The following is a 144,179-nucleotide window of genomic DNA, read 5'->3' as shown; positions in this document are numbered from 1 at the left end:
TATTCTAAAATATGCATGTGTTTCAATTTACTTATTCCTCTAGGCATTTCTTTCAAACAAGTTCCCCTAAGGACAAGATGCCGTAATTTCATAAGTTTATGCATGCCATCGGGCAACATGGTCAGTTTAGAACATTCATACAATATTAATGTTTGTAGATTATACAAGTCGCATAGCGACTCTGGCAATGTCTTAACATTGGTCCAAGAGAGATTCAAATAGCGTAGATGAATCGATTTAACTATTGAATCTGGTAATACATCAAGTTTACGAAAGGATAAAACTCTCAAGTATTTCAACTTTGATGCTCTGCTTTCCATGCTTAACAAATCATTGATATTCAACGATGTCCTCAAAGATTCTGGCTTCACAATGGACTTAAAGACTTTTGAGATTGGATGATCTAACCTTCGAGGTGGGAAATATGAGAAATGGCGAGTGAGAACCTTCTTTTCTTCTTGTTCACGAAGCTCTTGTATTCTACAATAGAAGTCTCCAGCAAGGAATATTGCCAAGTCATGCAAGAGATCATGCATCACAAAATAGTTATTAGCTGGTTTAAAAAATAACCTTGAATACGTTGAATCTAAATCTTCATAGTACTTGTACTTGTTTTGAAGCTTTTTAAAGAATAACCTTGAAGCTAATTCTTCAAAACACTCAGAACCAACCTCTTCTAAACTCTCTCCTCTCTTTGGTACCCGTAAAAGATCTTCAGCCATCCACAGCAAAACTAGTTCATTTTTCTCAAAGTAATGATCTTTGGGAAACAATGAACAATAAACGAAACAACGCTTCAAGTAAGGAGGTAGCTGGAAGTAGCTTATTAACAATGCTGGAATAATTTTACTATTTTTCGTAGAAAATTCCCAGATGTCACTCCTTAAAACAGCATTCCATTCTTTAGCATCACGCTTTCCTTGCAACAAGCGCCCAAGTGTTTCAACAGCTAATGGCAACCCTTTACACTTCTTGACAATGTTTCTACCGATTTCCTCTAATGTTGGAATACCGTTTGACTCCGGAAAACATGCATTGGCTGCAAACAATAACCAACAAGACTCTTCTAACAACTCATTAAGAAAGTGAGAGGGACATGTTTGAACTACTGAAGCAACCTCTTTCATACGAGTTGTAAGAAGAATTGAACTACCCTTAGCCCCACAGTGAAAAGGAGCTATAAATTGCTTCCACTTATGGGCATCTTCGCTCCAGACATCGTCTAGAACAAAAAAGAACTTCTTTCCCGACAAGATTTGCTGCAGTTTATTTTGAAGCAAATTTAAACTCCCAAGGCTACAAGAATTTTTAGTAATCTCCTCAATGGTTTTCTTTGTAATATCAGCAACATCAAATGTTTCAGAGATGCAAACCCATGCTTTGAGATCAAATCCTTCCACGACACTGTACGCCCATTTGGCTAAGGTTGTTTTACCAACCCCACCCATGCCAACAATTGGAATCACAGATAACTGAGATTCACTGTTGTCATTTATTGTCTTGATTAAAGCTTGTTGATCATGCTCCCTGCCATATATGTTCCCTTCCATCAGACATGTGGTTTCTCGCCATGATGACGATGATGATGATGACAAGTTATTATCCTTGGTAGTCTTTTGAAGACCAAGGATATCTTTTTGACTTACAAGAAATTCTATTCTTGAAACCACCCCTTCCATGTTATCTACCATCTTCCTATGTCGGTTGAGGAAGAAACTAGGCAAGACAGAACGTACCTCCTTTTGAGTGGCGGCTTTGGTGAGTACAGCGTACAGAAAGTCATCAGCATCATAAACAGCATCTCTCAGACTGTTGAGCCAATCCCTCACACGTTCGTCGCCCAGTTGCTTGTACTCAGCATCATCAAGCACAGCTTCAGCAGCATGCAGAGAAATTTTCAGCCTCTCAACCAAGGCAGGGCCAAGTTTCTTGCCCAAGACCCGGTTGACCGTATCCGTTGTGAGCAACCTGTCAAAGACAACGTTAATGAAGCCAGAAAGGAAAGCTCCACCAACAAGTGCACCAGCCATGATGATATGATCTCAACAACAGCAAAGTGAATGGATTTTCAGAGAAAGGTAAGAGAACAATTGTTGCAGTGTAGTGAACTGCTAAATTTTTCAAACAATCAAGTAGTGTATGCTTAGGAGGAGTCAACGATTCCTTAGCAACAAGACATGGTATGGGTCTCCGACGTAACTTAAAATAATTCTAAGCAGTGGAGTTCCTAGCTGGCTTTGTACTAACTCTTCATTTTTTATTTCTTTTTTGAAAGATGCAACAGATTACTTGGCAATAGAATTATTCGGACCTTGTTGAATGTCTTATGCTTACTTTGTTTGCAACTTTAAATTTTTGTTTTCTTAAATTATTTGAGAGATGAAAGAGAATTACAAGTTGTTTAGTTTCATAATAAGTGGTTTTTGCTTTAAATCTTAATAATCGAAATGAACAATTTCTTTATTTGTATTTTTCTCATAAAGAAACCAAAACGGTAATTGGAGAGAGGCTAACAAATCGTTGTGATCTCCATTTCTAACTCAATTCTATATAGTTCCTTTTATTTTGTTCAACTTAGTAATTATACATTTATTATATTTAATATTAATCATGTCATGACCCGAACCAAGTCATGACTGGCGCTCAAGGGACAAGTCCCTCAGCAAGCCAAACGACTAAATTTTCAGAAAAACGGACAGAATCTCTTCTGTTTCTAGGACCTTACCAACATAAATATTAACTCCCTGTATTAATAATAAACCTCCATTTCCAAGACAACAACAACAATATACTCCAAATTATATCCACAACCAAATATATCCAAAATACGCATCATATATATATCAAGTTGATAACTAGAGTATATAGTTAAAACCATAAGTCTTACATAACCAAATCATAATCACTACCTAAACAGTTCAAGATTCAAAATAACATAACCCACACGAGGATCCTGCCTGTGACATATGGAGCATTGACATAATCTAGATTTTGAGCAAATGTTCCATTACATAATTACTTAGCCCTTGGAAAGAAGAAGGGCTCACCAAAATGACTAAGATCTACTGAGGGACTGGTGGAATGGAACCTGGAATGACTCCTATATATGAAAAATATGAGAATATAATAGGGTGAGTTTTGCAACTCAGTGAGCAAACATTACATCTATAACCCACACGAGACAATACAAAGTTTACCTTGAAAATTATATTTCTTTTCGGAGATGAGGAATTCATATTAATTAATTATACAAACATTAGATAAATATTTAAGCGGATGAACTGAAATGGGAGTTCTCATTCCAGAAGTCAAATCAAATCAAATATTACACATTTAGGGCGGCTCCACCTCTAAGGGTAGCCCTTTCCTCTAGTGTGCCCGTACGGTATAACAGATCCAACGTGTGGCCTACACGTTAGGCTAGCAACGCCCCTGCTAGCTAAGGTCTGAGCCAGATGCATCTAGGTTAACGTCATAACCGCCGTTAACTACGGTTTTCTAGTCAGAGTCTCCCAAACCAATCCAAACCAAATCACTTATAAAAATCTCTAGTGCTTATAACATACTACTAAATTCCATAGCAAATCAATATATATAGGATTGCATACTAAAATTTAATTAAAATTTACATAAGGTCAAATAAGAAAATATTTATACTTTACAAAATATATAAATATCATCTCGTGTGTATTTTTATAAAATTGTAAGTTTCACAAATCAATATTTATTTTCAAAAATTCAGAAATCACAATAATAAAATATTTTCAAACTCCAAAATTAATGATTCAACATAGATATTGATAATAATATATTTAAAAACAATTATAGATATAATATCCACTCACAACTTATTCCAAAGAACCAGAAGCAACTCTGAGCGCGTCAATGAGCTACCAAATGATGTCCAATAACTCTACAACTCTAGAAATATGACAATAATGATATTTGTGAGCTACTAATATCGTCAATTAACATAATCTTACTCACATTGACAAAAGCCCCAAATTTTCTAACCATAATAACCCTAATTCGGATTTTGCTATACCCACAAGTATAGGGATGCTAAAAATTTGAGATATAGCTAATTATTGAGTCAAAGAGTTACCTTGAAGCCTCAATAATAACCAGAACTCAAAAGTTGAATACTTTCTTCACTAAATAGGTTGAAGCTCCATGATTTAGGGTTGTGATAAAAGAAATTTGAATGAATAAAATAAAGAAGAGAAGAGAAGGAGAAGGAAGTAAAATGAAAGAAGTGGATTTAAAGATAGTGTATGATTTCAAGAAGAAGAGATGAGAAGATGGAAAGGGAGAAGAAGAAGAAGAAGAAAAAGAAGAAGAAGAAGAAATGAAATTGAAAAAGAAGGAGAAGGGTTTCGGGTAAAAGAAAATAAATGGGGCTAGGGAGGGGGTGAGTCACGTGACTCATTAAACCCCTCTTCCTTTTTTTTTTTCTTCGGTTATAACATTCTCTCCCCCTTAAGAAATTCGGTCCCCGAATTTCAAACCCATAAACTATGATAAGTGTGATAGTTACCTTCAGACTCAAACAAATATGGATATTTGTCGCGCATAGCGTCCTCCACTTCCCAAGTTGCTTCTTCTACCGAATGATTCTTCCAAACAACTTTCACAGATGCTATCTCTTTAAAACGTAGTTTCTTTACTTGACGATCTATTATAGTCACCGGTTTCTCTTCAAATGATAAATCTTCGTTTAGCTCTATGGCTTGTGGTGCAAGCACATGAGATGGGTCGGGAAGGTATTTGCGCAGCATTGATACATGAAATACTGGATGAATCATAGACAACTCAGACGGCAATGCCAAGCGGTAAGCAACTGCACCTATTCTGTCCAGTATCTCAAATGGACCAATGTATCGAAGACTAAGCTTGCCTCTTTTCCCAAACCTCATCACTCCCTTCATAGGCGACACTCTCAGAAATACCTGATCACCCACTGAAAACTTTAAGTTACGCCTTCTGTTATCAACATAAGCCTTCTGCCTACTCTGAGCTGCTAATAAACGTTCTCTTATTATGCGAACCTTCTCAACCGCATCTTGTACCAAATTTGGCCCTAAAAGCTTAACCTCACCAACCTCAAACCACCCAATAGGTGACCTGCATCTTCTCCCATAAAGAGCCTCAAATGGTGCCATTTGAATGCTGGCTTGATAACTATTATTATAAGAGAACTCGATCAAAGGTAGATAGCTGTCCCAATTTCCACCAAAATCTAGAACACAACACCTTAACATGTCTTCCAATATCTGGATCGTCCTCTCTGATTGCCCATCGGTTTGAGGGTGAAAAGCTGTGCTAAGATCTAGACGAGTTCCTAACGCTTTTTGAAAAGATTTCCAAAAATGAGAGGTGAACTGGGGCCCGCGATCTGAAATAATGGACACTGGAATTCCATGTAGCTTAACTATCTCATCAACATAAAGTTGAGCATACCGAGCTGCACTGAAAGTTGTTTTCACCGGAAGAAAGTGAGCTGACTTCGTCATTCTATCCACAATTACCCAAATTGAATCAAAACCTTTAAAACTACAAGGTAAACCTGTTACAAAATCCATTGTAATCCTTTCCCACTTCCATTCAGGTATCTCAATCTGTTGTAATAACCCAGCAGGTCTTTGATGTTCAGCTTTAACTTGTTGGCAAATTAAGCAATGAGAAACAAAAACTCCTATGTCTTTCTTCATGCCTTCCCACCAAAACAATTGTTTCAAATCTTGATACATCTTATTGGAGCCTGGATGAACGGTATACTTAGAATTGTGAGCCTCCTCCAAAATAGCTTTCTTCAAGTCGGGGTTATCTGGCACACATAAGCGTTGACCACAACGTAATACATCTTGATCAAGAGAAAAGTCTGAGTTCCTCCCATTACGAACATCTTCCATAAGCTTTCTTAGTTTCGGATCATCACTTTGTGCAACCTTGATCTGTTCTATTAGGGAAGATTGGGCTCGAACATGTGCTAAGAAAACTCCTGATTCTCCAAGGTCAAATTGAATTCCACTGGCCTCCAATTGATGGACTTCTTCAACAATTGGTCTCCTTCCAAGAGTGATATGGGCCAAGCTACCCATAGATTTTCTACTGAGGGCATCTGCTACAACATTTGCCTTTCCAGGATGATACAAAATGGTACAATCGTAATCTTTTAGCAACTCCATCCATCTCCGTTGCCTCAAATTTAAATCCTTCTGTTGAAATATATACTTCAAACTCTTGTGATCCGTATAGATCTCACAGGTCTCACCATAAAGGTAATGTCTCCAAATCTTTAAAGCAAAGACAACCGCTGCCATTTCCAGGTCATGAGTTGGATAATTCTGCTCATGCTTCTTGAGTTGTCGCGAGGCATAGGCAATAACGCAGCCATGCTGCATTAATACACAACCAAGTCCTATCCGAGATGCATCGCAAAAGACTGAGAATCCCCCGGACCCAGAAGGTAAAACAAGAACTGGTGCTGAGGTTAGACAAGCCTTAAGTGTCTGAAAACTTTCCTCACAAGCTTCTGACCATTGAAACTTTACATTCTTCTGAGTTAACTTGGTTAATGGTGCAGAAATTCTCGAGAAGTCCTTGATGAATCGCCGATAGTAGCCGGCCAACCCTAGAAAGCTACGAATTTCTGTCACTGTAGTAGGCCTTGGCCACTTCTGAACGGCTTTAACCTTCTTTGGATCCACCATGATTCCATCTTTTGATACCACATGCCCCAAGAATGTCACTTGATCAAGCCAAAACTCACATTTAGAAAACTTAGCATAGAGCTTGTGATCCCTTAAGGTTTGTAACACAATCCTCAAATGATACTCATGCTCCGTAGCACTTTTCGAATACACCAAGATATCATCGATGAAGACGATAACAAAGCGATCTAAGAAAGGTTTGAAGACTCGATTCATTAAGTCCATGAAAGCTGCAGGCGCATTCGTCAGACCAAAGGACATTACTAAGAACTCATAGTGCCCATAGCAAGTACGAAAAGCAGTTTTTGGAATGTCTTCCTCTTTTATCTTCAATTGATGGTACCCTGAACGTAGGTCGATTTTTGAGAAACATGTAGCTCCTTGAAGTTGATCGAACAAATCATCAATCCTTGGCAATGGATACTTGTTGCGAACAGTTATCTTATTGAGCTGACGATAATCCACACATAGTCGCATCGTTCCATCCTTCTTCTTTACGAATAGAACAGGAGCTCCCCACGGAGAAGTGCTAGGACGAATGAATCCTTTCTCTAGCATGTCTTCCAATTGAACTTTTAATTCTCGTAACTCAGTTGGAGCCATACGATAGGGAGGAATGGACACAGGTTGGACTCCCGGAGCCAATTCTATGGAAAACTCAACCTCACGATCAGGCGGCATCCCCGGTAGCTCATCAGGGAACACGTCAGGGAATTCTCTAACAATCGAAACATGATCAAGACTAGGCACTTCGGCATCAACATCTCTAACAACTGCCAGAAATCCTTGGTTTCCCTTATCCATCAATTGCATAGCACTCATAGATGAGATGATGCTAGCTAAAGTGGGACAGTCATCACCCTTAAAAACAAAAGGTGAGATACCCAGTATGTCAAACTTCACAGTTTTGGAGTAACAGCCCACATCAGCATGACAAGCTGCTAACCAATTCATGCCTAAGATGACATCAATATCTTCCATTGGTTCTAAAAGGATCAAATCAGCTAAGGTTTCAACGGTATTAATTCTAACAACACAAGACCGAAATACGACTCGAACCATCGTAGAGACTCCAAGCGGAGTGCCAACATGAAATGGGTAGGATAACAGTTCAGGTTGTTTATCGAAACGAGATGCAAGATGTGGAGATACATATGAATAATGAGAACCCGTATCAAATAACACTCGAGCATCTAAAGAACAAACTTGTAAAGTACCTGCCACCACAGCATGAGAAGCTTGAGCATCTTGACGTGTTAAGGCATGCACTCGTGCCTGACCTCTTCCTCTTTGGCTCCCTCCTCTGTTATAAGTCTGACCCCTGCCACCTGCTCCTCTGCCACTAGGACCAGAAGAATTTCCAAGAGACATAGCTGAAGATGATGGCATTGGTGTTGTAGGACGTGCAATACCTGGAGCAAAGCCTCCTCTAGGATTTGGACAATCCCTCCTAAGATGACCAGATTGACCACAACCAAAACATGCACCAGTAGCCTTGAAACATATACCGGAATGGTAACTCCCACACTGAAGACAATAGGGCTGAGCTGGCCTTGTCTGATTTGAACCCTGTGCACTAGATTGAGAGGTGCTCTTAACAAAAGGTCTGGGATTCGAAACACTCATGGGAGCAGATCCAGAAGAAGCAACCCCACCAAAAGATGCTTGAGGACGAGCTCGATACCCCGAATAACCTTGCTGATTAGTTTGACCATGATGAGACTGAAATCCTCCTAAACTAGATCCACCAGAAAATTGTCCCTTCATCTTGGGCTTCTTACCAACATCCTTAAAAGCATTTCTCTCCGCTATCCCAGCTTCAATTCCATAGGCAGAGTTTAGGACATCCTTAAAAGACATGCGTCCGACTTCAGGCATAAGAGTAGTGAACATAGGTTCTGCCAATCCACGAACGAAACGACGAACTTTCATCTCTTCTGAATTCACCAAGTACGGAGCACTCTTAGAAAGTCTAGTAAACTCCTTAGCATACTCAGTCACTGTCATATTCTCTTGCCTTAATCTTTCAAAGGCAATTGCATCTTCTGCTTGCTTGTTAGCTGGATAAAATCGAGCAAGAAACTCTTCAGTAAACTCTTTCCAAGAAGGAGGAGGAAGCCCACCTGCTTCTTTGCTCTCAAGAAGAGACTCATACCAATATCTTGCTGAACCACGCAAGTTGTAGGATACTAACTCAACAGCCCATTCTTTGGTGCACTTGAGAGCTCGAATAGCTTTCTTTGCATCCTCTAGATATTGTTGTGGATCTTCATCCAATGAATCTCCATTGAAAGTGGACGAATTCAACTTCAAATACTTTTCAATTGGCGGCTCTTGATCCCCAAACAATTGATGAACCCTATGAGGCTGAGGATTTGGCGCATTAGGAAGTCTCGCTTCACCCCTATTTTGATTTGTTAGAACCTGTAACACCGCATTAAGAGTTTGATTCATTCCCCTCAATTCAGCTGCTAAGTCCGGTTGAGCCTCTCTTACTGCTGGGTTCTCTTGAACTCTCTCGCGGGGTATCTCTCCTTCGCGCCTATCAGCTATCCTTTGGCTCCTTGGCCTTTGTCGAAGCGCTCCAAGTGGCGGAGAAACTGCCCTATTGGATTCAGCAGTATCAGGAGCACCAACAGTTCCACCACGTCTTTTCTTAGGTGGCATCTTCCACCTATCGAGTAAGTAGAGCGATTGAGTCACCAACGACATATGTATATGGAGTTCAAAGACAATAGGATTGACAGAAAGAATTATAAGAACAAAGGATTGATGACAACTTTCTATAGGCCTCTAGTAACATCACACTTTGTGAAAATGGGCCGGCTTCCATTTGCACAATTGTGATCTTGCTAAAGAACACTTGCTCCATATTACATAGGAAAACCTAAAGCTCTGATACCACTTTGTCATGACCCGAACCAAGCCATGACTGGCGCTCAAGGGACAAGTCCCTCAGCAAGCCAAACGACTAAATTTTCAGAAAAACGGACAGAATCTCTTCTGTTTCTAGGACCTTACCAACATAAATATTAACTCCCTGTATTAATAATAAACCTCCATTTCCAAGACAACAACAACAATATACTCCAAATTATATCCACAACCAAATATATCCAAAATACGCATCATATATATATCAAGTTGATAACTAGAGTATATAGTTAAAACCATAAGTCTTACATAACCAAATCATAATCACTACCTAAACAGTTCAAGATTCAAAATAACATAACCCACACGAGGATCCTGCCTGTGACATATGGAGCATTGACATAATCTAGATTTTGAGCAAATGTTCCATTACATAATTACTTAGCCCTTGGAAAGAAGAAGGGCTCACCAAAATGACTAAGATCTACTGAGGGACTGGTGGAATGGAACCTGGAATGACTCCTGTATCTGAAAAATATGAGAATATAATAGGGTGAGTTTTGCAACTCAGTGAGCAAACATTACATCTATAACCCACACGAGACAATACAGAGTTTACCTTGAAAATTATATTTCTTTTCAGAGATGAGGAATTCATATTAATTAATTATACAAACATTAGATAAATATTTAAGCGGATGAACTGAAATGGGAGTTCTCATTCCAGAAGTCAAATCAAATCAAATATTACACATCTAGGGCGGCTCCACCTCTAAGGGTAGCCCTTTCCTCTAGTGTGCCCGTACGGTATAACAGATCCAACGTGTGGCCTACACGTTAGGCTAGCAACGCCCCTGCTAGCTGAGGTCTGAGCCAGATGCATCTAGGTTAACGTCATAACCGCCGTTAACTACGGTTTTCTAGTCAGAGTCTCCCAAACCAATCCAAACCAAATCACTTATAAAAATCTCTAGTGCTTATAACATACTACTAAATTCCATAGCAAATCAATATATATAGGATTGCATACTAAAATTTAATTAAAATTTACATAAGGTCAAATAAGAAAACATTTATACTTTACAAAATATATAAATATCATCTCGTGTATATTTTTATAAAATTGTAAGTTTCACAAATCAATATTTATTTTCAAAAATTCAGAAATCACAATAATAAAATATTTTCAAACTCCAAAATTAATGATTCAACATAGATATTGATAATGATATATTTAAAAACAATTATAGATATAATATCCACTCACAACTTATTCCAAAAAACCGGAAGCAACTCTGAGCGCATCAACGAGCTACCAAATGATGTCCAATAACTCTACAACTCTAGAAATATGACAATAATGATATTTGTGAGCTACTAATATCGTCAATTAACATAATCTTACTCACATTGACAAAAGTCCCAAATTTTCTAACCATAATAACCCTAATTCGGATTTTGCTATACCCACAAGTATAGGGATGCTAAAAATTTGAGATATAGCTAATTATTGAGTCAAAGAGTTACCTTGAAGCCTCAATAATAACCAGAACTCAAAAGTTGAATATTTTCTTTACTAAATAAGTTGAAGCTCCATGATTTAGGGTTGTGATAAAAGAAATTTGAATGAATAAAATAAAGAAGAGAAGAGAAGGAGAAGGAAGTAAAATGAAAGAAGTGGATTTAAAGATAGTGTATGATTTCAAGAAGAAGAGATGAAAAGATGGAAAGGGAGAAGAAGAAGAAGAAATGAAATTGAAAAAGAAGGAGAAGGGTTTCGGGTAAAAGAAAATAAATGGGGCTAGGGAGGGGGGTGAGTCACGTGACTCATTAAACCCCTCTTCCTTTTTTTTTTTTTCTTCGGTTATAACAAATCAATTATTCGAAAAAAAGAAGGAACATTCCCCTGCACACCTTGATAATAAAATAATTTAAGGTTCATTATTCAAAGACATTGGTTCCACGCCATAAAAAAATTGTGTTAGTGGAGTGTCTTGCTGGCTCTTAATTATAACACTATACTTTTAGTTTTTAATTGTTGTTTTGGAAGGTGCAAAGTAATTGCATAAAACCTTTAATCGTGTCCTAGCAAACTTTTTAACAACCAATGGAAATGTAGTCTTTGTGGAAATTTTGTACTACAGAAAAAATCACCATGATTCATGAGCTGTTTGTCGCTCATGCTAAAATAATGATGCTGATGCTGAAATATTAAGTTAACTTTCTTAATACTGTAGAACAGCTACATATTCAATGAAGAAACAAAAAAGGATTTGTTTGGTTAGGGGGTAAAAATAAGAGAGAAACTTTACCTAAATGATTGGTTAGTTGGTTTATCTACTTAATATACTAAAATTGGTTTTCCCCCAGCTAATAAGGGTGATGTGTCGATCTCTCGTGAGTCCGTTTTCCCTCCAAAACGAATGAAATTTTTCATCTATTCTAAATTATTTTATAAAAAATACCTTTATTATAATTATATTATTATATTATAATTAATATTTAATGAAGAATATATAATTATACTAATTTAGGAACATATTTTCATTATAATTATATCAAATCAATATTTAATGCACTATTAAACTACTTATCAATTATAATGCGTAATTACTGTACATAATAAAAAATTGCCTTAATAATAAGTAATTTACATATTTATTTTTGTTTTACTAAAGTCTATAAATAATGTTTTTCTGTGGGACATGAATCTAAATTTGAGAATCAGCTCATAATTTTATATTTAGTATTTTTTTACTACTTCATAGAATAAGAATGTATTATTCATTTTTTTATTGAAGTTGATCCTTTTAAAGTACAATTTATAATTTTTTATAATATTTTTCATATACTCATTCTATTATATTATTCTTTTAATAATTTATTAATTGTTGTTACTCTAAGTTATTCTTAGCGTCTAATGTTCCAGTTCGATTGTCTTTTACCACAATCGTTTAAAATGCATCACATCCATGAAATATCTCATCGAGTTGTCTTCACTGATTCAGGTTCCAACTACATGGATGTAAGCGTTCAAAGAAGGGACAATAATCTCTATTTTATCGAAGGATGGTTGGATCTACTCACCTATTATGACCAACCTAATGGAATGTGGTTAAAGTTAGCTTTCTTGGGAGGAGCTCGATTTTTTATTGAGGAATTGCATCTACGGAATTTTATAGGGCAAGTTCAAGTTCCATCCCTTCCATGCTTTTTACGTCTACCCGAAAATCTTCAATAGTGGAGCACATAATGAGATTGAATTCTCTCAGTTTAAGTTCAGTTTTGCTAAATTCGTGACAAACTCGGATATACAATTTCAACGATTGGTAATATATTTAAATTTTTTTATTTTAAGCTGTTCATTATTAGAATAATTTTATAATATATTGTGATTTTTTTCAGAAATTACCAGCTTTCTTTTGCATGCATGCAATGCCATTGAGAGGAATAAGGGTTAGTTTGGTTTCTCGGTGTGACAATTCTATATCTTGCCGCATTGTATGGATAGCGGATGATGAAACTTATTTAACAAGAGGATTGTTTGAATTTGCATGAATTCTAAATGTTGATATTTACGATGTTATTTCAGTTGGTTATCGTTACGAGAATGACTCTATATTATACGTGACTAAGAACTAGAATAGATTCAATATTGTTTAAGTAATTTGATTTTAATATTAGTATTTGATTAAATTATAATTAAAAAATTTTAAATTATTGTCTCAATTTATATATTATGAATATTTTTCGTGGATGTACTATTTTTAAATAATTTAATAATTAATAAAATAAAGTGGTGCCAGATATATTATTTAAGTTTATTTTTATCCTTTATTTCTTTATTTGTATTTCATTATATTTGACAAAAAATCTCTACCTAAACATATAGTTTTTGTTGATCTAAACACAATTTAGTTGCCAATAAAAACCGATTTTATCTATAAAAAATAATGAAACATGTATCTTTTGATATTATATTAATATAGTAAATAGACATTATGATATAATAATATCTTTAATTGTATTATAATTAGCTCATAAATAATATATGATTATATTATTTTAGGAAACGTTTTTCATTATAATTATATCAAATCAATATTTAATTATGATAAAATATGTTAATTATAATTATATCATAAAGTTATAATAATTACGATAGTTATGTTATATATTTTAATCATTTATGTAAGTAAATAAATTAGAAAACAATCAAATCAAATCATGACGGTAAATAAATAATATAGAATAATATTATACATTTAATTGCATTATAATTAGCTCATGAATAATGTATGATTATATTATTTTAAAAAAATATTTTTATTATAATTATATCAAATTAATATTTAATATATTATTTAAATTTATTTTTTATATAACAATAATATTATATATATTTATATATCACTTTTTTTAACTCATTCTTACAAATATTGGTATATAATTAATACATATAATATATATACTTAATAAATATCTTTATTAAATTAATTATAACGATTAATACAAGATAATCTCATCATAAGTATAACCTAATTATAGCAAGAATTTTCATAAAAATAATTGACTACTAATTTGAATATAATTGATATAGTTAAATTTATACAACCGATAAGATTAAGAATATGTAGCAATTATAACAATTATTATATCAATTATAATAATAATTCACGTGACTTCATATATAGTAATTTTTGAATTATAATTATCACATAATTATACTTGAATATTATTTAATTTTAGATGTTTTATAGGTAATATTCATTATCACATGAATTATCATCATTACTCAATAATAATAATAATAATAATAATAATAATAATAATAATAATTTCGAATTTATATAATTAATATAATTGATATAGTTCTCATTTTTATTTGTATGTAATAATTTTATTAGTATGTATTCACAGTTTTAATCTATATAATAATAATAATATTATATAGACATAAAATTAATTAGTTAACAAATTGAATTTAGCTTATGAATTTTTATTTTCTACTCAAATTTATAATCATTAGTGATTTTATTTTTTATATTTACAGTAATAATTAAATTTGATATAATTATAGTAATATAAAACTGCTTCATATATAGCAATAATATTATAAAAAATATTATTGTACGATTGTAGAATAAAAAAAATCATATATATAAAACGAAATAATTATAACAAAAAAAATTAATACATATGATTTAAATGTTTTTAATAGCTGGTAACATGGAGTTTAACAAAATATAATTCATATATTTTTTATTTATGTATATGTATATAATTATATATATATATATATATATATATATATATATATAGAATTATTTAACAAAATTAATATATACGTATATATAAATAAAAAAATTATTATAATTTCTGAAAATTATACATGAATTTTTTTCTCAAATAAATTTATTTTAATTATATTACAATTAGCTCATGAATAATTCATGATTATATTAATTTAAGAAAATATATTCATTATAATTATACCAAATTAATATTTAATGCGTTATTAAACTATTTATAAATCATCGATATTTTTAATCATTCTAATTATATCAATTGATATAGTTCTAATTCTCATTCAAGTGCAATAATTTTATTAGGAGATAATTGATGCACACATTAATAGTGACCCATTTAATTTGATATCAATTAGTGGATAATAATAATAATAATAATAATAATAATAATAATAATAATAATAATATTAATATTAATATTAATAATAAAGTCTACACGGTACATGCATTATATTTTAAAAAGGTAAAATATATTTTAAAAAGTTAGAGTATTAATAATCAATTATGATTAGTATCAATATCAATAATTAATTTTTATAATTATTTTTTGTACTACTAAAGGCTACATATAGTGTTTTTTTTTGTAGAATAAAAAAGGTTGTGATTCATAACATTTTTGTAAAGTTATATCATATGGACACAAGATTAATTAGATAACAAATTGAATTTTAATTAATATGTTTTATTTTCTTCTCATATTTTTTCATTAATTATTTTACTTTTTATATTTATAGTAATATTGAATGTAAAAAAGAGAAAAATAATATTGAATGTTATCTATTTTATTTATTTAGATTCATAATTAAAGTTGATATAATTATAACAAGTATCTAGGATTAATAATAACATGATAGTATAATTTTAAGTTGTATAACATAATAAAAAAATGTAGCAATTTATGTATGCTTCCTATATAACAATAATATTATATATATTTATATATCTCCTCTTTTAGCCCTTTCTTAAAAATATTGGCATATAATTAATGTCGATAACATATATATTGAGTAAGTATCTCCATTGAAAATATTTGTTAACTATTACCGTGTATAATTAGTGTGTGTATATATATAAGGATTAATATTGAATGGTTACAATTATTTATCATCTAGAAAATTTGTACCTCAGACATAGAACTTCTTCTGTTTATTATTTTTCATACCTAAAGGATACTAACTACGATTCTATCAACAGCAGTATTACCTATGATAGATTATGTAATAAAAAAGTTTGAAAAATAAAGGCAAGAATTATAAGGTTATGAAAAGTCTCATCCAAATTAGACAAGAACAACACGACTTACATAGAAATGGTTCTTATGGATGATAAGGTAAGTTGATTATTTTCCATGATTCTTTCAAGCGATGTTAGGTCTATTTTATAAATATTTTTTGTTTATATTTTAAGTTTATTTGATAAATAAACCCTTGCACGAATTAAAGACAATGCGATTTTATAGATTTATAAGTGCGTGCTAATAGCCTTTATATTTAATTTGTTTTAGAGTGTGATAATAGCCAATATGTTTGTGGGTAGATTTAACTATTACTATATTATTTATTATCACATTCAGTATATATGTCTGATTTATTGAAGAAAGTAGATTATTAAAATCGATTAATAACTATTTTAGAGTTAATCTAATTAATACTAAATTTAAAAAAAACAAACAATGCATAACATATTAATTTTTTATTAATCAAATTATTATAATTTAAATTAATTTTAAAAAATAATTTAAAATTATAATTTCAATCTTATCACGTGTACGGCGCACGGGTAACTACACTTGTTAGGGATTATAAAAGGAGTTAAGGAGGTTACTTTTGGCTTTACACATTGATTGATAAATTTTTAGTAGAATTGTGTTTGGATAAACTCATTTTGTGTACAAGCACAACAAAAAGTTTTTAATAAAATCCTTGTTGATACAACTTTAGAAAAATCAAAAGTATTTCCCAAAATTGAGGAGTTGTAAAACATGCCCAATATGTTGTAGATCATGATCTATATACCATTTACAAATTCAAACCGTTTTCTTCTTTCAATGGACTAAGCAACATTTTTACAGTAGCATAAATCTGCAAAACTTTGGGGTGTGCCTTATCACTAGACACAAATGAATGAACTTGATTACCAACCTGTATCCAGCTACAACCTGGGAATTTAGCAACATTCTTGTCCCTCGTCATTTTTCGAACTCTTTCCGCATCAAGCCAGTGATTATGAGAAGCATAGATGTTAGCCATGACAGCATAGTTCACGATCTTCTCTGGCTCTATGGCAAAAAGCTTTCCTGCTGCCGATTTAGCCAGTTCTATATTTTCATGCAGTTTACAAGACCCAATGAATGCTCCTAACATGTTCGATTCAGCTTGAATTGGAATCGATTTCAAGAATTCAAAGGCTTCGTTTATGAAACCATGTCTTCCAAGGAGATCAATAAGGCAAGTATAGTGATCTGAATCAGGAATAATATGATACACATCTGTCATTAATTTGAAGTAGTGCAGTCCTGCGTTCACGAATCCACAATGCACACAATGCACATCTGTCAGGTTTTATGCCGCAAGATAGCATCTTCTCAAACATCTCAGTTGCTTTTTTGCCAAGACCATGGAATGCATATGCATTTATCAGTGAAGTGTATGTAACAAGATCAGGTTCTAACATCAATCTGAAGCATTTGAATGCATTGGTTATATTACCACACTTAGAGTATGCAGTAATCAAAGAATTGGAAACAGATACAAATTCTTGAAATGATAGCTTAACTGCTAAGGCATGAGCTTGCTGAGTTTCAGTTATGGCAGAAGCATAGCCACAGGAGCTAAGGATGCTGGAAATAGTGAGTTCATCTGGGAAAAATCCTTCAAGTAACATATCTCTGAGAATCTTCATAACATCAATCACTTCGCCACAATTTCCACACCCAACAATCACAGTATCCCATGCCGCAACATTTCGAATCGCCATCTTGTCAAATACTCTCTTTGCATCAATGACATCTTCATTTTTTGCGTACATATTGATTAATGCACTCGCCACTAGAATATCGGATTCAAATGACAGTTTCAGAATAAGACTATGAGCTTGCTTTCCAAAATCATAATATTCGAAAATATCACATATACTTAGCAGGCTGCTAAAAGTGAATTCGTCGCCATTAGCACCATCCGATCTCATTGAGTTGAAAATGCTAAAGGCCTCTTCTGGTAAACAATTCAGGGCATAACAAGAAATCATGACAATCAACATAACCAAATCTCTACGTGTAACAGCACAAAAAACCATCCTTGAATTCTCAACCAAACCAAATTTTGCATTAAAATCAACCAAAGCACTACCTACAAAACAATCCAAATCAAGTCCTCTTTTCATTGCAAAACAGTGCAGTTGTACTCCAATTTCTATATCATGAAGCTTTGCACATACACCAAGCAAAGCATTCAATGTTATATCATCCGGAGCCACCTTTTCGAACAACATCCGCTTGAAATAAGAAAACCCCAGATAAGGATTCAAGACATTTTCATTTCCCATCCAACAACGCCACGGATCACGATATTCCACGAGATCACATTTCTCCCAGGCAATTCATCAAACAGTTTCAGTGCATCTTTGGTTTCGTTGCATTTAAGGTAAATACTCAAGATCTGATTTTGCACTGACAGAACATGACAAAAACCAAACTTTATCAAATGGGCCTGCAACTGTTTCCCTTCACGGAGAAAAGCCCTTATAGCAGCAACTTTGAGGGCTTTAGCACAAAACAAATGAACAATTTCAGGGTCCCTGAAGTTGGGTTCATTAGGAATTGGAACAAAAGCTTTGAGTCTGCTAAGGGAATGATTACATGGATGTGGTTCATGAGAATAGTTACTGAAGTATTGAGTTACAAATGAGAAAAGTGTTGGAGGGAAAAGGAACTGTTTTTTGAAATGGGATTTGAAGATCATAGGATAAAAAGATAAAAACATTATATATATATATATATTTGTATTTTTTAAAACTACCAAAAGTACTAAAATGGGAGCCATTTGTGTACCTCAAATTTTTTTAATCTTTCAATCTGAGAATTCGATTTCTGCATCTCCCAAAAATTGAAAGATCTGATTTCTACATCCCAAATTAAACGAGTAAATAGTCAAATTAGTTCTGAAAAATCACTCGTTCTCTAAATTGGTTCTCCAAAAAATTTTTTAATCAAATTTGTCATTTAAATTAGTCTTGTTAATCATGTCACTTTCATTACTAATAACATTAGAGTTTGTTGATGTGATACGTTAAGTAACATCACAACACACATCTAGTAGTCCTAATTGACTATTAACATGATTAGCTTATCAAAGTAGATCAAATCAACTCTAAATTGAGGAATTCCAATGCCTCAAGTTATCACCTCAATTAGGTTTTGATTTGATATAATTTCATAAACTTATTATGTTAATAGTTAATTAAGACTCTATTGAGGTGTCACTTAACTTGTTACATTAGCAAATTTTGACATCATCAACAAAAAAAAAAGCGACAGAAAGACTAAGATGATTAATTTAAAATCTTTAAAGGATGAATTTGATTAAAAAAAAACTTTTTGAGACGAATTTGGAGAATAAATGATCTTTCAGGGACTAATTTGATCATTTACTCTAAATTAAACCGTTTCACATTTGAGATTAACACCCCAACAGTCTACAATCCAAAAAAATACAATAGCAACAATAAAAAGTAAACATTTGATATTTTATTTGTAATTATTTTATTTTGTACTCTAATTATACCTGTTTGACATACGAGACAAAAATAAATATCTAAAGCATTTTTCTATATTCATTTCGCCTGGGATGATATAATCATTTTGGTTTGGCATTTTTTTTTTTGGTTCAATATATGTTTCCAAGGGATTATGAAAGCTGTTGCACCTACCTTTGATTAGAAGTTAATTAATTTAGAATATATGTCTTATTCTTATGAAAACAAACATGTAGGTTAGTACTGAATATATATATATAATTAAGTAAAGGTGTGGTGCTGAATATACATGGTGTGGTGCTGCACACAATATAAACAAGAGTTTCCCATGTTGCAACTATAAAATGCCAAACTGGATTATAGTACAGTGACTCTGCTGACCAAAACATCCTTGTGTAGGTCTCAAGAAATATAAAAAGTAACCATGCTCCCATTTCAATCAAAATGAACTTTATAATAAAGCGGTCAATCACGACCATGACGAGGAGAAGGCCACCAACCAATTAAAAAGCCTTTGGTGTTAATCCTTTATAAATTGAGATTTAGATTTCCCCAACATCTGCAAAAATTGAAAAAGAAATTATAAAGATTATGCCCCATTGTATGGTAGAATACAAGTTGACAGAAAAATGCAATTATGATAGCAGACCTTCATCAGCGCTGCTGCTGCTGCAATTATGACAGAAAAATGCACAGAAAAATGCATTAAAATTTGCCATGGAAGGTAGTCTGAGAACCTGAAGCCGATCCATCATGTCCTTGCAATTGGTGTACAGTGCCTCACATAGCTTTGAAGATTGGTATTCATTTTTTAAAATGACATTCCTATTCCTATATACCTGCAGAATTGTCCTTCATAAGTATTAATTGTTCAGAGTAAACATGTGCTTGAAATTATCAGATTAAAATCCAAGATGAAACTAGATAAAGAGAGCAAATAACCATTTATCAACAAATCAAGGGCATCTTCGTTTTTTCAAAACAGTCACTGCAGTAAAAAGAAACCTACCAGCTTGGCAAAACTTTTTCATAAGATAACAAAAGAAGTTGCAAAAGCATTGATGCTTTAAGTTTGAAGCTCTGTAGACATAAATCCAGCATAATAGATGCTTTTCATTCTTGCTGAGTCAACAATCACAAAATTCTTGCTACTTACTGACTTTTGAACCAAAATGCCACAAAACAAAAACCTTAAAAGAGGAATAGTTCTACCAGCTTTGGCTACGATTTTTACCTACTAGTTAAGTCACACTATTTTTATTCAAAGCACATGACATTTTAGAGAGAATTTCACCCTCAAACAGGACGAGAAATTGGAAAGTTTTGCTCTCTAATGTCTTCTTTCATTGGTTTCCTTTTACATGAGGATCTCTTGTCCTCCATTCTCTTTTCTTGTTCAGAAAATTATTCTTTTATCTAAAAATAATTCCAATAAGCCAATTTCATTTTTCAAATATACTATAAGTATTCAAGAAATACCTTATGTATTTCTTCATCCAGTTGTATCACTGATTTCCCAGCATGGTGACGACCAAAATGTTGCTGATCAAAGGATCGCATGGCTTCACCTCTGGAGTTATCATGGGACTGTTGCAGAGATCCCTCTGGAAGAGGTAGTTGCAATACTCAATACTCAATACTCAATACTCTTAATTGTTATTATCCTATTCCGCAACATATGCTATAATGTACAAATACTTTGTTTCTGCTCAAATATCTGTATCGTAGGCGTATCTGCATCATATACTATTAAATTAAACTTCCTAATTGTGACTATAGTTTTGATAAAATGGCCGTATTTACTTATTGCTATTTGTGCAAAACGGAAGGCCAGACTAGCTAGCATTAATTCTCTTACAAGAAACTAGTATAACTTAGAAAACAACAATGATAAAGCCATGAAGAGATTCTATTAGTTCCTACTAAACAAAACAATTAGATCAAAACTAAAGGTGAATTTTCAGTATTAAGAAATCAACTATCTCTCTTAAATCTCCAATTCAATTATGCCAGTAATCCAAAGGGTTGACTTACTATACAATGAACGAGTGCAGAAATAGAAGGAAAGATGAAGAGGTACTAGAGGGCCGAAAAAGAGTTAGTTTTCTTGTTCCTGCGATTGTGAGCACACGCTGATGCTGCGGAAATCCTTTTGCTGGTTCAGATTGCCATTTTCCTTCTCAATTCTGATAAAGAAAATTGACAATTGAGAAAGATGATCAACACAGCAGAGCAACAAAACACACAACAGCACACCAGAACCAGAACCCAGAACCCACAGCAGCAGCAGCACAACCAGAAAATTAATAACAGCGCAAAATTAATACTACCAACAGCATTCAGCATTCAGCAACAATTGTTAAAAAACAGTAACAAGTAATCCCTAATCACACTAAACCTGAAATCAATAAAGCTAAACAAAAATTTCAATAATGATTTGATTTCTATTTTTAGCAGCAGCAAGAAAATTTCAACAAAAATTTCAGGAATTAAAAAAAGAGCAACAGCACAAAATCAATGCAAAAGAAAGATTGATGATTTCAGTTTCACAGCTTGACATTCCACATTCCTTTGTCATTCACTGCTGAGAGTCAGACCCCTGAAGATAAATGCTACAAAGCTCAAAGAGAAAGGGATTTCGACCTCATCAGACGACCAATCGAACCCTATGATTTCATAATCTAGGATATCAAAGAGGAGGTGAAGAATTTACTACTATGAAGAAGATTCGCCAGAACATGAGAGATTGGAATAGAGGGATTTTTCCAAGCCTTTTTAGAATCAATCTATCACACGCTTAGAGACAGAAAGATCCAAGACTAGCCCAAGGAAAGTAAAAAGACTGAGAAGAATACCCAGTCGACCATTAATCCATTCACAGTTTCACATTCAAAAATCAGCAACAGGGCATAAAAGGAAGAGAAGAACCGAAGAAGTGAAGGCAGTGCCACTAACCTTCGACGGAGACATGGACGGCGACCGGCGAGACGACAGCGAGTGGCGACACAGCGGCGAGCTGCTCCAAGTTCGAGAGAAGCCAGGGAGGACGGGGACAGGGGGAAGGAGAACGCCGAGCTACAAGAGAGGAAGCAGAGGCGCCGACAGCACGGACGGCGGCGGCACTGCAGCGGAACCGTTGCAGGGAGAACTTAGGGTTTTGGTTGGGTGAGTTTGACCTTGGGTTCAGATTTCAGGGGAATACTGATTCTCGAATTGGGGGGTGAGGTGGGTGTTAGGGGGAAGGGGTGGGTTTTGAAAATTGGACCGGACTATTTTTCAGGCTGGTTCTGATTGAACCGGTTAGACCGGCCGATTCGGTCAGTTTTTAGAATATTGATTATTACATAAAAAATCGGTTTTATTTTAATTAGTTAAAAAATTTAAAAGAACCAATTTATTAAAACGTCTAATAATATAACGATACGTAAGCGTCGTTACAAAAAGACATTTTATGCAACTTTATGGGAGCATCCCCGTAGCGACGTGGCGTAATAGGAATAGCCGAATTGATGATAAGAAAACTGATACGTGTTTTTTTTTATTAGAAACTCAATTATGGACAAAAAACAACACAGAATCGAGATTCTCGCAAAATAATTGACGAAACCCAAACTAAATCGCATGGCACTTATAATCATTTTACAGGTTGCTCACCTGAAACTGCAAAATTACAACCAGCAAAAGCATATAATTCCATACCTAACACTAATTATATTACCTATAAAGAAAATATTATCTATTATAAAAATGAAAAAAAACACCAATCCAAGTTAATGATCAGACTATTATAGTAAAAATATTCCATGAGGATATGCAATTTAGTTTATACAAAGGTTTTCCCCGTACATTAACATAGATCTAATGAATTTTAGTTTTCAAGTTAAATAAGAAAAATAATCCATTAAACACATAAAGTAAACATAGATCTTATGAATTTTAGTTTTCAAGTTAAATAAGAAAAATAATCTATTAAACACAGAAAGTAACGCACCTTCTTTCCACCAGTCAACTTTCCATCATACATGACACTATTAACTCTACATTAAAAAGACAAATTTTCTTATTGTAACGTCTATTTAATAAACAAAAACCAAATTAGGAATGAATCATAATGTTGAGAGTTAAAACTCAAATTGTAGATCCAATTGAATAGAGCAGAACTTGAGATGGAATTGGCGGTGAAGGGAGATGCAGTCACAGTAACAGAGGTTCGGAAAAAAAAAAATAAGGACTTAATCACAAAATTGAGATTGCATTACCTCACCTAATCCAATAAATCTGCTCGATCATTTCTTATGTTCGTTTATATACTAAAACCAAAGTTAATAAATTATGTTTAGCAAAGATTGAGACTTACAATTGGTTCTTGCAAAATTTGCTTTATAACTTTGACGATGATCTGATGCGCCACAGGCGATCACCACGCACATCCCAGGCCACGAAGGAACAATATTTTGACAACCTATTGCTCACTAAGTTTTTAATACGGAGGCATATGATGGAGCGAAGATCATCTCAGGGTCGGCGCCCTCCCTCGGTGTCTTCTGTCATTCGAAGCCTTCTTCTGCTCGGCTAAATGTGTGTGACTGTGTGTGTCTTTGAATCGACATAAATCTTTCTTCTCCTTTGGAGTTTCATGTTCTGATTCCATCATCACCGGCTTGTTTTGGAATTGATGTGAAGGCGCCAGCTGACCAGCTGCTGCACGGCAGGCATACAAAAGAAAAAGTCAAAAAGCAAAGGATACCTAATTTCGGAAATGAAAAAAGAAAAACAAGATGACACCCCACTTTTAGAGTAAAAGGAAAAAAGATTTTTACCAGGGTTATTGATCACTGGTAGTAGGTGGGCACTGAATTTTAATTCCATTAATGACAAATAAGGTGTAGTAGTTGGAATATGTATTAATGGGTGTATCATGTATGCGGATATCTATGTGCATATATATTTTTTTTTTATTTGGATCCTCTAAAGTTTGAATTTTACTTTAGAGAGTAAAGTGTGATCTCTCACCATTAATTTTACTTTAGAGAGTAAAGTTTGAACTACTCCAATCTAACTAACATGGTAAAACCCAGTTGATCGTAAATGCTCCTCCACTCTCTCATTGTACCGATCAGGAGGGACAGGGTAATCACATGTCATCATCCGTAAAGCCTACAAAAGCATAGCAAAAGCACGATTCAAATTACACAACTATCATACATAATTTTAAAAATCTAATTAAAACATATAATTATATTGAATCCGATTTACCAAGTAATAACATTTTCATCTCTAATTTTAATTAATGTACATAGAGCCTATATCTAACTTACTGCAGATAATAGTCACTAATACATACTTTCACTTTTTATCTAACTAATAATGTCCCAATGTAATAATAATAAAACCTCAACTAAAATAACATACTTCTGTACATTAAAAGGCTAACAGGAAACAAGTTATTACTACCAAAATCGCAAATAAATTATACTTTACAGATCCTAATTTACTATTTGAAATTATTAACATTGTTCCAAAAAAATATATATCGAAAGTATCCTAAAATTATAACTTTTAGAATTAGTTACAACACTTAACTAATTAATTATTATTTCTAAAATTATTATAAAAAATTATAAACAAGCCATTTTTAATACTAATCTACTATATTCGAAAAAAAGTTTAAACAACAATTACTTATTTTTAAACACACATGTTGGTAACCATTATTTAAACATATAACCATAAATTCTTAAAATTAAACATAACAATTAACTACTTAACTCTTATTTCAAATATTATTATAAAAATTTATAAACAAGTCATATTTAATACTGAACTATTCATATTCGAAAAAAAATTCTAAACAAGAATTAATTATATTTAAACCCACTTATCTAACTATTATTTAAATACATATTTCTAAATTTTTAAATGTAATTAGAACATTTAACCATTTAACTATAATTTCTAATATTATTACAAAAAATTCTAATATTAATTTTTTTACTTCTAATCTGTTATTGAAAAAGAATCTAAACAACAATTAACTACATTTAAATATATATATATATTTCTAACTATTATTTAAATATATGTTCCTAAATTTCTATAATTAACCATAACTTCTAATATTATTCCAAAAATTTCTAAAAACTAATTTTTTTTAATAATCTATTATATTACAAACAACTCTAAACAAGAACCAACTACATTTACACCTTATTTAAACATTTATTTTTAAATTTCTATCAATAAAATTATACACTAATTCATATATATGTTCTTCAGATCAACTCCTAACAACCATAAATATAATTAAATTTTTAAAAATAAAAAATATAATTCTGAAAACATAAAAAGGATTTAACAAAAAAACTTACATAATCAGAATAGCTCAGATATTTTACAATGTGAAGTTCCGGACGATCAACATTTCTAGGTTTTGATTTTCTTAACATTTTAGCTTTTTTTTCCTCAAATAGCAGAAGCTCAAAACGTTGAGAGAGGAAGAAGATGAAGTTCTGTATGCTGGGTGGGGAAGGAAGGAAAAGTGAATTCCCTGGATACGCATGCAATGACTCGGTTTGGTAGTGTTAAAGGGACACCGTCTGTGGGGAGCATCCATTCAACGACACGTGGTTTGGGGAAGCGCAAATCGGATGGTCCGCTTTTGGACCAGGAAATCGGAAAGTCCAAGTTCCCTTCAGCAACTCGCACGGTCCGATTAGTGTCTTCCTGACACCACAATCCGGTAAAACTCCCCTGCTCTCCATATCCGCGTCCTACACTAACGTTGCCTCCATAATAAAATTAATTTGCGGTTATTGGTCACCGGCAGTAGATGGACATTGAGTTTTAATTCCATTAATGACAAATAAGGTGTAATAGTTGGAATATGTATTAATGGGTGTATGTGGATATTTATGTGCATTTTTTTATCAGTAATTTAAAAAAATATATGGTATTTGATTTCAAATTAAATAATATTAAAAAAATTTGTGTTTCCAATCAGTTATAAATAAATATAAATAAATTTTATTTTAATTCAGCATATAATTAACTAGATATTATCTATAGAATATAATATTATTTGGTGATAATGCTATTTAATCATGCAACACAATTAAAATAAATTTAAAAAATTATCCACTAAAAAGAACAAAGACGCCAAAGGTAAATTTATTATAAATGTTTTAAAACTATAAATTCAATTCTCATATGTTATCATAAAAAGGAAAATTTCTTTTATAAATATACTTTTACCAAGTAAAACTGTATGAAGTTTGATAATTTATTCCATTAGTTAATTAGTATCACGTTTCTATTTTTATATTTATAAGTAGCATCATATACATTTTTAATTTGGTAACGTAAAATAATTGCGTACAATGAAAATCTACTAAATATATCTTTATATTTCGAGCGGGTATTTATTCTAGTATTGTTTAATAATTTAATAGTCTTACTTAACTTGAATGAAATTGTTTTTAATAAAATAATACATATACTAACAAACTTAAGTTGATTAAATACATGAATGATCAATTTATTCATCTATTTAAACAAGTATAATAAATTAGCTAATTCTTAGATTATAGCACCAATTTAAATCTCTAAGAGATACCTGAAGAAAAAAAAAGGACATGTGTGCTTTAAAATATCAATTCCGTTAAATAGACAATAAAAATTATGAATAATATAAATAATAGACTATATTTTATTAGAGATATAATCATTAATGTTATTTTTTTCTATCAACTTAAGTTTTTAGGATGAGTGGTTTCATGACATAGTCTATGTTCGAAAGGTTAAGAGTTCGATCTTTGTTGAACCCCAAAAGTAAAAAAATAGCATAAGGCAAATAAAAGAGAAAAGAAGGCCTATGCAAAATCAAACAAACCCAAAAAGAGGCTCTTATTTGAGGGAGAGTGTTAGAGATATAACCATTAATGTTATTTTCTCCCATCAGCTTAAACTTTTGAGATAAGTGGTTTCATGACATATCTCAGACCTATTAAACATAGATAAATCTAATTAATTTAAAATTTGAATTTTAAAATTAAAATTAATTTTTCTTTTTTAATTTATTATTTACATTGTTCAAAAAAAGCATTATTTCTCTATGCTTTCCCTTAAAATATATTCATGTATGATGATGTGGTCTTTAAGTTTCTCTATATATAAGAACACACCAACCAGATTACAATACACAACTAGAATATAATTTTTCTTCTCAATCTCTTCATAAGCTTAAGCTATACATAGCTATTTTTAGCTAAACAATGAAAGATGTTAAAGTTGAAATCATTTGTAGAGAAAACATTAGGCCTTCTTCTCCCACACCCTCTCATCTAAGAACCTTCAAACACTCCCTTTTAGATCAAATTGTTCCCGTTCCTTATGCTATAGTCATCCTATTCTACTCTTCACACAATCTCTCTGAATTTCCCAAGAGACTAGAATTGCTTAAACAATCATTATCTGAAACACTAACACAATTCTACCCTCTTAGTGGCAAGATCAAAGATGATTTGTCCATTGATTGCAATGATGAAGGTGCTAATTTTGTAGTAGCAAAAGTGAATTGTCCTATTTTAGAGTTTCTAGAAAAGCCTGATTTGGATTCATTACACAAGTTTCTTCCAATTAATAATCCATTCTCCCTTGAAACATTTATAGGAACTCATGTGGCTAACATTCAAGTCAATGTCTTTGATTGTGGTGGAATTGCTATCGGATTTTGCATTTCTCATAAGATCATTGATGGTGATTCAATGAACACTTTCTTGAAGATGTGGACAGAAAAAACCAACATCAACAGCAATTTAAAACTCTTGACAGAGCCAAATTTTTCTACAAGTTCTCTCTTCCCTACAAGTACTTTACATTTCAGAGACTTATCAAAGAAAATTTGGAGTTCCTTGTTTAGAGAAGAAAAATGGGTCACAAGAAGATTCTTGTTCACAAATTCAGCTATTAACACACTCAAGGCTCAAATTCTGCCTAAATCTTCATCAGATCCATTGAAGAATCATCCTACACGTGTCGAGATAGTTTCTGCATTTTTGTGGAAGTGTTTCATGGCTGCATCAAAGTTACAATTTGAAACTCAAAGGCCTTGTGGGATTATTCATATTGTGAATCTTCGTCGAAAAATGGACAAATCTCTATGTCCTGAGAATTCTATAGGGAATTTTCTGTGGTACACACTAGCAGATCACATGGATGAACATGAGTTGAGTTTGGATGAGTTGGTGAGTAAATTGAAGAACTCAATTGAATTTGTTGATAAAGATTTTGTTGCAATATTGCAAAGTGATGAGGGAAGTTCAATTATGGAAAATAGTCTTAGGATTTTTGACAGTAAAATAAAGGATGAGGAATTGGAAGCATTAAGTTTTACTAGTTGGTGTAACTTTGGATTATATGATGCTGATTTTGGATGGGGAAAACCTATTTGGGTGAGTAATATTGGTTTAAAGAGTACTTATGTGTTTATGAATATGATAACTTTGGTTGATACCAAATTCAAAGATGGTATAGAGGCTTGGGTTACCTTGGATGAGATGAAAATGAAGCATTTGGAGTTATTCACTGAATTGCTCAATTATGCTACTCTTGATCCAAGTCCTTTGGCAATGTCTAATAACTCAAGGTTATAGACTTGAATCGATTCATTCTCTTTTTTATTATCATTAGCCATTAAATAAAATGTGGAACCTATATTGTAAGAATTTAAAAAAAAAAACACCTATGTACTTTATCTCAGCTCGTGCACTTAAGAGAAATAATTATTATAATGTGTTTCATGTATTAGTCAAAACATCTTGTAATTTTCATAATAAGATGGGGCATATTATTATGCTCCATCTATTGTATGGTAAGGAAAAATGAATCCATTTGATGCTTTAAGTGTTTTGGGTGTTATGTCAAGTACTTCTTACTAGAGTGAGATCCGTGCGATGCTTTTTTTTTTTATATTTGTTAAATTGAATAATTAAATAAATTTTTGAAAGACTTATTAGTTATGAAATATCCAAAAATCAATTGTGCGAATTCTTCCATTTGTGGATTGATGTCGATTTTTGTATTCGAAGTTGTGCTAATCGAATAATTACCTAAAATATTATAATATAATAGGTTATATAAAATAAGATTGTGTTGTATTTGTCTCATTTAATGTATTATATGAAATATAATTCTTTGAACTAAGAAAAATAATAGATTTAATTTTTTTTTAAAAAAATATTGTATCTTTGTATTCACTAACCAATGTTAATGTGAGTGCAACAATTTTTTGACATTTTATTTGTGTTGTAATTTTTTTATTTACTTGACTTAAGAGATTTCTCTATAACGTGACTTTTAACACGATGTTCCTAAAATGATTAGTATTTTGTTAATATAACTATATATGTAAATGAAAAATGAATTGTTTGTATATTTTTTTTACTCTTTAAGTATCAATTTCATCCGTTGTGAGGAACCTGTCAAAGACAACGTTAATGAAGCCAGAAAGGAAAGCTCCACCAACAAGTGAACCAGCCATGATTTGATCTCAACAAGTGATCAGAAATTCAGGTATGAAGGAGAGTGAAAATGCAGATTATGCAGGGTTTGTAAGTGAACTGTGTGTAGGTGTATCAAAGCTTATTGTGAAGAAGTAGTTGTCAATAATTTGATGGCAAAAACACAAAGACGGTTGCGGGTCATGGCAAAATAATGATGATGCAGATGCAGATGCAGTGCAATTGCTTTGCTCCTTCCAAGTTCCAATAATTGAGCTTCAAGCACTGTATTCCCTTCTTGATTGTGTGGTGCTCCTTACTTGTTAACTGAAGAACATTAAATTCAGGTCATCCCAACATCTCTGTCCATGGAAAAATTGTATGAATTGCATTATCTGAATTAAGTAGCCTCTAGCTGGTTCACAGTTACTTTGTCCTTTATTCAAACATGACTGCCATTGATAACCAAACAAGCACCCATGGGTCCCAACATTGAAGCAAAGCATTGAATAATCCAAGCAACTGAAGCAAGTCCACAGTAGTGTAGGTATGATACATATCCACCATTAATTTAAAGTAGTACAGATACCAATTAGCAAGAAGCTGAAATCACAAAACAGAAAACACTACTTTCTCAAATAGTGACAAAGGCAGAAAGACTATTATGTCATTAAGTGCATATAACTAATTCCTTCTCAAATCAAGCTTTCTTAACTTTCTCCTTTTTCCCAACAGAACATTAAAAGCAAATTCTAGAATGGAATGAAGTGGAGTAAATTTACCAACCTGAAGCTAAAATATTGTATAAGATTCTATATGATGAAATCTCTTCCATTTGGGCACTTTTACCTCATTAAAAGGCTACCTCCAGATGATAAAATTAAAACAGTAAATTTGATTCATCGATATATGTATAGGCATTCAGCAAATGTTAGATACAGAAGAGAAGATATTCCCTGTCTTTCAATTTATAGCAATGACATTTTCTAAGAATAATAGAGGATGTTTCTTTTAAGTACAACTACAAGATGAGAGGTTCCAGATAGAATGAAAGAAAAGAATGCAGATTTTCTTGTTGGCGAATTAGATTATCAAAACAACTAGTAAATATTGTCTAAAGAAAGAGACAACTACTTTTTTTTAAAGGTAAAGGAAATTTATGCATGTGTGAATTTATACGCGTAAAATTATATATATTATTGATTTCACTGTTTTGCTGAGAAACTTATCTTTTCCACAAATTATTAGTATATATGCAAACTAACATAGAGAAAAGGAATGAATCACAATGAAACTAATGTTTAATTGCAGAGGAAGGTACCTCATACAGCTTTATTGAGAGGAGCTAAAGGAAAATAAAGTGAACTCAAAGAAAAAAGTGGAGGGTATAATATAGGGATAAGAAATGCTTGCTCTGGAAGTAATATATAAATTATTATTTATTTATTTACAAATGGATAATGAAGCTCCAACATACAAATTTCAGCCTTAGGTTAAATAATAGAATTTCAGTCAAACAACACCACCAAGAAGCTAAGCTAGTACAACTACAACAGTGTTTCACTTTAACCCGAAGACTCTTCTTCCAAGAAAGTAAAACAAACAACTTCTGATGAAGTGTTTTCAAGCTTACACTCCATCGAGCTTAATACTTACCAAACAAAGATCAAATAATGTTTACAATATGAACAGCATAAATATTAAATACCAAATGGGAAAAAGAGGTAGTTGGAAAATTAGAGAGAACTTTTTAATGTGTATATGCCACTAGGATTCACTCTATCGACACCGGTAGCCACTTTGCTACGGTCTATCAGTATTCGGTATTCACCTTAATCCAACCTATAGGTAACCCTTTCCATGGCGCCGAGAACCACGCTCTGATACCATTGTTAAGTATCTAAGGAAAGTGGAAAACCACACCTTAAAAGCTAGCTGTTAAGGGGGAAGAACCACTCTCCTTATATACAATATCAAACATCCCATACTACTCGATGTGCGACTTTGAGCACCCCATAATACCCAAGTCCCTAACAGTTTCATAATCTTTGACTTTCTCTGCTTAATCCTCCTTGTATCTCCTGCCGAATTCAGAGGTTACACAAATTAAAAACATTTCATGACTAAGTGTTTGTCATCACAAAAACCAAAATGCATTATTATCAATTTATCATTCTATGGTCTTTCTTTTTTCTTTTTTTCATTTTGTATATCTCTTTGGTGGGTACACATATAGTACTGCAATTATTTGAAACCTCATGAACACAATGTTGGATCAAAGTCGCAAACCGCATCGTGTTGTGTTATATTGTAAAAATAACTTTAAAAGAAGATTAAAGAATAGAAGAAAAGGAAACAAGGAAAACCATACCAAACGTCCCTAGTGTTTGGCGAAAGTTTTAATTTTACTCCGAATATTTTTAAAGGATTTCAATTTATTTCTCTGCTAAAATTATGAATGATCGACAGTAAATAGCATGGTAACAGAAAGTACAATTTAGAGATTCCAAAAACAGTTAAAGAATCAAATTTAAGTTACTACATGGCAGTACCAATTAGTTCAGCATAAAGCCACAAACATCAAATAGTGGCAAATGCAGAAACACAATTTTACCATTAAGGGCATATATCTAATATCTAATTCTTGTAAAATCAAGTTTTGATAACATTTTTCTTTTTCCCAACAGAAGAGGAAAAGTAAATTCTAGAATGGAATGAAGTAGAGTAAATTTACCAACCTGTAGCTAAAATATTTGTATAAGATTATATACGATGAAATCTCTGCCGTTTTGGCACTTTTACTTGATAACCACTGTACCTGCAGAAGATGGATGAAAACAGTAAATTTCATTTATCGATGTATGTAAAAAAAATTCTCAAATGTTGGATGCACAATATATATATTCCGTGTCTTTGAATTTATAAGAATGACCTTTTCTGAGAATAACAGAGGATATTTCTTTCGAGTACAACTAAAAAGTGAGAGGTTTCCCAATGAATGAAAAAAAAAAAAAAGAATGCAAATTTATATCAGTCCAACTAGTTAATAATGTCTAAAGAAAGAGAGAGGTATTTTCTTTTGAGGAGAAGGAAATTTATGCATGTATAATTTAATTGTGGTGGTATGAGAACCGTGAAGTTAGATAATAACCTGCTCAGAAATCTGTATTCAGAAAATTTGATGGTTATAATACTACAAGTTATAAAAGAAAAATTATAAAGAAACTAAAGTGATTGTTGGTTACTTGGTTATAATACTACAAGTTATAAAAGAAAAATTTTTCCATACACATAATACCCTGAATTTACATAACAATAACCCTGTATATTTGTAGCTATCCTCTTCAATTCAGTCCAAAAAGATCAAATATTCTATGACAATGCTTTTTCTTGAATAATTTGAATCCCACTGCAGGTTAATATATGTACAAACTGCACATACCAAGATAAAGATCAATGAGTGAAGTTGATAGGAATGAAATTGCTCCTGATGGCATCACCAGAACTTCACCTTCTAATGACTATTTCAGGTACAGGATTGCCATCTTTAAATGTGGAAAGCATATTCTTGAATCATGTCTGCATTAGCTACATACCTTCATCACCTTGTGAATTTGTCTGATGATGTATCCAAACCCAGAAAGGAAGAAATAGTTATTATTATAGAATGTTTTCTCTTAGTATTAGAAATAGTTTAGTTTAGGTATCTAATACTATTCATTTTATGTAATGATTCAAACTGTGGTAAGAAAAAAAAAAAAAAACCGACTACATAACAATAACTTGATCCTTCTATTTTGAAAGCTTATATACCTCATGCATGCTGATTCCTTTTATTATTCCTACATGAATCTTGCAGCACAATAACTGGCTCTAATCATGAAGAATTGGCAAAGACAGAAACACCATTTTGTAACTCTTTTCTCTCGACAAATCAAGCTATTATTTTATTTTTTTTCTGTGCAAAACAGCAAAAATAAAATTATAGAGAGGAAGAGAGAAACATACCAACAAAAAAAGAATCTTTTCAACAAAAAAGATGTTCACTGTCCTTTAATTTTACATCTAGAGATATTTAGAGAAATTTACAATAATTTTTTATAACTTTATTAAATGAATAAGTACTTATTTATAAGTCTGACTAATTTTATTGTGAATGTATCTAAATTTAAAGTATGAATTGAAATTTGTTAGTGTTTGAGAAAATTCCAATTTTAAAATGTCGACAATGATTGAAAAGTCAAGAATATCACAATAATTGAAAAGTAAAGTAAGCAACTTTTCATGCATCAAATATATAAAGTGATGAACTGTATATGCTATAAACTATAGAGACAAACCTTTGATGAGTGTCTATTTTGGTCTTTCAAGAATACAAAGAACAAAATATATTTTTATACATAAACCAAGTTAATAAGATGCCGTGATGATAGAATTTTTTATGCATTTATTAAAACAATATGAACGATTAACGGTTTTTGCTAGTGTTCAACCCTCTCATTTTCTAGGTTGTTAATAAACAGTGCCGGCATTAAGTATTAAAGAGTTTGAAGAATTTTAAATTAGACTTTGCGGATTTAAAAATGAACATAGCCATAAAATATATTCTTTATTTCATTGTGCTAGTCTTCAAAGTCAAAAACCTTAACTTGTTTTTAAAATGCAAAAATCTTGTAATTCTAGATAAGCATAAACTGCTTTCCTTTCAGTGTGGTAATTTGTACACAAGTTGAATAATTTGATTGATTTGTCACCTTATTTTTACATTAGTATAAACTTGAAAAAAATCAATGTAAATTGGAAGACGATAAAACAATATTAAATTAAAAATGACATGATCACATGATATACCTTTCGCAGACTAAGAGAATCCATCATATAGTTGACTAGAAAACTTTCAATTTTTTTTAAAAAAATTTTTGGGTTGATTATATATAAAAATGTAGCCAATGACATAAATAAGATATATACTTATCCAATGTCTAAACAATTTAAATAATATAATAAGAAAAGAAAACTTTTTAAACAAATATAATAGTTACATTATACTTAAGAGTCAGAGAAATAATCAATATATACGAGTCTCATTTTTATTAATTATTTTATGTTATATGCATTTTACAATTTTGCACGGATTCGCACAAACTCTAAGCAAAAGAATAATGGATTTTTTTATTAGACATAAAAAAACAAAAATCATAGATTTATATTTACACAAATGAAAAAATTTGTATTATTAACAATGGAAGTTACCTTATTTTTGTGTCATATATGTTTCCAAGGGATTATGAAAGCTGTTGCACCTACCTTTGATTAGAAGTTAATTAAATTAAGGGTTTCATGCTTTGTAAGATGTAGATTATCATAGCTTTAACATATAAGTAACACTACTTCAGCAGCCAGGTTCAATAATGATGTTAATCATCATCATGCCTTTGAATTATAAATTTAACAAAACAAAAAAAAAGAAAAGGAAAGAAAAAACCTACAATTCAAGTTTGATACAAACCTTGCATTAGATATTGAAACTCATTTGTTTAGCATATTTGTTCGAAGTTCAAACGACTGCTATTGATAACCAAACAACCATCTATGGTTCTGTCTTTGAAGCAAAGCATTGAATTGAATAATCCAAGCAAGTCCACATCACAAGTAGTGTGGATATGAATCATATGATACACATCAATCATTAATTTAAACTAGTATACATACCAATTACAATGAAAGCTGAAATCAGAAAACACTACTGCTTCCCAACACATTAATCCAGTTTACATCTCCATATATATATATATATATATATACATGTGCAATGAAATCTCTAACATCTGTGAACTTTTTACCTGCAAAAGATGGCAAAAACATGTCACAGCCTAAAATGAGCCATGATTGGTACTTAGGAAAATAGTCCCCTAGCAAGTCTAACAGATTCGAATATAAGATAAATAAGGTTACAAATATTTTTGATAAATTTACAGTTTCAAGAATGAATAATTACATTTTTAACAAAAATAAAATATAGATGGATGTTGTGACATATAGAGCGAATGACGTCTAAGAATTCAACAAAGAATAGATACCCCTTGCAAATCATTAATCTTGAATAGAAAGGCTCACATAATCAAATATTTACTCTTGAAAATTTATTTTTAAAAAACAGTAAATTTCATTTATCGATTATGTAAAGAAATTCTCAAATGTTGGATACACAATATATGATTTTTTTTTAGAATAACAGGATATTTCTACAACTACAAAGTGAGAGGTTTCCGAATGAATGAAAAAAAAGAATGCAAATTTATCAGTCCAACTCGTTAATAATGTGTATAGAAAGAGAGAAGTCTTTTGTTTTTGAGGAAAAGGAAATTGATGCATGTATAATTGAATTGTGGTGGCATCAGAACCGTGAAGTTAGATGATTACCTGCTCAGAAATCTCTATTCACGAAATTTGTTTGCTATCGACTTGAATGGTGGGGATGTGGGAAATTTTGGGCCAGATTAGTTGATGCTTGTTCTTGCAGTGTTCTCCCAGCAAATCACAAGAATAAACGTCAAGTAGCAAGAGAGAGGGAGGCAGCTTTTCTCCTTCCATATTCTCCAGCTTGTCGCAGAATATAATGTGCAATTGTTGAAGGGAGGTGAGGCGGAGAAGCTCGTTGCACTCCAATGTCTCCAGATTATAAAAGGAATCAATACAAAGAGTGGTAAGGGAGGGAAGGTGAGGCAGCGAACCCACCTCTGGGTATGACTTTATGTTGTTGCAGTAAGAACCATGAATGGTAAGATGAGTGAGGGCGTGCAAGTTGGCCATCCATGATAGATCCCTCAGTTGTTCCTCGCAACCTCCCACATGAAGCTCTTTCACGTTAGGCGGCAAACCACCCTCTGCCAACCTCCAAATGTTTGGGCAACCATGTATCTCGAAACAAGTGAAGTTGGGTGCAGCCAGTCCTTCTCCTGCAAATGACACTAATTTGTCGCAGTAAGTAATGGAGACACGTTGAAGAGCAGCGTGTGGTGCCTCTGACATTGACACTGATTCCAGATTCTCACACCCGAAAATCTCCAGATTCTTGAGATTGGGAAAGGCATCCAACGACAAGGAGGTCAGTGAATCACAGCTGCATTCTATTTCTAGCTCTACCAAATCATACTTGTGCTGCTGTTGCTCGAGGAATTCAAATCTTGGGCACATCGAGATTTTCAGGTTTTGCAGAGAATTGGGTAAACAATTGATCCTTGCATTAAATGACTGAGATGCCCTTATTGATAAAGCATCCCCACCAGCTACCATCTCGTCAGACCTTCCTTCATCATCTTCCCGCAAACAACAATCCCTTCTCCACAATATGCCATTAAGCATATCTCGGTTTAACATCGGACAATATTCTATTTCAAGTGTCCTAAGCCGAGGAAAAGCTTCTGGGTGAGGTACGTGCCACTCCTCCCAGCATGGCATGTTATGAAACACCAATTCCTCGAGTGAAGGAAACGGTGCAATAGGCGAGGAATGATGATCGCTGTCATTCTTGTAAAACTCATCACCAATACGCTTGAGCTCAAGAAAACCTTCAATGCGCAGGTACTTGAGAGATGGCAGTTGTCCAAGTGAAGGCAGCATGCAGCAATTCTTGCAAGATGCTAGTGTTACTCTTGTCATATTGTTGTAGGAACAGTGCCCCACCCAATCTGGAAATCTTTGGCCCTTGTATCCCTTGATTTTCAACTCTTTCAAGCCATTGTGCGGTTGCAAGTTATCGAGTATATCTCTCAAAGTCTCTATGTTTGAAACCATCTCATTACCTGAAGACCATTCCAACGATAAGTTGTCAATGTGGTTCTTCTCCAACATCCGTGCACTCCTTGCTTGTCTCACATCAACAACATTCTCCAACTTCTTAATCTCAAATGATCCTTCAAGATTTGGGAGCCCTCCGAATTCCTGTATTCCATTGTCTTCGTGCTTGCCCACCGCAAAGTATTCTAAAATAGGCATGTGTTTCAATTTACTTATTCCTCTAGGCATTTCTTTCAAAGATGTTTCTCTAAGATCAAGATGCTGTAAATTCACAAGTTTATGCATGCCCTTGGGCAACATGGTCAGCTTAGAACATGCATACAATATTAATGTTTGTAGATTGTACAAGCTGCATAATGACTCTGGTAATGTCTCCACATCGGTCCTAGAGAGATTCAAATAGCGTAGATGAATCAATTTACCTATTGAATCTGGTAATACATCAAGTTTACGAAAGGATAAAACTCTCAAGTATTTCAACTTTGATGCTCTGCTTTTCATGCTTAACAAATCATTGATATACAAAGATGTCCTCAAAGATTCTGATTTCACAATGGACAAGACTTTTGAGATTGGATGATCTAAGCTTCCATGTGGCAAAGATGACAAATGACGAGTGAGAACCTTCTTCTCTTCTTGTTCACCAAGCTCTTGTATTCTACAATAGAAGTCTCCAGCAAGGAATATTGCCAAGTCATGCAAGTGATCATGCATCACGTACCTGTGACGACGATACTCAGCTGGTTTAAAAAATAACCTTGAAGCTAATTCTTCAAAACACTCAGAACCAACCTCTTCTAAACTCTCTCCTCCCTTTGGTAGCTTTAAAAGATCTTCAGCCATCCACAGCAAAACTAGTTCATTTTTCTCAAACTCATGATCTTTGGGAAACAATGAACAATAAACGAAACAACGCTTCAAGTAAGAAGGTAGCTGGAAGTAGCTTATTAACAATGCTGGAATAATTTTACTATTTTTCAAGGAAAATTCCCAGATGTCACTCCTTAAAACAGCATTCCATTCTGTAGCATCATCCTTTCCTCGCAACAAGCGCCCAAGTGTTTCAACAGCTAATGGCAACCCTTTACACTTCTTGACAATCTTTCTACCGATTTCCTCTAATGTCGGATTACCGTTTGACTCTGGAAAACATGCATTGGCTGCAAACAATAACCAACAATACTCTTCCGACAACTCATTAAGAATGAAAGAGGGACATGTTTGAACTACTGAAGCAACCTTTTGATTGCGAGTTGTTAGAAGAATTGTACTACCCTTAGCCCCACAGTGAAAAGGAGTTATAAATTGCTTCCACTTATCGGCATCTTCGCTCCAGACATCGTCTAGAACAATAAAGAACTCCTTTCCCGACAAGATTTTCTGCAATTCATTTTGAAGCAAATTTAAACTCCCAAGGCCACAAGTAGTTTTTGTAATTTCCTCAATGGTTTTCTTTGTAATATCAGCAACATCAAATGTTTCAGAGATGCAGACCCATGCTTTGAGATCAAACCCTTCCGCGACACTGTACGCCCATTTGGCTAAGGTTGTTTTACCAACCCCACCCATGCCAACAATAGGAATCACAGATAACTGAGATTCACTCTTGTCATTTATTATTTCGATTAGATCCTGTTGATCATCCTCCCTGCCATATATGTTCCCTTCCATCAGACATGTGGTTTCTCGCCATGATGACGATGATGATGACAAGTTATTATCCTTGATAGTCTTTTGAAGACCAAGGATATCTTTTTGCCTTACAAGAAATTCTATTCTTGAAACCACCCCTTCCATGTTATCTACCATCTTCCTATGTCGGTTGAGGAAGAAACTAGGCAACAAAGAATGTACCTTCTTTTGAGTGGCGGCTTTGGTGAGTACAGCGTCCAGAAAGTCATCAGCATCATAAACAGCATCTCTCAGTTTGTTGAGCCACATCCTCACACCTTCGTCGCTCAGTTGCTTGTACTCAGCATCATCAAGCACAGCTTCAGCAGCATGCAGAGAAATTTCCAGCCTCTCAACCAAGTCAGGGCCAAGCTTCTTGCCCAAGACCTGGTTGACCGTATCCATTGTGAGCAACCTTTTAAAGACAACTTTAATGAAGCCATCAAGGAAAGCTCCACCAACAAGTGCACCAGCCATGATATGATCTCAAACAAGTGATTAGAATTCGGGTATGAAGGAGAGTGAAAATGCAGATTTTGCAGGGTTTGTAGGTGAATGTGTGTAGGTGTATGAAAGCTTATTGTGAAGAAGTAGTTGTCAATAATTTGATGGCAAAAAGACAAAGACTGTTGACTCAATAAAACGTTGGTCTCCTTAATTAGTGATTGTGTCTTGCTGGTTCAGTACTAATTTTATGTATTTGGAAGGAAGGTAATTTTCATTTTTGCCTTTAATTCTTACTGTTTGTTACTTTTTAAGTTTTTATTTATTTATTTTTTCAAAACTGGCATCATTATTTTTGCCTTTGATGTCAGATACATTATCATAATGAGCTGGTTGTGGGTCATGGTAAAATAATGATGCAGATGCAGTGCAATTGCTTTCCTCCTTCCAAGTTCCAATAATTCAGCTTCATTCACTGCATTCCCTTTTTGATTGTGTCGTGCTCCTTACTTGTTAGCTGAAGCACATTGACTTCAAGTCGTCTAAACATCTCTGTCCTTTGTCCATGGAAAATTTGTATGAAATGAGTTATTTGAATTGCCTAGCTTCTAGCTGGCTCACACTAACTTTGTCCTTCATTCTAAATTATTTGATGAATGCAACATGATTATGTCTTGTTGGCAGTTTCAATTAATGTGTTATCTCGTGACTTATGGGACCAGGCTTAATAGTGCTACTATACCAAATTACTAATCTCTCTCAAATGCATCAAATCACATTAGTTATGGTATAGAGCATGTTAGTTACTACTTAGTATTAAATTAAGAGTTATGCCACTATTTCAACTATTACAAGTGATTATCAAGCAAAATTATTGATTCAGAGTTGGATTCCAGAGCATCAGCCACCCCACAATCTTCTTAAAAAATTCATAATTTTGTATTTTTTTTTTTTTACTTTCAATTTGTTTATGCTCAAAATAAAATAAAGTCCTGTTTCAGAGATACTCCTAAATAAATTACACTATCAATTTTGAAGAGAATAATGTCTATAGGATCATGAGCTTATTTTGTTTTCTGAAGTACTGTTTTAATTGCTGAGTCATTCCCTTATTGGTTTTAATTTGCTGAACTTCATTGATAAGAACATTGGTTCATGGTATTATTGTTCTAACTAATATATTCTAAGACAAGATTTCTTCTTGAATAATTTTACATGTAAGAATAATATATTTATTCTGATCCTATGCAGCTTAATATATGTAGTTATTACAAACTGCACATATCAGGATTTATTTGTCACAGCCCAAAATGAACCATGACTGGCGCTCAGGGAAACAGTTCCCTAGCAAGCCTATCAAACTCAAATATAAATTAAATAAGAAAGTTACAAATATTTTAAAGAAATTTACACTTTCTAAAATGAATAATTTCATATTTTTAATAAAAGGTAAAATAATTAGATATGGATGGATCCTGCCTGTGATATATGGAGCATATGACGTCTAAGAACTCAATAAAAATGAAGTACCAATTGCAGATCATTACTCTTGAATAGAAGGCTCACCCATTCAAGTATTTGTTCCTGAAAATTATTTTTTAGAAAAACGGAATGAGTTTTGCAACCCAGTGACCAAACAATACATCTATAATCGACATGAGACCATATATAAACATTATATCAAAAATAATTTTAATTAGAAAATAATAATTCATAATAATAAGTGAATCAATAAGGGAGTTCTCATACAGAAATCAAATCAAAAGTCCACACTTAGGCGGCTCCACCTCTATGGGTAGCCCTTTCCTCTAGTGTGTCCGTACGGAATAACAGATCCAACGTGTGGCCTACACGTTAGGCTAGCAACGCCCCTGCTAGCTGAGGTCTGAGCCAGATGCATCTAGGTTAACGTCATAACCGCCGTTAACTACGGTTTTCTAATACGAGCCTCCCAAACCAATTCAAAACATATAATTTCAAACACAACAAATCTTTGATCTTACAAATATATAAGGTATCGAATCAAATCAAATCAGATAATACTTTGTCATCCAAATCATATTCAATCATATTTTATCAATCTTAAGGCATTTCAAAATATTTCACAATTTCCAAAACAAGTGAGTACCAACAAAATTTCAATACTTCAAAAATACATATTCGAATAAAATCAAATACTTTAAAATAATATAAAACTTCTTCAACATACATATAGTCTCATAAAAATATATAGTCTCATGTGCATATTAAAATGAGTTTAACAAGGATAAGCATTTAGTTCTAATAAATCGATTAGTAAAACCAATTTTAAAATCATTTGATAATAATCTTTATAAGTATAACTAAGTTCAAGCACCATATATCCAAATAATTATTATAGACGTAAAACCAAACAATTATAAATGTAAATTCTACTCACAACTTGGTCCCAGGGGACCGAAGAAACTGAAACCGGAGTGGCAAATTAAAAGGGTGAAAATGGTTGGAATAGAATGGATCGAAAGGACGTAGAATCTAGACCGAGGCAGTAGCAACAACTCCAACTAATCCCGCAGCAACAACTTTGTAATAGTCACAGCTATAGCCGCTGAAATAGAATGGAAACAAGGTAGCATAAATGGAATAGTAGCAGAGCAAAAGTGGAAACGATGCAAGTTTAAGGAAAAGACCTAAACCAAAACAAAGGCACTATTCGGCGGCGTTTTTCCAAAAACCACAACGGTGATGGCAACATTGGCTCCGATAAGATGCTTAAACCGGAAGCATAGGACCAGCAACGGCGGCAGCAGCGACAACACACCACCGTTACCCCTCTTCCCGGCGACGAGTTCTGTCGTATTCTCCTTCCCTTTCGCGAAGTCTCTCCCTTCTCTCTCCTCGTGCTCTCCTCAGTGACGGCGACTTGGCATGGCGGCTGTTGAGGCTCAGCGGCGATGGAGACAAGGCGCGGCAGCTGTAGCAGTTTGACGGTAGCGAGGCAGAACGGTGGCAGTCCTTCTTCCTCGTCTCCTCTCTCGCGCTCGTCCCCTCTCTCAGAGGCATCTCACTCAGTTCTGGCCTCTGATGGCGATGCGACGGCGGCGAGCTGGACGTGGCTGGCGACGACGCGACGGGACACGAAGGGCAAGCTCCAGGCCAGCGATGACGAGGCACGGCTCTCTCTCTCCTCGCGTGGTGGCTCGGCATGGACAGCTCTCTCCTTCCTCCTCCCTTCTCTTCTCACGGTCTCCCCTCTTCTCTCTTTCCCTTTTCTTTCTTTCTTTCTTTTTCCTTCAAGTCTGTGTGTGTGCTGTGAGGAAGAGGGTGTGAGGGGAGTGAGAGTGTGTGCGGTAGTGAGAGGTGAGTGAGTGTGTTAGAAGAGGGTTAGGGTTTGGTTTGAAAAAAAAAGAGGAACAAGGGGTATTGTAGGGATTTTACATTCTACCCTCCTTATAAAAATTTTCGTCCTCGAAAATTGATATAATCTTCAAAACTTTACATGGTTTTAGCACTTTACCGAACATGAGAAATGAGCATAACGAGGTGCAAAAGTTACAAGATAGGATCCTGATAAAACGATGTCATTGGCATTTCCCTACTCTCGTTCCCTTGACAACTCATATATACATAGCCCTCTTCACGTCGTTCGTCAATCTTTTCTAAATACAATCTTGGTTCTGTAGTACATATCCATGGTAGCAACCAGACTTATGTCATGTGTTCGAATTTCAACTTTCTGAACTTCCGCATCGGTTGCTGTGTCCTAAAGAACTAACGTATCGCTTGTTATATCTGAGAATCGCACGTGACATTGAAACAAACACGAGTTTGTTTAAAAGGATTCTAAACTTAGGCAGAAAAGAGCAAACATCACAGATGGTGTTCGCAAGAATTCGGAGAGATGCGTATGATCGCAACTAAATAAGGATATACAAAAACAGTGAAGCATGCCAAAAAGAGAATCAATCGCATCTTAGTAAGGAAATTTGAATCAAGAACTTTGATAGAACAATAAAAGAAAAGATGGTGTATGAAGTCAAAACAAGTTTATGTTGGATCAAAGAAGTACGAAGTTCACAAGAGATGGCCACTAAAATCAACAGTAATATTCACAAAGATTTAAGAGAATGACTAGGAATACAATTAAATAACACACAATCTTTTAGAATCAAAGAAGAGGAAGAACATACAAGGCCTAAAAATTTTACAATATTTATCAAACAAAATAAGAACATTAGGACAAATGAAGTTAAAGAAAACAATAAGAAGCAACAGCACTATAGGTAAGGAAAGCTAAACAGCAACAAACATACAACGTAAATAAAATACCCGCAACAATTATAAATCCAAATCCCAAGCAACAAGACAAAGACAATAACAGAGGGAGAAAGCAAAACAACAAATAGAAGATTTGACCGCACCTTTTAGAAAGACAATTGTACAATTGTGAAAATTAAAAACAGTAATTGTCACAAAAATTAACATCCTCATTTTCTCTTATCTAGAATTCTTTGACAAAGGCCATTTGAAATAATTATTGCCATAACCTTGAATATTAAGTATACTAGAATAAAATTTAATAGCTTTTGACTATAAATAAAAGATAAATAACGTAAAACATAACGAGAAAATGCAAGCAATCATCTCATTATTCTCAAGGCCAAAATTCACCTATACATTTAACTTATTTTTGTCATTATTATAAAATAAAGTTAAATGATTCCCTATAATCATATAGCAAAACTTAGTATGAAGTTACAAATAAATTCACATATAAAATAATAATAATAATAAAACTAAAATTTAAAGTATTGGCAATTAACACACTAGGATCAATTATAATAACTACTTTCTTCCTTTTTTTTTTGGTCTAAATCTCCAATTATGAATTTGCTCTTGACATAATCAAAGTACGTAGCAAAAGAATTTCAGAAAATTAGTATGAAATCAGATTTCTTGTAAAGATAAAACACAAAAAAAAAATTCATATTCATAAATATATATACTTTATCTCTTTTTTTTATTTTAGATAAATGGAAAACATACATGCAAGTATAACTATGGTTATAGAAAAAAGTTGACTATTTTTTTTTGTGAAAAGGAGAACAAAAATTATAAACTATAAATTGCCAATTGTAAATTAGTCATTATGCATACACTGATGCACATATTTTATATAGACAAACATCTATATCTGCTTTGGAACAATTTTCAACCGATATTAATGGCTCTTAAAATTTTAATATGCATAAAAATAAATAAAATAAAAATAGGAGCATATAATCATCAATGGTTAAAGGAAGATGTGAAATCCTTGTAAAAGAAATTTCTCACAAGAAAAAGGAAAGGAAAAACTTAAAGTAACGGTGAGGTTTAATGTATAAAATACATTCTGATAGAAGTCAAAACGCCAAATGCTGAAATACTTTAACAACTTCACAAAGAGTCAAGAATTATAATAATTAAATACTTAAATGAGTGCAAAGCAAGAGAACAGAGCTTCCATAATCATGACAAAGAAGCTAATGATTAAGATGTAAAGCAAGAGAATATTCAAGTAAATACTCCATAATACTAATAATAAAATTAGCAATAACTTCGTTACAAGAGAAAAGACTTTCAAATTACTAATTATTCAATAAAAAAAATCCTAACTTGTTGAAACATTTACTAAAATAGTCTCTATATATATTACGATTGTCCTAATAAAATCTCAAGTTGTTTTGAATATTGATTCCCACTTATAAATTTAAAAGCAACAAAGTTCACAAAAATCCTATATTATCACATTAAAATAAATAATATATTTTGAATCCTAGTGAAAATTTAATTTAAAGTATCATTGTATAGCTCAAATAAGTACATAATTTAACTTACATTATTTTATTCCACAAACCCAACCAAATGTAATTCATGAAATATCAGGTTTCGTTGAGAAATCAGATAATTTTAAAACTAGAGTTATTAAGGGGTACATAATAAGAAAGCATGGTTTATAATAATTAGTTGAATATAATAAAGAAAAAAAAAATTCGTATAAGTAATTTATTTTGCCTTAAGAAATTAGATATCTAGTCTTTTTATCAAAAATTGTCAACAATTCTTTTCAATCTCTAAAATCTACTTCCAAATATCACAAAAGCACTACAAATCAAGAAAATCAATCTCCTTAAACCTCTGAGAATAAGAACAATAGTTGAAAATAAGGAAATTTTCAGAAAAGCAAGGGTTAAGAAAATTCTCAGGCTTCAGATCATACTCAAAAGCAAAATTTATCTTATAATCACCAACAAAAAGGCAAGCGTTCACAATCTTTCTCTCAACTTATCAAGCAGGAAAAGTTCCGTGACAAAAAGTCATATTCAGCAACAAAGAACCATAATGGAAACAGATCATCAATTAGAAAAACAAAACTAAACTTTTAGATCGAAAAATTTTTTTTTCGATCCAGTTAACTTATCACCCAAATAATTCACTACACTTAAGCAAAGAAAATCAACAATCGAACAAACAACAATAACACTCTATTCATATGTTGCATCACATAGTCCTTCTTAAGCAACTAAATAGCTGTTTTCAAAATTATTGATTTGAAAAAAGAATCAAAAGCTAATCAAAATTATGTTAGCTTCAAAAATCATCAACATAAGAAGCAAAATCTCAATATCGCTTATCAAATCCAGAACAAAGCATCTCGATCAGAAACTCAGCAAATTCATGCAATCCACAAATCCAAATACAATTCTATAAAGAAATCAGATGGTAATTCACAACAAACATAAATCGAATCTTTTAAATAACTCCTGAACTATTGACATTAGGAATCATAAAGAACAACCCAAAGACGAAGAAGATTAAAGCACACATTCACAAAATCGGAGAAAATTAGAACTAGCTAGGAGAGAAATCGCGAATCAGAACCAAAACTGAAACCCTTGCAAAAACACATTTGAGAAAACCTACCAAAGGATATGCCAAGATTGGGTACAAAAGGACAAGAGTAGTAAGAAGCGACAGAGGACGCATGGTCTCAATAATCAGAAGACAACAATGACATAGAGGACAAAGAGGACATTCCAATAGGCCTTTGATAGTGCCACAATTTGTACAAATAGGCGCGCTTCTATTTATACAATTGTGATCCTATCATAGGACACTTGCTCCATAATACACAGATTAAACCTGGCTCTGATACCACTTTGTCACAGCCCAAAATGAACCATGACTGGCGCTCAGGGAAACAGTTCCCTAGCAAGCCTATCAAACTCAAATATAAATTAAATAAGAAAGTTACAAATATTTTAAAGAAATTTACACTTTCTAAAATGAATAATTTCATATTTTTAATAAAAGGTAAAATAATTAGATATGGATGGATCCTGCCTGTGATATATGGAGCATATGACGTCTAAGAACTCAATAAAAATGAAGTACCAATTGCAGATCATTACTCTTGAATAGAAGGCTCACCCATTCAAGTATTTGTTCCTGAAAATTATTTTTTAGAAAAACGGAATGAGTTTTGCAACCCAGTGACCAGACAATACATCTATAATCGACATGAGACCATATATAAACATTATATCAAAAATAATTTTAATTAGAAAATAATAATTCATAATAATAAGTGAATCAATAAGGGAGTTCTCATACAGAAATCAAATCAAAAGTCCACACTTAGGCGGCTCCACCTCTATGGGTAGCCCTTTCCTCTAGTGTATCCGTACGGAATAACAGATCCAACGTGTGGCCTACACATTAGGCTAGCAACGCCCCTGCTAGCTGAGGTCTGAGCCAGATGCATCTAGGTTAACGTCATAACCGCCGTTAACTACGGTTTTCTAATACGAGCCTCCCAAACCAATTCAAAACATATAATTTCAAACACAACAAATCTTTGATCTTACAAATATATAAGGTATCGAATCAAATCAAATCAGATAATACTTTGTCATCCAAATCATATTCAATCATATTTTATCAATCTTAAGGCATTTCAAAATATTTCACAATTTCCAAAACAAGTGAGTACCAACAAAATTTCAATACTTCAAAAATACATATTCGAATAAAATCAAATACTTTAAAATAATATAAAACTTCTTCAACATACATATAGTCTCATAAAAATATATAGTCTCATGTGCATATTAAAATGAGTTTAACAAGGATAAGCATTTAGTTCTAATAAATCGATTAGTAAAACCAATTTTAAAATCATTTGATAATAATCTTTATAAGTATAACTAAGTTCAAGCACCATACATCCAAATAATTATTATAGACGTAAAACCAAACAATTATAAATGTAAAGTCTACTCACAACTTGGTCCCAGGGGACCGAAGAAACTAAAACCGGAGTGGCAAATTAAAAGGGTGAAAATGGTTGGAATAGAATGGATCGAAAGGACGTAGAATCTAGACCGAGGCAGTAGCAACAACTCCAACTAATCCCGCAGCAACAACTTTGTAATAGTCACAGCTATAGCCGCTGAAATAGAATGGAAACAAGGTAGCATAAATGGAATAGTAGCAGAGCAAAAGTGGAAACGATGCAAGTTTAAGGAAAAGACCTAAACCAAAACAAAGGCACTATTCGGCGGCGTTTTTCCAAAAACCACAACGGTGATGGCAACATTGGCTCCGATAAGATGCTTAAACCGGAAGCATAGGACCAGCAACGGCGGCAGCAGCGACAACACACCACCGTTACCCCTCTTCCCGGCGACGAGTTCTGTCGTATTCTCCTTCCCTTTCGCGAAGTCTCTCCCTTCTCTCTCCTCGTGCTCTCCTCAGTGACGGCGACTTGGCATGGCGGCTGTTGAGGCTCAGCGGCGATGGAGACAAGGCGCGGCAGCTGTAGCAGTTTGACGGTAGCGAGGCAGAACGGTGGCAGTCCTTCTTCCTCGTCTCCTCTCTCGCGCTCGTCCCCTCTCTCAGAGGCATCTCACTCAGTTCTGGCCTCTGATGGCGATGCGACGGCGGCGAGCTGGACGTGGCTGGCGACGACGCGACGGGACACGAAGGGCAAGCTCCAGGCCAGCGATGACGAGGCACGGCTCTCTCTCTCCTCGCGTGGTGGCTCGGCATGGACAGCTCTCTCCTTCCTCCTCCCTTCTCTTCTCACGGTCTCCCCTCTTCTCTCTTTCCCTTTTCTTTCTTTCTTTCTTTTTCCTTCAAGTCTGTGTGTGTGCTGTGAGGAAGAGGGTGTGAGGGGAGTGAGAGTGTGTGCGGTAGTGAGAGGTGAGTGAGTGTGTTAGAAGAGGGTTAGGGTTTGGTTTGAAAAAAAAAGAGGAACAAGGGGTATTGTAGGGATTTTACATTATTCTTGGTATGCCAGTTTTTCATTTTATTTAAAAAAAAAAAGAAAAGAAAAAGAAGAAGAATAAAGAAATTCACCAATAAATAAAGTTGATAGAAACTAAATTGTCTTCTGATGGCATGAACACAAGTTGACCTTCTAATAACATTAGCTATATCTTCATCAGGTTTGGAAAGCAATTTGATAAAACAAAGTTATACATGGCACTAGATGAGTGTAGAATTCAACTCAACAGTTATAAATCTAGCAAGCAGTTGAAGGCAAAAATCCCAACCTATTCGTTTAGTTCTAGCTGATGATAAGGATAGATACTGTAAAAATATGTTACCAAAATTTAGATAGCATGTTGACACATATATATCTTTATACAAACAAGACAAGGAAGAAATAGTTATTATTAAGCCCCTATTTTTAGTATTAGAAATAGCTTATATAGGCATCTACTTTTAATATTATCTCATGATTCAATCTATGGTTAAAAAAGACTACACAACAATAACTTGATCCTTTTATTTTGAAAGCATTATACACCTCATGCAGATTCCTTTTGTTGTCCTACTGACTCTGATGAAAAAGCTATCAGACATTCTGCATTCATCTGCAGCTTTGATCTTGTTAAAATCAAGTACATTTCAATTCTGGAAACCAGTTTAATAGCTCTGTTTTATTTGCTATGTACCGTGAATTTGGTTAAGCATAAATATAAAGATTTGGCAAAGACTGGATCACCATTTTGTAAACGATTTCTTTCCACAAATCAAGCTGTAATTTTTTTTTCCATTGCAAAATAGAAAAAGATAAAATTATGGAAAGGGACAGAGTAATGATACCAACAACAAAACCTTTTAACTGCTACTCCAACTTTCTCCATCATGTCTTCATTTCTTTTACATTGCTTCTGGTTCTGACATATCAATCCAATTCCTTCTCAACTTTTTTTTCTCTTTTCCAACAGAACAGGAAAGTAAATTGTAGAATGAAATGGAGTGGAGTAAATTTACCAACCTAGAGCTAAAATATGGTGTAAGATTATATATGACGAAATCTCTGCCATTTGGACACTTTTACCTCATTACAAGCTACTGTCAGAAGATGGTAAGAAAAGAAAAGAAAAAGTGAATTTGATTCATTGATATAAACTTTAAAAAAATCAATGGAAATTGGAAGACGATAAAATAATATTAAATTAAAAATTTCAAAGGGACATAATCACATGATATACTTTTCGTAGACTAAGAGAATCCATCATATAGTTGACAAGAAAACTTTAATTTTTTTTCTTAAATTTTTTGGGTTGTTTATATATGAATAGAAGAGTACACTAAGGCAAAAAATGTAGCCAATAACATAAATAAGATATCGGAAAAGCTCTGCATACAAGCCATTAGGGCTTGTATGCTTTACAAGTTTATTAAATAATAAATTTAAAATACTCGCTCCTCCAGCTACGTTGATTACACGCGCTATATAATATGCCGCGTATATCTAACTTCCAAATTTAAAATATTTGTTTCCTTCTTCTTTTTCGTTATTTTGAGATTTGGTTGTTCTTCTTCTCGCGCGTTTTCCTCATTCTTCTCCATCGATCTTTTCCTCTTCTTTTCTCACTGGTATGTTCTTCGTTTACGTTCTCTTTTTCTCTCTCTGCAACTCGAGCTTCGTTTTCTCTCTTGATTTGTTGTTTTCTGAAATCAAAGTTCGAACTCGTTTTGAAGATAATGGATCCTTCAAGCTCAGATTCTACGCTGAATCCAGGCGATGTGGATTATGAATTTGAATCTAACGAAGTTCCTGAGGTTTGATTTACAGTAATTTGTATAGCATTGTGTAGTTTAAAAATTGCTGAACATTGTTTAATTACCTGGAATTTATAGCAGACGCTCGGGTGTAGATCAATTTCTTCTTTGGGTGTATTTTAGCTATAAGTATGGGTGTATATACACTTTACTGGTTTTTTGTTATTTTTAATTGAGTTGTTGTTGTTCAGGTGTATTATATCAGACATGATTGGGTGTGTTTTTAGTTTTTGACATGGTGTATTCTGCAGCTTGTGTATTGACAGTTTATGGCTTTAAAGGTCATTCTGTAGTTGAGTTGTTTCGGTTCGGGTGTATCATATTAGACATGATTGGGTGTATTTGTATCATACCTATGGGTGTATTCACAGTTCTGACACGGTTTATTGTGCAGCCTCTCTCTGTTGTTGATGACGAGCTTGTTCCGAAGGTCGGAATGACCTTTAAGACCCTTGAAGATGCCGGAAAATTTTACAGGAACTACGCCAAGGCTGCAGGTTTCTCTACAAGAGTTCGGTGCACAAATAGGAAGGGAAACGAGATTAAGAATCAACTGATTACATGTAGCAGAGAGGGAAAATGGAAATCTAAAATATCTCCAACCGAGAAGACCAATCCGACAGCCGGTTTCAACTGCCCTGCAAGAATTTATATACACACATTGAAGGATGTCGGTGCTTGGATCATTTCAAAGGTTGTGCTGGATCATTCACACCCCTGCTGTCCAAGCAAAGCAGAGATGCTCAAACAGCACAGGGAACTAAGCATGTCCATTCGTCGTACGATAGAGAATAACGACGAGGCCGGTATCAGACCACACAAAACCTACCAATCATTTGTTGCGGCTGCCGGGGGTCACCGAGTTAAATTTCATCGAAAAGGACGTGAGGAATTACATTACCAGGGAAGTGCGGAATGTTTCCGAACAAGAAGATGCAAAGGAATTCGGGAAATATTTGTTAAGGATGAAAGAGAAGAATCCGAATTTCTTTTTTGAGCTCGAACTCGAAGAGGATCAATCGATTAAGCTGGCCTTTTGGGCCGACGCAAGAAGCAGAGCCGCCTGTGAGTATTTCGGAGACGTCATTTCATTCGACACCACCTACAATACAAACAGGTAACAAACTGTCCCTTTTTATGATGCTAAATTAATTTATTTTTACGAATCCGCAGCAGAGGTGTATATTGGCCGTGTCATTGGGTGTATTCTAAGCATTTGTTGGGGTGTACCTAATGATTTTGCATTCTGGACCATGGTAATTCGTTTCAGGTATAATTTGGTCTGTGGTTCTTTTGTCGGGGTGAATCACCACGGTCAGTCAACACTTCTCGGATGCTCTTTGATGAAGAACGAAGAAATTGAATCATTCAAATGGTTATTTCAATGCTGGCTTCGTTGCATGGGAGGAAACGCTCCGAAAGGGTTTCTCACCGATCAGTGCGCATCAATGAAAAGGGCTTTAGAGGCCTGTATGCCAACAACAGTTCACCGCTGGTGTATTTGGCACATCATGAAGAAGATTCCAAGCAAATTAAACGGGTACAAGGGACACGCCGATATCGAACAACAAATGAGCCATGTTGTTTGGAACTCTCACAGCAAAGACTCATTCGATAGGAATTGGAACGATTTTCTAGTGAATTTTGGTCTTGCGGACAACAAGTGGCTCTCAGGTAATGTGTTTTTAAATTCTGCAGCAGAGGTGTAAATTGTACTATATCTCGGGTGTATTTTACTGTGTGTGTTTGGGTGTATTATGCAGATCTGTACGAAGACCGTCACATATGGGTTCCTATCTATCTGGACCACCACTTCTGGGCAGGGATGAGAAGCACACAAAGGAGCGAGAGCATGCATTCATTTTTTAACAAGTACATCACCCAGAACAGCTCGCTCATTCAGTTCGTCAAACAGTACGATAATTGCCTCGGAAGCAGGGAGCAAGCAGAGAGAGAATCAGATGCTGCAGATTTTCATACGGTCATACCGTGTAACCAAATCCTCCATCGAAGCTCAGTTTCAAGATGCGTACACCCACGCAAAGTTTAGGGAAGTCCAAGCCCAATTCAGAGGAAAGGCGAATTGCATCACCAGATTAAAGAATTCCGCTCTAGGCTATTCAGTATACGAAGTCGGAGAACAAGTTTCCAGCTCAATATTGGACAAGTTCGCGGTTACCTACGACTCAGTTGCAGCCGAGGTAAAATGCCAATGCTTATTATTCGAGTCGAGAGGGATACTGTGCCGTCACGCACTAAGCGTGTTAAGCTTCGAACAAGTAAGCCAAGTTTCCCCTAGATACATACTGGAACGATGGAGCAAGAAGGTAAAGAGGTGACACACACACATCAAGAGCAGCCACGACGAGCCACTAATGGAGCCAAGAAGCAAGAGGTTCGACCAACTGGTTTTTCGTTCGCAAAATATTTGCGAATTTGCCTCCGAATCGGAGGAGCTGACTGCAATTCTGCACCGTGCGTACGATAACGTCATGGCCGAGATGGAAGCACTAAAAGCCAAAAGGAATGGGACATCTTCTTTATCCCACGAAGACGCCAACTTGGAATCCGTTAACGAGCTTCAAAGCCCGCCAAGGATTCGAACAAGAGGACGTCCAAAAAACAGGCTAGGTTCAAAGCTGGAGAAACAGATTGCAAATGCCACAAAGAAGAAGAAGACGAAAGTTTTAAGCGAGGTAAATGTAATGTTCTTTAAATTTGTGGCGATTGAGTTTATTTTTCTAGTTAATAGTTTAGCTAATGCGTGAGTGTTATATTCAGATAAACATGTTTGATGCTGCATCAGCGGCGCATTCAAGTTGCAGCCAATATCAGGGACAAGTTATAAATTATCAGTTCAGGGTACCAGCAGCAGGGGATAACTCTTTGGGTGTATAGTTATAGAGAGTATGGGTGTAAAATCACTGTTACTTTCGGGTGTATTTTTGTTAATAGACAATTTACATATAGACACATATGTAGATACATATAGAACAAAAGCTGTAAAAATTCACAGGTTATGGGCGATATATTTCAGTTGATGTTTTTTTTCATATTTTAGTACTTGTAATTCATTCATTTTGAATACTGCACAGACAATTGGGTGTATATTTTATTCAACCTCGGGTGTATTATTAGACTTGCGTTGGGTGTAAAAGTTTATAATATGCGTATGCCTTGATTTTTTGCTTTATGTTTTACCACCTGTAATACAGTTTTTCAATACATCACAGACAGTTTACCAGCACAGATAGTTTAACTATGGGAAAAAATATACATGGAATAGAAGTTTTTGATAAATGGCAAACATTTACATCATTTGTTCAATTTACAAACTACCCAGTTTCTATATCCTCAGAATTAATCTGACAAAACGGACTCAATAATACAGAGGATGGCTTCGATAGCCTTATAGCACTACTCTCTCTAATTGCCCGATCTCTCTGTTTATTCATCTCACTGAATAGTATCCGGGAAGCATACTCCACTCTATAGTGGTCCACCTCCTCCTACAATTAAAAAGTATATTATGTTTAAACAGAAATATTAATTCAGTAAAGTAATACAGAGTTATATAGTTCTAAAGACAATTACCTGTGTCCCATTATCCCATTCATACTTCCCCTTTTTAATGTTTTCCGGCTCTATTAACTCAAGCCACTTCATTACGTAAATAGCGCAGTCATAGCTGAAAATGAAGAAAATAAATTACAAATCTCATTTAGGAAAGTTTAAGGTTCAGAGTCACAAATCTATACCTTGTTTTTTGGCCTGAAATTTTAACATATGGGGCTTTAATTTCTTTCTCCTTCTCGCCTTTCTCGAGAGGTTTCCCGCCGGCATATGCTATCAATCTCGAAAATACATATCCCTTAAATACCAAAACAAGTCAGTAATACACCCGAATCAATGGACAAGATACACCCAATCCAATATGGAATATACACCCAACTCAAATTTCAAAATAGACCTATCTATTAAAGTAAAGAAGACAGAGGCAACTTACAGTGAATTTATTAATGTCCTTTCTCTCAGGGCTTGGAGCTTTTTTGTGTAGCGGGTCAAGTATTTCTTGTATTTATTAGCCATAACCACCAATGTCCCGAGTGGCAAACAGGAGCAAAAATCTGAAGGATTGCCACATTTCAACAGTGTGTTATTTTATTTGGCATATAAGTAAATAAGCGTACTAACAAATTTACGAAACAAAAACTTACATATGGATGCGAAATTAATTTTTTTCTATCTATGAAGGGAATGAAATTGGGGTAGGCTTCCACCCTGAATTCTCTGTTCGTTTTCGGAGATATGAATTCCCCCATTGGGTGATCCGAAAGTGCCATGCTCTGCAAGAATTGCAATACAAGAAATGAAAACATGAAAATACACAACTTACACCCAATGTAAGCTAAAAAATACACCCAAATCAATGCATAAAATACACCCAAAGTTCGTAGAAGTAACACTTACCACAATATCAGGGGGAGACAGTATATTTGTGCCTGAAACCTCTTTTCCTTTTTCTGGTTTAGGATGAGGCAGATGGCAGATACAATCTAGAAATCAATTTTAAATTAATAAACATTGCAGTTGACTTTGGTGTAAAAACATTAATGTTAGTCTAAAATTACCTGAGATTCTATATCACTGTTTGCCTGGAGGGATGCAAGGTGCGTTCTCATCAAAATGTATTCTCCTTGGCCAGTGAGAGTGCATATCTCCTCAAACTCGTTAGTATCGCCCTTTGCATCCTCCTTCAGTCTCGTCCCCCAGATGTAGCACTTTTCTTTCATATCATCCGGAATTTGATTTATTCCCCCCGGGGTTTCAAACTTAGCAGAACTTTCTCCCCCAGTCTCCCTCTGAATTTTTGGACTTTCGTCCTTTCCCTTTGACGCACTGCTTGCTAACTTTTGGACCAAACTGTCCAATTGTTCTAGCATAGTTGCAGTTTCTGGAGATTTTTCCCTTTCAGTCTCCTGCGTCGACGCCCCCTCTTGGCTTGAATCTGTCAATCCGAGGCTGAATGATGGCATCCCCGGATCTATTTTAGGAACATAGGCTGCTGTCCGTGCCATCATCAACAGGGCAGCAGCGTCCTCGGCGTCTGGATGACTGCATCATTATGTATAACAATAAGAGGAAGAATAAGAATATACGGATGACAAGCAAAGATTGATTCTAGTCTAATTAACTTACATTTTTGTTGGAGCTGGGGGAAGCTTGGGTGTTGTTTCTTGATGTTATTTGGGGGTTTCAGGAGTGCTGCACAGTTACACAAAATCGATCAGGAAGAGTATACACCCAAACTCTTAGCAAATATACACCCAAACACTTAACTAATATACACCCAATACTATTTTCTTACGTTTCTCTAGCCCCTTCAATCTGTAGCATAGGGGTTGGTTCGGAATCTGCGTCAGTGGTTGTTTGCTGGGATGGCGGCACAAAAAATTGGATCGGGACTCTAAACAAGAATAAAAATGAAAGGTTAACAACGTATTTGAAAATAATAAGGTTATAAGGTTGAAATATTCTTGGATAACTCACATTGCAAGCGCTTCCGACGGCGTTTGTTCCCTAACAACCATGATATTCGAATCATCCGGAGTCAACCTAAAATACACCCAAAGAAGGTCAAAAAATACACCCGAACAATTCAAAAAGAAGACGGACTTTGTTTTTTGAGAACTTACATAGTTGCAGTTTTTGCTTTTTTGCTGCCTTTTTTTTCTTGAATAAAATAATAAAGGGCTTTTTTTTCTAAAAAAAATATATACAGAATTAGAAGTAGAAGTTATTAGAAGAAGAAAAGTAACGGTTATTTGAAAGAGAAATTACATGCTCTGAGATGGCTGGTTTACACTACTCTGTTCTGTGCGTCTTTGAGAGGAAGTATCATCACTTCCCAAGTTGACAGCCGGTAGTCTAAACAGATTTCATGTTATTCAAAAGAAATATACATCCAACTTAGTGAACAAGATACACCCAACTTGATCCACAAAATACACCCATATTGTTTCACAGAATACATCCATATCACGATAACAAGATTTTATTAAATAATAAAGCTTCTTACGTTTCAGAGGACACATAGCGACCTTCTGTCGATCGCAGGTCAGCCTGGTTGTCCCTGCGAAACAAGATACAATTATTAGCAAACAAAAGACACCAAAATATCAAATACACAGCACAGCAAGACATACCCCTCTGCAGCAGATTTATGAACGTTTTCCCCTAGCAATTCATCGAGTTCGTCACTCGATATTTCATATGTCTCACTACATTCATAAAATAAGACGTTAACAAAAATAATTACGATGTTAGACCGTAGGATAGCTTACGAGGTACTGTACCCGTAAAAGTATTGATCTTCTTCAGGAGGTGAATCCTCCACAACTACTTTTTTCTTTTTTTGTGGTGTTCTGGGTGGAAAAAAAAACAATACCAATCAGAAATAAAAAATTAATTTTATCACAGAATATTAATGAAAGAAGTGCTTACTCTTTTGGAGTTGTTTTTGTTTCTTTCTTTTTCTTCTCCTTCTCCGCAGGAGATGATTCTTCGCTCCTATAAGTCAATAATAGACACTTCAGTTAATACACGAAATCTTTATAACGAAGCCAAAAGAAAGGAGTAATAATTTCAGGACATTACTCGTCACTTGGTTCAGATTCAGATTCTGAATCAGAATCTGACTCCTCTTCCCTCTGCTTTCTTTTTCTTGAGTCCATTCTGCAGGCAAACAATCATCATTTAGAACATACTAAAAATACACCCAAATGAATTCACGAGACACACCCAACTGAGTATACAATATACACCCAACGCAGCAAACGAAACACACCCTGCTTAATAAACTACATACACCCAACGTGATCAAACAAAATACACCCAACTCGAAAAAGAAATTACACCCAAGTATGGTACTTACTTTTTCCCCTTTTTGCTGGAGTGTTTAATTCCCGAATCCTCCGAGTCTTCTTGAGCCTCAGACTCAGAGGTAGAAGTGTCACTGTCGGTAGTTTCTGTCTCCGAAGACGATGTTGAGCTCGCCTTCCTTTTTTTTGTTTTTTTTATTTCTTGTTCTTTTTGTTTTTTTTTCTTTTTTTTCTCATTTTTTCTTTTGTCTCTGCCAAATTCAGAATCCCCTGAAACATGAGATATTTTAGTTAGCACCATTCGGGTAAATAAAGTACACCAACTTATTATGATTACTCACCAAAATTTCCTCTCTCTCTTCATTCATTCTTTTCACCAACTGCTCCTTAGTCCAGTTGGCAATCCATGGCTTTGGTGGTCTTTCAACCCTGTTCTTGCGTTTGTTTTTTGAAAGGTGAAAGTAGATTATCATCAGGGCGAAGAGGCAGCCATTGATTGCCTTCTTCTTCTTCTCTTGATAGTCTGTTATGCCTCTGATCATGAAGGTCAAAACATGCCCCCCCAGTTTCTCTCCTCTATGCCGTCCATCTTAAAAATCGGGACCAGGTGCACGGGTGATATTTTGTTTATCGTCGTTGGCAAAAGGAACGCCATCTGTATGAAGAGGATGAATATCCTCTTGAACATCAGGCGTTCCTCTTCGTTGCCAACGCCGATTTCCATCATTTCATCGGTAAGACTTTTGAGGGTCTTACCCTGGAATCTTCTATAAATTATTTTGTCATCATCAGAAAGTTTCTTGTAGTCAACTTTCTCAGGAAATAGATCTCCTACAAAAAAGAAGACAACAAAGCATCCAAGTCGGTTCAAATACACCCAAGCATCAGGTTAATATACACCCAAGCAATAACTTAATATACATCTATAATTTTGAGCCAATTACCTGTTGCATTGATGCCAAGCGCATCACCTATTTTTTTTGGGGTTATATAGAAAGAACCATATCCTGTCTTCAGTTTGTTCTCCCCAAGTTTGAAGTTTTTTGCCAGCTCCCTTAAGAGTTGGTGATCCACCCTCAGTGGTGGGATGTGCATCAACCCACCGAATCCAAGATCCCTCACAATCGCCTTCTTCTCCTCAGTCATGTTTCTGAACTTATCATTCAGGAGATGTGTGGCACATTTCAGGTCTTTGGTTTGGTTTCTTGCTGCCATTTTCTCTGAAACTAAAAATACACCCAAAGATATCAGTAATATACACCCATATATATATGACTCAGATACACCCATTGATAACAATTAAGATACACCCATTGATAACAGTAAGATACACCCATATATATGAGTCAGATACAGCCAAAGATATTCGCAAGATACACCCATTCATAACAGTGAGATACACCCATAGATATTATTCAGATACACCCAAAGATGTCAAACAAGATACACCCATTGATTACAGTGAGATACACCCATAGATATTATTCATATACATCCATATAGATATCAGACAGATATCACTCAACCATGCTTCAATATAAAGCCACATTACAAGGTTAAGCAGTTTACACCCCCGAATCTACGGAATAAACCCCCAAAAATCAACAAAAATAGCAGGAGAACTTAGAATAACAATGTAGAACGACGTAGAACTTAGAAGAACGACGTATAACTTAGAAGAACGACGTATAACAAAGAAGCAAGAGTAACAGTAAACCCTAGCAGAACGACGTAGAAGAAAAGTAAAATATACAGTATTTTAATGGACTTACGTTGAGTATTCTTGGTTTGTTTTTTCTTCAGATTCTTCACAGAGAGATTGATGGTGTTTTGATGCAGTTTTCGAACTACGATTTCTATATTTTGAACCTTGATTTTCGCTCGAAAATGAGAGGGTTTCGTTGTTTTGAAAGTGCCTTGAGAAATGGAAGAAGTGGAAGAGTCTCCCATACGTAACCGTTCGAATGCTGAGCGCGTGATTTGGACGCGGCATCTTATCTCTCTTTCATGCGCGTGATTCGTGTTTGGGCTGGGCCAACTTGGTTGCTTGTAGGCTTGTATGTGTAGCAGGCCCGATAAGATATATACTTATCCAATAATGTCTAAACAATTTAAATAATATAATAAGAAAAGAAAACTTTTTAAACAAATATAGTAGTTACATTATACTTAAGAGTTAGAGAAATAACCAACATATGTGAGTCTCATTTTTATTAATTATTTTATGTCATATGCATTTTATGATTTTGCACGGATGCGCACAAACTCTAAGCAAAAGAATAATGGATTTTTTTATTTGACATAAGAAAAAACATAGATTTATATTTACACAAATAAAAAAACTTGTATTACTAACAGTGGAAGTTACTTTATTTTTTTTGTCATATATATCCAAGGGATTATGAAAGCTGTTGTACCTACCTTTGATTAGAAGTTAATTAATTTAACTCTTTCCATGCTTGGTAAGACGTAGATTATCATAACTTTAACATATATGTAACGTTACTGCAGCTAGGTTCAATAATGATGTTAATCATTGAATTGTAAATTTAACAGGAAAAAAAAAAGAAAAGAAAAAGCCTACAATTCAAGTTTGATACAACTCTTGCATTAGATATTGAAACTCATTTGTTTAGCACATTGGTTCAAAGTTCAAACATGACTGCTATTGATAGCCAAACAACCATCTATGGTTCCTATCTTTGAAGCAAAGCACTGAATTGAATAATCCAAGCAACTCCACATATAGTGTGGATATGAATCCTATGATACACATCAGTCATTAATTTAAACTAGTGTACATACCAATTAAAATGAAAGCTGAAATAAAAAAACACTACTGCTTCCCAACACATTAATCCACTTTACATCTCCATATATATAGATATACATGTGCAATGAAATCTCTAACATCTATGAACTTTTACCTGCAAAAGATGGCAAAAACAGAAGGAAAAATTGTTAAATTATTTTGAAGCTTCACTTTGCATTTCAGGCAAGACAATAAGCTTTATTTTCTTTTAGCATATCACTCAAAGTCGCAAACTGCATCATGTTCTGAAACAAGGAAAAGCATATTAAAGAATGTCCCTGCTGTTTGGCGAAAGTTTTAATTTTACCTAGAATATTTATAGAATTTATAGAATCGAACAACAGATAAAGAATCAAAAAGTTAAGTTACTATATATATATGGTAAAACCAATAAGTTCAGAATAAACATCAAATAGTGGCAAAGGCAGAAACACAATTTTACCATTAGAGGCATATATCTACTTCTAAAATCAAGTTTTCATAACAGGAAAAGTAAATTCTAGAATGGAATGAAGTAGAGTAAATTTACCAACCTGAAGATAAAATATTTGTGTAAGATTATATATGATGAAATCTCTGTCATTTGAGTACTTTTACTTCATTACAATGCACCTGCAGAAGATGGATGAAAACAGTAAATTTCATTTATCGATGTATGTAAAGAAATTCTCAAATGTTGGATGCACAATATATATATTCCGTGTCTTTGAATTTATACAAATGACATTTTCTCAGAATAACAAGATATTTCTTTCGAGTACAACTACAAAGTGAGAGGTTTCCCAATGAATGGGGGAAAAAAAGGAATGCAAATTTATATCAGTCCAACTAGATAATTGAATTGTGTAAAGAAAGAGAGGTATTTTCTTTTGAGGAAAAGGAAATTGATGCATGTATAATTGAATTGGGTGGTATTTACCTGCTCAGAAATCTCTATTCAGGAAATTTTTTTGCCATCGACTTGAATGGTTGGGATGTGGGAAATTTTGGGCCAAATTAGTTGATGCTTGTTCTTGTAGTGTTCTCCCAGCAAACTACACTTTTCAATTTGAAGTACGAAGAGAGAGGGAGGCAGCTTTTCTCCTTTCATATTCTCCAGCTTTGGACACCAATAAATGTGTAGTTGTTGAAGGGAGGTGAGGCGGAGAAGCTCGTTGCACTCCAATGTCTCCAGATTATGGAACCCCCCTATCTTAAGAGTCCTAAGGGAGAGAAGGTGAGGCAGCAAACCTACCTCTGGGTATGACTTTATGTTGTGGCAGTAATCACAATAAATTTCAAGATGAGTGAGGGCGTGCAAGTTGGCCATCCATGATAGATCCCTCGTTTGTTGCTCGCCAATTCCCACATAAAGCTCTTTCAAGTTAGGCGGCAAACCACCCTCTGTCAACCTGCAAATGTTTGGGCAACCATATACCTGGAGAGACTGTAAACTTGGGAGTAGACTCTTCATGTCACGTGGTAATGCCTCCAACTTTGAGCAGAAGATGACTTGAAGATGAGTCAAGTTGGGTGCAGCCAGTCCTTCTCCTGCAAATGACACTAATTTGTTGCAGAAAGCAATGGAGAGACGTTGAAGAGCAGCGTGTGGTGCCTCTGACATTGACACTGATTCCAGATTCATACACACTGATATCTCCAAATTCTTGAGATTGGGAAAGACATCCAACGACAAGGACCTCAGTGAATCACAGACGCCATGTATATGTAGCTCTACCAAATCACACTGTTGCTCGAGGAATTCAAATTTTGGGCAACTCAAGATTTTCAGTTTTGCAGAGATTTGGGTAAACAATTACCCGGAAAGGATACAATAGACGGACACCCTGAAATAAGTAGTTCTTGGAGGCAACATAGATGGTTGACGGTGCTTGCATTAAATGATTGAGATCCCCTGTTTATTGATAAAGCATCCCCACCACCTACCATCCCATCAGACCTTCCTTCATCGTCTTCCCGCAAACAAGAATCCCTTCTCCACAATATGTCGTTAAGCATATCTCCGGTTAACATTCCACAATCTTCTATTTCAAGTGTCCTAAGCCGAGGAAAAGCTTCTGGGTGAGGTACGTGCCACTTCTCCCAGCATGGCATGTTATCAAACACCAATTCCTCGAGTGAAGGAAACGGTGCAATAGGCGAGGAATGATGATCGCTGTCATTGTTGTAAAACTCATCACCAATACGCTTGAGCTGAAGAAAACCTTTAATGCACAGGGACTTTAGAGATGGCAGTTGTCCAAGTGAAGGCAGCATGCAGCAATTCTTGCAAGATGCTAGTGTTACACTTGTCATATTGTCGTAAGAACAGTGTCCCACCCAATCTGGAAATCTTTCGCCCTTGTATCCCTGGATCCTCAACTCTTTCAAGCCATTGTGCGGTTGCAAGTTATCAAGTATATCTCTCAAAGTCTCCATGTTTGAAACCATCTTATTACCTGAAGACCATTCCAACGATAACGCGTCAATGCGGTTCTTCTCCAACATCCTTGCACTCCTGGCTTGTCTGACATCAGCAACATTCTCCAACTTCTTAATCTTAAATGATCCTCCAAGATTTGAGAGCCCTCCTAATTCCTGGATTCCATTTTCTTTGTGCTTGCCCACCACAAAGTAATCTAAAATAGGCATTTTCAATTTACTTATTCCTCTAGGCATTTCTTTCAAAGAAGTTCCCCTAAGATCAAAATGCCATAAATTCACAAGTTTACGCATGTCATTGGGCAACATGGTCAGGCCATAACATCTATACAATATTAATGTTTGTAGATTATACAAGTTGCATAATGACTCTGGTAATTTCTTAACCTTGGTCCAAGAGAGATTCAAATAGCGTAGATGAATCAATTTACCTATTGAATCTGGTAATACATCAAGTTTACGAAAGGATAAAACTCTCAAGTATTTCAACTTTGATGCTCTGCTTTCCATGCTTAACAAATCATCGATATACAACGATGTCCTCAAAGATTCGGATTTCACAATGGACTTAAAGAATTTTGAGATCGAATTATCCAAGGTTCCATATGACAAATGTGACAAATGACGAGTGAGAACATTTATCTCTTCTTGTTCACCAAGTTCTTCTATTTTACAATAGAAGTCTCCAGCAAGGAATATTGCCAAGTCATGCAAGAGATCATGCATCACGTACCTTTCACGAGGATGCTCCGCTGGTTTAAAAAATAATCTGGAAGTTAATTCTTCAAAACACTCACACCCGACCTCTTCTAAGCTCTCTCCTCTTTTTGGTAGCCTTAAAAGATTTTCAGCCATCCACAGCAAAATTAGTTCTTCTTTATCAAAATGATAATCTTTGGGATACAATGAACAATAAACGAAACAACGCTTCAAGTAAGAAGGTAGCTGGAAGTAGCTTATTAACAATGCTGGAATAATTTTACAATTTGTCACGGAAAATTCCCAGATGGCACTCCTTAAAACAGCTTTCCATTCTTCAGCATCATCCTTTCCTTGCAACATGCGCCCAAGTGTTTCTACAGCTAATGGCAAGCCCTTACACTTGTTGACAATTTGTCTACCGATATCCTCAAGTGTTGGGTTCCCGTCCGGAAAACATGCATTGGCTGCAAACAATAACCAACAAGACTCTTCCGACAACTCATTAAGAATGCAAGAGGGACATGTTTTAACTACTGAAGCAACCTCTTGATTGCGAGTTGTTAGAAGAATTGTACTACCCTTAGCCCCACATTGAAAAGGAGTTATAAATTGCTTCCACTTATCGGCATCTTCGCTCCAGACATCGTCTAGAACAACAAAGAACTTCTTTCCCGACAACATTTCCTGCAGTTTATTTTGAAGCAAATTTAAACTCCCAAGGGTACAAGAATCTGTGTTAATCTCCTCAATGGTTTTCTTTGTAATCTCAGCAATATCAAATGTTTCAGAGATGCAGACCCATGCTTTCAGATCAAATCCTTCCGCGACACTGTACGCCCATTTGGCTAAGGTTGTTTTACCAACCCCACCCATGCCAACAATAGGAATCACAGACAACTGAGATTCACTGTTGTCATTTATTGTTTTGATTAAAGCTTGTTGATCATCCTCCCTGCCATATATGTTCCCTTCCATCAGACATGTGGTTTCTCGCCATGATGACGATGATGATGATGATGACAAGTTATTATCCTTGGTAGTTTTTTGAAGACCAAGGATATCTTTTTGACTTACAAGAAATTCTATTCTTGCAACCACCCCTTCCATTTTATTTACCATCTTCCTATGTCGGTTGAGGAAGAAACTAGGCAACAAAGAACGTACCTCCTTTTGAGTGGCGGCTTTGGTGAGTACAGCGTCCAGAAAGTCATCAGCATCATAAACAGCATCTCTCAGACAGTTGAGCCAATCCCTCACACGTTCGTCGCCCAGTTGCTTGTACTCAGCATCATCAAGCACAGCTTCAGCAGCATGCAGAGAAATTTTCAGCCTCTCAACCAAGTCAGGGCCAAGTTTCTTGCCCAAGACCCGGTTGACCGTATCCAATGTGAGCAACCTGCCAAAGACAAAGTTAATGAAGCCAGAAAGGAAAGCTCCACCAACAAGTGCACCAGCCATGATGATATGATCTCAACAACAGCAAAGTGAATTTTCAGAGAAAGGTAACTGAACTGTGTGTAGGTGTATGAAAGCTTATTGTGAAGTAGTTGTCAATAATTTGATGGCAAAAAGACAAAGACTGTTGACTCCATAAAAATTTGGTCTCCTTACTTAGTGGGGAGTGTCTTGCTGGCTCTCTACTAATTTCACGTGCTCTCTACTAATTCTTATCACCACATAGGTGTGTTTGGATAAACTTACTTTGGGTACAAGTACAACAGAAACTTTTAATCAAATCCTTGTTGATACAACTTTAGAAAAACCAAAAATTATTTCCCAAATTATTGATCATGATCTATATACCATTTACGATTTCACACCATTTTCTTCTTTCATTGACCTAAGTAACATTTTTAGTGTAGCATAAATTTGCAAAAGTTTAGGGTGTACCTTATCACTAGACACAAATGAATGAACTTGATTACCAACCTGTATCAAGCTACAGCCTGGGAATTTAGCAACATTCTTGTCCCTCATGGTTTTTCGAACTCTTTCAGCATCAAGCCAGTGATTATGAGAAGCATAAATGTTAGCCATGACAGCATAGTTCACAATCTTCTCTGGCTCTATGGCAAAAAGCTTTCCTGCTGCCGATTTAGCCAGTTCTATATTTTCATGCAGTTTACAAGACCCAATGAATGCTCCTAACATGTTCGATTCAGCTTGAATTGGAATTGATTTCAAGAATTCAAAGGCTTCGCTTATGAAACCATGTCTTCCAAGGAGATCAATAAGGCAAGTATAGTGATCTGAATCAGGAATAATATGATACACATCTGTCATTAATTTGAAGTAGTGCAGTCCTGCATTCACGAATCCACAATGCACACAAGCAGAGAGAATGCCAAGAAAAGAAATCCGGTCAGGTTTTATCCCGCAAGATAACATCTTCTCAAACATCTCAGTTGCTTCTTTGACAAGACCATGGAATGCATATGCATTTATCAGTGAAGTGTATGTAACAAGATCAGGTTCTAACATCAATCTGAAGCATTTGAATGCATTAGTTATGTTACCACACTTGGAGTATGCAGTAATCAAAGAATTGGAAACAGATACAAATTCTTGAAATGACAGATTAACTGCTAAGGCATGAGCTTGCTGAGTTTCAGTTATGGCAGAAGCATAGCCACACGAGCTAAGAACGCTGGAAATAGTGAGTTCATCGGGGAAAATTCCTTCGAGTAACATATCTCTGAGAATCTTCATAACATCAATCACTTCGCCACTATTTCCACACCCAACAATCATGGTATTCCATGCCACAACATTTCGAATCGCCATCTTGTCAAATACTCTCTTTGCATCAATGACATCTTCATTTTTTGCGTACATATTGATTAATGCACTCGCCACTAGAATATCAGATTCAAATGACAGTTTCAGAATAAGACTATGAGCTTGCTTTCCAAAATCATAATATTCTAAAATATCACATATACTTAGCAGGCTGCTAAAAGTGAATTCGTCACCATTAGCACCATCCGATCTCATTGAGTTGAAAATGCTAAAGGCCTCTTCTGGTAAACAATTCAGGGCATAACGAGAAATCATGACATTCAACATAACCAAATCTCTACGTGTAACAGCACAAAAAACCATCCTTGAATTCTCAACCAAACCAAATTTTGCATAAAAATCAGCCAAAGAACTACCTACAAAACAATCCAAATCAAAGTCCTCTTTTCATTGCAAAACAGTGCAGTTGTACTCCAATTGCGATATCATGAAGCTTTGCACATACACCAATCAAAGCATTCAATGTTATATCATCCGGAGCCACCTTTTCGAACAACATCCGCTTGAAATAAGAAAACCCCAGATAAGTATTCAAGACATTTTCATTTCCACATCCAACAACGCCACGGATCACGATATTCCACGAGACCACATTTCTCCCAGGCAATTCATCAAACAGTTTCAGTGCATCTTTGGTTTCCTTGCGTTTAAAGTAAATACTCAAGAGCTGATTTTGCTTATTAACAACGCTTTAAATGAAAAGGGAGTTGGAAGTAGCTTATTAACAATGCTGGAATAATTTTACTCTTTTTAATAGAAAATTCCCAAATGTCACTTGATAAAACAGCAATCCATTCTTTAATATCATCCTTCCCCCGCAACAAGCGCCCAAGTGTTTCTAACTTTCTATAGCTAATGGCAACCCCTTACACTTCTTGACAATCTTTCTACCGATTTGATACCGGAAAGCATGCATTGTCTGCAAACAGTAACCAACAATAATCTTCTGACAACTCATTAAGAAAGTAAGACGGACATGTTTGAACCTTCTGACAACTTTGTTAATGCGAGTTGTTAGAAGAATTGTACTACCTTTAGCTCCACAGTGAAAAGAAGTTCTAAACTTCTTCCAATTATCGGCATCATCGCTCCAGACATCATCTAGAACAGTAAAGAACTTCTTTTCGAACAAGATCTCCTTCAATTTAAGTTGAAGCAAATTTAGACTCTCTAGGGTACAAGTACTTTTAGTAATTTCCTCAATGGTTGTCCTTGTAATCTCAACAATATCAAATGTGTCAGAGATGCAGACCCATGCTTTCAAATCAAATCCCTCCATGGCATCATGGATCCATTGAGCTAAGGTTGTTTTACCAACCCCACCCATGCCAACAATAGAGATAGAGATCACAGATAATTGAGTTTCACTGTTGTCATTTATTATTTTGATCAAAGCTTGTTGATCATCCTCCCTGCCATTTATATTCCCTTCCACCAGAGATGTGGATGCTCTCCATGATGATGACAAGTTATTATCCTTGTTACTCCTTTCAAGACCAAGGAACTCTTTTTGTTTTTGAAGAAATTCTATCCTTCTAACCACCCCTTCCATCTTATCTACCATCTCCCTATCTCGGTTGAGAAAGCTAATGGGCCAGAAAGAATCTACCTCCTTTCGGGTAGCAGCTTTGGTGAGGACATCGTCCAGCAAGTCATCAGCGTCATAAACAGCATCCTTGAGACAGTTGAGCCCCTCCCTGACAGATTCGTTGGCCAGTTGCTTGTACTCAGCATCATCAACCAGAGCTTCAGCAGCATGCAGAGAAATCTTGAGCCTCTCAACTAAGTCGCCAAGCTTCTTGCCCAAGACCAAGTTGACAGCATCCGTTGTAAGGAACCTGTCAAAGAGAACGTTAATGAAGCCAGAAAGAAAAGCTCCACCAACAAGTGCAGCAGCCATGATATGATCTCAACAACAACAGCAAAGTGGATGGATTTTCAGAGAAAGGTAAGAGAACAATGGTTGCAGTGTAGTGAAGTAAGTTTTTCTCAATCAAGTAGTGTATGATAAAGGAGGTGTCAAAGATTCCTTAGCAACAAGACATGGTATTGGTCTCCGAGGTAACTTAAAACAATGTTAAGCAGTTTTTATTTCTTGTTTAAAAGATGCAACAGTTTATTAAATAGAAATACTGATATTGTTTCAATGTGAGCAGCGGACACTAAGCTTTGTGGAAATTAATTAATTACATAAATGCAGGAGCATGTAGCTGCACATGAATCATGGTAATTAATAGAAAATAATATAAGGTTAAGATTTCTTGGCAATAGAGTTTGGACATTAGCTTCACGAGGTAGTTGTCTTCGAGGTTACTTTTTAAACTAGAATTATTTGTAGGTTGTTGAATATCTTGTTTGCAACCTTAGACATGCTGTAGAACAGTTTACATATTCAATGGATAAACAACAAAGGTCAAAACACTAAGGATGTGTTTGGTTAGGGATTAAAATAGGAGATAAATTTTACCTAAATCAGTCTTACGTGTAAATTTATAGTCCCATTAGCGGTTAAATAGTTTATTAGAGACTATAAAAGGAGGTATTACTCTAAGTTCTACACATTGATTGAAAAACTTTCAGTAGAATTGGCTTGGATATCTATTGCAAGAGAGATTCTATCACCACATAGATGTTTTTGGATAAACTTACTTTACAAGTACAACACAAACTTTTAATCAAATCCTTGTTGATACAACTTTAGAAAAACCACAAGTATTTCCCAAATTATTGTTGATCATGATCTATATACCATTTACAAATTCACACCATTTTCTTCTTTCATTGATCTAAGCAACATTTTTAATGTAGCATAAATTTGCAAAATTTTAGGATGCGCCTTATCACTAGACACAAATGAATGAACTTGATGGGACATGCTGCCCGGACCACCTTTGCCGGATGAAAAGACACCACAACTAACTCAAAACCTTAAGATATTAAATTAATGGGTCTCTCATCTTATAAACTCCTCACTCTTCTTTGCTTTCTTCAATGTGAGACTAATCTCATACACCTCACACTTGCAACATTAACACTATCTTTCACTTGATGAAAACACGTTACCGCCCCTGCAAAATTAGCATCTCCTCCCAACTTTTTTTCTCTTTGCTCAATCGGTTGCGTCCTTTGAAGTTAATCCAAATCTGATTAAGTTCATACACTAATGGGAATGTAGAGACACTCCAGAAAGTTTTGGCTTGGGCCTCACACACAAGAAGATTACCAGAACCTGAATGATAAATACACAATCATATGAGCAATTCAGTAAATGGAGAAAGAGCACTTATTCAACATTATAAGTAACAATACTTCAGCTAGCTTCAATAATGATGTTAATCATCATGATGCCTTCGAATTGTAAATTTAACACAAAAAAAAAAAAAGAAAAGAAAGAAAAAACCTACAATTCAAGTTTGATACAACCCTCGCATTAGATACTGAAAACTCATTTGTTTAGCATATTGGTTCAAAGTTTAAAAATGACTGCTACTAATAACCAAACAACCATCTATATATGGTTCCTATCTATGAAGCAAAGCATTGAATGAATAATCCAAGCAACTCCACATGTAGTGAGGATATGAATCATATGATACACATCAGTCATTAATTTATATATTATAAAATCATTACAAAAAATCTATAAGACTATTACTTTTATTATGCACGGTTGAGTCTATGCTTAGAAAAGAAAGGGATATATCTCAAGGAAAAGTATAGGGTACCAACATATTATCTGCCAACTTCTGCCAACTCTTATTTATAATTATGATTCATGAAAGTGTGTTCGTGGATGTATCTAATAATTAATATATTTTAAATACATATATAAAGAGACACATCCAGAAAATATATCTATAAAGACACTTCTATTAAACACAGCTATAAAAAAGACATTTTTATTAGACACATCCACGAACACACTTCCATGAAACACAATTATAAATAAGAGTTAGCAGAAGTTGGCAGATATGCTGTTGGTAACGTAGCGGAACCGTATCTCAAAACTTGAAGCTATCTTTTTCTTGATTGGGTGTGGTTGGAAGCATTAGAGAAGGAATGTGTTCCAAAAAATAATTTTACATAGATAGAGATATTTTTGCTGTCAACTATTTGAGACATTAGATTTAGAGAAATTTACAATAATTTTTTATAACTTTATTAAATGAATAAGTACTTATTTATAAGTCTGACTAATTTTATTGTGAATGTATTTAAATTTAAAGTATGAATTGAAATCTTTTAGTGTTTGAGAAAATTCCAATTTTAAAATGTCGACAATGATTGAAAAGTCAAGAATATATCACAATAATTGAAAAGTAAAGTAAAGCAACTTTTCATGCATCAAATATATAAAGTGATGAACTGTATATGCTATAAACTATAGAGACAAACCTTTGATGAGTGTCTGTTTTGGCCTTTCAAGAATACAAAGAAAAAAATATACTTTTATAAATAAAGTAATAAACCAAGTTAATAAGAAATTTCCATGCCGTGACGATAGAATTTTTTATGCATTTATTAAAACTATATGAGCGAATGGTTTTTGCTAGTGTTCAACCCTCTCATTTTCTAGGTTGTTAACAAACAGTGCCGGCATTAAATATTAAAGAGTTTGAAGAATTTTAAATTAGACTTTGTGGATCTAAAAATGAACATATATTCTTCATTTCATTGTGCTAGTATTCAAAGTCAAAAACCTTAACTTGTTTTTAAAATGCAAAAATCTTGTAATTCTAGATAAGCATAAACTGCGTTCCTTTCAGTGTGGTAATTCGTACACAAGTTGAATAATTTGATTGATTTCTCACCTTATTTTTACATTAGTATAAACTTGAAAAAATCAATGGAAATTGGAAGACGATAAAACAATATTAAATTAAAAATGGCATGATCACATGATATACTTTTCGCAGACTAAGAGAAATCATCATATAGTTGAGTAGAAAACTTTCAATTTTTTTTTTAAATTTTTTTGGGTTGATTATATATAAAAATGTAGCCAATGACATAAATAAGATATATACTTATCCAATGTCTAAACAATTTAAATAATATAATAAGAAAAGAAAACTTTTTAAACAAATATAGTAGTTAGATTATACTAAAGAGTTAGAGAAATAACCAACATATGTGAGTCTCATTTTTATTAATTATTTTATGTTATATGCATTTTACGATTTTGCACGGATGCGCAAAAACTCTAAGCAAAAGAATAATGGATTTTTTTATTAGACATAAAAAAACAAAAAACATAGATTTATATTTACACAGATGAAATTGTATTATTAACAATGGAAGTTACTTTATTTTTGTGTCATATATATGCTTCCAAGGGATTATGAAAGCTGTATGTTGCACCTACCTTTGATTAGAAGTTAATTAAATTAACTGTTTCATGCTTGGTAAGATGTAGATTATCATAGCTTTAACATATAAGTAACACTACTTCAGCTAGCTTCAATAATGAGATGAAGTTAATCATCATCGTACCTTTGAATTGTAGATTTAACAACAACAAAAAAAAGAGAAAGAAAAGCCTTCAATTCAAGTTTGATACAACCTTTGCATTAGATATTGAAACTCATTTGTTTAGCATATTGATAACCAAACATGACTGCTATTGATAACCAAACAACCATCTATGGTTCCTGTCTTCGAAGCAAAGCATTGAATTGAATAATCCAAGCAACTCCACATGTGGTGTGGATATGATACACATCAGTCATTAATTTACTAGTGTAGATATCAATTAAAATGAAGGCTGAAATAAAAAAGCACTACTGCTTCCCAACACATTAATCCACTTTACATCTCCATTATATATATATGTGCAATGAAATCTCTAACATCCGTGAACTTTTCACCTGCAAAAGATGGCAAAAACAAAAGGAAAAAAATTATTAAATTATTTTAAAGCTTCACCTTCTATTTCAGGCAAGACAATAAGCTTTATTTTTAAAAGAAGTTGCAAACTGCATCATGTTGTGTAATATTGTAGAAAATTTTAAAAAGAGATTAAAGGATAGAAGAAAAGGAAACAAGAAAAACCATATTAGATGTCCCTAGTATTTGGTGAAAGTTTTAATTTCTTTTCGAATATTTTTAAAAGATTTCAATTGATCTCTCTGCTAAAATTATGAATGAACTACAAGAAATAGAATGTAACAAAAAGTACAATTTATAGATTCCAAAAACAGTTAAAAGAATCAAATTTAAGTTACTACATGGTAGTACCGATTAGTTCAGCATAAAGTCATAAACATCAAATAGTGGCAAAGGTAGAAACACAATTTTACCATTCAGAGCATATATCTACTTCTTCTAAAATCAAGTTTTGATAACATTTTTCTTTTTCGCAACAGAAGAGGAAAAGTAAATTCTAGAATGGAATGAAGTAGAGTAAATTTACCAACCTGAAGCTAAAATATTTGTATAAGATTATATATGATGAAATCTCTGCCATTTGGGCACTTTTACTTCATTACAATGTACCTGCAGAAGATGGATGAAAACAGAAAAATTCAATATCTATTTATTGAGGAAATTCTCAAATAAATACACAATATATAACAGTGACATTTTTTGAGAATAACAGGATATTTCTTTTGAACACAACTACAAATTCAGAGATTTCCAATGAATGAAATAAATAAGAATGCAAATTTTGTTGTTGGCGAATCAGATTATGAGTCCAACTAGTTAATAATGTGTAAAGAAAGAGAGAACTGTTTTCTTTTGAGGAAAAGGAAATTCATACATGTATAATTGAATTGTGGTGGCATGGGATCCGTGAAGTTAGATGATTACCTCTTCAGAAATCTCTATTCAGAAAATTTGTTCAAAATCGACTTCAATGGTGGGAATGTGGGAAATTTTGGGCCAGATTAGTTGATGCTTATTCTTGCAGTGTTTTCCCAGCAAATCACAAGAATAAACTTCAAGTAGCAAGAGAGAGGGAGGCAGCTTTTCTCCTTCCATATTCTCCATCTTTGGACACCATTCAATGTGTAGTTGTTGAAGGGAGGTGAGGCGGAGAAGCTCGTTGCACTCCAATGTCTCCAGATTATCAAACCCCCATATCTCAAGAGTGGTAAGGGAGGGAAGGTGAGGCAGCGAACCCAGGTATGACTTTATGTTGTCGCAGTCATAATAACCTTCAATTCTGAGATAAGTGAGGGCGTGGAAGTTGGCGATCCATGATAGATCCCACAGTTGTTCCTCGCAACCTCCCACATAAAGCTCTTTCAAGTTAGGCGGCAAACCACCCTCTGGCAACCTGCAAATGTTTTTGCAACCAGATATCTTTAGAGAGTGTAAACTTGGGAGTAGACTCTTCATGTCACGTGGTAATGCCTCCAACTTTGAGCAGTATTTGACTTGAAGATGAGTCAAGTTGGGTGCAGCCAGTCCTTCTCCTGCAAATGACACTAATTTGTCGCAGTAAGTAATGGTGAGACGTTGAAGCGCAGCGTGTGGTGCCTCTGAAATTGACACTGATTCCAGATTCCTACAACATGATATCTCCAAATTCTTGAGATTGGGAAACACATCCAACGACAAGGAGCTCAGTGAATCACAGCTGTATTGTATTTGTAGGTCTACCAAATCATAGTTGCGCTGCTGTTGCTCGGGGAATTCAAATTTTGGGCAAAGCCAGATTTTCAGCTTTTGCAGAGATTTGGGTAAACAATTGTCCGGAAAGGATACAATAGACGGACACCCAACAATACGTAGTTCTTGGAGGCAACATAGATGGTTGATGGTGGTTGCATTAAATGATTGAGATGGCCTTATTGATAAAGCATCCCCACCACCTACCATCTCGTCATCAGACCTTCCTTCATCATCTTCCCGCAAACAACAATCCCTTCTCCACAATATGGCATTAAGCATATCTCCCTTTAACATTCGACAACGTTCTATTTGAAGTATCTTAAGCTGAGGAAACGCTTCTGGGTCAGGTACGTGCCACTCCTCCCAGCATGGCATCTTATCAAATTCCAACCTCTCCAGTGAGGGAAACGGAGCAGTAGGCGAAGAATGATGATCGCTGTCACTCTTGTAAAACTCATCACCAATACGCTTCAGCTGATTAAAACCTTCAATGCGCAGGGACTTTAGAGATGGCAGTTGTCCAAGTGAAGGCAGCATGCAGCAATTCTTGCAAGATGATAGTGTTATACTTGTCATATTGTTGTAAGAACAGTGTCCCACCCAATCTGGAAATCTTTCGCCCTTGTATCCCTCCATTCTCAACTCTTTCAAGCCAGTGTGCGGTTTCAAGTTATCGAGTATATCTCTCTCAGTCTTTGTGTTCGAAACCATTTCATGATCTGAAGACCATTCCAACGATAACTTGTCAATGTAGTTTTTCTCCAACATCCTTGCACTCCTGGCTTGTCTGACATCAGCAACATTCTCCAACTTCTTAATCTCAAATGATCCTTCAAGATTTGAGAGCCCTCCTAATTCCTCGATTCCATTGTCTTTGTGCTTGCCCACCACAAACGAACTTAAGGTGTGCAAGTGTTTCAGTTTACTTATTCCTCTAGGCATTTCTTTCAAAGAAGTTCCCTTAAGATCAAGATGCCGTAAATTCACAAGTTTATGCATGTCATTGGGCAACATGGTCAGGTTAGAACATTTATACAATATTAATGTTTGTAGATTATACAAGTTGCATAGTGACTCTGGTAATGTCTTAACATTGGTCCCAGAGAGATTCAAATAGCGTAGATGAATCAATTTACCTATTGAACCTGGTAATGCATCAAGTTCACGAAAGGATAAGACTCTCAAGTATTTCAACTTTGATGCTCTGCTTTCCATGCTTAACAAATCATTGATATACAACGATGTCCTCAAAGTTTCTGATTTGACAACGAACTTGAAGACTTTTGAGATTGGATGATCTAAGCTTCCATGTGGCAAATGTGACAAATGACGAGTGAGAACCTTCTTCTTTTGTTGTTCACCAAGCTCTTCTATTCTACAATAGAAGTCTCCAGCAAGGAATATTGCCAAGTCATGCAAGAGATCATGCATCACGTACGCCTCGGGAAAATCCTCATCAGCTGGTTTAAAAAATAACCTTGAAGCTAATTCTTCAAAACACTGAGAACCAACCTCTTCTAAACTCTCTCCTCTCTTTGGTAGCCTTAAAAGATCTTCAGCCATCCACAGCAAAACTAGTTTGTCTTTATCAAAATAGTAATCTTTGGGAAACAAGGAACAATAAACGAAACAACGCTTCAAGTAAGGAGGTAGCTGGTAGTAGCTTATTAACAATGCTGGAATAATTTTACTATCTTCCGTAGAAAATTCCCAGATATCACTCCTTAAAACAGCATTCCATTCTTTAGCATCATTCTTTCCTCGCAGCAAGCGCCCAAGTGTTTCAACAGCTAATGGCAACCCTTTACACTTCTTGATGATCTTTCTACCGATTTCCTCTAATATTGGATTACCGTTTGACTGCGGAAAACATGCATTGGCTGCAAACAATAACCAACAAGACTTGTCGGACAACTCATAAAGAATGAAAGAGGGACATGTTTGAACTACTGAAGCAACCTCTTGATTGCGAGTTGTTAGAAGAATTGAACTACCCTTAGCCGCACATTGAAAAGGAGTTATAAAGTCCTTCCACTTATGGGCATCTTTGCTCCAAACATCGTCTAGAACAATAAAGAACTTCTTTCCCGACAAGATTTCCTGTAGTTTATTTTGAAGCAAATTTAAACTCCCAAGGGTACAAGACTTTTTAGTAATCGCCTCAATGGTTTTCTTTGTAATCTCAGCAACATCAAATGTTTCAGAGATGCAGACCCATACTTTTTTATCATCATCAAATCCTTTCACGTCCCTGTACGCCCATTTGGCTAAGGTTGTTTTACCAACCCCACCCAAACCAACAATAGGAATCACAGATAACTGAGATTCACTCTTGTCATTTATTATTTTGATTAAATCTTGTTGATAATCCTCCCTGCCATATATCTTCCCTTCCATCATCAGACATGTGGTTTCTCGCCATTTTGATGATGATGATGATGATGATGATGATGATGACAAGTTATTATCCTTGGTACTCTTTTGAAGGCCAAGGTCATCTTTCTGCTTTACAAGAAATTCTATTCTTGCAACCACCTCTTCCATGTTATCTACCATCTTCCTATGTCGGTTGAGGAAGACACTAGGCAACAAAGAACGTACCTTCTTTTGAGTGGCGGCTTTGGTGAGTACAGCGTCCAGAAAGTCATCAGCATCATAAACAGCATCTCTCAGACCGTTGAGCCAATCCCTCACACGATAGTCGCCCAGTTGCTTGTACTCAGCATTATCAACCACAGCTTCAGCGGCAAGCAGAGAAATTTTCAGCCTCTCAACCAAGCGAGGGCCAAGTTTCTTGCCCAAGAGCCGGTTGACCACATCCTCTCTAAGGGACTTGTTAATGACAATGTTAATGAATCCAGAGAGCAAAGCTCCACCAACAACTGCAACGGCCATGATGATATGATCTCAACAACAGCAAAGTGAATGGATTTTCAGAGAAAGGTAAGAGAACAATGGTTGCAGTGTAGTGAACTGCTAAGTTTTTCTCAATCAAGTAGTGTATGCTTAGGAGTCAATGATTCCTTCGCAACAAGACATGGTATCGGTCGGTCTCCGAGATAACTTAAAATAATTCTAAGCAGTGGAGTTCCTAGCTGGCTTTGTACTAACTCTTCATTTTTTATTTCTTTTTTGAAAGATGCAACAGATTACTTGGCAATAGAATTATTCGGACCTTATTGAATGTCTTATGCTTACTTTATTTGCAATTTTAAATTTTTGTTCTCTTAAATTATTTGAGAGATGAAAGAGAATTACAAGTTGTTTAGTTTCATAATAAGTGGTTTTTGCTTTAAATCTTAATAATCGAAATGAACATTTTCTTTATTTGTATTTTTCTCATAAAGAAACCAAAACGGTAATTGGAGAGAGGCTAACAAATCGTTGTGATCTCCATTTCTAACTCAATTCTATATAGTTCCTTTTAATTTGTTCAACTTAGTAATTCTACATTTATTATATTTAATATTAATCAATTATTCAAAGACATTGGTTTCACGCCACAATTTGTTGCCAAAAAGACGAAGGCAGTTGACTCAGGGTCTCCGTATGGTACCATAAAAAAATTGTGTTAGTGGAGTGTCTTGCTGGCTCTTAATTATAATACTATACTTTTAGTTTTTAATTGTTGTTTTGGAAGGTGCAAAGTAATTGCATAAAACCTTTAATCATGTCCTAGCAAACTTTTTAACAACCAATGGAAATGTAGTCTTTGTGGAAATTTTGTACTACAGAAAAAATCACCATGATTCATGAGCTGTTTGTCGCTCATGCTAAAATAATGATGCTCATGCTGAATATTAAGTTAACTTTCTTAATACTGTAGAACAGCTACATATTCAATGAAGAAACAAAAAAGGATTTGTTTGGTTAGGGGGTAAAAATAAGAGTGAAACATTACCTAAATGAATTTTGCGTGTAAATTTATAGTTCCATGATTTGTTAGTTGGTTTAATAGGGATTATAAAAGGAGTTAAGGAGGTATTACTCTTGGCTTTACACACTGATTGATAAATTCTTAGTATAATTGTGTTTGGATAAACTCATTTTGTGTACAAGCATGTTAATTCATTATAAATCAACTTGCATGGACTAGAATTTTCACGAAGAATTTTTTGAAGTCAAAATGGTCAAAGAAGAAGCAAAGTTTTGAATTGAAAACAATAATCATTAATTTACTAGAAGATGTTGGAAATTTGGAGAATAACCAAGAACATTCAAGAGAGTAGTATAACTACAACATTCTACAACATTGAAGAAATTCAAAATCAAATTGAATTGAAATTGGAGGACAAGCAACCTAAATTAGAAGATTGTGGAAACTACATGAATGCAAATTAAAGAAAGATTCATGAAGACAACTCATAGCATGGTAGTCATTACAAAATTGATTTTTGATTCACAAATTATTATTTTAGTAGGAAGCATTGCCTATATAAAGGCACATATGCCTTGTGTATTGTATGTGTGTGTTCCATAATGAAAATGAGTATGTTTTGAAATTCTCTCCTTTGTTTTATGAGTGTTAGTGAGTTTGAAAGATGAAAATATGATAGCGTCATTTATATGAGTGAGTGATCCTAGGGCCAAGTAAGATTATACTTACATTTGGTATCAGAGCTGGTTAATCCAGCGTTTGGTGTTGGAGATTTTGTGAGGTGTGAGAGAGTTCTCACATAGTTGTTTATTCATAGAGTCGGTATGGCAAACACTTTCAACATTGTGTGGTCCGATCCCAAGTTAGATGGAAAACTTGATTATAGTTATTGGGAGACTTTGATGTCTACCCATTTGAAGGCCCAGAACCTGTGGAATTTCATTGAACCAGGTTTGCAAGAAGGAGCAGATGCTGCCCAACAGAGGAGAGATCAATTGGCGCTATCTCAAATTCATCAAGGAGTAGATTATACGGTGTTTGGCAAAATAGCAAATGCCAAAGTGCAAAGGAAGCATGGAACACGTTGAAGCTATCATACAAAGGCGTAGATAAAGCTCAGAAAGCAAAGCTACAGTCTTTAAGAAGAGAATATGAAAGGTACGAGATGTCTAGCTCAGAAACCGTTGAGCAATATTTTACTCGTGTTACAGATCTTGTCAATAAGATGAGAGTCTATGGAGAAGATATGCCCGATAGCAAAGTGGTGGAGAAAATTCTTCGCACCATGCCGATGAAGTATGACCATGTGGTGACTACGATACTAGAGTCCCACGATATGGATACTATGACGATTGCAGAGTTGCAAGGAACTATGGAAAGCCACATCAGCAGAATATTGGAGAAGTCAGAAAAATCAACTGAGGAAGCCCTGAAAAGCCGAGTGAATTTCAACAACGTTGCAGAATCAAGCCGTACACAAGAAGGACGAGGTCGTGGTTTTAATTTTTACAGTAGAGGCAGAGGAAGTTTTAGAGGTAGAGGTCGTGGCAATTACAACCAAGGAAGTTACAACAATTTTACACCACCTAATCAAGGAAGAGGTGGAACGAATTTCAGGCCTGTCAACCGAGGAAGAGGTCGAGGCAATTTTTATCAAGAAAGAACTAATTTTAACTGTTTTCATTGTGGAAAGTATGGACACAAAGTAGCAGATTGCAGATTCAAAATGGTGAATAACAATCAAGCACACGTTGCAGAAAATCAGCATCAAAACACTGATGATAATCCGGGTACTCAGACTTTATTTTTTACAAGTAATTCATGTGCTGAAGATGAAAATATATGGTACTTGGATAATGCTTGCAGTAATCATATGTCTGGTAGAAAGGAGTTATTTTCTTCAATAGATGATTCAGTTAAACTATTATTGAAGTTTGGTAATAGTACAAAGATCCCTATTGAAGGAAAAGGGCACATACCAATTAGATTGAAAGATGGTTCTCTGAGTTATATTTCTGATGTTTTCTATGCTCCTGAACTTGATTACAATTTACTGAGTATGGGACAATTATCTGAGAAGGGATATAAGATGATAACTTCTCGTGGATATTGCACTGTATTTGACAACAATGGAAGGTTCATTGATAAAGCAAAGATGACTTCAAACAGAATGTTTCCGTTAAAAATTCAACATGTTAATACCTCTTGCATGAGTTCTGTGATACTTGATGATAACTGGTTGTGGCATATGCGGTTTGGGCACTTTCATTTTTCTGGTCTAAACTACCTGTCAAGAAAAGGACTTGTTTCTGGTCTACCACGGATTCATATTCCCAATTGTGTTTGTGAGATTTGTCAACTGGGAAAGAAGCACAGAGATCCATTCCCTACAGGAAAGTCTTGGAGAGCTAGAAGATTACTTGAAATTATGCATTCAGATCTTTGTTCTGTAGAAGTTTCAAGTAATGGTGGTAGCAGGTACTTTATCACTTTTATTGATGATTTTAGTAGATATACATGGGTATACTTTTTGAAGCAAAAATCAGAAGCATGTGATGTCTTTAAGACATTCAAGGCATTTGTCGAAAAACAAAGTGGCTGTAAAATCAAAATTCTCAGAACAGACAGAGGAACAGAATATCTTACATGTTCAGAATACTTTAAGCAACACGGAATTCAACACCAACTAACAACTAGATACACTCCTCAACAAAATGGAGTTGCTGAAAGAAAGAATAGAACCATCATGGATATGGTTAGATGCATTCTCAAGTCAAAACAAATGCCTAAAGAGTTTTGGGCAGAAGCAGTCGCAACAGCAGTTCATATTTTAAACAGGTGTCCAACAAAAAGTGTTCGTGATAAAACTCCAGAGGGAGCTTGAAGTAGAAAGCGGCCTTCCATTCATCATTTCAGAGTCTTTGGGTGTATCGCTTATGCCCACGTACCAGATCAATTAAGGAAGAAGTTAGATGACAAAGGCGAGAAGTGTATCTTTATTGGCTATAGCACAGACTCAAAAGCATACAAGTTGTACAATCCAAAAACAAAGAAAGTGATCATCAGCAAAGACGTGACGTTTGACGAGAAAGCCATGTGGGACTGGAACACAAAGACAGAAAAGCAGTCGATTGTAATTTCAAATACATGTGACGAAGTAGAAGAAAGACAACCAGATGCAACCGAACAACCTAAATCATCTAGAAGACCTCAAAGAGAGCGGAGACTACCTGCTAGATTAGCAGATTATGAAGTTGGCAATGACAACGATCCGTCCGATGAAGAAATCATAAATTTTGCTCTATTTTCAGATTGTGAGCCGTTGAACTTTGAAGAAGCCTTTAATGACAACAATTGGAAGAAAGCAATGGATGAAGAAATTCATGCCATTGAGAAAAATGACACATGGGAGCTGACAGATTTACCAGCAGATAAGAAGCCGATTGGAGTAAAATGGGTTTACAAGACTAAGTACAAATCCAGTGGTGAAGTTAATCGTTTCAAAGCAAGATTAGTTGCTAAGGAATACAAACAAAAGCCAGGTATCGATTATTTTGAAGTATTTGCTCCTGTTTCTAGATTAGACACTATTCGTATGATTATTTCTCTCTCGGCTCAAAATAAGTGGAAGATACATCAAATGGATGTTAAGTCTGCATTTCTAAATGGCACTTTAGAAGAAGAAGTGTATGTTGAGCAACCTGCAGGATATGAAATTCTTGGAAAAGAAGATAAAGTTTATAAATTGAAGAAAGCTTTGTACGGGTTAAAGCAAGCACCAAGAGCATGGTACAAGAAGATTGATTCTTATTTAATTGAGAATGGTTTTAGAAGATGTCCGTTTGAGCATACTCTTTATATCAAGTTCGTTGAACCTGGAGATATCTTGATCGTGTGTCTTTATGTTGATGATTTGATCTTTACTGGGAACAATTTGAAGGTAATTGCAGAATTCAGGGAGGCTATGATAAAGCACTTTGAAATGACAGATATATGCTTGATATCTTACTTTCTTGGCATTGAAGTGGTTCAAAGAGATGATGGAATTTTCATTTCTCAAAAGAAATATGCAAATGATATTTTGAAGAAATTTCAGATGGAGCATTCAAAGCCAGTTTCTACTCCAGTCGAAGAGAAGTTCAAGTTGCTGAGAGAAGATAAAGGAAGAATAGTGAATCCTACATATTACAAAAGCTTGATTGGAAGTCTAAGGTACTTAACTGCGACTAGACCAGATATTGTATTTGGAGTTGGTTTGCTTAGCAGATTTATGGAGGAGCCTTGTACCAACCATTTGCAAGTGGCAAAGAGAATTCTTCAATATATCAAAGGTACTTTAAATGATGGAATTTATTATGAGAATACTAATGAAGTAAACCTTGTTGGCTACATTGATAGTGATTGGGCCGGAGATATAGAAACAAGAAAAAGTACTTCAGGGTTTGTATTTCATCTTGGTTCTGGTGCAATTTCATGGTCGTCAAAGAAACAACCAGTAGTAGTAGCACTATCTACAGCAGAAGCAGAATATATAGCAGCAGCAAGTTGTGCAACACAAGCAGTTTGGCTAAGAAGAATTCTTGAAGAATTGAACGAGAAACAAAGTACTCCAACAACAATATTTTGTGATAACAAATCAGCTATTGCACTTTGCAAAAATCTAGTATTTCATGGAAGATCGAAGCATATTGATATTCGGGTTCACAAAATCAAAGAGTTGGTGAATGAAAAAGAAGTTGTGATCGAGTACTGTCCAACTGAAGAACAAGTTGCAGATATATTTACAAAGCCATTGAAGACTGAATTATTTTACAAATTGAAGAAGATGCTTGGAATGATTAATTCTGCAAGTTTGATTTAAGGGAGGCAATGTTAATTCATTATAAATCAACTTGCATGGACTAGAATTTTCATGAAGAATTTTTGAAGTCAAAATGATCAAAGAAGAAGCAAAGTTTTGAATTGAAAACAATAATCATTAATTTACTAGAAGATGTTGGAAATTTGGAGAATAACCAAGAACATTCAAGAGAGTAGTATAACTACAACATTTTACAACATTGAAGAAATTCAAAATCAAATTGAATTGAAATTGGAGGACAAGCAACCTAAATTAGAAGATTGTGGAAACTACATGAATGCAAATTGAAGGAAGATTCATGAAGACAACTCATAGCATGGTAGTCATTACAAAATTGATTTTTGATTCACAAATTATTATTTTAGTAGGAAACATTGCCTATATAAAGGCACATATGCCTTGTGTATTGTATGTGTGTGTTCCATAATGAAAATGAGTATGTTTTGAAATTTTCTCCTTTGTTTTATGAGTGTTAGTGAGTTTGAAAAATGAAAATATGATAGCGTCATTTATATGAGTGAGTGATCCTAGGGCCAAGTAAGATTATACTTACAAAGCACAACAAAAAGTTTTAATCAAATCCTTGTTCATACAACTTTAGAGAAACCAAAAGCATTTCCCAAAATTGAGTTGTTGTAAAATATGCCCAATATGTTGTAGATCATGATCTGTATACCATTTACAAATTCAAACCATTTTCTTCTTTCAATGGACTAAGCAACATTTTTACAGTAGCATAAATCTGCAAAACTTTGGGGTGTGCCTTATCACTAGACACAAATGAATGAACTTGATTACCAACCTGTATCCAGCTACAACCTGGGAATTTAGCAACATTCTTGTCCCTCATGGTTTTTCGAACTCTTTCAGCATCAAGCCAGTGATTATGAGAAGCATAAATGTTAGCCATGACAGCATAGTTCACAATCTTCTCTGGCTCTATGGCAAAAAGCTTTCCTGCTGCCGATATAGCCAGTTCTATATTTTCATGCAGTTTACAAGACCCAATGAATGCTCCTAACATGTTCGATTCAGCTTGAATTGGAATTGATTTCAAGAATTCAAAGGCTTCGTTTACGAAACCATGTCTTCCAAGGAGATCAATAAGGCAAGTATAGTGATCTGAATCAGGAATAATATGATACACATCTGTCATTAATTTGAAGTAGTGCAGTCCTGCGTTCACGAATCCACAATGCACACAAGCAGAGAGAATGCCAAGAAAAGAAATCCGGTCAGGTTTTATGCCGCAAGATATCATCTTCTCAAACATCTCAGTTGCTTCTTTGCCAAGACCATGGAATGCATATGCATTTATCAGTGAAGTGTATGTAACAAGATCAGGTTCTAACATCAATCTGAAGCATTTGAATGCATTAGTTATGTTACCACACTTGGAGTATGCAGTAATCAAAGAATTGGAAACAGATACAAATTCTTGAAATGATAGCTTAACTGCTAAGGCATGAGCTTGCTGAGTTTCAGTTATGGCAGAAGCATAGCCACACGAGCTAAGAACGCTGGAAATAGTGAGTTCATCGGAGAAAATTCCTTCGAGTAACATATCTCTGAGAATCTTCATAACATCAATCACTTCGCCACTATTTCCACCCTACAATCATGGTATTCCATGCCACAACATTCGAATCGCCATCTTGTCAAATACTCTCTTTGCATCAATGACATCTTCATTTTTTGCGTACATATTGATTAATGCACTCGCCACTAGAATATCGGATTCAAATGACAGTTTCAGAATAAGACTATGAGCTTGCTTTCCAAAATCATAATATTCTAAAATATCACATATACTTAGCAGGCTGCTAAAAGTGAATTCGTCGCCATTAGCACCATCCGATCTCATTGAGTTGAAAATGCTAAAGGCCTCTTCTGGTAAACAATTCAAGGCATAACAAGAAATCATGACATTCAACATAACCAAATCTCTATGTGTGACAGCACAAAAAACCTTCCTTGAATTCTCAACCAAACCAAATTTTGCATAAAAATCAACCAAAGCACTACCTACAAAACAATCCAAATCAAGTCCTCTTTTCATTGCAAAACAGTGCAGTTGTACTCCAATTTCGATATCATGAAGCTTTGCACACACACCAATCAAAGCATTCAATGTTATATCATCCGGAGCCACCTTTTCGAACAACATCCGCTTGAAATAACAAAACCCCAGATGAGGATTCAGGTCATTTTCATTTCCACATCCAACAATGCCACGGATCACGATATTCCACCAGACCACATTTCTCCCAGGCAATTCATCAAACAGTTTAAGTGCATCTTTGGTTTCCTTGCATTTAAGGTAAATACTCAAGAACTGATCTTGCAATGACAGAACATGACAAAAACCAAACTTTATCAAATGGGCATGCAACTGTTTCCCTTCAGGGAGAAAAGCCCTTATAGCAGCAACTTTGAGGGCTTTAGCACAAAACAAATGAACAATTTCAGGGTCCCTGAAGTTGGGTTCATTACGAATTGGAACAAAAGCTTTGAGTCTGCTAAGGGAATGATTACATGGATGTGGTTCATGAGAATAGTTACTGAAGCATTGAGTTACAAATGAGAAAAGTGTTGGAGGGAAAAGGAACTGTTTTTTGAAAAGGGATTTGAAGATCATAGGATAAAAAGATAAAAACATTATATATATATTTTTTGTATTTTTTAAAACTAACAAAAGTACTAAAATGGGAGCCATTTGTGTACCTCAAATTTTTTTTAATCTTTTAATCGGAGAATTCGATTTCTGTGTCTCCCAAAAATTGGAAGATCTAATTTTTACATCTCAAATTAAACGAATAAATGGTCAAATTAGTTCCTGAAAAATCACTCGTTTTCTATATTGGTCTTCCAAAAATTTTTATAATCAAATTTATCATTTAAATTAGTCTTGTTAATCCTTTTGTCACTTTCATTACTAATAACATTGGAGTTTGTTGATGTAGTACGTTAAGTAACATCACAACACACACCTAGTAGTCCTAATTGACTATTAACCCGATTAGTTTATGAAATTAGATCAAATCAACTCTAAATTGAGAAATTCCAATGTCTCAAGTTATCACCTCAATTAGGTTTTGATTTGATATAATTTCATAAACTTATTATGTTAATAGTTAATTAAGACTCTATTGAGGTGTCACTTAAATTGTTACATTAGCAAATTTTGCAATCATCAACAAAAAAAAGTGAAAGAAGGACTAACATGATTAATTTAAAATCTTTAAAGGATGAATTTGATTAAAAAAATCTTTCTGCGACGAATTTGGAGAATGAATGATCTTTTAGGGACTAATTTGATCATTTACTCTAAATTAAACCGTTAGATTAACGCCCCAACAGTCTACAATCCAAAAAATACTATTGTTAATCCAATAGCAACAATAAAAAGTAAAAATTTTATATTTTATTTGTAATTATTTTATTTTGTACTCTAATTATATACCTGTTTGACATACGAGACAAAAATAAATATCTAAAGCATTTTTCTCATGACTGCTATTGATAACCAAACAACCATTTATGGTTCCCATCTTTGAAGCAAAGCATTGAATTGAATAATCCAAGCAAGTCCACATGTAGTGTGGATATGATACACATCAGTCATTAATTTAAGGGTAAGAAACTAAAATAAGTTATGGGGAGATATATATTACATGAATAATTCAAACAAAATTTAATTCACCAATTAATTAATGCACAAATTTATGTAGTTCGAATCACCTTGTTTCGAACTTGACTTGAATGTAATTCGAATCATACAACTTCAAATTACATGCAAACGTGAAACATACATAATTCGAATTGATGCAATTCGAATTCGTGAACTCAGCATAATTCGAATTGAACTGGTTCGAATTACTCCCAAGTGCTAAATCTTCTTCGAATTACACATTATACAATAAGATACTAAAAAAAATACTATATAATATAAAAAAATATACTAAAAAAAAGTATAAAACAAGATTATAACAAATTAATTTTAGTATAAAATTATCAAATATAAATTAATTTTAACTCCTATTAGTACATTGAATTAAAAATAACATATAAAAATGTACTTGTATTTATTAAATTTTAATAACATATAAAAATTTAATGACTTTTTAAATACTCTTTTTATAATAGGAGTACATTTTTATATACTTTAAATACTTTATAAAAAGATTATTTAATAAAGTGTGGTGTATGTTTATCATACAAAAATAAAGTGTTGTGCCAATATAATAATTTTATAACATTTTAAATCAATTTTTTTCTAGAATTTTAGATTAAAAGCAGCACATGGAAAAAAAAAGTTATTGGTATTTTAAAGCTAACTTAATTAAAAAAGATAGAACTGTATTTTTTAGGATTTTATGTACATAATTAGGCTAATTTTTTTAATATTGATCAAAGATGTATGTTACACTATGTTATTTAGTTTCAGGTAAGTTTTACTCTACTATAATTTTTTTTTTTACTCTTCAGAAGACACAAGTCTAAGGAATTTTATAAATTAATTTAAAAGAAAATATCATTGACGTTTTATAAAATTTTCTTATATAATATGCACACGTTTGGGTTCCCATAGCTCTTTGAGCTGTTTATTCTTCTCTTCCATGACTTTCATTGAATATTTCTTTTTCTCAGTTTAGTTTGTCTGTGTTTCATTGGTAAAAGGCAAAATGTGAGGTTTTGTAAGAAAATGCCAATGAGTGAAAAAAGGCAGAGAGTTAAAGAAAAGTCATAGTTATCTCAGAAATTCTTTGTATGTATTTCTATTTTGTTGTCATGATTCTGAGAGGATTTCCTTGCAAGTTGGATTAGCACTTTGCAGTTAAAAGCTATGTTTGAGTCCTAGTCAAGTTTAGGTTAGGTTAGAATCTGGACTTGTTCTCTTACAAGTTGGGTGAGCACTTTGCTGTTGAAAGTTAGGGTGAGTCCTAGTCAAGTTCAAGTTGGGTTAGAATCTGGACTTGTCCCAGATAAGATTAGGTAGATCTTAGGGAGAATTGATGAATGTAATTCTGTTGAAAGATAGTGAAATTCCGTCACTGTTGTGATGGAGACTGGATGTAGGCTGCATTGCACTTAGCAGCTGAATCAGGATACATCTTGGTGTGATTTTCTCTTCTCTGCTTCATTTCTGCTTCGGGCACTCAGGAGACAAAATGAAAATGTCTCTCAACTTCTAATGAGACAATAGTAAAAATATCTCCTGAAGTTTCTTTACAAGGGCAAAAGTAATATTCTGCAAAAAGGATAGCTAAGATTCAACCCGCCTTCTCTTAGCCACTGATTACCATCAATTGGTATCAGAACTTGGTCTCAAAGAGATCAAGCTTCACAGCTTGGAGGAAAGATCCTGATGGCTTATATTCAAACACAGTGGCTTATATTCTGACAGAAGGACAGTCCAACAACAGATCTCCATTCTTAAAAAAAAAAAAGAAAAACTTCAACTATTGGAAAGAAAGAATGAAGATATTTTCTCAATCAGTGGATTACAACATGTGGAAGATAATCATAAAAGGTCCTCAAGTCCCTACAAAGGATGACGCTGGTGGTGTTGTCTCTCCCGAAGCCGAAGCAGAATGGAATGAAGATGACAAAAGGAAAGGAAAACTAAATGCCAATGGTGTCAACATGCTGAATTGTGCAATCAGCTTCAAGGAAGACCGAAAGGTTTCAAGATGCAAAACAGCAAAAAAAATCTGGGATAATCTTCAAGCCACACATGAGGGTACCACACAAATAAAAGAAACCAGAATTGACATGCTGAGAAAAGAGTATGAGATGTTCTCTATGAAGGAAGGAGAATCAAGTGATGACATGTTCGAAAGATTCTTTATCATCAGTAGTAATAGGTTGGAAGCTATGGCGATTACTCATTCCGAATAGATACTAGTGAGGAAAATCTTGAGAAGCTTGACAAGAGAGTGGAAAGTGAAATAACCTGTAATGAGTTAAGAGAAAAGTTACTAGAATAGGAAATCACTCACGAAAAAAAAGGGGGAGTGGCTCTTAAATCTTGCACTGAATCATTGGATGATTTATTCAATGACTGTTTACCAGATGACAAGTTTGTATTTTTTTGTTAGAAAACTTAGAAGGATGATAAGACTCAAAGGAAGAAGCAGAGGTGGCAACTCAAAAGAACCAAAAAGGTAGGGAGTTATGGTTTCTTAGGAAGATTTTAAGATTGACTCAAACGAGGAAGAAGACTCTAAAGAAAGAGCACAAATCTATTTCTTGGCTAATGAAAATCAACAAGAAGAGGTAAATTACTATGACTTATCTCTTAATGATTTGCATGTGATGATCTCACTCACCTTTCTAAAACATTGCTGAAAGGGATTATGTTTCCAAAGGGATTATGAAAGCTGTTGCACCTACCTTTGATTAGAAGTTAATTAATTGTCACGGTCCAAATTGAGCCATAACTGGCGCTCAGAAAAAATAGTACCCTAACAAGCCTAACTAACTCAAATATAAGTTGAATAAGAAAGTTACAATTATTTTACAAGGTTTAAAATAAATAATTATACATTTTTAACAAAACTAGAATAATTAAGAATGGTTGGATCTTGCCTGTGACATATGAAGCATATACATCTAGGAACTCGACAAAAATAGATACTTATTGCAGATCGTGACTCTTGATTAGAAAGTCTCACATAGTCAAGTATTTGTTCCTGAAAAATATTTTTAGAAAAAGGGATGAGTTTTGCAACTCAGTGACTAGACAATACATCTATAATCCATATGAGACCATATAAACATTATTATCAAAGTAATTATAATTAGAAAATAGTAGTTAATAATAATAAATGAATCAATAAGGGAGTTCTCATATAGAAATCAAATCAAAAGTCCACACTTCGGCGGCTCTACCTCTAAGGATAGCCCTTTCCCCTAATGTGTCCATACGGAATAATAGATCCAACGTGTGGCCTACACGTTAGGCTAGCAACGCCCCTGCTAGTTAAGATCTGAGCCAGATGCATCTAGGTTAATATCATAAACTGTCATAGCCCAAAATGAGCCATGAACGGTGCTCAGGAAAATAATTCTATAGTAAGCCTAATATACTCAGATATAAATTGAATAAGAAAGTTACAAATATTTTACAAGTTCTAAAATAAATAATTATACATTTTAACAAAAATTAAAATAATTAAGAATAGTTGGACCCAGCCTTTGTCATATGGAGCATATATACATCTAAGAACTCATCAACAAATAAGTACTCATTGCAGATCGTTACATCTTGAATAAAAAGCCTCACATAGACAAGTAATTGTTCCTAAAAAATGTTTTTAGAAAAACAGGGTGAGTTTTGCAACTCAGTGACTAGACAATACATCTATAATTGACATGAGACTATATAAACATTATATCAAAATAATTTCAATCAGAAAATAATAGTTGATAATAATAAGTGAATCAATAAGAGAGTTCTCATACAGAAATCAAATCAAGAGTCTACACTTTGGGCGGCTCCACCTCTATGAGTAGCTCTTTCCTCTAGTGTGTCCGTACGAAATAACAGATCCAACGTGTGGCCTACACGTTAGGCTAGCAACGCCCCTGCTAGCTGAGGTCTGAGCCCGATGCATCTAGGTTAACGCCATAACTGCCGTTAACTACGGTTTTCTAATACGAGCCTCCCAAACCAATTCAAAACATATAATTTCAAATACAACTAATCTTTCATCTTTCAAATATATACAGTATCAAATCAAATAATACTTTCTCATCAAAATCATTTTTAATCATATGAAATGTCGAATGTACTTTACAAATTCAGAGTATATAAGTGAGTATCAACAATACTTCAATGTTCCAGAAACACATTCAAATAAAATCAAATATTTTAAAATAATACAAAACTTCATCAAACATGTATACAACCTCATAAAAACACATAGTCTCATGTGCATATTAAAATGAACTTAACAAAGATAAATATTTAGTTCTAATAAATTGATTATTCAATCTAATTTAAAATCCTTTGGTAATAATATTACTTGGTCCCAAGGGACCGAAGATACCGAACCCGAAAGGTCAAAATTGGAGGATTGACGTAGAATGGAACGAATGAGCGTAGAATTTAGATTGGGGCGGTGACAAGGTGGAGCTGCGATAGTTTGGGTTATTGACAAGAATGGTTCAGCGCCAGCGGCACCAACAGCTCCATTAGCAACCAAGGTTCACCCGAACGGCGATCGGTGACGGCCGAAACAGCCCTCTATTCACGACGGCTCCTCTCGCACATTATGTTTCTCTCTCTTCAAGCCCTCTCTTCTCTCTCAACAATGGCGACGGCAACTGTCCTTCCTCGTCTCCTCTCTCACACTCGTCCCCTCTTTCGAACGCATCTCTTGGTTCTGGCCTCTGATGGCAACGCGACGGGGCATGAATGGCGAGCTCCAGGCTGGCGGTGACAAGGCGTGGCTCTCTCTCTCCTTGTGTGATGACTCGGTGTGAACAACTCCCTCCTTCCTCCTCCCTTCTCTTCTTGCGGTCTCCCCTCTTCTCTCTTTTTCTTTTCTGTCTTTCTTTTTCCGTCAAGTTTGGGTATGTGTGTGTTGCGGGGAAGAGAGTGAGGGTGTGTGCGGCGGTGGGAGGTGAGTGAGAGAGTGTGTGGCTAGGGTTAGAGAAAGAAGAAAGTAAAATCTAGGAGTGGGTCCCACCGGCTTATCTATTTATTTTTTTTTCTGGCTATTACAATAACCGCCGTTAACTATGATTTTCTAATACGAGTCTCCCAAAGCAATTCAAAATATATAATTTCAAATACAACCAATCTTTGATCTTTTAAATATATACAGTATCTAATCAAATTAAATAATATTTTCTCATCAAAAATCATTTTCAATCATATGAAATGTTGAATATACTTTACAAAATCAGAGTATATAAGTGAGTATTCACAATACTTTAATGTTCCAGAAACACATATTCAAATAAAATTGAATATTCTAAAATAATACAAAACTTCATTAAACATATATACCGTCTCATGTGCAGATTAAAAATCTGAATTTCACAAAAATAAATATTTAGTTCTAATAAATTCTTATTAAAATCAAATTTAAATCTTTTGTTGGTAACTTGTAAGTATAGTCATAAATTCAAGCAGCATATATAAAAATAATTATAGATGTAATGCCAAATAATTATAAATGTAAAGTCTACTCATAACTTGGTCCTAAGGGATCGAAGAGACCAAACCCGAAGTACCGAATTAAAATGTGAGAAAGGTTGGAATAGAATGGAACAAAAGGACGCAGAATTTGAACTGAGCCAGTGACAGCAATTTCAATTCAAACAGTAGCAACGACTACGTCGCGGATGTAATCTTGACAACACTAGTAGCATCACTACCACTTCTAGCCCTTAACGAACAACAGCAAAAGCAAATTAATCAAGAAAAAAGGGCACAAAAATGGAGCGAGACAGTAAAGTAGATAAAAACGGAACAGTAATAGAAAGAGATGTCAAGTACAAGAAGAATGGGGTTTGTTTTACTAATGTAAAAGTATAGCAGTGGTGGCTCTTGGCGGCAACAATTCCGACGACTCCAGCGGCAACATTCATGGCCCTAGAGACTTCGACAACCAATGGAAGACTAAAAGCAGAAGCAGAGCAGGACAATCCCTTCTCCAATGACTTCTTCCACCTACAACAGAGGCAACCACAGTGAAAGTGGAAGAACAGAAGGCCGGCTCTGTGTTGGGTGGTGGAAGGCAACAGCATTTCGGTGACGAGCTCTAGCAGAGCTCCCCTTTCTCTCTCCTGTTCGCGCCCTCCTTCTCTGCCCTATTTGGCGACGACGATGACCTCAACTAGGATGACGATGGTCTCGATCAACGGCAGTGGCGGCGACAACACCCACCACCATTACCTCCCTTCCCGGCGACGGGATCCGTTGCGTTCTCCTACCCTTTTCTTGAAGTCTCTCTCTTTGGGCTCCTTGGTGGCAGACGGTTACGACTTGATGGCGGCAGAGGCAGCACCTCCTCCCTTTTCTCCGTTGTGGTCTCCATCTCTCTCTCTCTCTCTCTTTCTCTTTCTCTCTCTCTCCCTCTCCCTCTCTCTCACGTGCATCACTCTCTTTCCTCGTGCCGGCGTGGCTTTCACCGGCGTTACCCTCCTTCTCCCCTCTTCTCCCTCTCCGTTTTCCCTCTCTTTTTCTTTCTTTCATCCTCAGCCGTGTGTGTGTTAGGAGAGGGCAGCCGTGTGTGTTTGTTATGAAAGGGTTAGTATGGATAACATTAGGGTTAGGTTTGGGAAGAGGGAATAGGGGTAATGTAAAAATTTGGGTTAATGCTCAAATTCGTCCCTGAAAGATCACGCGATCTTCATATTCGTCCCCGAATGATTTTTTTAATCAAATTAGTCCCTAAAAGATAAACTGTAAGTCAAATTAGTCCTTCCGTCAGTTGGATGATGACGTGTCATGTTAAGTGCCATGTGGCATGATGACGTGGCACGCCACGTGGCAGGTCAGTGACACGTGCCACTTGACATGTAAAAAAGTTTTTAATTAGTCAAAATAGTCCTTGAAAGTCCAGACGTAAGTCATTTTCATCCCTCAAATTTTAAAAATTAGTTAAACTAGTCCTGATATAATTTTTTTAATAATATTAAATTTGAAATATTTTTTGATACTACTAATTTTAATAGAAATGTAATTGACAAACAAAACATTAATAATTGTATGTTTTCTTCTTAAAAAATTTTTCAATAAAATTATGTCTCTCCTTTAATTCTTCTCAAAATCTCTCTTATTCTTTTCTATTATATATATATATATATATATATATATATATATACTCAAAATTGAAATGTATGTATTTATTAACCTAAACAAAGTTATATGCTCAAAATCAAAATTTATGTATGTTAACCTAAACAAAGTTATACCACTATTTTTTTTACTACATCTTTTTTTTCATTACGGTATTACTTATATATAAGATGTAATGGTAGTGATACTTAGATTCTTAAGCGTAATATATGCAAAGATCATAATAAATTTTTGTGTGTTTCATATGTTTTTTGTTTTTGGTGATGTGTTTCATATGTTTGAGATAGATTATATAATTTTTCTTTTAATTTCACAAATTAATGAGATAAAATGAAATAGAAAACATTATACCTATGCATAACACAGGCTACTCCGCACTAGTACATTATATAAATAGATATGCTTCGTATTAAAATAAAATTCCTTTTGTTTTAAATGAAATATTTAAAAAAAATTATTAGAATATTAAGATTCAAAAAGTGATTCCATAAACCAGTTTTTCAATTATTGAATTTTACTATATAAATTAAATAATAATAAAAATTATAATTTTAAAAAATCTAAAAGATTTAAAATTTAAAATAATTACTATATTATTTAGTAAAATTTAAAATATTAAATTTTTAAATATATAATCAACAATAATTTGGTAAACTCATTTAAATAAAAAAAATTCACATAAAAAATTATAATTTGAAAATGTAAAATTTTAAAATACAAATAACAAAATAACTTTATAAAAATTTAATTATTTTTATTATTTTATGTAAAGAAAATTTTGTTTATTAAGGTTTAAAAAATAATATTAAAATTAGTAGTATAAAATAATATTATAAATTTAATATTATAAAAAAAGATATAAGGACTAGTTTGACTAATTTTTAAAATTTGAGGGATGAAAATGACTTATGTCTGGACTTTAAAAGACTATTTTGACTAATAAAAAACTTTTCTATATGTCAAGTGACACGTGGCATGTCAGGTGTCACTAACCTGCCACGTGGCGTGCCACGTCATCATGTCACGTGACACTTAACATGACACGTCATCGTCCAACTTACGGAAGGACTAATTTGACTTACCGTTTATCTTTCACGGACTAATTTGATTAAAAAAATCATTCGGGACGAAAATGAAGATCACGTGATCTTTTAGAGAGTAGGATAATAATAAAATAAATCAAATGTAAAATGTTTCAAAGAAAAACTTGGGACATTATATTAATTTAACTCCTTTATGCTTGGTAAGATGCAGATTATCATAACTTATAAGTAACACTACTGCAGCTAGGTTCAATAATGATGTTAATCATCGTCATGCCTTTGAATTGTAAATTTTGAAAAAAAATAAAAAAGATAGAGCCTACAATTCAAGTTTGATACAACCCTACATTAGATATTGAAACTCATTTGTTTAGCATACTGGTTCAAGTTCAAACATGACTGCTATTCATAACCAAACAACCACCTATGGTTCCTATCTTTGAAGCAAAGCATTGAATTCAATAATCCAAGCAACTCCACACTTATGATACACATCAGTCATTAATTTAAACTAGCATAGATACCAATTAAAATGAAAGCTGAAATCAGAAAACACTACTGCTTCCCAACACGTTAATCCAGTTTACATCTCCATATATATATATATATATATATATATATATATATATATATATATATATATATATATATATATATATACATGTGCAATGAAATCTAACATCTGTGAACTTTTACCTGCAAAAGATGGCAAAAACAGAAGGAAAAAAATTTCTTAAATTATTTTGAAGCTTCACTTTCCCTTTCATGCAAGACAATAAGCTTTAGCCTATCCCTCTAAGTTGCAAACCACATCATGTTGTGTTATATTGTAAAAAACTTTAAAAGAAGATTAAAGAATAGAAGAAAAGAAAACAAAGAAAACCATATTAAATGTCCTTAGTATTCGGTGAAAGTTTTAATTTTACCTCGAATATTTTTAAAAGATTTCAATTGATTTCTTTGCTAAAATTATGAATGAACGATAAGAAATAGAATCTTAACAAAGTACAACTTATAAATTCCAAAAACAGTCAAAGAATCAAAATTCAAGTTACTACATGGCAGTACCAATTAGTTCGGCATAAAGCCATAAACATCAAATAGTGGAAAAAGCAGAAACACAATTTTACCATTAAGGGCATATATCTAATTCATCTAAAATCAAGTTTTGATAACATTTTTCTTTTACCCAACAGAACAGGAAAAATAAATTCAAGAATGGAATAAAGTAGAGTAAAATATTTGTATAAGATTATATATGATGAAATCTCCGCCATTTGGGCACTTTTACTTCATAACAATGTACCTGCAGAAGATGGATGAAAGCAGTAAATTTCATATATTGATGTATGTAAATAAATTCTCAAATATTAGATGCACAATATATAAATTCCGTGTCTTTGAATTTATAAGAATGACCTTTTCTGAGAATAACAGAGGATATTTCTTTCGAGTACAACTACAAAGTGAGAGGTTTCCCAATGAATGGAAAAAAAAAAAAACAAGAATGCAAATTTATATGAGTCCAACTAGTTAATAATGTGTAAAGAAAGAGAGAGGTCTTTTCTTTCGAGGAAATGCATGTATAATTGAATTGGGGTGGCATGAGAACTGTAAAGTTAGATAATTACCTGTTCAGAAATCTCTATTCAGGAAATTAAGTTGTAATTGACTAGAATGGTTGGGATGTGGGAAATTTTGGGCCAGATTAGTTGATGCTTGTTCTTGCAGTGTTCTTCCAGCAAAGGACACGGTTGAAGTCGAAGTAGCAAGAGAGAGGGAGGCAGCTTTTCTCCTACCATATTCTCCAGCTTTGAACATAATGAAATGTGTAGTTGTCGAAGGGAGGTGAGGCGGAGAAGCTCGTTGCACTCCAATGTCTCCAGATTCTTGAACTTGCATATCTCGAGAGTGGTAAGGGAGGGAAGGTGAGGCAGCGAACCCACCTCTGGGTATGACCTTATGTTGTCGCAGTAAAAACCTCTAATGGTAAGATGAGTGAGGGCGTGCAAGTTGGCGATCCATGATAAATCCCTCATTTGTTGCTCGCCAATTCCCACATAAAGTTCTTTCAAGTTAGGCGGCAAACCACCCTCTGCCAACCTGCACATGTCTGAGCAACCATATATCTCGAGATGAGTCAAGCTGGGTGCAGCCAGTCCTTCTCCTGCAAATGACACTAATTTCTCGCAGAATCTAATGGAGAGACGTTGAAGAGCAGCGTGTGGTGCCTCTGACATTGACACTGATTCCAGATTCCTACACTTATATATATCGAGAGTCTTGAGATTGGGAAAGACATCCAACGACAAGGAGCTCAGTGAATCACAGCTCTCTTCTATTTCTAGCTCTACCAAATCATACTTGTGCTGCCGTTGCTCGGGGAATTCAAATTTTGGGCAACTCGAGATTTTCAGCTTTTGCAGAGATTTGGGTAAACAATTGCTCCTTGCATTAAATGATTGAGATGGCCTTATTGATAAAGCATCCCCACCACCTACCATCTCATCAGACCTTCCTTCGTCATCTTCCCGCAAAGAACAAACTCTTCTCCAGAATATGGCATTAAGCATATCTCCCTTTAACTTTGGACAACGTTCTATTTGAAGTATCTTAAGCTGAGGAAAAGCTTCTGGGTGAGGTACGTGCCACTCCTCCCAGCATGGCATGTAATGAAACACCAATTCCTCGAGTGAAGGAAACGGTGCAATAGGCGAGGAATGATGATCGCTGTCATTCTTGTAAAACTCATCACCAATACGCTTGAGCTGATCAAAACCTTTAATGCGCAGGGACTTTAGAGATGGCAGTTGTCCAAGTGAAGGCAGCATGCAGCAATTCTTGCAAGATGCTAGTCTTACACTTGTCATATTGTTGTAAGAACAGTGTCCCACCCAATCTGGAAATCTTTCGCCCTTGTATCCCTCCATTCTCAACTCTTTCAAGCCAGTGTGCGGTTGCAAGCCGTCGAGTATATCTCTCTCAGTCTCTGTGTTTGAAACCATCTCACGATCCCAAGACCATTCCAACAATAACTCGTCAATGTGGTTCTTCTCCGACATCCTTGCACTCCTGGCTTGTCTGACATCAGCAACATTCTCCAACTTCTTAATCTTAAATGATCCTCCAAGATTTGAGAGCCCTCCTAATTCCTCGATTCCATTGTCTTTGTGCTTGCCCACCACAAACGAACTTAAGGTGTGCAAGTGTTTCAATTTACTTATTCCTCTAGGCATTTCTTTCAAAGAAGTTCCCCTAAGATCAAGATGCCGTAAATTCACAAGTTTATGCATGTCATTGGGCAACATGGTCAGGTTAGAACATTTATACAATATTAATGTTTGTAGATTATACAAGTTGCATAATGACTCTGGTAATGCCTTAACAGCGGTATCAGAGAGATTCAAATAGCGTAGATGAATTAATTTACCTATTGAACCTGGTAATGCATCAAGTTCACAAAAGGATAAAACTCTCAAGTATTTCAACTTTGATGCTCTGCTTTTCAGGCTTAACAATTCATCGATATACAAAGATGTCCTCAAAGATTCTGATTTCACAACGGACTTAAAGACTTTTGAGATTGGATGATCAAAGCTTCCCAAATGTGACAAATGACGAATGAGAACCTTCTTCTCTTCTTGTTCACCAAACTCTTCTATTCTACAATAGAAGTCTCCAGCAAGGAATATTGCCAAGTCATGCAAGTGATCATGCATCACGTACCTGTCAGGAAGATACTCAGCTGGTTTAAAAAATAACCTTGAAGCTAATTCTTCAAAACACTGAGAACCAACCTCTTCTAAACTCTCTCCTCTCTTTGGTAGCCTTAAAAGATCTTCAGCCATCCACAGCAAAACTAGTTCATTTTTCTCAAACGCATGATCTTTGGGAAACAAGGAACAATAAACAAAACAACGCTTCAAGTAAGGAGGTAGCTGAAAGTAGCTTATTAACAATGCTGGAATAATTTTACTATTTTTCATAGGAAAGTCCCAGATGGCACTCCTTAAAACAGCTTTCCATTCTTCAGCATCGTCCTTTCCTCGCAACATGCGGCCAAGTGTTTCTACAGCTAATGGCAAGCCCTTACACTTGTTGACAATTTGTCTACCCACATCAACTAGTGTTGGGTTCCCGTTTGACTCCAGAAAACATGCATTGTCTTTAAACAATGACCAACAGTACTCTTCTAACAACTCGTTAAGAAAGTGAGAGGGACATGTTTGAACTACTGAGGCAACCTCTTTCATACGAGTTGTAAGAAGAATTGAACTACCCTTAGCCCCAGAGTGAAAAGGAGTTATAAATTGCTTCCACTTATCGGCATCATCGCTCCAGACATCGTCTAGAACAATAAAGAACTTCTTTCCTGACAAGACTTCCTGCAGTTTATTTTGTAGCGAATTTAAAGTCCCGGGGGCACAAGAATTTTTAGTAATGTCCTCAATGGTTTTCTTTGTAATATCAGCAACATCAAATGTTTCAGAGATGCAGACCCATGCTTTGAGTTCAAATCCTTTCGCGACACTGTACGCCCATTTGGCTAAGGTTGTTTTACCAACCCCACCCATACCAACAATAGGAATCACAGATAACTGAGATTCACTGTTGTCTTCTATTATTTTGGTTAAAGCTTGTTGATCATCCTCCCTGCCATATATTTTCCCTTCCATCTGACATGTGGTTTCTCGCCATTTTGATGATGATGATGATGATGATGACAAGTTATTATCCTTGGTACTCTGTTGAAGTCCAAGAATATCTTTTTGTTTTACAAGATTTTCTATTCTTGCAACCACGCCTACCATGTTATCTACCATCTTCCTATGTCGGTTACGGAAGCAACTAGGCAACAAAGAACGTACCTCCTTGTGAGTGGCGGCTTTGGTGAGTACAGCGTCCAGAAAGTCATCAGCATCATAAACAGCATCTCTCAGACAGTTGAGCCACTCCCTCACACGATCGTCGCCCAGTTGCTTGTACTCAGCATCATCAACCACAGCTTCAGCAGCAAGCAGTGAAATCTTCAGCTTTTCAAGCAAGTCAGAGCCAAGCTTCTTGCCCAAGACCAAGTTGACCGTATCCTTTGTGAGCAACCTTTCAAAGACAACGTTAAGCAAAGCTCCACCAACAACTGCAACAGCCATGATATTATCTGAAACAAGTGATCAGAATTCAGGTATGAAGGAGAGTGAAAATGTAGATTTTGCAGGGTTTGTAAGTGAACTGTGTGTAGGTGTATGAAAGCTTATTGTGAAGAAGTAGTTGTCAATAATTTGATGGCAAAGAGACAAAGACTGTTGACTCAATAAAACGTTGGTCTCCTTACTTAGTGGGAGTGTCTTGCTGGCTCTCTACTAATTTTATGTGCTTGAAACTTGAAAGTGATTTTGCAACGTGAAAAAAAAAAAAAAACGTAATTTTCATTTTTGCCTTTATTTCTTACTGTTTGTTACTTTTTAAGTTTTTATTTATTTATTTTTTCAAAACTGGCATCATTATTTTTGCCTTTGATGTCAGATACATTATCATAATGAGCTGGTTGTGGATCACGGTAAAATAATGATGCAGATGCAGTGCAGTAATTCAGCTGAAGGACATTGATTCAGCTTCATTCACTGGATTCCCTTTTAGATTGTGTGGTGCTCCTTCCTTGTTAGCTGAAAGACATTGACCTCCAGTCGTCCCAACATCTCTGTCCATGGAAAAATTGTACGAATTGGGTTATTTGAATTGCCTAGCTTCTAGCTGGCTCACACTAACTTTGTCCTTTCTTCTAATTTATTTGATGGATGCAACATTTTTTAATCTTGTTGGAAGTTTCATTTTGATGTGTTTTGTTATGACTTATGGGAGCAGATTCAATAGTACTACTATACTAATCTCTCTCAAATACATCAAATTGCATTAGTTATGGTAAATAGCATAGGAGGCATTTCAAATATTTCAGGAATACTAGTGTTTCAGTAGTTTTAATAATTGATCTGAATTATAAAATATGTACATGGTGGAGATCAATAGCAAAAACTACCGAAACATTAATATTTTCGGAATATTTGAAAATTTTCCTATAGCCTATTACTTACTATTCAGCATTAAATTAAGACTGATGGTATTATTTGAACTATTACAAGTGGTTGTCAAGCCATGTGATTTCAAGACGTAAAGTTGTAGTCATTGTGGAAATTTCGTCCTTGATGTCAGATACATTATCATTATCATAATGAGCTAGTTGTGGATCATGGTAAAAAATTATGCAATTGGTAAAATAAGGTCTACTTTGTTACTTAGCCTTCTTCTTTTAGGTAACAAATTCTTCATAACAAAAATATTCTTATTGGAGAAATTGCTTTAATCCACACAGTGTAAGTTTTTCTCTCTTTAATTTGTAGGACAAATTAATAGATCAGATATGCTGCATGTAATTTGATGTGATGAAGAGTTGCTCCTTCCAAGTTCAAATAATTCAGCTTTATTCATTGTATTCCCTTCTTGATTGTGTGGTGCTCCTTACTTGTTAGCTAAAGGACACTGACTTCAAGTCATCCCAACATCTCTGTTGATGGAAAAATTGTATGAATTGAGTTATTAGAATTGCCTAGCATCTAGCTGGATCACACTTACTTTGTCCTTGATTCTAATTTATTTGGTGGTTGCAACATTATTGCATCTTGTTGGAAGTCCATTGATAAAATATCAGTTCATGGTATTATTGGTCTAACTTACTGGGAAAAGAAGACCTGCATCTACATGATATGTAAGAAATGTCCAAAATTCGAGTATTAATAACAATGAAAGTTACTTTATTTTTGTGTCATATATATATTTCCAAGGGATTAATTATCAAAGCTATTGTACCTATCTTTGATAAGTTAATTAATTAACTGCCTCACGCTGGTAAGAGGTAGATTCTCATAGCTTTAACATACAAGTAACACTACTTCAGCTTGGTTCAATCATGTTATAATCATCATGGCTTTGAATTGTAAATTTAGCCCAAAAAAAAAAGAAAAAAGAAAAAAGCACTACAATTCAAATTTGATATAACCCCCTTGTATTAGATAGTGAAGCATTTGTTTAGCATGTTGGTTCAAAGTTCAAACATGACTGCTATTGATAACCAAACAACCACCTATGGGTCCCAACATTGAAGCAAAGCACTAATGTTTAATTGCAGAGGAAGGTACCTCATACAGCTTTATTGAGAAGAGCTAAAGGAAAATAAAGTGAACTCAATGAAAAATGAGGAGGGTATAATATAGGGATAAGAAATTCTTCCCCTGGAAGTAATATATAAATTATTATTTATTTATTTACAGATGGATAATGAAACTCCGCCTATGTTACACTTGCGGTACATAGCCGGTCCCAAGCCCGGATAAAGGAGGAGGGTTGTGTTAGGTTTTCGGCAACCAACATAAAAATATAGCCGAACCCCCATGACATGACATGACAGATGGATAATGAAGCTCCAACATACAAATTTCAGCCTTTGGTTAAATAATAGAATTTCAGTCAAACAACACCACCAAGAAGCTAAGCTAGTACAACTACAACAGTGTTTCACTTTAACCCGAAGACTCTTCTTCCAAGAAAGTAAAACAAACAACTTCTGATGAAGTGTTTGCTTACACTCCATCGAGCTTAATACTTACCAAACAAAGATCAAATAATGTTTACAATATGAACAGCATAAATACCAAATGGGAAAAAGAGGTAGTTGGAAAATTAGAGATGACTTTTTAATGCGTATATGCCACTAGGATTCACTCTATCGACACGCTCTGATACCATTGTTAAGTATCTAAGGAAAGTGGAAAACCACACCTTAAAAGCTAGCTGTTAAGGGGGAAGAACCACTCTCCTTATATACAATATCAAGCATTCCATACTACTCGATGTGCGACTTTGAACACCCCATAATACCCAAGTCCCTAACAGTTTCATAATCTTTGACTTGCTCTGCTTAATCCTCCTTGTATCTCCTGCAGAATTCAGAGGTTACACAAATTAAAAACATTTCATAACTAAGTGTTTGTCATCACAAAACCAAAATGCATTATTATCAATTTATCATTCTATGGTCTTTCTTTTTTCTTTTTGTCATTTTGTATATCTCTTTGGTGGGTATGCATATAGTACTGCAATTATCTGAAACCTCATGAACACAATGTTGGATCAAAGTTGCAAACCGCATCGTGTTGTGAAATATTGTAAAAATAACTTTAAAAGAAGATTAAAGAATAGAAGAAAAGGAAACCAGGAAAACCATACCAAATGTCCCTAGTTTTTGGTGAAAGTTTTAATTTTACTCCGAATATTTTTAAAGGATTTCAATTTATTTCTCTGCTAAAATTATGAATGATCGACAGTAGATAGCATCGTAACAGAGTACAATTTAGAGATTCCAAAAACAGTTAAAGAATCAAATTTAAGTTACTACATGGCAGTACCAATTAGTTCAGAATAAAGCCACAAACATCAAATAGTGGCAAATGCAGAAACACAATTTTACCATTAAGGGCATATATCTAATATCTAATTCTTCTAAAATCAAGTTTTGATAACATTTTTCTTTTTCCCAACAGAAGAGGAAAAGTAAATTCTAGAATGGAATGAAGTAGAGTAAATTTACCAACCTGTAGCTAAAATATTTGTATAAGATTATATATGATGAAATATCTGCAGTTTTGGCACTTTTACTTCATAACAATGTACCTGGAGAAGATGGATGAAAACAGTAAATTTCATTTATCATGTATGTAAAGAAATTCTCAAATGTTGGATGCACAATATATATATTCCGTATCTTTGAATTTATAAGAATGACCTTTTCTGAGAATAACAGAGGATATTTCTTTCGAGTACAACTACAAAGTGAGAGGTTTTCCAATAAATGAAAAAAAAAAAGAATGCAAATTTATATCAGTCCAACTAGTTAATAATGTCTAAAGAAAGAGAGAGGTATTCTCTTTTGAGGAGAAGGAAATTTATGCATGTATAATTTAATTGTGGTGGTATGAGAACCGTGAAGTTAGATAATTACCAGCTCAGAAATCCGTGTTCAGAAAATTTGATGGTTATATACTACAAGTTATAAAAGAAAAATTTTTCCATACACATAATACCCTGACTTTACATAACAATAACCCTGTATATTTGTAGCTATCCTCTTCAATTCAGTCCAAAAAGATCAAATATTCTATGACAATGCTTTTTCTTGAATAATTTGAATCCCACTGCAGGTTAATATATGTACAAACTGCACATACCAAGATAAAGATCAATGAGTGAAGTTGATAGGAATGAAATTGCTCCTGATGGCATCACCAGAACTTCACCTTCTAATGACTATTTCAGGTACAGGATTGTCATCTTTAAATGTGGAAAGCATATTCTTGAATCATGTCTGCATTAGCTACATACCTTCATCACCTTGTGAATTTGTCTGATGATGTATCCAAATCCAGAAAGGAAGAAATAGTTATTATTATAGAATGTTTTCTCTTAGTATTAGAAATAGTTTATTTTAGGTATCTAATACTATTCATTTTATGTAATGATTCAAACTGTGGTAAGAAAAAAAAAAAACCGACTACATAACAATAACTTGATCCTTCTATTTTGAAAGCTTATATACCTCATGCATGCTGATTCCTTTTATTATTCCTACATGAATCTTGCAGCACAATAACTGGCTCTAATCATGAAGAATTGGCAAAGACAGAAACACCATTTTGTAACTCTTTTCTCTCGACAAATCAAGCTATTATTTTATTTTTTTTCTGTGCAAAACAGCAAAAATAAAATTATAGAGAGGAAGAGAGAAACATACCAACAAAAAAAAAGAATCTTTCCAACAAAAAAGATGTTCACTGTCCTTCAATTTTTGTTTGATGTTAATTCTTATCTTCTTTTGTAAATATGATTTAATTGAAAAATATGAATGTTAATAAGTATTAGAGAGAGCAATGAGTTTATGAAAGAAACAAAAGATATTTCTTTAACTACAACTGCAAAGTGAGAGCTTCCAAGATAAATGAAAGAAAGAATGCAATTTGGCATACGAGTTCAATTATCTTTTTTCTCTTGAAGGAAATGGAAATTTATGCATGTGTGAATTTAATTGTGGTATCATGAGAAACATGAAGATTAGAGAATTACCTGCTCAGAAATCTCTATTGAAAATATTTAACGGTGGGGATGTGGGAAATTTTGGGCCAGATTAGTTGATGCTTGTTCTTGCAGTGTTCTCCCAGCAAATCACAGTGAAAAACTTCAAGTAGCAAAAGAGAGGGAGGCAGCTTTTCTCCTTCCATATTCTCCAGCTTTGAACATAATGAAATGAACAATTGTTGAAGGGAGGTGAGGCGGAGAAGCTCATTGCACTCCAATGTCTCCAGATTATTGAACCCAAGTATCTTGAGAGTGGTAAGGGAGGGAAGGTGAGGCAGCGAACCCACCTCTGGGTATGACTTTATGTTGTCGCAGTAAAAACCTCTAATGGTAAGATGAGTGAGGGCGTGCAAGTTGGCGATCCATGATAGATCCCTCATTTGTTGCTCGCAAAATTCCACACCAAGTGATTTCAAGTTAGGCGGCAAACCACCCTTTGGTAACCTGCAAATGTTTGGGCAACCATATATCTTGAGAGAGTGTAAACTTGGGAGTAGACTATTCATGTCACGTGGTAATGCCTCCAACTTGTAGCAATCTGTGATCCTGAGATGAGTCAAGTTGGGTGCAGCCAGTCCTTCTCCTGCAAATGACACTAATTTGGAGCACCCACTGATTTTGAGACGTTGAAGAGCAGCGTGTGGTGCCTCTGAAATTGACACCGATTCCAGATTCCTACACTTGCTTATCAGGAGATCCTTGAAATTGGGAAAGACATCCAACCACAAGGAGGTCAATGAATCACAGAAGCATATTATTAGCTCTACCAAATCATACTTCTGCTGCGGGAATTCCAGTTTGCCTACTTTGGAAACATCCGACAAAGAAGAAACCCTTCTCCAGAATATGCCGTTTAACATTGGACAATTTGCTATTCGAAGTTTCTTAAGCTGAGGAAAAGCTTTTGGGTCAGGTACGTGCCACTCCTCCCAGCATGGCATGTAATCAAACACCAAATTCTCGAGTGAGGGAAACGGTGTAGGCGAAGAATGATGATCGCTGTCACTCTTGTAAAACTCATCACCGATACGCTTGAGCTCAAGAAAACCTTTAATGCGGAGGGACTTAAGAGATGGCAGTTGTCCAAGTGAAGGCAGCATGTAGCAATTCTTGCAATACTCTAGAGATACACTCGTCATATTGTTGTAAGAAGAGTGCACCACCCAATCTGGAAATCTTTCGGCCGTGTATCCCGCGATTCTCAACATTTTCAAGCCATTGTGGGGTTGCAAGCAGTCGAGTATATCTCTCTCAGTCTCTTTGTTTGAAACCATCTCATCACCTGAATCCCATTCCAACGATAAGTTGTCAATGTGGTTCTTCTCCAACATCCTTGCGCACCTTGCTTGTCTGACATCAACAACATTCTCCAACTTCTTAATCTCAAATGATCCTTGAAGGTCTGACAGCCCTCCTAATTCCTGGATTCCACGGTCTTTGTGCTTGCCCACCACAAAATAATATAAAATAGACAAGTGCTTCAATTTGCTTATTCCTCCAGGCATTTCTTTCAAAGAAGTACTCCTAAGATCAAGGTGCAGTAAATTCACAAGATTATGCATGCAATTGGGCAACTTGGTCAGGCCATAACATCCATTCAATATTAAAGTTTGTAGATTATACAGGTTGCATAATGACTCTGGTAATGTCTTAACATTGGTCGAAGAGAGATTCAAATAGCGTAGATGAATCAATTTACCTATTGAATATGGTAATACATCAAGTTTATAAAAGGATAAAACTCTCAAGTATTTCAACTTTGATGCTCTGCTTTTCAGGCTTAACAAATCATCAATATACAACGATGTCCTCAAAGATTCCAATTTCGCAATGGAGTTAGAGAATTTTGTGATTGAAGGACATACGGTTCCACGTGGGAAACGTGACAAATGACGAGTGAGAACCTTCTTCTTTTCTTGTTCACCAAGCTCTTCTATTCTATAATAGAAGTCTCCAGCAAGGAATATTGCCAAGTCATGCAAGAGATCATGCATCACGTACCTGTCAGCAGGATCCTCAGCTGGTTTAAAAAATAACCTTGAAGCTAATTCTTCAAAACACTCGGAACCAACCTCGTCTAAACTCTCTCCTCTTTTTGGTAGCCTTAAAAGATCTTCAGCCATCCACAGCAAAACGAGTTCAGTTTTCTCGAAATTATAATCTTTGGGAAACAAAGAACAATAAACGAAACAACGCTTCAAGTAAGGAGGTAGCTGGAAGTAGCTTATTAACAATGCTGGAATAATTTTACTATTTTTCGTAGAAAATTCCCAGATGTCACTCCTTAAAACAACATTCCATTCTTTAGCATCATCCTTTCCTCGCAGGAAACGCCCAAGTGTTTCTACAGCTAATGGCAACCCCTTACACCTCTTGACAATCTTTCTACCAACATCCTCTAGTGTTGGGTTCCCGTTTGACTCTGGAAAACATGCATTGGCTGCAAACAATAACCAACAAGACTCTTCCGACAACTCATTAAGAGTGCAAGAGGGACATGTTTGAACTACTGAAGCAACCTCTTTCATACGAGTTGTAAGAAGAATTGAACTACCCTTAGCCCCACAGTGAAAAGGAGCTATAAATTGCTTCCACTTATCGGCATCTTCGCTCCAGACATCGTCTAGAACAAAAAAGAACTTCTTTGCCGACAAGATTTCCTGCAGTTTATTTTGAAGCAAATTTAAACTCCCAAGAGTACAAGAATTTTTGGTAATCTCCTCAATGGTTTTCTTTGTAATCTCAGCGACATCAAATGTTTCAGAGATGCAGACCCATGCTTTGAGATCAAATCCTTCCGCGACACTGTACGCCCATTTGGCTAAGGTTGTTTTACCAACCCCACCCATGCCAACAATAGGAATCACAGACAACTGAGATTCACTGTTATTTATTGTTTTGATTAAAGCTTGTTGATCATCCTCCCTGCCATATATGTTCCCTTCCATCAGACATGTGGTTTCTCGCCATGATGATGACGATGATGATGATGATGACAAGTTATTATCCTTGGTAGTTTTTTGAAGACCAAGGATATCTTTTTGACTTACAAGAAATTCTATTCTTGCAACCACCCCTTCCATGTTATCTACCATCTTCCTATGTCGGTTGAGGAAGAAACTAGGCAACAAAGAACGTACCTCCTTTTGAGTGGCGGCTTTGGTGAGTACAGCGTCCAGAAAGTCATCAGCATCATAAACAGCATCTCTCAGACAGTTGAGCCAATTCCTCACACGTTCGTCGCCCAGTTGCTTGTACTCAGCATCATCAAGCACAGCTTCAGCAGCATGCAGAGAAATTTTCAGCCTCTCAACAAAGTCAGGGCCAAGTTTCTTGCCCAAGACCCGGTTGGCTGTATCCATTGTGAGCAACCTGTCAAAGAAAACGTTAATGAAGCCAGAAAGGAAAGCTCCACCAACAAGTGCACCAGCCATGATGATATGATCTCAACAACAGCAAAGTGAATGGATTTTCAGAGAAAGGTAAGAGAACAATGGTTGCAGTGTAGTGAACTACTAAGTTTTTCTCAATCAAGTAGTGTATGCTAGGAGGAGTTAATGATTCCTTAGCAACAAGACATGGTATGGGTCTCCCGTCTCCGAGGTAACTTAAAATAATTCCAAGCAGTGGAGTTCCTAGCTGGCTTTGTACTAACTCTTCATTTTTCAATTCTTGTTCGAAAGATGCAACAGATTATTAAATAGAAATAGTGTTGTTGTTTCAATGTGAGCAACGGTCACTAAAGCTTTGTGGAACTAGAGTCTTCCGCACGACGCGCTGAGAAGTAAATTAATTATACTATATAGTATATTTTAACAAGTGTTATATTATTTAGAAATTGATTAAATAATATTTAAATTATTTATATTAAAAATATTTTACAAAATATTTATTTGATAATTTGTATTTAATTCCATATAATTATTCAACTAAAATATAATGTCAATTAAAATATTAGTTTAAAAATTTGAATCCAAATATTTTTAAAAAAGACATAGGCCTTTTATATTAGAATTGTACAAAACTACATCTTTATTTGTTGCTTTTCCCATAAAATTATAAATTAGTTTTATAATCATGATATATTTGAATATACTTAGTAAGGAGATGTACCAAATTTAAACTTATTTGGGTTTAGAAAAATGAATGAAAATGAAAAATACCAAAAATATAATATAAATTTTATAATCATGGTATATTTGAATATATTTAGTAAGAAAATATGACAAATTTAAACTTACTTGAAAGAATTTTTGCTAATTGGTATGAGAAATTAAGAAATAAAGAATAGTAAAAGACAAATATGCATAAGTAGACCAAATAATATAGTAATAAAAGTATTAAGTTGTAGAATTTTAATATTTGTAACTGAAATTTTTATAATAATTATTATTATGATATTTTTAATGTATATTTATTGTATTTAATTAGTATCTTTACGTTTTAATGAATAATAATAAATAAGAGTTTTTTCTTTTAATCTTTTTAAAAAAATTTACTGGTTAATTTTTAAATTTTATTAAATTATTAAAATTGCTAACATGACATTATTAAAAGAAAAAATACGGCTTAAACTTATTGTATAAGAAATTAAATATTAATTTTTATATAATAAAAATAGATAGATTAATCAATTACATAAATCTAGGAACATGTAGCTGCACATGAATCATGGTAAGTAATACTAATCTTATAAGGTTAAAATTTCTTGGCAATCGAGTTCGGACATTAGCTTCACGTGGTTGCTGTCTTCTAGGTTACTTTTTTAAATAGAATTATTTGTAAGTTGTTAATACATGCTGTAGAACAGTTACATATTCAATGAAGAAACAACAAAGGTCAAAACAGTGAAACACTAAGGATATGTTTGGTTAGGGATTAAAATAGGAGATAAATTTTACCTAAATCAGTCTTACATGTAAATTTATAGTCCCATTAGGGGGTTAAATGGTTGATTAGAGACTATAAAAGGAGGTATTACTCTCAGTTCCAGACATTGATTGAAAAACTTAGTAGAATTGGCTTGGATATTCATTACAAGAGAGAAGTCTTATATGTGCTATTCCAGAAATCTTATCACCACATAGGTGTGTTTGGATAAACTTACTTTGGGTACAAGTACAACACAAACTTTTAATCAAATCCTTGTTGATACAACTTTAGAAAAACCAAAAATTATTTCCCAAATTATTGATCATGATCTATATACCATTTACAATTTCACACCATTTTCTTCTTTCATTGACCTAAGCAACACTTTTAGTGTAGCATAAATTTGCAAAAGTTTAGGGTGTACCTTATCACTAGACACAAATGAATGAACTTGATTACCAACCTGTATCCAGCTACAGCCAGGGAATTTAGCAACATTCTTGTCCCTCATGGTTTTTCGAACTCTTTCAGCATCAAGCCAGTGATTGTGAGAAGCATAAATGTTAGCCATGACAGCATAGTTCACAATCTTCTCTGGCTCTATGGCAAAAAGCTTTCCTGCTGCCGATATAGCCAGTTCTATATTTTCATGCAGTTTACAAGACCCAATGAATGCTCCTAACATGTTCGATTCAGCTTGAATTGGAATTGATTTCAAGAATTCAAAGGCTTCGTTTATGAAACCATGTCTTCCAAGGAGATCAATAAGGCAAGTATAGTGATCTGAATCAGGAATAATATGATACACATCTGTCATTAATTTGAAGTAGTGCAGTCCTGCGTTCACCAATCCGCAATGCACACAAGCAGAGAGAATGCCAAGAAAAGAAATCCGGTCAGGTTTTATGCCGCACGATAGCATCTTCTCAAACATCCCAGTTGCTTCTTTGCCAAGACCATGGAATGCATATGCATTTATCAGTGAAGTGTATGTAACAAGATCAGGTTCTAACATCAATCTGAAGCATTTGAATGCATTAGTTATGTTACCACACTTGGAGTATGCAGTAATCAAAGAATTGGAAACAGATACAAATTCTTGAAAGGACAGCTTAACTGCTAAGGCATGAGCTTGCTGAGTTTCAGTTATGGCAGAAGCATAGCCACACGAGCTAAGAACGCTGGAAATAGTGAGTTCATCGGGGAAAATTCCTTCGAGTAACATATCTCTGAGAATCTTCATAACATCAATCACTTCGCCATTATTTCCACACCCAACAATCATGGTATTCCATGCCACAACATTTTGAATCGCCATCTTGTCAAATACTCTCTTTGCATCAATGACATCTTCATTTTTTGCGTACATATTGATTAATGCACTCGCCACTAGAATATCGGATTCAAATGACAGTTTCAGAATAAGACTATGAGCTTGCTTTCCAAAATCATAATATTCTAAAATATCACATATACTTAGCAGGCTGCTAAAAGTGAATTCGTCGCCATTAGCACCATCCGATCTCATTGAGTTGAAAATCCTGAAGGCCTCTTCTGGTAAACAATTCAGGGCATAACAAGAAATCATGACATTCAACATAACCAAATCTCTATGTGTAACAGCACAAAAAACCTTCCTTGAATTCTCAACCAAACCAAATTTTGCATAAAAATCAACCAAAGCACTACCTACAAAACAATCCAAATCAAGTCCTCTTTTCATTGCAAAACAGTGCAGTTGTACTCCAATTTTGATATCATGAAGCTTTGCACATACACCAATCAAAGCATTCAATGTTATATCATCCGGAGCCACCTTTTCGAACAACATCCGCTTGAAATAAGAAAACCCCAGATGAGGAAATAAGTCATTTTCATTTCCACATCCAACAAAGCCACGGATCAGGATATTCCACGAGACCACATTTCTCCCAGGCAATTCATCAAACAGTTTAAGTGCATCTTTGGTTTCCTTGCATTTAAGGTAAATACTCAAGAACTGATTTTGCAATGACAGAACATGACAAAAACCAAACTTTATCAAATGGGCATGCAACTGTTTCCCTTCAGGGAGAAAAGCCCTTATAGCAGCAACTTTGAGGGCTTTAGCACAAAACAAATGAACAATTTCAGGCTCCCTAAAGTTGGGTTCATTAGGGATTGGAACAAAAGCTTTGAGTCTGCTAAGGGAATGATTACATGGATGTGGTTCATGAGAGTAGTTACTGAAGCATTGAGTTACAAATGAGAAAAGTGTTGGAGGGAAAAGGAACTGTTTTTTGAAATGGGATTTGAAGAACATAGGATAAAAATTAAAAAGATAAAATTACAACTGAACCCTGAGAATTTCATGTTATAAACTTCTGCATACCTGTGGATTTGGTGGCACCTAGGTTTTTCTTCGTGGGAGTATGGCGAGTAATATGCTTTAATATCGTAATTTTTGTTATTTTTAAAATTATGAGAGGTATTAAAATTGGGATTTGATTTTGTACCTCAATTTTTTTAATTTTTTTAAACAGAAATTAGAGAGTTTGATTTATGTACTTATTAAAAATTGAAAGATCTAACTTTTACACTTTAAATTAAACTGCTTCATATTTAATATTAATGTCTATCATTCTACAATTCAAAAAAATACTATTGTTAATTTCATATTCAAAATAAAAAGTAAAATTTGATATTTTATTTTGTATTCTATTTATATACCTGTTTATTTTTTTGTTCTTGGGATGATATAATCATCTTGGTTTGACGTGCTTTTTTTCCCTATGCTTTAGTCTTTGGCATTTTCTACTCTTTTTTTTTCACGGTATCCCCAACCCGACAGGTCAAGGACTAATCCGCCGCGGTACTGAGCTCCATTTAAGGGTTTGTCGCTGGCCAATGGGTTGCTGCATACACAAGGCGGGATTCGAACCCCCGACACTTGCTTAAGCGGACTAGTGAGCTAACCACTAGACCAACCCAACTTGGTTTGGCATTTTCTACTCTACTAAGTAGAGATGTTTTATATTATAATAATTTTTTTTTTACCAAAAATAGGAGACTCGAACCCACAACTTCTTAATTGAGTATAGGAAGACAATACTATTTGAGCTATTACTCATTGGCATAATAATTTTATTCCTTACTATCTCCTTTCTTTTCCTTCCCTTTTTTTTTTCTTATGTGAATTTACTAGCTTTTATTCTTTTCTGATTTGTTTACTATTAAAAAATTTATTCTGGTGTAATTATAATTCTTATACTTTAACAATTAGCATCATTATGTTGAGAAGAATTTGGGTCTAAAGCCACCATTATTCCTTTATAAAATTCACAAGGCAGCTAAGAGTCATAATTTGAAATAATTATGTGTCAAAAAAGAGTTCTAAAGGTATGATCAACATGAATAAGAGCTCGTAAATTTTTTATTAGTGTGAGATGAATTTCAGTTTCTTAAGTATCCATCTTGGATAAAAAGGGTTTTCAATACAAATAAAAAGATAAAGAATAATTATTTGGTCACAAACAAAATTACATGAATTTTTTTTTACATCATTGGTATATATATTTTCGATCCAAACAAGGAGAAAAAAGTTCTTTTGATTCCTAATCCATTCCCTATATAAAATAGTTGTTTGAAACATAATTGGCATTTTTTCCCCTTTGTATGCTTATTGTCTATTTAACATGTCAATTCCTTTTAAAATATGCATGTAATTTTTGCCTTTTTGGTGGAGATTCAATGATTCTCGAAAAATAAAAAATAGAAAAGAAAATTGGTGGTATTTTCCTTTATTATTATGGTCATAATTATTTTGTTTTGGGAGTCTACCAAGTCCCACTAAAACGTGTGGGCCTGCTTAAGCCCTGTTATGACTTATTATGATTTTTTAATAAATATGATATTTTATTAATATTAATATACAAACTTACTTTTTCATATTTTTAACATTTTTAATTATATAAATTATTTTAGATATTTTTTTAATAATAATTAATAATGCATATTAATTACTGGTTTGTAATGTATACCAGTAATTACAACACGAGGCAGGAATACCAACAAATATAAACCATTAACTACTGGTTTGTAATTCAATCAGCTCCTAATGTGCAAGTCTCAGACTCTTAGCATCACCATCACAAACCAAATGGGAAAACCCACTCAACCAAGGATTATAACTCCCACCAAAATCATCATAGACGATAGACCTCTATAAGGGAAGGGGTAAGAAGAAGAAACAATAGGGACATAATATGGAAGTACATTGACGAGGGGATACCAGACTTGACACCTTGAAAGCAACAAGATGCCTTAGTTTCTGCCCCGTCCCCGTGGATGAGATGCGCTCCTCTCACCGGAATCTATCCTTGCTCTCTCCTGCGTGCGAGAAGAGCCTGTTCTATCTTGAGCTTCAGACATTGTTCGAGCAGGATGACCATGCTCCGAAGAAGGGAGAGCCCACCCATCCTGCCTGGCCTGTGCAGTTTGCTGGTTATCAAGAGCTCCTAAAACAGAAAAGAGAAACAAATTAAAGATGATATATTCTAGAGATTAATCATCCCCCGCCCTTAAGTAACAAAAAGAATATTAGGCAACTGACCAATATTCCCAGTCCATTCAGGCAAATACTTTTGACCTTTTTGTTTCCAATCATCTTCAAAGCCAGCAAGTTCATCTACAAGATGACAAATTAACAACACAAATCCTTCAGTAACATCAACATAGAAGGGCATGGAAGCATGGAACTGCTACAGTAGACATCACACCATCGACATCATGAATATTGAATCCAAGATATACCTTCATTCAAATTGTGCAAGGTCTGCATGCTATCCACTCTACCATCCGAATTAAGTTTTCTTGAAAGGGAATGTCCCTATGAAGTACCAGACCAAGTGAAATAAATTTAATAAGCAGGGCAATTACAAATACACAGCTATAAACCGAAGCAACATAATCCAATATTATTAATTTGATACCAAAGAAATAGTATATGAATACCTTGCCATGAATGCCTCTGGAAACTCTGTGAGAAGCTTCCCTTGTAGAACTATCAGCCTCTTTGGCCTCTTCAAATGTCACCTAATATGTTGAAGATGGCATCAGAAAACCAACAATACACTAATTCACTCTAGAGAGTTATTTAACCAGATTCTAAATGCTCACCCCATCACTGCCAGTCCTCCTTGTCGTTGACGAAGTATAGTATGTTCCATTAGCACCACCATAGCGTACGGTTGAGCTCTGGAAGCAGAAGCTTTGAGTTTGAGGATCAGCCCTAGCCACATTGAATCTGTTGTTGAATTCATTGTTGTACTCATTCCTAGCCTGCAGGTGTCTGCTTTTCTTCCCTGTAAATATAAACTTTTAGCATGAACAAACCAACCATCTGATTTCAGGAAGAGAAAAAGCAAAAGTACCAACCAACAGCTTCCCATTACCTTCAATTCCTCCGTTTGGATGTTCAATGAAGGGCTCACTGCTCGACCTGCCATGCTTTCGTGGATTCTCTTTCTTTGCCTCGTTTCCGTCTTTCACATCCCCACTCCCATCATCATCATCATCATCATCAGATTTCAATTCCTCAATGATAGGCCCCCTTCGCACGCTGGACTCGGGAGCCGGAACCTGAGCCTGAGCCTGATGCTGGTCAAGAAACCCAGCTGGATGCATATCCTGGGAGAAAGGGAACCTAGGGAATCCAGCAGGGGCAGCACCAAAGGGGCTAGAACCAAACATCCCTCCACCAAAAGGACTTCTGAAGAAAGGGTCATCAAAAGGGTCCCTTCCCCCAAAGAAGCTCGAAATTAAGCTTCCAGGAGGTCCAAAGGGACCAAACCCTCCTCCAAAACCACCACCAAAAGGGTCACCACCAAAATCAAAGAATGGATCCCTACCACCGCCAGCACCACCACCAAACCCTCCTCCTCCACGTCGATTCATATTCACTGCAAGCAACAGGATAATCAAACCATATCCCCACAGAAACAATGTATCAATTATCAAAACGCACGATCACAAATAGCAACAAAGGTTCCAACTTCCTATAGAGGTTTTATTTTTTTTTTTTTCAAAGAGTAAATCTTAATTCAGAGTTCAAAAACCACTAGAATATCATATCATAATGATCCAAAGAACCCTAATCAAAGAACCACTAGAATATCATATCATATTTAACTATCTATATGAAGATATTTTTATAATTATTTATTATTATTTTTTTAACAGTTCAGTTGATTTCAAGAATTTTTGCTACTAGGTATTACTTAAGAATACATAGATGAGGTTCTTTTTAAGAAGTGTTTGACAGTCAAGAACAAGCAAGAACAAGCCAGTAATAGAGTTAAAATTTATCATCAAGCAGTAAGCAAAGCCAATCAACCAAGAACAAGCACTGAGCACTGACTGAGCATCCAATTAATCCAATCACAATTAAGTCAAAAAAAAAAAAAGCAACACATCTCTTAATCAATAATCAATCAATGTAAACACAAAACACCAGCAGTGAGCACTAGCAGAACCAAAGCTAATCAATAATCACAGCACATTCAATGATCAATCATCAGTAAATTTTATAATGAAATCACAAAACAGCAGCATAGCAGAACCAAAGCTAATTAATAAGCAAGTAATCGTTCACCAAAAATTAAAAACACAACCACAAGTCCACAAGCTTCGAACCTCAGAGCAGAAAAAAAGTAAAAAAAAAAAAAAAAAAGAAAAACGAAGAACAAGTGAAGAACAAGCGACCGAGCCACTGACCTTGAAGACGACGCCAACAGACCGTTGATTGACGGACGACGCCGACCAGACGACGGCGAGAAGATGCAGACGACTGCGAGAAGATGAAGACGACGGATGGGCCGAAAGCTCGCGGAAGAAGAGAGCAGGGGCTAGAGACTTGGGGGCGGTGGCTACACGGACGGACGGCGGCAGCAACTAGGGTTGGAGAAGGGGGAGTGATTCAGAGTTCTGCAGCTTGAGGGAGAGAGTGAGATGTGAAGACGGAGGAGTGCATGGTTGTTTAACCGTTGCCAAAAACGACGCCGTTTTTCCAAACCGGCCGGTTTCCAATCCGGTCCAACCGACAGGTTCTCGGTCGATCAGCCTACCGGTTTTTACTTCGACGGTATTGTGATAAATTTTGTATAGAGAAATAGGAATTATTTGTTATATATATATACACTAATATATAGGATTTGTTTGGATGTTATTTTTGAAAAAGATCTTTTTTTTTAGATGATATTTTTTTAAAAGATTTTTTATAAAAATAAAAATAATTTTATGTTTGGATATTTCATGTAAAAAGATTTTTTTATCTATCAATTATGTTTTGGTAAAATTAAATAAAAGTATTTTTTGTTTATTTATTAGGTAAAAAATATTTTTAATAAAAAGAATCTTTTAAAAAAGATATAAATTGTAGCTTTTTAAAGAATTTTTTTATTTTTTTAATGTTTTTAATGGTGAAAATTCAGGTGAAGTCGACTTCACGTGAAGTTGATATCTGAGAGCCGTTAGATAAAAATTTAGTCAAACTAGTCCAATCATCTAACGGCTCTCAGATATCAACTTTACGTGAAATCGACTGCGCCTGAGTTTCTACCAGTTTTAATATTAGAAATTTGTCAAATACACTAAAAAATAAAAAAATATATTTTTTTATGAATTTAATGACATTCAAACAAACACATTTATTAAAGTGTACTTGATATATTTTATTCATATCATTTATTGTAGCTTCTAGATTGTAATAATTATTTATTTTATTGAGATAAATAAAAAATATCAATATGTATGTATGTATTATGTATTTATATGCATCTGGAAAAAAAGAAAGGCGTTTTGAGCTTGCTTTTTCAAGGCTCCTAAGTCCTAAAATATATAAATGAATAATACAGAAAACTCAAGTAATACTTTTACCATTACCAATATCATGATGATATTCTGTAAAATGAGTACGTTATATTTCTAATGAACCGTTGTCACCGGTTTGCGGTTGAATCGGTCCGGTTTACAGAACCATGGTTGAGACTTGAGAGGTGAATGAACAACTTAAGACCTTGAGTTGACTTTTGTTTCTGTACTTTCTACTTGCACACTTCCAAGTTCCAACAAAAGACAAACCTTTCCCTCACTACACACTCTGCAACAACCTCAACTACAACAAAATCACCAATATTCAACCAACATCAAAATTTGCACTGAATCAAAGGTTTCTTTTCTTCCCAGTGCACAAAAATCACAATCCTTCCCTAAAAAAATCTCTCCTTTTCTGGGAACCCAATTCCAACACTTCTCTATTTCCCATAAAGGTAGTTTTTTTATGAACTGTAACTGCTAATTCACTACCCCTTTTCCCCTTTCATCAAATTAGGGTTTATGCTCCCAATTTTCATTGAAACAGTTTATTCGGTTTGGCATGTTTAGTTGCGTGACTGGTGAATGATGAATTCTGAGCTGGTTTGGACTTAATTTGATAACTTCTGTTTCCTGTTTCCTTTTTGCTTCTAATTGATTGTGTAGATTGTTTGTTATGTGAAAAAGTTATATTTTTTATGCTAATTATAGTATTCTACAACTGGGTTGATGAATTTGGTTGAACCTGAAGTATAGGCATGAAGCTGTGAATTTTTTTTTTTCCTTTTGCATCTATTGAATAGTATCTTTAATCGTGTTCTTTAAGTCCTTATGTAACTTGTAATGATGTAATTTTGTTTCTGAAATCTGAATTGAAGGTCTTGGTTATCATAACTTTGTAATTAATTGAATTTGATCATTTTATGTTATCTTGCATAATTTTCTAGCTTCCATTCATGTCATGGCTTGTTGAAGTTCATTTCTAATGTGAAAGTGGCCAATTAATCCTTTTTATTATTTGTGGTTGCAGAAATGGATGCATAGAGTTTCATAGTATCTAATTCTCTATAAATTCCAAGTAACAGAAGAGGATGAGAGTATCATTGGTCAGTTGAACTAAATAACCGAAGCGAACTGCTGGAAAAATGGGAGGTTGCTGTTGTTCTGCCAGAAAACCTCATCTTCACGGAACGCCGGTGTATTACTATGTTAGTAAATTTCTGTGCTCTCTTAATCTGTAGTTTTGTGTTTAGTTCTGTAATTCTGTTTTTGGTATAATTGATTTAGTTAGAATGAATTTTGAGGTAAAGTGATCTATGTTTGGCAATTCATTTAAAAGCGATTCGGACAAAAAGTAAAGTTTAAGTAAGAAATTATTGAATATCAACTTGAAGCGTTGAAGATTCATTCAGTTTGGGGTTTTATCCTCTTTGGTGAAACCAATTAGAAGTTAGAAACCCTTTAATGAAGTCGAACAGAATCGAAGTCATTTTAATGGTTCAAATTCAATCAAGTAAAAATGTTACTTCTATAATCTTAGATTTTATTGGTCACTGAAGGAAAGTTTCAACTATTTCATATTCAACACTATGCTGAATCCTTCGAAATGGTTTCTGTAAGGGAGCAACTTCTTTAGCATATTGCAACTTGCATAAAATTTGTTTGGAGCTTAAGCAAAATTGTTAATGGCAGATTCTATGCAATTTACAACTCTAGCTCTTACCATATAATACCTATGCTTTTCTATTTCTAAATTACCTTAAAACGCAGCAACATTTTCCGTACATTAATTATTTAGATGATTGCTTGATATGTTGTGAACAAATCTATGTAATCTGAAAGGTATCCTGTTTGCAGTGTCCGCCAGCTTTGGAAGAGCGCGAGTCTCTAACCTCTAACGACGGTAATGGGACAGCTGCTTCACTCACCACCGGACTGCTCATCGGCTTGAACTTGGAATCATCCATACCAGATACTTACCAGTCGCCTCCTGCGCCTCTACCGTATGATACTGTCCTGAGAGGTCCTGCATCAACAGATTCTGAGTCAGGTAGAGAAACCATTAGTGGTAGTAGTTTCGAAACTTTAGTTACATGTGAAGATCTTGAAGAATCAGATTGCAAAGCTCAAACTAAATCGGCACCCTTATCTCCAACGAAGCCGGAACCTTTAAAATCAAATGAATCTCATGCATTGGTGACAGAAGAAGAGGATGTATGTCCAATTTGTCTAGAAGGTATAATTGCTAACGCGGCTAGATTGTGTTGTTTTAGTGAACAGATCAGGATGTTCCAACTCTCCTTCTCTTTAACCTTTTCAGTTGAATTTTTCATTTTTCGCTGCAGAATATGATGCTGAGAATCCCAAAACACTGACGAAATGCGACCACCACTTTCACCTGTCATGCATTCTCGAGTGGATGGAAAGAAGCGACTCGTGTCCCATATGTGATCAGGTTTGGATTCTTTTGTGTCAAGTCATCAATAACTACATGAAAACGCATCTGAATCCTTTGGATTTTCGGCTATTGTCGAACATAAGATTCAATCTATCTGAGCATGATTATGTCCTAAAGGTTGTTATCTAATGTTTACAGGAGATGATCTTTGACCAGCCACTGGATTAGTTCGATTGGTTTACAAGAAAAAATTTCTGCTAAATGCAATGGAAGTATATGAAACTCATTGTTTGATAAGTGAATTCATTTTTCAATTCATCATGCAATTTTAAGAAGTCATTGTTCTAGTGATCACACAATATCAGAAGAAGAAGAATGAATGAAGAGTTTTTGACAGAATGCTACACCAAATTGCATGCATGGATGCATCTCTCACTGCAATTCCCAAATGTTTGGATCTTTCTTGTACAAATTTGTTCATATTTGTTTGTTTGTTGTTTCTCTATGCTGAAGAAAAAGGGGAAAAAGGAAACAAAAAAGAAAGATGTATAGATTTTATAAGTCAAGTTTGCTTCACATTTTCAATGCATATGTTATATTATACTCTTTTTCATTTTAGGATCAAATTTATTGTTGTTTTTATAGTCTATAATCCACTTGAGACTTTTGAGTATGCTAATAGCTAAATCATGTCAACATGGACCATGCCACCATTAATATTTCCTTACCTTTTCCAAGAGATTTTCTAAGACATTTGATATTTGTATCTATAATATTATATTCTGTTTAATCCCTGTTTTTAATTAATGTCACTTAATCTTTTTATTAATTTATCTGAATATGAATTATTGGCAATTTTTTATCAATGTAAAGAAATATTTCTATAAAAAAGATGTATGTAGATATTTTATTTAAAAAATGTAATAAAAAATGACAGTGACAAATTAAAAAAATATATATGAGATAAGGAAGAGAATGTCATTTGGCTATGTGGAGATTGATGTATAAATAATTATGGATTTTGATTCCATTTTTAGTTAATATAGTAAACATGGTAGATGATTAATAATGGGAAAAAATCTTGTTATTAGATTCAAGAGTAATATGATTGAAGTAAGCAATAATAAAAATTTGGAAGGACCAATAATATCTCTTTACTCATATTAATTAATTTCACATGGTATTTATGAAAATGATGATCAAACAATGACACAATTTTCAATGTAAGTAGGTGATACACATTTTTCCTCAAATACTATGAAAAAAATGTTTTAGTTAGGAGTATAGTGGACTTTAACGGCATTATTTAGACTGAGTTTGAAAATGTTTAAAAATAATATTTATTTTAATAATTCTTGTTTGTATTAATTTTTTTAAATACTTGATTATGCGACAATTAACTTATATTTAGATACTTAGCTAAAAATTGTTTTTAAGATAATATATTGTGTTTGAAATGTACGGAAAATTATTCTCAAATAGTATAATTTAAAAAAAATGGGTATAAAATGATTGTTTATATTATTTGATATTTGATAGTTGAGATTAAATTCATAAAATCATTGCAATTCAAAAATAATAAGCTTTGTTTATAATTATAAGTTTCAAAATATTACTTTTATTTATAAGTTTTTTAATTTAAAATTTTTAATTTCAATTATAATCTATTTTCAAAATTTTACCTAAATGTGATTAATTTATAGCAAAAAAAAATTTTTTCAAAAAAAAAGTCCTTTTTTTTATTGTTTCCAAGCATGCTCTTAATTTGTTCCCCTAATAATTGCTTTAATAATACTAATTTGTCACTAGCATTGTAAACTCTAGCCACAACCCACAGGTTAGGTTTCAAATCTTGAGAAAAATTATATCTTATAACCTTTCCTTAATTATTATTGGTTAAGCAAAAGTAGCAATATAGAAAAGAGTAGCAATTGTAGTCAATGAAGACCCTCTTCATGATGATGTTGCACTCAAAATATTCTAATTGATTGATAAGCATGCTTAACAACAGCAAAATTTATTCTTAATTAGCTTTTTATATTTTGTTACCTAATGTTATCATCAACAAATTTTAAATTAAATTAATCGAATTTTGGACAATAGAAGTCAAATTAAATACTTTAGACAAAGATTTAAAAAAAAAACTATATTAATAAAAGGATAGTGAGATAATATATTCAATCAAAGTGCATGAGTCTAACCCTAACCCTAACCTAGCTAACCCATACCAACTAATTAATATGATAGCTGGAATGAGCAGCCATAGCTAGAGACATGAATTTTTGTTGCTTTCATTGACTTTGTTCTATTAAGATTACACATCAATGGCTGCATCTTATTATAGTAATTAATTGACTATATATATAATTAGGGAAAGTATAGGGAGCCAATAACCTAAGCGTACAATGTGTACAATGAAAGTTTAGAAAGTATTAGAGATATGATTATTAGAGTTACATTGTCTGAGTTCCAGATTCGAAAGGTCAAGAGTTTGAATCTTGGTGAACCCAAAATTAGTTTTTTATAACATGAGATGTTTATTATTCCTGGTATTCGGATGGTTATCCCTGGTATCCGGATGGTTATTCTGGATAGTATAGGTGATGTTCATTTTATTCATAAACCAAATATTTAGCACATTGTACACATTGTACGTTTAGACCATTGACTCCCTAGAACTACTCATATAATTATTCGTTTTATCTTCTGAAATTCAGATTACACTTTCGAAAATAAAGTCAGATTCCTACCAATAAGCATGAAGGAAGAATTGGTTGGCAGAACTACAATAATTTTAATCAAAGTAAAGCAGATTGAAGTTAATTTTGAAAATATATTATACAATTATATTAGATTTTGTATTAAAATGTTTCATGCACTATATAATAAAAATGAGATTTAAGAATTTAAACTAATAAACTACACCCTACAAAGCTTGCTATTGCTGTTGTTATTGTTTTATTTTTCAAGGCATAAACAACACTGATTTCTGAAAAAAAGTGGGTGGCTTAGAGCAAATTATTTTAACATACAGTGGATTTTTTTGTTTATTATTTCTTAATTTAATATAACGTGGATTGTATGTATATATTTCAAGATAAAGATATGATATGATGATGTCACACATAAAAATAATGCTTACTATATGATATATACTAAATAGACGTTGCACTTTAAGACAGCTCACGTTTCTACTATCCCACTATTTTTCTATTCCCCAAAATTAAAAGGGACAGAGACCTGCTAATATTTTTTATAAAGTCCTAAAGTTGTGGCTTCAAATTTTGTTTATCCCAGTGGAGAAATATTATAGGGTGATCAGAAATTTTTTGTTTTTAGTTATTAATTATTTATTAATATTTAAAAATATAAGATGAAATATTATAAAGTACGGATGTTTTATTGAGTTGTTGTGTCTATATATCAGACATATTTTAAACACAACATTTATTGATATTCGTTCAATATGTATGTCTGTGTCTAACCGTATTTTAATAAAAAAATAAAAAAAATTTCTTTAGATACGCTTGGACACAACTAAATACTATTACGTGTTAATATGTCCAACCTTATTCTTAACATATATGTTTGAAATAAATTTAGAAATAGTATATATTATTATTTATTAAAATAAAAAATATTTTAAATATTTTATATAATTAAAATAAAATATTAAAAATAATTAAAAAATTAATTTATATTTTAATATCAATAAAATATCTAAGTATTATTATTACTATTTTTCATAAAAATACATCATATTTTATATAGGGATAAGTACTGTTTTGGTCCCTAAGATTTAGGGTCAGAATCAAATTCGTCTCCAACGTTTTATTATATTTAAAGTCATTCCCAACGTTTTATTTGATATTAAAATCGTCATTTTTAATAAAATTAAAAATTTTATTACTAAATTATCTCTATTCTACTCTAATAAAAAAATTATAAAATAAAAAAAAAGAAAGAAAAGAACGCAGGGAGAGAAAGGAAAATGGGGAAAGGAGGCAGCGAGAGAAAAGAAAAGTGGAAAGGAAGAGTGAGAAGAGGGGAAGGGGAGGAAGAGTGGAAGATGAGGGAAAAGAAGAAGAGGGGGAAGGGGGACGGTGTTGGTGAAACTTGGAGTCGTCGTCGTCGGAAATCAGAATCAGAGGGAGAGAGAGCTCGCGAGGGAGAGAGGAGACACAAGCCAGGGAGAGAGCTCACCGTCGCGCTCCGCCACTGTCACTGCTGCTACCGACCTCGCTTCCGCTTCGCGTCTTTGTTGCTGACCTCGCCGATTCGGCTTCTGCTTCTGCTTTGGTTTTGGCTTCGACTTCGGCTTCAGGATCTACGTCTACGTGTCTGCTTTTGATTTTGTGTTATTTTTCTGATTTCAATTGTTGTTGAATGTTGATTTTGTGTTGAATTTGATGTTGTTATTTCTGAATTTGAATAATGTGTTTTTAATTTGTTGGTATTTTTTAATCTGATTATTGATATTTGGTAGGAGTAAGGGAGATGGTAGTGGTGGAGGATATTTTTGTCCGTAAAAAATTCAAAGAACGATTTTAATACTAAATAAAACGTTAGAGACGATTTTAAATCCAAAATAATATTAGGGACGAATTTAATTCTGACCCTAAATCTTAGAGATCAAAACAGTACTTATTCCTAAAAAAAATACAATTTTTTTCTTTTCTTCTTTTTATTTACAATGTGGCGTTAAATTTAAAAAATAACAAAATGAATAAGTATTTATTTTGAAAATTAGACTTTTTACATTATCGAAAAATTATAAACAAGAAATAATTAAAAAAAATCATACTATCTAAATATAATAGTCTTTATAAATACGAGATAATTTTCACATGAAAAATACTAATAAATTATCAAAATTATATTTATTATTTTTGTCATTAATTTAATTTTTAATTTAGTTTATTTAATCTAATAATTCAACAACATATTTTATCTATGATGCTAAAACATTGATATGAACACAGGATACGATATGAGAAGGAAAATACGACGCACAAATTTTAAAATATTGTAAGACATGGAAATACCAAAATATATATATATATATATATATATATATATATATATATATATATATATATATATATATATATATATATATAAGAGTAAAGTACTAAATTGGTCCTATATGTTTGGGTATAATTCTGTTTTAGTTCTTAAGGTTTAAAGTGTCCTATTTGAATCCAAAAAGTTTCATTTAGCATCAATTTAGTCCCACAGTAAGGTCAAAGTTAAATAATTAACAGAATATTCTACATAACAATAGTATAAAAATAAAATCGATAATCTGGAGAACAAGCACAAGCTCCAGAGGCACAAAATCAACCGTGGATGTATCAATACATTTATTTATTATTTTTCTTATAATATAAATAAAATATTTTCTATAAAACTAAAAAAATGATAAATAAATATATTGATGCATCAACGATTGATTTTGTACTTTTGGAACTTATACTTATTTTCCAAATTATCGGTTTTGTTTTTGTACTGTTGTTATGTAGGACATTCCGTTAATTATTTAACTTTGACTTCATTGTAAACCAAATTGATGTTAAATAAAACTTTTTTAATTTAAATAGAACATTTTAAACCTTAAAAATTAAAACAGAATTACGCCCAAACATAAATACTAATTTAGTACTTTACTCTTTTTTTAAGAAGGTGATATATTTTATTAATCTAAAGATAAGCATAAAGTAATTGCATTTTTGTGGCTAAACATAAGTTTATTTTAGAAGAGTCTAGTTAAATTAAATCGTATAGGGTAAATAAATTGCAACCAATTAATTCTTGACACGCTTCTGAATATGAATAAGAATAAGAGACTCTGTTTTTCTTAGTTTGGTTTCATAAAAGTTTTGTCAATTATTCAATTGCTGCTTTTTCCTGATTTCCATGGTCCCAGTTTTTTTCTGCATGCTCTAATTATTTCTACCTTTTTAAGTTCATAAATTAATTATTGAATTTTAAAAAGATGAGATATGATACCTTTGGCCCTTTGCTGTTGTCGTAAAAGAGTTATTAATTCTTATTATATTCTTTGCATAAAAAGAATTATATAATTTAATATGAATAAAAATTCAGGTCCAGTCAATTTTACGTAAAGTTGATAACTAAAAATTATTAAATAAAAATATAGTCAAATTAATAGAATCATTTAACTATTTTTAACTATTAACTTTACGTGAATTCAACGTCACTTAAATTTTTACCATTTAATAATGATTTTTTTGCGAATGCCTTACGTACGTTGAAAAATATTTAAAAAAAAAAATCCTTGGTTGAGTGGATATCAGAAACAGTTGTCTACCACCACCTTTCACTCTTATTCTCCAACTTGTCTTTTTACCAAATAAATAAATTAAATAAATAAATAAATAAATAAAGCTCTAAATTTATGAATTTATAGGTTTACCACTGCCATTTTAGATATTTTTCTTTCCGGTTTAATTAAGTTAGAGATTTTTTTAATTTTATTTTATTCAATTTCCGATTGAATTTTTCAATTTATAATAAAATTTTAATTAAGCATATATGTTGTATAAAAGTTTCAATCAAATTCTTCTAATTTAAACTTTTTTATTTAATTCTTACATGATACAAATATTATCAAATCAAATTGTATATTTAATATTATTGTCGTCATCGATCTAACCCTAAACCTACCATATTTGTTACTTAATTATTTAATCCCCGCTACTCAATACTATTATTCAAAGCTTTGATCATTCGCACCTACTAAACAAGATTTGAGCATATAATTTTGACTTTAATTTAGATTTTGAGGATAAGCTTGCCTAAATGAAGAAATCATTTGGAAGCAATGATTGCAGCTCTTAATTATGTTTTTTAACATTGTTTTAGTAAGATTCGTTTTCAACAAAGATTAACCAAAACAATAAGTTTTTATGACATTTACAACATATATTTATGGCTCACACTTTTTTGAAGAATAGAAATTGTTTTATTTGAATGGTTGACAGGAACTTAATTAAATTACTAAAAAAATGCTAACCAAAGACATGTTGGTCCAAGCTAAGTAATAGCAAGAGTTTGAGTATGGGGTGATTTTAAATTCTATCTTGAAATTATTTATGTATATATAAAAAAGTATACATTATTGAAAGAGAGGAAAAAATATAATCATTTAAGAGTCTTACGCTAGTTAATGGATTGTTGCATGCACAAAACGAGATTCAAACATTCGACACTTGTTTAAGTGAACATGTGAACTAACCACTCCACTAACCCAAATTTGTTAATTTATGTTGAGTTTTATAATCAAGTAGTTATAATTTAAAAGGCACACCCTTGCTTTTGGATTTTCGTCGTGTTTATATTTAAAATAATATTAAATTTTTTTACTTTTGATAAATATAAACTAATTTTAAATAAGTGAAAATTTACATTTTGAATGTAAAATTGTTAATTAAAAATATTAAATAATTTGATATGTTTGACTAAATTATTATCTAACGATCTCAACTAACAATTTCATATAAAGATAATTGCACGTGAATTTTAATATTTTTAAAATTATCTATAACTTTTTTAAAATACCAAATACTAAGTATATAATTTTTTTTATTTCCTACCTACAAAACTAAATAATGTCTGTACTTTTTTCTAAATCAAGCTTAAGTTGAACCTAATATGTTAAGCCACCCAAACTTTGTAGCTCATAAATGATTCCACTTGAGTAATCAGTACCATGAGAATTTGTAAGGTAGTGGTAACTTGAAACTTCAAACATAGTAATGCAAATCCAATTTCCCATGGTAGTAACACTTCATAAAACTGGTAAGAAGAGAACATAACACAGAGAAACAACTAAGAAAACGACAAAATCAACGCCACCACAATCTATTGTTTGCTAATAATAATGTCACCTTTTTACTGCCACCAAAACACACACACACTCTCTCTCTTTCTTTCTCACTGACAAAAACACAAACACCTTCTCTTCACTCTCCCAACCCCCACAAAAAAACATGCCACTCTGTTACACTCTCTTCTTCTTCTTCTTCTTCCTTCAACACATTCTAACCTTCACCATTGCAACCTCTTCCACCACCATTATTCTAGAAGGAAGCACCACACTCCGAAGCCCAAACAACACCTTCGAACTCGGAATCTTCAACTTGCCGTCTTCCAACAACTTCTACCTCGCAATCCGCTACGCTTCCCTCTCAAAACAAACCCTCATTTGGGTCGCTAACCGCCGCCAACCCGCCGCGACCCAACCCAATACCACCCTCCAGCTCACCAACACCACCACCACGTGCCACCTCAGCCTCACTCACCCCCAAACCTCACTCCCTCTATGGCAAACCCCAACTCCAAAAGCCCCTTCCTTTTCTTCTTGCAATGTTCAGTTACGGGAAAATGGAAACTTGGTTCTTCTCTCTTCCGAAAATGGCACCGTTTTGTGGCAGAGCTTCGACGAACCAACTGACAAGTGGCTTCCGGGTATGAACTTGACCCGAACCCAATCTCTTGTTTCGTGGAAAACCGAAACGGACCCTTCGCCGGGGCTTTACTCTCTGCGGCTGAAACCACCGGATTACGGTGAGCTTGAGCTTGTTTTCAACGGCACCGATTCGTATTGGTCCACCGGAAACTGGACCGGTAATTTTTTCACCGGAATTCCTGAGATGACGAATCCGTACATTTACCGGTTCCATTTCGAGGAGCCTTTTACTGCAGCTGCGTCGTTTGGGTTTACAGAGACGACTTCGGATAGTGGCTTTGTTCCGACGATGTTCCGTTTGGAGCCTCACGGCCAGGTTCAGCAGTACACGTGGTGGAAGCAGGCTGGTGCGTGGAACAAGTTTTGGTTCAAGCCTGAGGTTTGTCAGGTTCGGGGGCTTTGTGGGAGGTTCGGAGTTTGCAAAGGTCATGAAAGTTCTGAACTTTGTGTTTGTGTTGATGGGTTTGGGCCTTCTGATGAAGTGGGTTGGGGGAATGGGGATTACACTATGGGTTGTGTTCGTAAAAAAATGGATTCTTGTGATAAAAGGGATGGTTTTCAGGATATGGGGTTGGTGAAATTTGGATCTGGTAGTGTGAATTTTTCGAAAGCTAAGTCTAGGAGCTTTTGTGAGAGTAAATGTTTGGGATCTTGTGAGTGTGTTGGGTTAACTTTCAGTGAAGGGAGTGGTTTGTGTAAGAACTTTTATGGGTCAGTGTTTGATTTTCAGAATGTGAGTTCTGTTGGTCTTGGTGTTGGTGATGGTGGTGGTGCGTTGTATGTGAGGGTGCCAAGAGATGGGAATGAGAAGGGTTTGGATAGTAAGGTTTTGATTGTTGCTGTCCTTGTTGGGTCGGTGGCAGTTTTGGGTGTTGTGGTGGTGACTTTGTTGGTGTTGGTGAAGAAAAAGAGGAAGAAGGAGTTGGAGGAGGAAGATAGATTTATTCAAATGTTGAATTTGAGGATGTTTTCTTACAAGGAGCTTCAATTGGCAACAAGGGGTTTTTCGGAGAAAGTTGGGCATGGTGGATTTGGGACTGTATTTCAAGGTGAATTGAGTGATTCAACTCTTGTTGCTGTGAAGAGGTTGGAGAGGCCAGGGAGTGGGGAGAAAGAGTTCAGGGCCGAGGTTTCGACAATTGGGAACATTCAGCATGTTAATCTTGTAAGGCTTAGAGGTTTTTGTTCTGAGAATGCACATAGGCTTTTGGTTTATGAGTTCATGCAAAACGGTGCATTGAGTGCTTATCTGCGCAGGGAAGGGCCTAGTTTGAGCTGGGATGTTAGGTTTCGAGTTGCAGTTGGAACAGCCAAAGGGATTGCATATTTACATGAGGAGTGTAGGAACTGCATTATACATTGTGATATCAAACCAGAGAATATCCTTTTGGATAGTGGTTTCAATGCAAAGGTCTCGGATTTCGGTTTGGCAAAGCTCATGGGGAGGGATTTCAGTAGGGTGCTGGCAACCATGAGGGGTACTTGGGGGTATGTTGCTCCGGAGTGGATTTCCGGGGTGGCAATTACTGCGAAGGCTGATGTTTATAGTTATGGAATGACATTGCTTGAACTAATTGGTGGTCGCCGAAATATTGAGACACTGCCATCTGCTGGTGGTTGTGACAGAGGCAAAGAGAGTGGTTGTGAGATGGGAGAGAGATGGTTCTTTCCTCCTTGGGCAGCGCAGCAGATAATCGACGGCAATGTGGCCTCCGTGATCGATAAGAAACTTGGAGATGTATATAACATTGAGGAGGCTAGAAGGGTTAGTTTGGTAGCAGTTTGGTGCATTCAAGATGATGAAGCTATTAGGCCTACAATGGATATGGTGGTGAAAATGTTGGAAGGGTTAGTGGAAATTAGGGATCCTCCACTGCCGAATTTGCTACAAGCATTGGTTACCGGCGAGTCCTTTCAAGGCGTCAAGTCTGATTCCGGCAATGAGATTTCCACCGGCGGAGGCTTATCCGGCGGAAACTTGGAAGTGTCAATTGCTGATTCAGAATCATATGTTGGAGATGCATTTCCCTCCCCAATGGATGTGAATGTCAATGTTGATGTTAGATAACAAAGGTTATGGTAAATTGTTAATTAGTCCAACAAGATCATAGCATTTTAAGGTAGTATACCTCATCTCTTTCCCTTTTCCTCCTTGTTTGTTTTTTTAGTTACTTCCTAAGGAGATGAATTGGAAGAAGAAAGTTGAAAAAGAAAATGGGATGTGGATGTAAATTAGTTAGTTAACTTTGTTCATTGAATCTTACAATGCTTGGGATTAGGATCCTGAAACATGAAGTGAATTTTCCAGATTATATAGTGTAGTAATACTGTAATAGTTTCAGATTTTCTTGTTTCAATTGAGCAGATAAGCAGAGATTTTAAATTTGTCAAATCATTTTCAACTTGTAATTTTATTGTAACATAAGAGCAATGATCTTGACTCAATTTTGATGCTTGTGTTACATTTTAGTATCTAGATTCTAGAAGAACTGTGGGCTGCAAAATGCAAAATTTATTTAATGTTTAACGAAGTACAAAAGAGGAAAAAAATATTAATAAAATAAAAAGAAAAGTTTATACAAAAAGTGTAGGTAGATGTGGAATTCTGGCTGTTGTTGACTGTATCTAGTTGCAGACAGCCTGGTAGCTGACCATGGAATAAGATCTTTCCAAAGGTTGTTCACCAGATTCTTAAATTTATTATTTCCTTATTATTATTATTCTTTATTTATTTATTTCCAAAGGTTGGTTTCCTTTGATTTTGCAAGGTATGATTTGCCAATAAAATATAAATAAACCATTTTCACAAGGCACAACAAATGCTGAAAAACCTTGATACATATTTACTCTGTAAAACGTGTAAAACACTTCATAACTTTCCACTTTATAACAGAAAAATCAACCAACCTTATTTATATTCTTGTGTTTCATATGTTCTGTCTTAATTTTATTAATTGCAATATAAATTATATCTTAAAAAATATGTTATCCATTATTGAAAAAGTTGATAAGGATAAACACTAGATTTAAACATTAAACATCAGAAGGAAAAACAGATGGCAGAAACAAAAATTCTAAACTGTTTTTCATTTTCACTACTTAAATCTTGTACTAAATTAGAAATTTTACCCGTCAATACTTAAATTTACATATAACTAAATCATTTGTTTCACAAGAAATTCGCAGTTACCCTTGTTATATGCATTATTTTTCGGACTTTTCCAACTCATCAATAACTCACATTCATTCTCTTAAAATATTATTACTATCTATTAATATTAACTCACACATGTGACACGTCATACCTGCTCAATGAAAATGATAATTTTCTATCTTTCCGACAACCAAAAATCTCAGAAAATTCTTGTTTTGTTTTGATCTCAACATAAAAAGTATCATCATTATTACTAGTGATTGATAATGCAAGGTGGAGTGCATCATGAAAGTTCTCTAAAAGAGAAATTGAAATCTTCAATGTGTTGCTTCATGGGCAAGGTACATGAATCATTAGACAATAATAATAATATGTTGAACATTAACACTCCGAAGACACCAAAGTCGTCGTCATCATCACCCGCCACCTCGCCGGGCTCAACATCACGGTGGCTTCGTAGGCATAACAGCAACAACCATCACCACCACCACCATCGCCAATCGCTATCTGCGGATTTTAGCTATGATCCTTCCAGCTATGCCCTCAATTTTGAGGATGATTCTGGAGAGTTGCCTCTGAGAAACTTTAGTGCTCGGTTGCCGCCTTCGCCACCACGGCGGCCAACAACAACCACCTCCATGGCTCCATGCCATTGAAGTACCCTCACCAAAAGAAAGACTATAATTATGTTGTTATTATAGAAGATGAAAAATGAAATTGCATAACTCTCTCCACCTCTTTCTATATCAATATGCATTAATAATAAATGAAGAAGAATATACATGAATTAATAGTTTTGTTTTGATTTTATATATTTTTTTCAATTTCAACTATAGGAGATCTTACTTAATCAAATTCAATCAAGTTAGCCTAATATCTTATTGATATAATAATTGATCCTTGAATTAGTCATAAACATGTATTAAACCCTTCACATATAGACATGTAACTTTATGTATATCATGGTATTTTAGTTTTGGACACAGTATAAGAAATTGGCCGTCGATTTTAACAATGTTTCTTGTAGTGACGTTTTTTTAGTATATCAATTCAGTTCATATTTGAGAAGCTGCTGCCCTTCTTTTTTTTGTTGACTGATTGGATGGTTTCATCCTTGAATAAGTTTAAGATAAATTGTAATGCCAGTTTTGTGGAGGATATTAGTTTAGTGGAATTTGATTGTAAAAGTTGTGATGGTCCTCTTCTATTTGGATCAATTCTTAGAGGAGAATTTTTCGTTGTTTGAAGAGGTTTGACTCTAACTTGAAAGATAGATATTCGTGATGTTATTTGTGAAACGGATTGTTTTAGGTTGTTCTTCTTATTCAAGCACAATGCCTCTGTTCATGTCATGAATAAAGATATTGTGAAAAAAATTCAGAATTTACTGGTAAGAAAATAACGTACTTTGATTAATTCGATGTTGCGTTTTGCTAATATTGTTGCTGACTCATTAGCCAAAAATGCTACAAAGAATAATGAGTATATTAGAAGGCTAATCCAAGAAAATTTAAAAAAACTTTCAAATTCCTAGTTATGTTATTTGCTATTTTTTCTTGATTTTTTTTCTTTCTCTATTACACACCAAACAAATATTGTAACTTTATGTATGTAATGCTTATGTCATTCTCCACAAATACAAATCAGTTTCAAAGGCTATATATGCATTGGAGTATATACAAAATCATTGCATATCATCCTACTAAACTTTCGTCTGAATCTAAATCGCATATACAGTATTTGTTGATAAACCTTTTCTTTCATACATGAACTATTATTATGTTAATTAGGGATGGTAACAAGATAGGGTGGAAGCAGGGGATATCTCTCTGTTTTTTGTTTCTACCTTTAGATTTGCTCACCATCTTGGTTCTCGTTTTCCGATATAGAAGAATATTGTCTCCCATTCCATTTTTTTACATAATCCTATTCTTTTTGAGATTTCATTTCTATTTTTTTGATAGTTCTCACTAATTATTAATTTTCATAAAATTAGAGCTGCAAATATCTATCCTATACAAAAACAACAATATTTTATATAAAAAATCTAAACGGCAACGACTTCTTTCAAAATGATGTAGTGAGAAGACGCAACGGCGAGTTAGAACTAGATGGGAGACACGACAGCAAAAAAGAGAATGGAAACGACAACAGAGTTGTATAAAAAAAAATGAACGCACCCTTAAAGAAGAAAAAGAACACTGCAAACAAAGAGAACAAGACTGTAAGAGTGATGGCACCGTGAGAGATGGCGGAACAGTAAGAAGGGAGAGTGACAAAAGAGGTGGCTGCGTAGAAATAACATAGGGAAATGAATGCTCTCCATTTTTTTTGTCATTGGATAGAATAAAATGTAATCTCCCACCTTTAATTCTACAAGTGGGACCAGAAATAAATGAGAAAGAAAATGTAATGAAGGGTGAAATTTTTCACTAGATATCATCCAGTTTTTTTTTCATTGGAGAGGATCCATTCCCAATAACAGAGTATAGACAACATTAAGAATTTTTAAATTGAAGAAGGAATATGCAAATAAAGATTAAAAATTTAATATTTTTCTCTTTATATATCGCATGTAAAATGACTAAAAAACATATATAAAAAATAAATTATTAAAGATAATTAAATAAATTTATAAATTTCAGATATTAGTAAAGACAGAGTAAAAATTCTCGTTCAAATTTTCTAAAAATTTTTACCTTCCATTTCTATTATCACAAAAAAAGTTTTCTATAATCAGACCCCATTTGGATCGTCCCCTGCGAAGATCCAAGAGTTTTACCATTCCTAACATTAACTTTATAGCATATTTTCTTAGATTTAATTGTATCTAAATTCATGAATCTTCTTGGTTTTGTCAACAAAAAAAAGACAGGTCAAATTTTGTAATCTATAGTTATTTAAGAAAGGCTTAAGTTACATTATTTGAAATTTTACACCCTCTAGTATATTTACCATCACCAAAATTTAGTGATAGAATAACCAATCCAAAGTCACAATAGATCATATAATAAATTAAGAGCAATGCTAGGGAACCAAAAGGGTATTAGCCAAAAATTAGCCAAATACCTTTAGATGAATTTAAAATATCTACGAGTTAATATATATAGATGTTTCGTATTAGAATGTTTCTTTTTCATACTAAATGGATGTTCTTTTATGTATTTTTTGAATTTTATATAGATGTTTCTTTGCTAAGTATTAGAATGTTTCTTTTTCATACTAAATGAATGTTCTTTTATATATTTTTTTAATTTTTTTGTATTACAAATGTGAATATCTCTATTTTTTAAGAATTTCATATTTTTTTTTTAAATTTTATAAATATTTAATTATTTTTGCTAAAATATAACTGGATATTTCTTTTGTTAAGTATTAAGATATTTTTTTTATATTAAATGAATGTTTTTTTTGTTATATCTCTGTAATTGTTTAAGGACTCCTTTTGACTAATCTGAGACCAATAATGTTTCCAACAAAAATAACAACATGCAATATCATCACCATCATCAAATCAATAATAACGAGCTCGATGAAATAGTATCTCAAATTTCAAAGAGGAAAATTATTATTGTTATTTTGTTAGAGATTGTTGTGGTAAGTGGTAACCAAGAAAATTGAATTAGACGAAGAAAGCATAGCCATACATATAAAGCACTAGGCAATTTCCCATAGAATAGAATGAGAAACCAAAATAAACTCTCTTTCTTTCTCTCTTTTTTCTTTGGCTTTGACTCGCACGGTCTTGGATCTCATCGAAGAACCCTAACCCAATCCAAAGGAAGAAACATCTTCGTTGTTGTTGCGTCGCGTATCGATCGATCCAAAAGAAACTAGCTTTGGCAGCTCCGGAACCAAAACCCCACCTTAGTCTCAGGCCATGCGACGTTGGTCATCGTTCTCTGCCATTGCCCTCTCCCGAGAGGACTTCTTTTCTTTCGCCGCCGATAATTTCTCCACTTCTCGCTAGCTTCCTTCTTCTGACGGTGAGAGAGAGAATTTGTGTGTGTGATTGTTAGAGGTGGATAAGTTAATGTGAGAGAAAAGAGGAAGGTTTTTATAAGTTTTAATTAGGTTTTAAATTTTTTTAATTTTGAATTTAAAAAATTTAAAATTAATTAATTATTAATATAAATTAATGTAGTTTTGTTTAGTTTTTGGCTGATAGTCTTTTAGTTCTATATACTTTTCCATAAATTAATCATAAAAATATGAATCTTTGAAGTTATCTATTTAAACAATTTTAACAAACCAAAGACTATTACTCTCTAACAGTCTAACTATGAATAAAAGGAAGATATTACATGGTAATAAAATATTATTATTGATGTCAGTATAAAAGTTACTGAATAGTGAATAATAAGGTAGCGACAATTCAAAGTTAATGTTTTGTTACTAGATTATAAATGGATATATAAATTAAACTTTGGGTTTAAAAAATATCGTCCTAGGTTGTTTATTTTAAAACTATTTTTTTCCGTATATGAGGCAAGACCATAACTATTGGCATTATTTTAAAACCCACCATCAAATTCTTAAATGGCACCAACATAGGTTGAAATTGAAAAATAAAATTTTAAAAATTAAAAATTGTTTGATACCAGAGGAAGTATTAACTAAATTAAAAATGTTTTGTGCAAAAAAATTTAGCTATTAAATTAGTTATTATATATTTGTCTATATTTATACATTAATTTATATAATTTTTAATTTTAACTAAATAATTATTTATTAAAATAATCAAATTTATCATAATAGGATAACCAAACCTAAAATATTTTAGTAGAATAATCAAAATTATTTACAATAGTACGATAAAAAATTAAGATGCCAAATATATATTAGCTTATTAGTAGCTAATTTTTAGTATATACATAGGATGATTATAACAAAATAATATCTTGAGATAAAGAAAAATATTTCAAATGTATTTTGAAAATTGCCATTATTATTACATGATTTTATTCCTTTTTTAATTACTTTACTGTTTTTATAATATAATTATTTAAAAAATGATAATCTCTTAGTACTTAGCAATTATTTTAGATCAAAATTAATAATAGGGTAACATTTTATCTCTTTTTGTCCTTAATATTTTAAAAAAAAATTTAAAATATATCATTAACATTTAATTTTGTTTTTAAAATTTTAAATATGTTTCAATTATACCCTTGAAATTAGAGTAAATACTATTAACAGAAATTCCAATGACAATTATATCCTTGAGAGTTAATTTTGTCCCTAAATATATTTATTGTATTTAGGGTAAAATAATAAAATGATGACCAAAAATTTATATCATTGACAAAAATAACTCAAAACCATACAAACGATAAATAAGCTCTTAAAATATTTTAAAACGTAAAAAATAATTACATATTAAATATATATTTTTTAAAAGATTTTAGCGATCAAATTTTGATATTTCTTACAAGTATTAATAAAAAAATAAAATATTTATTTTTTAAAATTTGATAATTTTATGTTAAGTGAATATTTTCTAAAAATAATTTATTATGTTTGACTAAGATTTATTAAAAAATAAAAAAATTAGAGATTAAATTTTGTTCTTTTTTTTTAGTCTTTGTAATAGTTATTCACTTATCATATGTGACTACAAAAATTTGGATCAAAAGAATAAAAATTCATTTGCTAAATATAAAAAAAATTGTCACGAAAAAATATAATATTTGTTAAATATTTTTGTCATATTTTAAAATTATTTAAAAATTTATTTATTAATTATATTTTTAAAAATTATTTTTGTCAATGACATACATTTTCAGATATAATATTAATAGTTTATTCTTTATTTAAATTAACAAATTCCAGAAACACCCTTATCATAAAAAACCTTGAATATATATTTTGTAGTTTTACAGAAGAGATCAACTCAAACTAAAACACTTATCAAAGAGACCCACTAATAAAATCTTCTTTTCAATTTTCAATTTTCTCTTTTTCTCTATGTCTCCCTCTAGAACTGATATGTCTTTCTCTCTCTCTTTTATTTTCTGTTTTATTTTTAAAATTTCAATTGAAAATTTAGTCATTTCTCTTTCTCTTCATACCATTAATATTTATTCTGCACAGCAAAAAAAAAATCGGATGAGATTAAAACTTATTTTTCACTAACAAGTAAAAGTTCCTTTTCTTTTTTCTTTTTCCAGATTCATATTTACTATTAACATATCTATATAATGTGCTTTTCAAAAATATAAAAAAAGATTATTTTAATATAAATTTAATATTAGTCATAAATATTTGTTTTGGAGAACAATAAAAATATTTTTAAAATATCTAAAAAATATTTATTTTTTTCACCACCTACTTTAGAATAGCTAATCACAAATTTTAATATATCACGTCAAATTAATTTTATTTGGTTAAATAGTCAGCGTGCCTAAATAAATATCAAACGATTTGACCTTTTTAAAAATGATAATATTATTCGAATTTACAGGTATCTGTTCGGTTCCTGATATATATATATATATATATATATATATATATATATATATATATATATATATATATATATAATTAATAATATTGTATCATATTAAAATTTTTGCTTTAATTTATGTTATGTAAGTGATGATGATTATATAAATTTTAAAATTTTATTTTATTTAATTTTATTTGTTGAATTTTAATAATTATAAAGGTGGTTAAAGACGAAATAGGATGGAACAAAATATAACATACTAGATATCTAGAAGAGTGAATTAGAATTTAATTTTTACTGTCTGCGGATAAGATCGGCGTGAATTTTATACGGGTTCATCAAATTCAGATTTATATTGAATATTCAACTATTCTTTTTGTTCTCTTGAGTTTGAAAATATCATAAAAAATAATTTATATATATAATGATAAATAATTATTAATAATGCCGATAGATATTTTAATTTTTGTAACTAAATTCGCACATCAATAATTCAATAAATCTTCTCTCATTTTAATAAAAAAATTTCAAGAATGTCAATGAAAGATATACTACTTTGGTATGTATTAAAAAAGTTTTAAGTGTGTTAATTTTTAGGGTTTAACTTGAAAATAAAGTCCAAAATATATATATGCAAAAATTATTTGCAATAAAAAAATTAAATAAAGACCTATGAAATATTCAGAGATGAAATCTTATCTCATACATTTTTTTATATTATTTTATTTTAAGTCATTATTTTTTATAATTAATATGTTATATAACTATTCAAGAGAATTATTTAACTAAATAATATAGTTATTCAATGATCAATCATCAAAATAATTTGACCAATAATATTTTATACATAATCTATGAAACTAATATATATATATAGGACATAATTTTTTATAGATATCGGTGGTGATTGAACAATGACAACAACGAAAAAGATTCATGGTGGTAACTATGTGAATCTTGTGAGTTCATCGTCAGAGTCAAGTGTTGAGGAAGACAACGGAGTTCCTAAGCAAGAATATCATCATCATGATTTGGACGTAGATACAACGATATGTGTATTGAATCAATTCATTCTCAACGAATCAATTCTCGCTGAGTATGATGAAAAAAAAGGAGGAGATAGTAGTGACGAAATTTTTGGATCAGTTCTTAGAGGAGAACTTTTGACTGTTTGAAGAGATTTGATTCTAATTTAAAAGATAAGTATTTATGATATTATTTGTGAAACAAATTGTCTCATATTGTTTTTATTCAAAAACAAATGCTTCTGTTCATGCCATGAAAAAGGATATTATAAAAAAAATTCAGGAATTACTGGTGAGAGAGTGCTTAGATTAATTTAGTATTGCTTTTTACTAATATTGTTACTGATTCATTAGTCAAAAATACTGCAAAAAATAATGAACCTTATACGGAATGGACTATTCCTGTTGAGTATATTAGAAGGCTAATCAAAGAAAATTAAAAAAAAAAAAAGTTCAACTTTTTAGTTGAGTTATTTGCTATTTTTTCTTGTTTTTTTTTTCTTTCTCTATCAGACACCAAAAAATATTGTAACTTTATGTATGTAATGCTTATGTCATTCTCCATAAATACAAATCAATTTCAAAGGCTATATATGCATTGGAGTATATACAAAATCATTGCATGTGTTACTAAACTTTCATCTGAATCACATATACACAATATTTGTTGATAAACCTTTTCATACATGAAATATTATCATGTTAATTAGGGATGATAACAAGGCAGAGTGGAAATAGAGAATGTCTCTCTATTTTCTGTTTTCACTTATATATTTGCTTATCATTCCTGTTTTCGTTTTTTGATATTAAAGAATATTGTATAGAGTATAGACGGCATTAAAAATCTCTAAATTGAAGAAAGATTATGCAAATAAAAATTAAAAATTTAGAATTTTTTTTCTCTATATATAACACATGTGAAATGACTAAAAAGTATATAAAAAACAAATTATTAAAGATAATTAAATAAATTTATAAATTTCAGATATTAACAAAAACAGAATAAAGATTCTCGTTTAAATCTCCGCACATATTTCTGAAAAAATTTACCTTCCGTCTCTATTCTCACAAAAATATTTCCTATAATCAGACCCTATGTGGGACGTTCCTTGTTAGGATCCAAGAATTTTACCATTCTTAACGTTAATTTTATATAGCATATTTTCTTAAATTTTATTGTATCTAAATTAATAAAATATATTTATCAACTCATCATGAATCTTCTGGGTTTTGCCAACGAAAAAAGACACATCAAATTTTATAATCTATAGTAATATAGTCTTATTCAAAAAAAGGCCTAAGTTACATTATTTGGGATTTTACATCCTCTAGTGTATTTACCATCACCAAAATTTAGTGATAGAATAACGGATCCAAACTCACAATAGATCATATAATAAATTAATAATAAAAATATGGATCTTTGAAATTATCTATTTAAACAATTTTAACAAACTAAAGACTACTCTCTAGCTATAAATAAAAGGAAGATATTATATGGTAATAAAATATTATTATTGATGTCAGTATATGTATATAAAAGTTACTGAATAGTGAATATATAGTAGTTTCTAAGGTAGCGACAATTCAAAGTTAATGTTTCGTTACCAGATTATAAATAAGTACATAAATTAAATTTGGGTTTAAAAAAAATTGTCCTAGGTTGTTTATTTTAAAATGACTTTTTTCGTATACAAGGCAAGACCATAATTAATGACATTATTTTAAAATCAATCAAATTCTTAAATGGCACCGACATAGGTTGAAATTGAAAAATAAAATTTTAAAAATTGAAAATTATTTGATACTAAAAAAAGTATTAACTAAATTAAAAATGTTTTGTGCAAAAAAAATTAGCTATTAAATTAGTTATTATATATTTGTCTATATTTATACATTAATTTATATAATTTTTAATTTTAACTAAATAATTATTTACTAAAATAATCAAATTTATCATAATAGGATAACCAAAATATTTTAGTGGAATAATCAAAATTATTTACAATAATACGATAAAAAATTAAGATGCCAAATATATATTGGCTTATTAGTAGCTAATTTTTAGTATATACATAAGATGATTATAACAAAATAATATTTTGAGAGAAAGAAAAATATTTCAAATGTATTTTGAAAATTGTCATTATTATTACATGATTTTATTCCTTTTTTAATCACTTTACCATTTTTATAATATAATTATTTAAAAAAATGATAATCTCTTGGTACTTAGCAATTATTTTAGATCAAAATTGATAATAGGGTAAAATTTTATCTCTTTTTGTCCCTAATATTTAAAAAAATCAATAAAATATATAATTAACATTTAATTTATTTTTATTTTATTTTTAAAATTTTAAATATGTTTCAGTTATATCCTTGAGATCAGAGTAAATACTATTAACATAAATGATGGTGACAATTATATCTTTGAGAGTTAATTTTGTCTTTAAATATATTTATTGTATTTAGGGTAAAATAATAAAATGATGACAAAAAATTTATATCATTGACAAAAACAACTCAAAATGATACAAACGATAAATAAGTTCTTAAAATATTTTAAAACATAAAAAAATAATTATATATTAAATATATTTTTTAAAAAAGATTTTAGAAATCAAATTTTAATATTTTTAACAAGTATTAATAGAAAAATAAAATATTTTATTTTTTAAAATTTGATAATTTTGTGTTAGGTGAATATTTTTTTAAAATAATTTTATTATGTTTGACTAAGGTTTATTAAAAAATAAAAAAATTAGAGATTAAAATTTTTTTAGTCTTTTTAATAGTTATTCACTTATTCAAATATGACTAAAAAATTTGGATTAAACGAATAAAATTCATTTGCTAAATATAAAAAAAAATTATTACTTAAAAAAATATAATATTTATTAACATTTTGGTCATATTTTTAAATTATTTATAAATTTATTTATCATTTATATTTTTAAAAATTATTTTTGTCAACGACATAAATTTTCAGATATAATATTAATAGTTTATTCTTTATTTAAATTAACAAATTCCAGAAACACCCTCATCATAAAAAATTCTTAATATATATTTTGTAGTTTCAGAGAAGAGGTCAACTCAAACTAAAACACTCATCAAAAAAACCCACTAAAAAAATCTTCTTTTCAATTTCCGATTCTCTCTTTCTCTCTTGGTCTCTCTCTAGAAACTGGTACGTCTTTCTCTTTTTCTTTGTCTTTTATTTTCTGTTTTAGACTTTTAATCCTTTCTCTTTCTCTTCTTACGATTAATATTTGTTCTGCACAGCACAACAAAAATAAAAATAAAAATAAACCGATGAGATTAAAACTTATTTTTCACTAACAAGCAAAAGCCCTTTTTCTTTTCTCTTTTTCCAGGTTCATATTGACTATTGACATATCTATATATTTACAGAAATATAAAAAATAATTATTTTAATATAAATTTAATACTGTAAATTAAAATAATGGTCATAAATATTCTTTTTAAAGAACAATAAAAATATTTTTAAAATATCTAAGAAATATTATTTTATTCCACCACTTACCCTAGAATAATCACAAATTTTAATATATATCACATCGAATTAATTTTGTTTGGTTAAATAGTTAATTTACTCATATGTATCAAAAGATTTGACCTATTTAAGAATGACAATACTATTTAAAGATATCCATCAGGCCTCTATCTACTCAAATCAAGATTTTAATGAACGGAGTCGGATTTAAGTAATATTCGCTCCGATATATAATATATATAAATATATATTATTTTAATATATATATATGTAAAATAATTAATAATATTGTATTATATTTAAATTTTTATTTTAATTTACATTATATAAATAATGATGATTATATAAATTTTAAAATTTAATTTTATTCGTTGAATTTTAATAATTATAAAAATAGTTAGAAAAAAATAAGATGGGACAAAACTGAACAGACTGGATATCTACGAAGATGGATATATAAAGATTTAATTTTTTATTATCCACAAGTCGAATCGGTGTGGATTTTATGTGAGTTGTTAAAGTCCAGATTTATATTGAATATTCAATTATTTCTTGTTATCTTGAGTTAGAAAATATTATAATATATATATATATATATATATATATATATATATATATAATGATAAATAGTTATTTATTAATGTTGGTAGATATTTTAATTTTTGCAATTAAATTCGCACATCAATAATTCAAGTATACATAAATCTTCTCTCATCTTAATAAAAAAAATTCAAGAAATTTCAATTAAAGATATATTACTTTGGTATGTATTGAAAAAGTTTTAAGCATGTCAATTTCTAGGGTTTGACTTGAAAATGATATCCAAAAAAGATATATACAGAAATTATTTGCAACAAAAGAATTAAATAAGGACCTATGAAATATTCACAAAGATGAAATCCTATCTCATAAATAAATGGAGAGAGGGACAGGAATATAAATACTCACTCTATATAAATTCATTTAATCTTTACGAATGTAAAATTATCAAATTTTTCTGATATAATATATATTATGTTAATATGTTAAAAAAAATTAAATTATTTTATTTTAACATAAAAGCATTAAAAAGATGCTCTCACTAGTCAAAAGAATTAAGTATTAATTTAGGATTCAATTTAGCTTGACTAAATGCATTTACAATCATAAGAGAGTAGATAAAATTGAAATAAATTTAACTATTCAAAAGAATTATTTGACTAAATAATATAGTTATTATTAAATGTTCAATCAAGATAATTTAACCAATAACATTT

General features: G+C 33.5%; 17 protein-coding genes, 4 long non-coding RNA genes and 2 pseudogenes across 25 annotated transcripts in view; 6 read left to right on the top strand and 17 right to left on the bottom strand.

The window, feature by feature from the left end:
* LOC130962127 (putative disease resistance protein At3g14460) overlaps nucleotides 1-2,290 on the bottom strand; it is a 5,315-nt gene extending 3,025 nt beyond the window's left edge. For both annotated transcript variants that reach the window (XM_057888224.1, XM_057888225.1), the window contains exon 1: nucleotides 1-2,290. This exon is cut by the window's left edge and continues 1,705 nt beyond it. In XM_057888224.1, coding sequence (XP_057744207.1) covers nucleotides 1-2,030 — 2,030 coding nt within the window. In that variant the 5' untranslated portion in view covers nucleotides 2,031-2,290.
* A 14,595-nt stretch (nucleotides 2,291-16,885) lies between these two features.
* LOC130959872 (pentatricopeptide repeat-containing protein At2g46050, mitochondrial-like) lies at nucleotides 16,886-18,855 on the bottom strand (annotated as a pseudogene).
* Nucleotides 18,856-27,918: 9,063 nt separating this feature from the next.
* Nucleotides 27,919-29,415, top strand: LOC130960238 (stemmadenine O-acetyltransferase-like). The gene has a single exon (XM_057885583.1). The coding sequence runs from the start codon at nucleotides 27,919-27,921 to the stop codon at nucleotides 29,296-29,298; it is 1,380 nt and encodes a 459-aa protein (XP_057741566.1). The 3' UTR covers nucleotides 29,299-29,415.
* Nucleotides 29,416-31,616: 2,201 nt separating this feature from the next.
* Nucleotides 31,617-34,083, bottom strand: LOC130959008 (uncharacterized). Its single transcript, XR_009078110.1, has 4 exons — nucleotides 33,958-34,083; nucleotides 33,587-33,762; nucleotides 32,883-32,962; nucleotides 31,617-32,225 (listed from the first exon to the last, which is right to left on the bottom strand). It is a non-coding gene; the product is annotated as an uncharacterized LOC130959008 (long non-coding RNA).
* Nucleotides 34,084-35,658: 1,575 nt separating this feature from the next.
* LOC130960202 (putative disease resistance protein At3g14460) lies at nucleotides 35,659-40,304 on the bottom strand. Its single transcript, XM_057885530.1, has 2 exons — nucleotides 36,568-40,304; nucleotides 35,659-35,987 (listed from the first exon to the last, which is right to left on the bottom strand). The coding sequence occupies exon 1, from the start codon at nucleotides 40,090-40,092 to the stop codon at nucleotides 36,586-36,588; it is 3,507 nt and encodes a 1,168-aa protein (XP_057741513.1). The 5' UTR covers nucleotides 40,093-40,304; the 3' UTR covers nucleotides 35,659-35,987; nucleotides 36,568-36,585.
* Nucleotides 40,305-45,316: 5,012 nt separating this feature from the next.
* Nucleotides 45,317-49,353, bottom strand: LOC130960349 (uncharacterized). The gene is made up of 3 exons (XR_009079074.1): nucleotides 48,612-49,353; nucleotides 48,362-48,529; nucleotides 45,317-47,526 (listed from the first exon to the last, which is right to left on the bottom strand). It is a non-coding gene; the product is annotated as an uncharacterized LOC130960349 (long non-coding RNA).
* Nucleotides 49,354-56,405: 7,052 nt separating this feature from the next.
* On the bottom strand, nucleotides 56,406-56,739 carry LOC130960890 (uncharacterized). The gene is made up of 3 exons (XR_009079287.1): nucleotides 56,707-56,739; nucleotides 56,525-56,623; nucleotides 56,406-56,421 (listed from the first exon to the last, which is right to left on the bottom strand). It is a non-coding gene; the product is annotated as an uncharacterized LOC130960890 (long non-coding RNA).
* A 324-nt stretch (nucleotides 56,740-57,063) lies between these two features.
* Nucleotides 57,064-57,438, bottom strand: LOC130961007 (uncharacterized). Its single transcript, XR_009079331.1, has 3 exons — nucleotides 57,363-57,438; nucleotides 57,236-57,289; nucleotides 57,064-57,084 (listed from the first exon to the last, which is right to left on the bottom strand). It is a non-coding gene; the product is annotated as an uncharacterized LOC130961007 (long non-coding RNA).
* Nucleotides 57,439-60,645: 3,207 nt separating this feature from the next.
* On the bottom strand, nucleotides 60,646-63,851 carry LOC130961982 (putative disease resistance RPP13-like protein 1). 2 transcript variants are annotated; one of them, XM_057888039.1, is made up of 3 exons: nucleotides 61,769-63,851; nucleotides 61,383-61,461; nucleotides 60,646-61,094 (listed from the first exon to the last, which is right to left on the bottom strand). In XM_057888039.1, exon 1 carries the CDS (start codon nucleotides 63,778-63,780, stop codon nucleotides 62,617-62,619), a length of 1,164 nt encoding a protein of 387 aa, XP_057744022.1. In that variant the 5' UTR covers nucleotides 63,781-63,851; the 3' UTR covers nucleotides 60,646-61,094; nucleotides 61,383-61,461; nucleotides 61,769-62,616. The 2 variants fall into 2 exon arrangements, with proteins under 2 accessions (XP_057744022.1, XP_057744021.1); XM_057888038.1 differs by having other exon boundaries at nucleotides 60,646-60,964.
* On the bottom strand, nucleotides 63,805-65,563 carry LOC130961160 (putative disease resistance RPP13-like protein 1; the record flags this gene model as incomplete). The annotated part of the gene is made up of 1 exon (XM_057886883.1): nucleotides 63,805-65,563. A coding segment is annotated over exon 1 (1,626 nt), but the record flags the coding sequence as incomplete, so codon positions are not given.
* A 215-nt stretch (nucleotides 65,564-65,778) lies between these two features.
* On the bottom strand, nucleotides 65,779-67,566 carry LOC130961159 (pentatricopeptide repeat-containing protein At2g46050, mitochondrial-like). The gene is given in 3 exon segments (XM_057886882.1): nucleotides 65,779-67,149; nucleotides 67,151-67,460; nucleotides 67,547-67,566. Coding segments are annotated over 3 exon segments (1,701 nt in total).
* On the bottom strand, nucleotides 67,524-68,841 carry LOC130963680 (putative disease resistance protein RGA3). The gene has a single exon (XM_057889782.1). It carries the CDS (start codon nucleotides 68,669-68,671, stop codon nucleotides 67,610-67,612), a length of 1,062 nt encoding a protein of 353 aa, XP_057745765.1. The 5' UTR covers nucleotides 68,672-68,841; the 3' UTR covers nucleotides 67,524-67,609.
* A 3,476-nt stretch (nucleotides 68,842-72,317) lies between these two features.
* On the bottom strand, nucleotides 72,318-77,439 carry LOC130961822 (putative disease resistance protein At3g14460). The gene is made up of 3 exons (XM_057887844.1): nucleotides 73,582-77,439; nucleotides 73,188-73,266; nucleotides 72,318-72,638 (listed from the first exon to the last, which is right to left on the bottom strand). The coding sequence occupies exon 1, from the start codon at nucleotides 77,281-77,283 to the stop codon at nucleotides 73,600-73,602; it is 3,684 nt and encodes a 1,227-aa protein (XP_057743827.1). The 5' UTR covers nucleotides 77,284-77,439; the 3' UTR covers nucleotides 72,318-72,638; nucleotides 73,188-73,266; nucleotides 73,582-73,599.
* A 6,250-nt stretch (nucleotides 77,440-83,689) lies between these two features.
* LOC130961157 (pentatricopeptide repeat-containing protein At2g46050, mitochondrial-like) lies at nucleotides 83,690-85,764 on the bottom strand (annotated as a pseudogene).
* A 2,873-nt stretch (nucleotides 85,765-88,637) lies between these two features.
* Nucleotides 88,638-89,027, top strand: LOC130961154 (uncharacterized). The gene has a single exon (XM_057886879.1). The coding sequence runs from the start codon at nucleotides 88,638-88,640 to the stop codon at nucleotides 89,025-89,027; it is 390 nt and encodes a 129-aa protein (XP_057742862.1).
* Nucleotides 89,028-95,982: 6,955 nt separating this feature from the next.
* LOC130961749 (putative disease resistance protein At3g14460) lies at nucleotides 95,983-100,325 on the bottom strand. Its single transcript, XM_057887747.1, has 2 exons — nucleotides 96,617-100,325; nucleotides 95,983-96,291 (listed from the first exon to the last, which is right to left on the bottom strand). The coding sequence occupies exon 1, from the start codon at nucleotides 100,133-100,135 to the stop codon at nucleotides 96,635-96,637; it is 3,501 nt and encodes a 1,166-aa protein (XP_057743730.1). The 5' UTR covers nucleotides 100,136-100,325; the 3' UTR covers nucleotides 95,983-96,291; nucleotides 96,617-96,634.
* A 1,906-nt stretch (nucleotides 100,326-102,231) lies between these two features.
* LOC130963678 (putative disease resistance protein At3g14460) lies at nucleotides 102,232-110,760 on the bottom strand. Of its 3 annotated transcripts, XM_057889780.1 has the most exons (5): nucleotides 110,500-110,760; nucleotides 105,153-108,536; nucleotides 104,261-104,436; nucleotides 103,628-103,706; nucleotides 102,232-102,973 (listed from the first exon to the last, which is right to left on the bottom strand). In XM_057889780.1, the coding sequence occupies exons 1-2, from the start codon at nucleotides 110,532-110,534 to the stop codon at nucleotides 105,167-105,169; spliced, it is 3,405 nt and encodes a 1,134-aa protein (XP_057745763.1). In that variant the 5' UTR covers nucleotides 110,535-110,760; the 3' UTR covers nucleotides 102,232-102,973; nucleotides 103,628-103,706; nucleotides 104,261-104,436; nucleotides 105,153-105,166. The 3 variants fall into 3 exon arrangements, with proteins under 3 accessions (XP_057745763.1, XP_057745762.1, XP_057745761.1); XM_057889779.1 differs by lacking the exon at nucleotides 110,500-110,760 and having other exon boundaries at nucleotides 103,819-104,436; nucleotides 105,153-108,846; XM_057889778.1 differs by lacking the exon at nucleotides 110,500-110,760 and having other exon boundaries at nucleotides 105,153-108,846.
* A 153-nt stretch (nucleotides 110,761-110,913) lies between these two features.
* LOC130963679 (pentatricopeptide repeat-containing protein At2g46050, mitochondrial-like) lies at nucleotides 110,914-112,423 on the bottom strand. The gene is made up of 2 exons (XM_057889781.1): nucleotides 111,154-112,423; nucleotides 110,914-111,055 (listed from the first exon to the last, which is right to left on the bottom strand). The coding sequence occupies exons 1-2, from the start codon at nucleotides 112,336-112,338 to the stop codon at nucleotides 111,038-111,040; spliced, it is 1,203 nt and encodes a 400-aa protein (XP_057745764.1). The 5' UTR covers nucleotides 112,339-112,423; the 3' UTR covers nucleotides 110,914-111,037.
* A 1,619-nt stretch (nucleotides 112,424-114,042) lies between these two features.
* Nucleotides 114,043-117,043, bottom strand: LOC130960474 (uncharacterized). Its single transcript, XM_057885874.1, has 7 exons — nucleotides 116,790-117,043; nucleotides 115,469-115,975; nucleotides 115,194-115,378; nucleotides 115,029-115,109; nucleotides 114,828-114,903; nucleotides 114,628-114,702; nucleotides 114,043-114,532 (listed from the first exon to the last, which is right to left on the bottom strand). The coding sequence occupies exons 2-7, from the start codon at nucleotides 115,968-115,970 to the stop codon at nucleotides 114,339-114,341; spliced, it is 1,113 nt and encodes a 370-aa protein (XP_057741857.1). The 5' UTR covers nucleotides 115,971-115,975; nucleotides 116,790-117,043; the 3' UTR covers nucleotides 114,043-114,338.
* A 1,076-nt stretch (nucleotides 117,044-118,119) lies between these two features.
* On the top strand, nucleotides 118,120-121,075 carry LOC130961523 (probable E3 ubiquitin-protein ligase RHB1A). The gene is made up of 5 exons (XM_057887456.1): nucleotides 118,120-118,342; nucleotides 118,918-119,095; nucleotides 119,745-120,123; nucleotides 120,233-120,342; nucleotides 120,484-121,075. The coding sequence occupies exons 2-5, from the start codon at nucleotides 119,033-119,035 to the stop codon at nucleotides 120,511-120,513; spliced, it is 582 nt and encodes a 193-aa protein (XP_057743439.1). The 5' UTR covers nucleotides 118,120-118,342; nucleotides 118,918-119,032; the 3' UTR covers nucleotides 120,514-121,075.
* Nucleotides 121,076-128,238: 7,163 nt separating this feature from the next.
* Nucleotides 128,239-131,198, top strand: LOC130960347 (G-type lectin S-receptor-like serine/threonine-protein kinase SD2-2). Its single transcript, XM_057885731.1, has one exon. It carries the CDS (start codon nucleotides 128,298-128,300, stop codon nucleotides 130,842-130,844), a length of 2,547 nt encoding a protein of 848 aa, XP_057741714.1. The 5' UTR covers nucleotides 128,239-128,297; the 3' UTR covers nucleotides 130,845-131,198.
* Nucleotides 131,199-132,196: 998 nt separating this feature from the next.
* On the top strand, nucleotides 132,197-132,586 carry LOC130961152 (uncharacterized). Its single transcript, XM_057886875.1, has one exon. It carries the CDS (start codon nucleotides 132,197-132,199, stop codon nucleotides 132,584-132,586), a length of 390 nt encoding a protein of 129 aa, XP_057742858.1.
* A 9,933-nt stretch (nucleotides 132,587-142,519) lies between these two features.
* Nucleotides 142,520-144,179, top strand: part of LOC130960188 (AT-rich interactive domain-containing protein 1-like) — a 4,927-nt gene continuing 3,267 nt past the window's right edge. Inside the window, exon 1 of the mRNA XM_057885514.1 lies at nucleotides 142,520-142,596. The gene's annotated coding sequence lies outside the window, so the exon portion shown is untranslated. The remainder of the gene's footprint in view (nucleotides 142,597-144,179) is intronic.

Source organism: Arachis stenosperma, chromosome 2 (genome assembly GCF_014773155.1).
Source record: "Arachis stenosperma cultivar V10309 chromosome 2, arast.V10309.gnm1.PFL2, whole genome shotgun sequence".
In the NCBI taxonomy this organism is placed as follows: Eukaryota; Viridiplantae; Streptophyta; class Magnoliopsida; order Fabales; family Fabaceae; genus Arachis; species Arachis stenosperma.
This window is presented reverse-complemented; position numbering and strand designations above follow the sequence as displayed.

Coding starts and splice junctions, on each gene's coding strand:
- LOC130961982 (XM_057888039.1), bottom strand. CDS start 63,780: ATGGAAAGCAGAGCATCAAAGTTGAAATACTTGAGAGTTTTATCCTTT.
- LOC130960474 (XM_057885874.1), bottom strand. CDS start 115,970: ATGAATCGACGTGGAGGAGGAGGGTTTGGTGGTGGTGCTGGCGGTGGT. Junction 115,110..115,193: donor GGAGGACTGGCAGTGATGGG/GTGAGCATTTAG, acceptor TCAACATATTAG/GTGACATTTGAAGAGGCCAA. Junction 114,904..115,028: donor CCAGAGGCATTCATGGCAAG/GTATTCATATAC, acceptor GGTACTTCATAG/GGACATTCCCTTTCAAGAAA.
- LOC130961749 (XM_057887747.1), bottom strand. CDS start 100,135: ATGGCTGTTGCAGTTGTTGGTGGAGCTTTGCTTAACGTTGTCTTTGAA.
- LOC130960238 (XM_057885583.1), top strand. CDS start 27,919: ATGAAAGATGTTAAAGTTGAAATCATTTGTAGAGAAAACATTAGGCCT.
- LOC130963680 (XM_057889782.1), bottom strand. CDS start 68,671: ATGGCTGCTGCACTTGTTGGTGGAGCTTTTCTTTCTGGCTTCATTAAC.
- LOC130960202 (XM_057885530.1), bottom strand. CDS start 40,092: ATGGCTGGTGCACTTGTTGGTGGAGCTTTCCTTGATGGCTTCATTAAA.
- LOC130963678 (XM_057889779.1), bottom strand. CDS start 108,598: ATGGCTGGTGCACTTGTTGGTGGAGCTTTCCTTTCTGGCTTCATTAAC.
- LOC130963679 (XM_057889781.1), bottom strand. CDS start 112,338: ATGTTCTTCAAATCCCATTTCAAAAAACAGTTCCTTTTCCCTCCAACA.
- LOC130961154 (XM_057886879.1), top strand. CDS start 88,638: ATGTGGAAGATAATCATAAAAGGTCCTCAAGTCCCTACAAAGGATGAC.
- LOC130961523 (XM_057887456.1), top strand. CDS start 119,033: ATGGGAGGTTGCTGTTGTTCTGCCAGAAAACCTCATCTTCACGGAACG. Junction 119,096..119,744: donor GAACGCCGGTGTATTACTAT/GTTAGTAAATTT, acceptor TCCTGTTTGCAG/TGTCCGCCAGCTTTGGAAGA. Junction 120,124..120,232: donor ATGTCCAATTTGTCTAGAAG/GTATAATTGCTA, acceptor TTTTCGCTGCAG/AATATGATGCTGAGAATCCC.
- LOC130960347 (XM_057885731.1), top strand. CDS start 128,298: ATGCCACTCTGTTACACTCTCTTCTTCTTCTTCTTCTTCCTTCAACAC.
- LOC130961152 (XM_057886875.1), top strand. CDS start 132,197: ATGCAAGGTGGAGTGCATCATGAAAGTTCTCTAAAAGAGAAATTGAAA.
- LOC130961822 (XM_057887844.1), bottom strand. CDS start 77,283: ATGGCCGTTGCAGTTGTTGGTGGAGCTTTGCTCTCTGGATTCATTAAC.